Source organism: Centropristis striata, chromosome 14 (genome assembly GCF_030273125.1).
Source record: "Centropristis striata isolate RG_2023a ecotype Rhode Island chromosome 14, C.striata_1.0, whole genome shotgun sequence".
Lineage (NCBI taxonomy): Eukaryota > Metazoa > Chordata > Actinopteri > Perciformes > Serranidae > Centropristis > Centropristis striata.
The window spans coordinates 29956992-30081615 of NC_081530.1; the positions used below are offsets into that span (position 1 = coordinate 29956992).

Below are 124624 nucleotides of genomic sequence, written 5' to 3' on the forward strand. Positions count from 1 at the left end.
GATTTTTTTCTGTAAATATATCAGCCATTTGAACAGTGAACAGCTTTTTAACAGTTGACAAATTCAAGGTTTTACCAAAGACAGACTTATATTTATGAGAGTATTATATGAGTATGACAGTAAAGAGTTGCTAGTTTTAGGAGGAGCATCAGAGGAGGGAATCTGCCCACAGTGTTTGCACATTGTTGACATGATGAAGTACTCACTGTGATCAGTCAGGAGCTGTATCATTGTCCACAGGAGTTGGAGAGGATGAATGTTCGGAAGCTGTTAGAGAAAATTGTCAGAAGTTGAATAATATGGAAGAATTATTCTATCTTTATTCAAGAGCGTAGATTTTCAGTTTGAGAACATAATTTGTCTTTCTCGTGCTCAGATTTGTTCTCCTCTTGCTCACATTTTGCGCTCGCACTCAGATTTCTGCTGCTTTCTTTCAAAATGTGTGCGTGCACTTAAAAATCACATGCTTGTGCTCACATTTCTTCTTCTTGGACACAAACATTTTGCTCGCACTCAAATATGTCCTGTGCGCGCTCAAATCCAAAGTCTACGCGCTCAGATCTCAACTCTGCGCTCTCAAAACTTTTGTGCTCTCACTCCGAACACGCACGTCCTCTCAGGTTGAGGTGTCTGCTCAGACTGAACGATGTCCCGCCCTGCGCTTAAAATAGTGTGTTTCACCAGCCAATAGGGAGACAGCTAGAGTGTGGCCCCGTCTTGGGTGCGTTCCCTCGCCTTTTTGAGCGCTCCGTCGGGGCGGGTATATGGTCTGTTTGTAAAACTGCTTCTCTCTTAAAATACACCAATTTACCATATTAGCCAGCTATTTGAATCGTCACCTATTACCTAATATGCTGCGTCACCTAGACGCAGCATATTTATGTAGAATTAATCTGAAGTAGTCCTAAAAAGAGTTATCGTAGTTTAGATTATATATATATACAGTTGAAACCAGAAGTTTACATACACTATATAAAAAGACACATATGCTTTTTTTCTCACTGTCTGACATGAAATCAGACAATCACTTTTCCTGTTTTAGGTCCGTTAGGATTACCAAAATTATTTCTATTTGCTAAATGCCAAAATAATGACAGAAGGATTTTTTTAGACAATTTTTTATTACTTTCTTCAAAGTCAGAAGTTTACATACACTAACATTATTATGCCTTGAAACAATTTGGGAAAGCCCAGATGATGCTGTCATGTCTTTGGAAGCTTCTGATAGGTTTATTGACAACATTTGAGTTAATTCGAGACACACCTGTGGATGTATTTTATGGCACACCTGAAACACACTGCTTCTTTGTGTAACATCATGGGAAAGTCAAAAGAAATCAATCAAGATAGCAGGAAGAGAATTGTGGACTTGCACAAGTCTGGTTCATCCTTGGGTGCAATTTCCAGATGCCTGAAGGTGCCACATTCATCTGTTCAAATAATTATACCCAAGTATGAACACCATGGGAATGTCCAGCCATCATAGTGCTCAGGAAGGAGACGGGTTCTGTGTCCCAGAGATGAACGTGCTTTGGTCCAAAATGTGCATATCAACCCAAGAACAAAAGCAAAAGACCTTGTGAAGATGCTGGCTGAAGCTGGTAAGAGTGTGTCATTATCCAGAGTGAAACGAGTCCTGTACCGTGGGCTGAAAGGCCACTCTGCCAGGAAGAAGCCATTACTCCAAAAGAAACATAAAAAAGACAGATTACAGTTTTGTCAGACCAAAAATTAAGGTCTTTGTCCCTGTGTGCATTTGCAAACTGTAATCTGTCATTTTTATGTTTCTTTTGGAGTAATGGCTTCTTCCTGGCAGAGTGGCCTTTCAGCCCATGTTGGTACAGTACTCGTTTCACTGTGGATAATGACACACTTTTACCAGCTTCAGCCAGCACCTTCACAAGGTCTTTTGCTTTTGTTCTTGGGTTGATATGCACATTTTGGACCAAAGCACGTTCATCTCTGGGACACAGAGTCCGTCTCCTTCCTGAGCGCTATGATGGCTGGACATTCCCATGGTGTTTATACTTGGCTATAATTATTTGAACAGATGAATGTGGCACCTTCAGGCATCTGGAAATTGCACCCAAGGATGAACCAGACTTGTGCAAGTCCACAATTATCTTCCTGATATTTTGGTTAATTCCTTTTGACTTTCCCATGATGTCACACAAAGAAGCAGTGTGTTTCAGGTGTGCCATAAAATACATCCACAGGTGTGTCTCGAATTAACTCAAATGTTGTCAATAAACCTATCAGAAGCTTCCAAAGACATGACAGCATCATCTGGGCTTTCCCAAATTGTTTCAAGGCATAATAATGTTAGTGTATGTAAACTTCTGACTTTGAAGAAAGTAATAAAAAATTGTCTAAAAAAATCCTTCTCTCATTATTCTGGAATTTAGCAAATAGAAATAATTTTGGTAATCCTAACGGACCTAAAACAGGAAAAGTGATTGTCTGATTTCATGTCAGACAGTGAGAAAAAAAGCATATGTGTCTTTTTATATAGTGTATGTAAACTTCTGGTTTCAACTGTATATATATATATATATATATATATATATATTTAAAAAAAATTATTTTTATTATCACAAACACTATTATTATTATTATTATCATTATTATTTTTATTCATTTTTGTTTTTCACCAGTACAGTGGTGTCATGATAGTCCAGTGGTGAAGTACACTACCATCTGTAGCATTTTAAACCATGGGACGCCGGTTCGCATCCCGTCTGCCGCACTCTTGCTGCATGTCTTATTATGATTTAAAATTTAAATTGATAAATTAATGTAACAGTAATACAATCCGTGTAACCAGCTGCTTCTCTTATTGAAACGTTTAACAAGAGATGATGGGTAAATAGACTTGGCTACGTGATTAAAAAGGTATAATGAAAAATACGCTATGATGATGATGATAATGATTTGAGGATAACATTGGTGCGTGTAATGCAGTGTATCACCGTCCTATTTACGCGGTCAAAGCCAGGGGGCGCATAATTAGGCTAATGTTGGTAATGCTTTCACAAGAAGAAGACTTTAAGGGATTCGGAGCACGGCAGCGAATGAATGGGAGACGAGATGTATGGCCAAAGACCTCAAGTAAGTTCATAGCTAAATGTTGCTACAACTCAAAACACATCGATCATATACAGTAGTTTCAATAACAGTACCGTAATCATTTTGACACTCGTACTTATCAACATATATAGCGGGCCTTAATTGTAACATGTACAACGAAAGTACAATAATTGGCAACGTATGATCGTACCAGCGGCAGGTAGGCACACATAAAGATGCGCGAGCTGAAGGGAATCCCCGCTGACGTCACTTCATTCATAAAACAAGAGTAGTTAACCACAAAGGGAAAACGCACCACAATGAACAGAAAACTTTAATAATGTCACGAATCGATAACTAGTGACGCAGGGCCACCCGCAGAACGTAACATTATGTACAATTAAATCTATATTTCTATAGGCTATTAGGGTGTATTAGGCGACAAACTAAGTAAATCCTTGAATTGCGTCACAGACATCAATCCTATGTTTTGCAGTCTCATTATTACAATTCATTCCACTCCACCAAGGCAGCTTGTTTAATGTTGTTGTAAATACAAGTATTTATAAGAATTAATCAATGTCTTCATTAGTTTATACGGAAGCGCATTGCATTCACTGGATAAAAAAAAAAAAAGATAATAAATAAAAGATCAGGATCTCGTAATTACGAGAAAAGGTGTCTATTTTTTTTCAGTATGTTTGGACCAAAATGTAAAGTTTTCAGTAAATAATATCATAAAATCTTAGTTTCAGCTGTTTCCTCTCACTATACTGGATCACTTCGCTAATAATAAGAATTTATTATGTAAATATATCAGCCATTTGAACAGTGAAGAGTTGTTAAACACTTGAAGAATTCAAGGTTTTTACCAAAGACAGACTTATATTTATGAGAGTATTATATGAGTATGACAGTAAAGAGTTGCTAGTTTTAGGAGGAGCATCAGAGGAGGGAATCTGCCCACAGTGTTTGCACATTGTTGACATGATGAAGTACTCACTGTGATCCGTCAGAGCTGTATCATTGTCCACAGGTGTTGGAGAGGAGGAATGTTCGGAAGCTGTTAGAGAAAATTGCCAGAAGTTGAATTAAAAACTATAACAGTATTTATTAAAGAGAGAGGGACAGACAGATATTCTGACATAATACTTACAGTTTGCAGGCTTGAATCCTGGAATACAAATAAGAGATGAAGGTATTAAAACAGTACCGTGTTCTACTGAATATCAAGTCAAACTGTTACTTGTTTTTAATTAAACATTATCTTCTAGATGGTATTCTGGTAGAAGTTAAAATTACAACAACCGGGGACAGTGGAGTAAAAACTGCTTCATGATAAGTAAAACCGTCATTATTTCTTACCATTCTTGTTTTCCCTCCAGAAGAAGAGTCCAGTGATGCAGAGTGCAAGAAGCAGCATCAATCCCACACAAACTCCAATAACAGCAGCAGCAGGAAACTCTGAGGGAGAAACTGGAACCAACACAGAACATTCTCACTTTGTCTCCTCTCCTGGATGGAGCTGATGTTGACGCCACTTACCTCTGTTGGTCCTGATCACTGCTTTGTCCAGTCTGGTGACGATGTCGTCCTTCACACCAGAGAGATGAAACACACACTCGTACCTGGTCCAGTCTTCAGGTTTGACTGATGAGAGGTCCAGGTCAACACTCATCTGGAAGGATCCATCGTGGTTGGGGAGGATCTCTCCGAGCTCCACGTCCTCATGAAGCTCCTCTCCATCTTTCCTCCAGAACATCATGGCTGCCTCAGGGTAGAAACCTGTAGCGTGGCAGCTGACTGGAGAGGAGGGAGTCTTCTGGAGGAGAGACACTGAGGGAAGGTCTGCAGAGAGGAGAGAGAGATTTAATTTAACTATAAAGTGCATAACTAGTTTAGAATGCTTTTGTGCTCCCTTATTGGAGACTTTTTTTGTGGGGTACAATAACTTGCTGAATATATAGAATCAGTTATTATTCCATTCATTTCTTCAATAAAAAAAACCATCAAAGGAAAATCCTGTCTGATGTGCATTCCAACTGATGCACCCTGATGGTTACAAGTTTTAAAAACCAGTAAGAATATACAGTACTATCCAAAGAAACATCAGGTCATGTGATATTACCTTTTCTCAGCAGAGAGCTCTTGCCATAGTCCACAAACAACTTCAGGTGTGCAGGGCAAATCTGAGTGAGGTAATACTCATTGAAATTCAATCTAGCTTCATCAGCGTCCCATCTCTGTTTGGTGATGACAGCCTGTGGTTTTGGAGCGATCCATGTCAGTGTCTTCAGATCAAATGATATAAAGTCTTCTCCGTTATAACCATACTGATTAAAACCATTAACTTCTCCAGTCTCATCATCCCACTCACAGCCACTCATCCTCTGGAAAATGTGATCACCTGAGAGAGGGTATATGGGAATATAAATTTGTGTTATGGGAACATAAATATTAAGAGACCAGATATAACATTAGGAAATGACCTGGTCTCACAGAAAATAGTCAAATCTACAGTTTTGCAGCCAGGGCTCTAGGTTGAAAACCTGATCAAATACAATGCATGATGACCATAGGATCAAACATTATGGTTTAACTGGGTTTCAATGGGGACATTTTGTCCTTAAGGTTCAAAGTGTCTGTTCTGAATACACAGGTTATTATAGGAACTGAACCGTCAAAATAAAAACAGCTAAATTTTGAAAATAAAATAAAAATAAAATAAATAAAGCAGTAAAAAGATATGACAGTGTGTAGTGTACCTCCAATTTGGTTGAAGCGCTGCTTCAAAAGGTCAATCGAGGCTTTGAAGCGGTTCGGCACAATCTCAGTACATTCTCGAGTGTACCACTCCAACTGCTGAGGATCACTTTCTAATACTTTTCTCGCCCAGTCTTGTTTTGGTTCAACTATCTTCTTATCCATGTCGCAGTAACCCACCAGAAGTTCATCAACCAATACAACAACCACAAACTCTGGGACTTTTGGGAATCCAGAAGATCCAGTTGTAAAAAACTTCAAGGAGTGTTTAACTGTCGGACAAACAAGATTATACAATCAGTACACTCATCGGGAATATGGTGCATTTAGTTTTACACATAGTCACATCAAGGCCAAGTAAAAGTGAAAGTAAATAAATATAAAGACGCGTTTTAGCTGCGCAGCAACAAATGCAGAGCTGACTGGAAAAGTGAAGCAGAGATTAAAAGGTGATGGTACCTGGAGATGCCACATGACAGAGGAGAAGCAACGAGAGGAACTTCTTCATCTTCTCAATAAAGGAGTGTTGTGAGAAGCGAGATGGCTCACTGACAACTCAATTCCTGTACCTGTCACGTGGTTTTAGTTACTGCCACGCCCCTTTAGACAAGCTGCGGCAGGTCTGTTGATTACAATGGGTGGCAGCAACAATAATATACATTTTAACACAACAATGAAAAGATGGCTCAAATGGACACTCAAAAATCATTTTAACATACGTTGTGACTGTACATTTTGAGAGCGTCACACAATCACACAAATATTATTGAATGATAAATATTTATGCATCATTTTAATATTGCAGCTTGTACAGGCGGAGCTCATTCAACTAATTTATCCATGGGGCAGCTTACATCTCAATGTATTGGTTCACTTATATTTTGTATTAATAAGCTGAATATGCAAAGCAACTAAAGCTGTCAATAAAATAAAAACAACTTAAAATTGTGAAAATAACAACACAAAACAAAGACAGTATTTCATTCTGAAATAATCAGGTCTATAAAAGTATATTGAAACTGTACAGTTCTAGATTATGTACTCAGTAACAACCTACCACTGAGGATATATATTTGAAAAGGAAATAACAGATATCTCTGCTTAGATTAAGATTGCAAAATCAAGTTGTAGTAATTATGTTATTTTTGTGCAGTTCAGGGAATATTATGGTATATCTGTAAAATTAATTTTGAGATTTATGTAAATAACACACATTCTGCAATAGGTCATGATGACCTGCTGGCTAAAAGAGATGTTTACATCATATATTTCTATTATGCAATCAATCAAGGGAAACTCAATAAAAAATGTGTTAATAATATTAATGGTTATTACACAAACAAATCATTCTGTGTCACATCTTTTATCCACGCATTTTAGTATTTATATTATTATTATTATTATTATTATTATAGCTCTGGTTGACCAAACCTCTTTCTGCTCTCTGCTGATCAATGATTGAGTTTATCACTTATTTAAACTGACAGAGAAGTCAGCAGTGTGACAGCGCCCCCCTGTGGACGAATAATGTCTGCCTTTGAACTGAATTACAAGTTGTAGTTAAATGGAGACTGTTACACTCTAAACAGTAATGTTCTCAATAACACAAACACTATTTTTTGGGCATTTTTCAGCTTTATTTGATAGTGGGAGACATAAATAAATAGGAGTCATAAATAGAAGCTTCGAAAGAAAATCAAACAGTTTCCCACTTTAGATTTCACAATTTTCAGCATTCTATTTTACTGACAAGTTATAAAAACTGTGTGCAATAAAAAGAAGCTTAAATTTAAGAAAGATGTTATCTGAAAAAAATTAAAATGTTTACAAATCCAGATTACACACTTAATTTCATCTTCATATTATATTGACACATAATAAAAGTTGACAATTAAAAAGGAACCACCATAAAAAGAAGTTTTGAGAGTAATGAAAGAAGATGATTTTTGATAGAAATTAAAACAAAACATTCTAGAAAACCAGATGAAACATTTATTTTACAGCTTTATATTTTACTCACACCATATCTTTACATGATTATTTACACACTGGTGTACTTTTTAAGTGAAGAACAAAATCCATTTCACCAAATTAAAACTTAAGAAAAAAGAGCTTCTTCTCCATAAAACCTTGTAAACCAGATCAGAGATCATCTCCACAACATGACAGAGTTTAGAAGTGTTGTACGGGACATGACAGGACTCAGAGAGACACCAGCATCACACAACAACAACACATGTTGTCCAGTGTTGTGTCACAGGGTTTCTGGATTTAAGATGTTTAAGTGGAACATTATAAATATTAAAACCCTTGAGAAGCTCACCTTCCACTTCAGGCTTGTGTCTAATATTTATGCTCACCACCAGTTTGTGTTAAACCATATCTGATGAATCTGTTAACCAGGAAAATGTCACTCATTTAAAAAAGGTTTGACATTTGGTCTTTTCTTTGCATTATATTTCAATTACAAAAGAAGGATTTCTTGAGAATTCAAAGCAAATTAAATGATTGTTCGCTTCAGAATGAAACACAAAGTGGTTCATGGTTCTCATATGTGAGAAATTCTGCAGAAGTCAAATCAAAAATATTTTGTAAATCTCATCAGGGAATCAGATATTTTACATAAACTTCATGTATATAACTTATGAAAAAAAACAATGGAAGTGTGTTTGCCCCCCAGCCATCCTTTGTTAATATTACACTGATTATTGCACAATATTTTATTTTATATTAGTATTTATGACCACTGTTTTATTAACCATATCTGCTAAATGTCCCATAGTGCACTACAGACACGGTGCAAAATGTTTCCATAAACCTAAAGACAAAATGAAAAAAATATATATATAAACTTAATTATTTACCAGAGAGGTTTGGAGAGTTAAAATCCACAAAGCCTCATATTTACAGCTTCATTTAGACCTCAAATATCCACAATTCATTAACTTAAGTGTCCACATTTTGTAAACATTTAGTTAATATGCTTTTAAAAGAAATAATTTACATTTCATTTTTTGTTTCATTGATTTGGTGTCACTGTTTTTCTTAAGGTTCATATTTGACTTTTTAATATTTGACTTTATCTGACCTGCTGATGTGAAGGTTTCTGAAAGAATCTCTGCCTTTCTCTTCACACTTTTTATTAAACTCTCAACTTTGTTATGGAAAATCTGAATAAAGTCAAATATTTTCTTTAAAGCTACATTGTGTCACACAAAAGTTGAATAAGAAACAATGACAGAAAGTTGAAGGCGTCTTTGTTGAGCAGCAGGTGTGAAAAGTTCACGTCTCCTGAAGCAACCCACTTTGTGCAGGGTTGTGTGTTTGGCCTTCAGGGTTTTCTTTTCCAGAATTCAGTTTCTCAGAGAGCTCAGAGTTGTTTTCACAGGATGACTCGCATTTGGCTGAAAAAAACCCAACACACATCATTTTAGTCGTCACAACTGCCAAATGCCAGAGTATCTTCTAACACCTTCTTCTCTGTGGACATGATCCCCTCTTCTATTCACTCACACTGACAAATTAATCTATTCTACGTTTCTTTTTTTAACCCACTTAACTTCTTTAATGATCACTTCTTTCTTACGTCATCGTACTAAAAATCATTTTAGGATCCAAAACCAGTTCCAGAGTGTAAACCTTTATGTTGACACACGTTTCTTTTCCTCAGCACACAGCTCACTCTGACTCCTCTTGAAAAAGGGTTTTATTAATCCGCTGTCCCTTCAACTAATAATAAACTAAAATACTCTCCACAACACAGTTAAAAACGTTGTGACTCCACTCTCTAACTGCGAGCTCCTACCTGCCTTAAAGTAGCACACAACTGTCAGGTTGTCTTAATGGGACATGAATTTATTACCAGTCAAGCATGTAAAAAATAAAACAACTTTACTCTAAACTGACATTAACCATAATATATGAAGTATATAAGGAAATAGATATATTAACGTTTAAACTAAAATCATGTGTAACTAGATTATTATTTTGCTCTTCTGGTCCGATCACCATGACTCTGCTCTGAGCCGTTCACCACTTACTGTTGAAGATTGTTTCTCTTTCACAATCTGAATAAAAGCCTCAACTCACAGTCTGAAATACTTTAAAAAAAGAGAGAAAATCTCTCTGTTTGGGTCTCTCACCTTTCTTCTTTTTATAAATGATGAATCCAATCACAGCGATGAGGATGAGAGCAAGAACAACGACTGCAGCGATGATGATGGCGGTCATGTCAGTGGGCTTCTCTGTGGAGCAGAAAACAACAAGAAATAGTCACAACGTGAACAGATGAAGCAGGTCAGAAGAGAAGAACGTCAGTTTGTCCACCAGAACACAATCCTGTAGACATTGTTTGTTCTGCTGTTGTTATTTTCATCCCTTCTTATCTGAACATAATTACTGTCTCTATTTGTTGTTTGTTTATTCTTGTCTATAGCTTTGTTGTCTTTGTTTAGCTGCATGTCTGTGTTGGTTTCTGTCCCATATTTGGTTTTTGACACAAACTCTGTTTTGAATGTTAACATCTTCGGCCAATAAACTTGATTCTGACTAATTTACTGATAAATACGTTCTTCCATCAACTTATTAAAATTTTCCATTATTTAGGCTCTAAAACTGGCCAGTAGTTCAGTCAATACAGTGATTATTATATATTATTCTCTCTGAACTGTGGATACAAATAAAAATGGTTACAAACATTTATTTTAATTATTTTTTTAATTATGATTTAACAACTAAAATAAACTTACAAAAGGTGATACAAACATTAAAATCTAAAAATAAATATATATTTATTATTATTTATATTTTTTATATTAACCAAAGCTTAAGCAAACATTGGACAGGCAACACAAAACAAACTGTGGTAATAATTCTGAGTCCAGAAGTGGGTGGTGTGTTGGTTTAATATTTAAAGCAGAAAAGAGATTCAATGTTAACTTTACTGTCATTCATATTATTCACAGGACAAGTGAACAGCAGAACGATTTCTGATATAAGTCTTAAAATGATATATAAAAAACTAAAATCAAGAAACTGGAAACAAAACTGGATAAAGGAAAGAGTTTAACGACAGATAGAAGTCTAACCTCTGTTGGTCCTGATCACTGCTTTGTCCAGTCTGGTGACGATGTCGTCCTTCACACCAGAGAGATGAAACACACACTCGTACCTGGTCCAGTCTTCAGGTTTGACTGATGAGAGGTCCAGGTCAACACTCATCTGGAAGGATCCATCGTGGTTGGGGAGGATCTCTCCGAGCTCCACGTCCTCATGAAGCTCCTCTCCATCTTTCCTCCAGAACATCATGGCTGCCTCAGGGTAGAAACCTGTAGCGTGGCAGCTGACTGGAGAGGAGGGAGTCTTCTGGAGGAGAGACACTGAGGGAAGGTCTGCAGAGAGGGACAGAGAAAGGGAAAAATGAAGAAATTAAGAAGGGAGAAATCAAGATAAGAAATGGAGAAAATTTGAGACTGAAGCCATAAAACGTATATTAAATCAAATCAATGACAATACAATGATAGTTCAGTCTCAGCAGGCTGTATAAACATTATTGTGTCCATGAAATGATATCAGGTCATGTGATATTACCTTTTCTCAGCAGAGAGCTCTTGCCATAGTCCAGATACATCTTCAGCCATTCAGGGAATACCTGAGTGAGGTAATACTCATTGTCTTTCAATCTAGCTTTGTCAGCGTCCCATCTCTGTTTGATGATGACAGCCTGTGGTTTTGGAGCGATCCATGTCAATGTCTTCAGGTCCAATGATAAAAAGTCTTCTCCGTTATAACCAAACTGATTAAAACCATTAACTTCTCCAGTCTCATCATCCCACTCACAGCCACTCATCCTCTGTAAAATGTGATCACCTGAGAGAGAAACAGAGACTGAAACATGATGTACAGATGATATCTCAGGTTAAAAAAAGATGATCTTAAACATGTTGTTTTGTGGTGTGCTCGTGATTCAAGAGCAGATAATCAGTTCACTTTTTATTTCAATGAGTGACATCAAACTGTCACACAAAGTCAAAGTGAAAGTCCTGTTTAGTTTGACCTATCTATCCACACAGACCTCTCTCTACATGGACTTTCATTACAAACGTATGTGATCTGACAAAAACAAACATAATTCTGGAGAAAGTATTTTCCCTTAAAACCTTATTGATTATGCAGTTTTGTGTTATGAGAACAACATTTTTAGAGACCAGGGCTAACATTAGGAAATTACCTGGTCTCATGGAAAATAGTAAAATCTACAGTTTGAAGCCAGGGCTCTATGTTGAAAACCTGATCAAATACAATGCATGATGACCATAGGATCAAACATTATGGTTTAACTGGGTTTCAATGGGGACATTTTGTCCTTAAGGTTCAGGGTGTCTGTTCTGACTCCACAGGTTATTATAGGAACTGATAATGAAAAAGAATAAAATAAAAAAACTGCTTTAACACAGCTAGATAAATAATAATAAAACTTAAACAATCAAAGCAGTAAAACATATAAGATGTACCTCCACTTTGGTTGAAGCGCTGCTTCAAAAGGTCAATCGAGGTTTTGAAAAAGTGAGCCCCCTCCTCAAGACATGCTGCAGTGTACCACTCCCACTGCTGAGGATCACTTTCTAATACTTTTCTCATCCAGTCATGTTTTGGTTCTGCTATCTTCTTATCCATGTCGCAGTAACCAATCAGTAGTTCATCAACCAATACAACAACCACATACTCTGGGAGTTTTTGGAATCCAGAAGATCCAGTTGTAAAAAACTTGAAGGAGTGTTTAACTGTCAGACAAACAAGGTTATACAATCAGTACAAACGTCATTAATATGATGCATTCAGTGTTATTCGGTTACAAACAAATAGTCATAACAAGGTCAAGTAGAAGTGAAAGTAAATAAATATAAAGACGTGTTTTAGCTGCGCAGGAACAAATGCAGAGCTGACTGGAAAAGTGAAGCAGAGATTAAAAGGTGATGGTACCTGGAGATGCCACATGACAGAGGAGAAGCAACGACAGGAACTTCTTCATCTTCTCAATAAAGGAGTGTAAACAGAGACAGGTACCAAGAGAGACGGCTCACTGACCTCTCAGTCCCTGAACCTGTCAGGTGGCTCAGTTACTGCCACGCCCCTTTAGGAGACGAGCTGCAGGTCCGATGGGAGAAATAAAACTGGGCGCAGATTATTACGTGAAACATGATTTAAAGATTAATTTTGGAGTGAGGGATACGGAGGGAAAAGCAGTTTAGGGAGAGTTTAGATGAAGTGATATTGATGAACCTGACTCTAAAGACTCTAAAGGAAGTTGTAGCTGGAAAGACTGAGGAATGTTGCTCTGGCAGCTTGTTTCACTGCAGTGACTTCTCTCACAGCTGACTCATTTCAGAGTTATGTTGCTCTCTAGTGGTAACATAAGGAAACACACTCTAGCCTCAAGATTAAAGGGCACTCAATGCTTCACAAAAAATTGCTGCAGGAATATTTTTGTAGCTGTATTCTTCCATCCTCACTCATTTAACAATTTAAGAACTGAAGAAAAATAAATCTTCAGATTTAAATATAAAAGAAATGTCGACACATATATGAAGTTACTGAAAAGCTGAAACTTTATTTCCACACAACAATCTGTGATTATGTGTACAAAAACACTGTTAGTCCTTTGTGAAGCCACACTTATTCTATTTTACACCATGTTGCAATGTGAGGTGCAGGGAAACATAGTGAGACTTGAGGAGGACAAAAACTATCACAATAGCCAGGAGTTATGCTGAAAAATAACTTACTTTTATTTTCAGTCTCAAAAAGAATCAAAATGAAACAAGACAAAACGGGTCACAGCTCAAACAGTTCAGACGCCGCTCTCCCTCTATATCAGCCCTGGCCACTGTCATTTCACTCATATATATAGGATGAGAGCCCGCCTTGCCAGTTCAAACTGGCCTATCAGGACAGCACTATAACAGAGGTCACAAGGTTAAACACAAATATACATACATATTCTTAAATTGCTCATAACAACAAACCCCATTTAATTTCTACATTAGGAGATCCTTAATGTCATACCTTCAAATTAAGTGAAACATTTCTCTATCATTCAATATTCATCTTAATTTGCTGTCATCTGTATAACACACCCTTTAACCAATCAGCTGCAGGTACCCACCTACTCACAAACAACATAAAAGGGCTGCAACTGAGGCGTGCTTCCTCTTTAATCACCAGCACAAGATGGCCTCCACAAAGGACTCAAAGGACAGGTTATGACTTTAACTAAAACTGAGCTTTATGCAAAATAAACAATGTGTATCTCCTAAATTTATCATCAAACTATTTTATACCAAATAAAGGAAACAAAGAAAACTGTATGAGTTTGTATACTTTTGTTAAAGAAAAAAAGGGTTTAAGCAACAGCTAGTGAGGGAGTTGATGCTTCCTCACACACCACAGCCATGAAGTTGCTAGAAGGCATCTTTTACAGAGCTGTTGAACAACTGATTTCTTCTCTAAGCTTGTGTGGAGATAACTCTGCTCAGTTGACACTGATACCAATGTTCTCATCCAGCTATGTGACAATACTGCAGTCTCAGGTAATATTCATACTCCACACATGAGTATATGGACTCAGCAAAACCTTTAAAATCGTTTTTTTTTTTTAAAGCAAAGCATCAGAACTAAAACTAGAGCAATACATTTGAGTTTGACATTCATTAATGGTTATTAATACAGAGTGAAATGTACCAAAGGTGAGATGAGAATTCCTCCAGAAGCCCAGTATTCATTTAATGATGTTTTTACCTTTAATCAGGTCCTGCAGTTGGCTGTCATCATAAATGTACGGAGCAGGTGAGACCATTCTCTAACCCCGACCACATGGCTTAAAGCTGCCTTTAAATCCTTCACTCCCCCAACCAAAGAGCAGATACTCAGCTGCCTGATATCTACATCATATCTGCATCAGGCTAAACTACAGTGGCTGGCCCAGCTGGCTGGATGAGCAACTTGATGTTGTCCAACCACATCACTGTCTATCTGCTTCCACTATCAATAGCCACTCGTTAACAGTGGCTAAACTTTTTATCAATTAAAAACATGGTCTCAATAATCCATCACAACAGCTGATTTTGAGAAAACATTCAATGTCTACATTCTGTTCACAGAAACCTGTAATTCACGTTATTCTAAAGCCATAAAATAATACTAAAATGATCAAACACACACATTGAACATGCTTAAAAATATTGGTTAGGAAACACATAAATGTAAAATTAATCATAAATAAAATAGAAGTTATACGTTTAATGAGAAATAACACTATTTCACTTTAAAATATCAACCACACAAATAACTATTATACTATAATATTAGCCTGGCTAACGGCAGGCTAATCACAAATGAGGTTAGTCTGGAAACCAGCCATTCATTTTTCCGTAGAGGTGTGGTTTACGATCCTCCAGAGCTGTTTATTGGGTGCTACTACTGTCTATCAAAAGTGTCTGTAGGTAGCTTGTTAAAAGACATTCTTTAATTGAGTGTACTCAATGTGTTTTAAGTGGTGCTGTTTTGTTGAGGTGCCACAAGGGGGCGCAGGTCTGTGGACTATGCCCAGAGGGGGTTCAGAGTTCACTGAATTAGTTCTGCCTTCATGACTGAAGAAGGGTGCTCTCAATAAATATGCCAAAAGGGGCTAAAGAGCATTATTGCCTCCGTTATTAATTCATTATTAATTAATTCCCGAGTTCAACGCAGATGAAGCTGCAACGCTCAACATAGCTCTTAGCCAATCGTATCAGTTATTACCAGATGACGTATGTAGAGCGACATAGATGTTTACATAGCCGGGCTAGCCCTCTAGCATCTCTGCTTTGAGACTAAAATGCTCAGTTGTGCTTCTGCAACGTTTTTCTGCAGCATGTTCTGGCTCTGGCTGCTCTAGTGTGTGTGTGTGTGTGGCTGCTTTGCTTCTCCAGTTCTCGCTTTCTGCAAGATTCTTTATTTTTACGCCTTATTTCCCCTCATGTCATTCAGCCACACACATCCACTGATTTTATGGTCAATAGACGAGCTGCTGGGGGTCTCTGGGCGGCTCCGCTGTCCCCCGGCTCGTAGCCAGATCACCGTGGTTACAGCAGCGAGCGGTAGCGGGGCTAGTTGGTAGATTAGGCTTTGGCCAAATCCTGTCGGAAGCAAGGCTAAAACATCCTTTTTCGCGGTGAAACAAGCGTGTAAAGGCAATTGTTGTTCTTCTTTTAAAATCAACTGTCGCTCTAAACTATTTAAAATGCCTCAGCTAGATCGAAAGAGAGCTTGGCGTCTGCTGCAGCCATGTTGGATCTGTAAGAAAACTACAAAACTACAAGCTTCCGTCTGCCGAGTAGTACGCATCATCGTCTTGCCGCCCCTCCCCGCTCTGTGATTGGATCCCTAAAACAGGGCTAAGAAACGGCGTTAGTTTCCAGACTGTGTTGCAGTTCGAAATCAAATCGAGCGCGCAAGGCATTATGGGTATACCCAGGCTACTATAATATAGTGATATACTATAACTACTTGATTTTTGTTGCAGAAAACCACTTTTCAGTCTCTTTTGGGTTAGGGTTAGGGTTATAAAGATATATAATGTGACACATGTCAAAGTTTCACTGTTTCACGTGTTGGTCAAACACACTTGGATTCAGCTTCTCAGAGAGTTCAGAGCTGCTGTCAGGAGCTGTGAGGTCAGAAACAAACTGTTAGTGTGAAACTGTGTAAATCTGCTCATCCTGCTGTTTGACTGTAAATGCAGGAAACAGTCTTAAAAATGAACAATAATGTGAACCCTTTATTAATCTACAGTATAAAGTGTGTCAGACAAGTTGAAAAAATAAGTTTTACTTACCAGATGGAGGGCTTTTGGCTGAAATCAAAACAAAAAACAAATCATTTCAGTTGGAAATGCCAGAATATATGTTGCCACATTTTGCCAGGTCAAAACGATCCTCTCTTCTATTCAGTCAGAGTGAGAAATAAATCTATTTAACACTTGTATTATATACAACAATATTAAGTTGTCTTTTCCAGACCTTTTCCCTCATTACACCCATGAAGTATGTGAAGTTGTGTCAGAAACCTCACTTTACTTCTCCTGAGACAGTGAAGTAGAATTTGCTTCATGATAAGTAAAACCGTCATTATTCCTTACCATTCTTGTGTTTCCTCCAGAAGAAGAGTCCAGTGATGCAGAGTGCAAGAAGCAGCATCAATCCCACACAAACTCCAATAACAGCAGCAGCAGGAAACTCTGAGGGAGAAACTGGAACCAACACAGAACATTCTCACTTTGTCTCCTCTCCTGGATGGAGCTGATGTTGACGCCACTTACCTCTGTTGGTCCTGATCACTGCTTTGTCCAGTCTGGTGACGATGTCGTCCTTCACACCAGAGAGATGAAACACACACTCGTACCTGGTCCAGTCTTCAGGTTTGACTGATGAGAGGTCCAGGTCAACACTCATCTGGAAGGATCCATCGTGGTTGGGGAGGATCTCTCCGAGCTCCACGTCCTCATGAAGCTCCTCTCCATCTTTCCTCCAGAACATCATGGCTGCCTCAGGGTAGAAACCTGTAGCGTGGCAGCTGACTGGAGAGGAGGGAGTCTTCTGGAGGAGAGACACTGAGGGAAGGTCTGCAGAGAGGGACAGAGAAAGGGAGGAAATAAAGGAGCGGCTGTATAAACATTATTGTGTCCATGAAATGATATCAGGTCATGTGATATTACCTTTTCTCAGCAGAGAGCTCTTGCCATAGTCCAGATACATCTTCAGCCATTCAGGGAATACCTGAGTGAGGATATACTCAGTGGGCCTCATTCATGAAACGTTAGTAGATTTGTGCGTAGATTTGCACATAAAAGCCTACGCTACTAAAAACCTACTCCGGATTCATGAACGCCGCGGGAAACTCAGATCTGATCGTAAACACGTGTGTATGATCATGAATGCCAATCCATCGTAAGGTGGCAGCGCGCTCCCGGTAATCAGCAATTAGCATGAACCCCGCCCATGAATTGCTAATGACCACCATATAAGGAGGTGTGTAGAGGCATCCTGTCAACCTGTCAGTCATGGCACAAAGAAAAAAAGAACGAGAAAGAAAAAAGAATTTTTCCGAAGCGGAGATTGAAGTTATTTTGGGAGAAGTGGAGTCCAAAATTTTTTTTTATTTTCATCTGTTAGTAGTGGTGTGACAGGGACAGGCAAAGCGAAAGCGTGGAGGGAGGTGACGGACGCAGTAAATGTGGTTTCTGTAGTGCAAAGAACTACGTCCGAGGTTAAACGTAAATGGTTTGACATTAAACTTGACGCAAAGAAACGCATTAGCGCACACAAAAAAAGTACATCTGCCACAGGAGGAGGACGCTCAGAGTCCAAATACCCCGTTGGTGCGCTCTACAACGGCCCGAGTAGCCGCGTGCGCCTCATTGTATGCTCCTGTGGTGTCTGCGGGCTGGCCAGTGGGGTCATAAGCCACGGCGTCAGTGGGTAACCCCTATCCCCTATGGATATAGAAAGGTAAGTCCATATATAACACACACATGTGATTATGCAGGCTATATTCTTACCAATGAGCCAGCCGTCTCTCACAGCTCCATCCTCCAAACGCGTGCCAACTGCGCAATTACGCAGGATGAATGCGTCATGCGTCCCACCGGGCCACCGTGCCACAACGTTTAACAACACACACTTTGCGTCACAGATCAGTTGCACATTCACGGAATGAAAGTTTTTCCGGTTAATGTAAGCAAATGCATCACCGGATGGAGCCTTGATGCGTACGTGTGTGCAGTCTATGGCACCGATAACACCTGGCATGTTTGCAACTGCACTGAACCCCTGCATTACTTCTGTCTGCCGTTGTGCGCCGTATGGAAATTGGATATACTCTGGCATTAATTTAATGATACCTCTGAGAACTGCAGGCAGGATGCGTCAATTTACATAGATAATTCACAATTATGAGTTTAATCTGAATCTTAATCCCGCCAATTGCCAACTAATTTAACTAAATATGTTATATTTTTAATCGTTTGCCATGTTTATATCACATGTTTCAAAGGCATCTGCGTATTGTGTACATAACAGAACGCATTATGAATTAAAATTGTAATTTCCAACAGTGACGAGCATTATTTATATGCGTTCTTAAATTTACACAAGCACTACGTGTGGTCAGCAGCATGTGTAGATTTTGTTAGTAGCTACGAAAAGATCGGAGCTACTAAAATATTGATGAATGCGGAGATGCACGTAAATTTCCGTCTGCGAACGGTTTACACACAAATTCGTTCTGCTCACGTTTCATGAATGAGGCCCATTGTCTTTAAATCTCGCTATATCAGCGTCCCATCTCTGTTTGGTGATGACAGCCTGTGGTTGTGGAGCGATCCATGTCAGTGTCTTCAGGTCCAATGATAAAAAGTCTTCTCCGTTATAACCAAACTGATTAAAACCATTAACTTCTCCAGTCTCATCATCCCACTCACAGCCACTTATCCTCTGGAAAATATGGAAACCTGAGAGAGAAACAGAGACTGAAACATGATGTACAGATAATATCTCAGGTTAAAAAAAGATGATCTTAAACATGTTGTGCATGTCATGAGGTTAGTCTCTCAGTCTTGTGGTGTGCTCGTGATTCAAGAGCAGATAATCAGTTCACTTTTTATTTAAATGAGTGACATCAAACTGTCACACACAAAGTCAAAGTCAAAGTCCTGTTTAGTTTGACCTATCTATCCACACAGACCTCTCTCTACATGAATGTATTTGTGATCGGACAAACAAACATAATTCTGGAGAAAATATTTTCCCTTAAAACCTAATTGATTGTGAAGTTTTGTGTTATGAGAACAACATTTTAAGAGACCAGGGCTAACATTAGGAAATGACCTGGTCTCATGGAAAATAGTCAAATCTACAGTTTTGCAGCCAGGGATCTATGTTGAAAACCTGATCAAATACAATGCATGATGACCATAGGATCAAACATTATGGTTTAACTGGGTTTCAATGGGGACATTTTATCCTTAAGGTTCAGAGTGTCTGTTCTGACTACACAGGTTATTATAGATTATTATAGGAACTGAGGTTGAACAAAAAAAAAAACGGTTTAACACAGCTAAAATGAATAAAAAAGAAAAAAAATGAAAGCAGTAAAAAGATATAATGTAACATTATATACTGTACCTCCACTTTGGTTGAAGCGCTGCTTCCATTGGTAAATCGAGGCTTTGAAAAGGTTCGGCACAATATCAGTACATTCTCGACTGTACCACTCCAACTGCTGAGGTTCACTTTCTAATAACTTTCTCATCCAGTCCTGTTTGGGTTCACCTATCTTTTTATAGCTGTCGCAGTAACCCACCACAAGTTCATCAACCAATCCAACAGCTACAAACTCTGGAACATTTTGGAATCCAGAAGATCCAGTTGTAACAAACGTCAAGGAGTGTTTAACTGTCGGACAAACAAGATTATACAATCAGTACATACATCGTAAATATGATGCATTCAGTGTTATTCGGTTAAAAACAAATAGTCATAACAAGTCCAAGTAGAAGTGAAAGTAAATAAATATAAAGACGTGTTTTAGCTGCGCAGCAACAAATGCAGAGCTGACTGGAAAAGTGAAGCAGAGATTAAAAGGTGATGGTACCTGGAGATGCCACATGACAGAGGAGAAGCAACGAGAGGAACTTCTTCATCTTCTCAATAAAGGAGTGTAAACAGAGACAGGTACCAAGAGAGACGGCTCACTGACCTCTCAGTCCCTGTACCTGTCAGGTGGCTCAGTTACTGCCACGCCCCTTTAGGAGACGAGCTGCAGGTCCGATGGGAGAAATAAAACTGGGCGCAGATTATGATGTGAAACATGATTTAAAGATTACTTTTGGAGTGAGGGATACGGAGGGAGAAGCAGGTTAGAGAGTTTAGATCAACTGATATTGATGAACCTGACTCTAAAGACTCTAAAGGAAGTTGTAGCTGGAAAGACTGAGGAATGTTGCTCTGGCAGCTTGTTTCACTGCAGTGACTTCTCTCACAGCTGACTCATTTCAGAGTTATGTTGCTCTCTAGTGGTAACATAAGGAAACACACTCTAGCCTCAAGATTCAAGGGCACTCAATGCTTCACACTTAAAAAACTCAGAAAAGTAACTCTTCTTCAGATCCTAAACAAAATATAAATGTGGATAAAGATATGAAGCTGGATACATCACTGAACAACTGAAACTTTAACACCACACACTTGGTATGCCCGTGTCTTTTTCATTGTAATTTTATTCATTGATAGTATACAATGCACATTTGAAGTTATAAAAAGTATTTTTAAAAAGTGAATGTGAATCAGGAAACTTGGGCACATTTTTGTATCAAATTTTAAAAAATAGAATAGAAGTTCATTTAAAATAATCAAACTAAATCAGATTTATATGGTAAATTATACATTTGTGATGAGAAATAAAACAATCCAACTTTGAAATATCAAGCACAAATTATACCTATGATACTAAAGTATAGTAATATATCTGCTTCATTGTTGAAGGAAACCACTTTTCAGTCTCTTTTGCTTCTGTAAAGATATATAATGTGACGAGTGTCAAAGTTTCACTGTTTCACATGTTGGTCAGACACACTTGGATTCAGCTTCTCAGAGAGTTCAGAGCTGCTGTCAGGAGCTGTGAGGTCAGAAACAAACTGTTAGAGTGAAACTGTGTAAAGTCTGATCATCCTGCTCTGAACTTTGAGGAACTGTAAAGCAGGAAAAGTGCTGATTTTAAAAAAAGGAAGTTTTACTAACCAGATGGAGGGCATTTGGCTGAAATCAAAACAGACAAATTGTTTTAGTTGGAAATCCCAGAATTTCTTTTGTCAACTTCTCCCTAGTGAAAATAATCCTCTCTTCTACTCACTCAAACTGAAAAATAAATCCATCCCACCATTATATGTAGATCTTATTTGATTTCTTCACTCTCCAACATAATCATGGTGTAGTCATATTATCAGGACTTACAGAGCGCTGTAAGGCTCTCTGGGGGTAAGGAACTGATGCTGGTCTCAATTTTGTCACTTGGATTTAAGAATCAAGTATTAAAAAAAGTAATTTAAAATGAGATGACCTTTTCATTTGTCTCTCTCACCTTTCTTCTTTTTGTAAATGATAAATCCAGTGGCAGTGATGAAGAAGAGAACAAGAACAACAGCTGCAGCAGTGATGGACGTGATCAGGTCTCTGGTCTTCACTGTTAAAGGAAAAATAAATAAGTTAGGTCCTGCTTTGCTTTCAGACTTTGGCCGACCTCAGCTCATTTCAGAGAGAGGCCGTTCCTAACGGCTGTGCTGCAAATGCAGGTGCACATGCACATTCCTTCAGATGGTGAAAGCCTGATTCAATGGTGGGAAACCCTGCAGAAAGAGTTGCTATTCAGCAGGAGGAGGGCTGTATTTTTTCTCTTTATTCTGGCTTAATTTTATGCATTTATTTATTTGCTTTTTCCAGAAAAATGCCTACCCCAACATGGACATGCAGCACAAACCCCTCACTTCTGCAGTAAATAGATATGGTCTGAAAACAGACATGTGGTCCATGTTATCCAGGTTATGTTCGGTCAAGTTGAGTCCTTCATTTATACAAATCAAGTCACAACATGAAACACAATTATTTAACAGAAAACAGACATTTGATCCTGAATTAAATTACTCAACAATTTTAAAATGTGATCAACACTGAAACATAACTTAACGAATTAAACCTAACTTTAATTAAATTAATTAAAACTAATTTAGATTCCTACGTATCCGCGGTTTGTAGAAACATACTGTTACAATGCCAGTGTTTTATTTGACCTATCGGGTTGATTGGTGATTTCAGTCGTTAAATTACACAGACACTTGTAATGTAAACATTAACAATATAGAATATTTTTTTAAATTTTATATTTAAAGTCCAAGTCACAACAGTGACTTGAGTCGACTCAAGTCTAAGTCACAGTGACACAAATCCACATCTCTGTCTATTAGTGCTTCAAAACCTTCTATGACTTAGAAAATCCATCAATATCGTTCAGTTCAGATGATCTGACCAGTGACACTGAGGCTTTGAACTTTTTGATGATGACTTTTAGCTACAGGAAATTGTAGCTCAACAACTAAAACACATCCATACAGTCCCACTCAGCACCATTAAATGTCATCCTCACCTCTGTTGGTCCTGATCACTGCTTTGTCCAGTCTGGTGACGATGTCGTCCTTCACACCAGAGAGATGAAACACACACTCGTACCTGGTCCAGTCTTCAGGTTTGACTGATGAGAGGTCCAGGTCAACACTCATCTGGAAGGATCCATCGTGGTTGGGGAGGATCTCTCCGAGCTCCACGTCCTCATGAAGCTCCTCTCCATCTTTCCTCCAGAACATCATGGCTGCCTCAGGGTAGAAACCTGTAGCGTGGCAGCTGACTGGAGAGGAGGGAGTCTTCTGGAGGAGAGACACTGAGGGAAGGTCTGCAGAGAGGAGAGAGAAAGGGAGGAAAGAAAGGGAAAGAGAGAGAGATAGAGAGAGACAGAGAGACAGAGAGACAGAATAAGAACTGTGTTAAATCAAATCTTACTGCTAAATACTGATTATATGACAATTCAGTCTCTACAGGCTGTATAAACATTACTGTGTCCATGAAATGATATCAGGTCATGTGATATTACCTTTTCTCAGCAGAGAGCTCTTGCCATAGTCCACATACATCTTCAGCCATTGAGGGAGAATCTGAGTGAGGTAATACTTGCTGAATTTCAATCTAACTTCCTCAGCGTCCCATCTCTGTTTGGTGATGACAGCCTGTGGTTGTGGAGCGATCCATGTCAGTGTCTTCAGGTCCAATGATATAAAGTCTTCTCCGTTATAACCATACTGATCATAGCCATGAACATTTCCAGTCTCATCATCCCACTCACAGCCATACATCCTCTGGAAAATATGGACACCTGACAGAGCAACAGAGGGTAAAACATGATGTACAGATGATATCTCAGGTTAAAAAAAGATGATCTTAAACATGTTGTGCATGTCATGAGGTTAGTCTCTCTTGTGGTGTGCTCATGATTCAAGAGCAAATAATCAGTGCATTTTTTTAATTAAAATGAGTGAGTTACAAACGTATTTGTGATCTTACAGAAACAAACATAATTCTGGAGAAAGTATTTTCCCTTAAAACCTAATTGATTATGCAGTTTTGTGTTATGGGAACATAATTTTAATAGACCAGGGCTAACAGGAAATGACCTGGTCTCATGGAAAATAGTCAAATCTACAGTTTTGAAGCCAGGGCTCTAGGTTGAAAACCTAAACCAAAGCCTACAGGTTGGCCTGTCAAAATAAACAAAAAAAAACTGCTTTAAAACAGCTAAACTGACAAAAATAAAAAAAATAAAAATGAAAAGATATAATATGACATTCCATACTGTACCTTCACTTTGGTTGAAGCGCTGCTTCAAATGGTCAATCGAGGCTTTGAAAAGGAAAGGCACATTGTCAGTACATTCTCGAGTGTACCACTCCCACTGCTGAGGTTCATTTTCTAATAATTTTCTCATCCAGTCCTGTTTTGGTTCTGCAATCTTCTTATCTGTGTTACAGTAACCGATCAGAAGTTCATCAACCAATGCAAAACCCACAAACTCTGGGACTTTTGGGGATCCAGAAGATCCAGTTGCAAAAAACTTCAAGGAGTGTTTAACTGTCGGACAAACAAGATTATACAATCAGTATAAACATCGTAAATATGATGCATTTAGTGTAATTCGGTTACAAACAAATAGTCATAACAAGGCCAAGTAGAAGTGAAAGTAGGCTAAATAAATATAAAGACGTGTTTTAGCTGCGCAGGAACAAATGCAGAGCTGACTGGAAAAGTGAAGCAGAGATTAAAAGGTGATCGTACCTGGAGATGCCACATGACAGAGGAGAAGCAACGAGAGGAACTTCTTCATCTTCTCAATAAAGGAGTGTAAACAGAGACAGGTACCAAGAGAGACGGCTCACTGACCTCTCAGTCCCTGTACCTGTCAGGTGGCTCAGTTACTGCCACGCCCCTTTAGGAGACGAGCTGCAGGTCCGATGGGAGAAATAAAAGTGAGCGCAGATTATGATGTCTAACACACGATTCAGGTATAATAACGTTACAAGTTGCCTAGTTGTCTCGGTTTCCTTTTAGTGCGCGCCCTGTCACTAGATCACGCATGAACCATGTGGCCCACCATACATGGAGAGGGCAGTTTAGATCGCCAGGTGAGCACCAACATCAATAATGTGCGTGAGAGGAAACATAAACGGGCCTCAGAACCTACAACTTCTACTCAATAAAGCTGTGTCTAGTGCTAAAATGGTTTCATCATATATATAAATGTTTAAGATATAAAACGCGATCCTACCTGAAAATGCAATGTGGCAGAATACAGGCACCAGCATCAAGGTGATCAGAAGTGGCTTTTAGCTGAGTTGTGATCTGGTTGTGATAAGCCTCATTTTCTGCCTTATCAACACTGTGGGTTTGTTTTATTTGGCTAAGGTGGCTCCTCTCCTCCCTCTCACCTTTATTTCCTCTCACAGACTTGTGAGATGTGAGGAGAGATTCGAGGAAGAGACGTGATGCTGGAGGAACAGCCTTCCTCATGAGGAGATGGAAATTATAATAACAAAACTGCAAAGAGTGTTTTCATTGTTCAGTCATGATTCAGATTCTACACACGACCGGCCATAACATTAGGAACACTTGTATAATCTAATGTGATCCAATGCAACATCTCCATCCATAAATTCTTCCTTTACAATAATAATAATAATAATAATAATAATAATAATAATGTTCAGTTTGGATTGACAGCATCAGAGTTATTAATCTAACTATATTTTCATTATGGAGGTTGTAGTTTGCAGTTGTGTTGAACTGGACTGCATTATTATTGATTGTAATATTTTGGCCACCCAGTATAAATACTTGAGTGCCAGAATATTAGAAACATCTCTTAATATAATGCAGTCCAATTCAACACCACTGCAAACTACAACCTCTATAATGAAAATATAGTTATATTAATAACTATGTGACAGTGCCATTCAAAATGGAAAATTATTATTGTAAAGGCAAAATCTAATAGATTATACCCAAGTGTACCTAATGATATGGAAGGCTGGTGTAGCCACTGTTGGTGTCACTGTTTCCACAGATTATTTGTGTCATCTACAGATTCACAAGAATGCAACACTGTTAATATATCAGTAAAGCTGCCTGGTCACTTTGTCTACAGAGACACACTCACTGATGATGAAGCGTCAGTGCTGGGGTCTTCATTATGCAACCATTAAGGAATAATATGAGAATAATACTGAATATAACTGTGGGCAGGTGTTGCAAATTCAATTTGTTGAACTTGAATTTGAGTTGCAACATAAAAGAAAACATTTCTCTCAAAGAAACAACACTGAAATGCAGTCAAAAGGAGAAAATGTAGCAGCACCTCAAGATAATCTCCAGTTCAGCAAATGGGAAAAATGTTAATTAAGACTGGAAATCTTTTCTACAACATTAAGTCTTCTATCAGTGTCTGAGAACTGAGAACATTCAGCTTGTATAAATCACCAGTGAAATGACAATAAAGAAACAATTCAAAGTAAATTATAAACTCAGGAAAATAAACTGTCCAGCCCCTTGTGTGTGAAAAATGTTTAATATGTGTTTAAAAGATGTTACATGTTTGGGTCTGGTCTTATCAAACAACATATGAGACAAATAACACATTTAGCCTAAAAAAAACATCCATTTAATTAAAATATACAATATGCAATAAAGTTTATTACATGTGGTTGGAAAAACTTGATTCTAATTGGTCGATCATGGCGTTGTAGGGTCTGTTAATTCTGAATAACAGACTGCTGCAAGGTATAACAGAACGTTGCTATATATAGAGACTTGCTATGGATATAGTTCTGATCATAGACTCTGTAGGATCATGTCCAATCATATCAATACGCAAAAAGAAATCCTCAGCAGCTGTGGCAAATAAAAAAAGACAAAAAAATAAAAGCTGATTCAACATTAAGCTCTTTGCCTCTGGGTCTAGCATCACCATGTCAGGGATCATTTCATGATATTGTACACTCTATGTACATTATCTCTTACATATCGTTACATGACATGTCATCAATGCTAATCATCAGCAATGACAAGAGATCACATGACTGAATAACATGAATTTGATATGTAAAAGCCCCAAGATTCTGCACTGGAAACATGGTTGTGTGTTGTGTGCAGTGGTGGAATGTAATTAGTACATTTACTCAAGTAAAATTTTGAGTTACTTGTACTTTACTTGAGTATTTTCACTTTATGTAACGTTATACTTCTACTCCACAACATTTTAGAGGCAAATATTCTACTTTTTACTCCACTACATTTAGCTGCCAGTTTTAGTCACATGAAAAACATGATACATTTAAAGTGCTTAGACTTTAATTAAATAAAACCCCATCACAGTATAATACGTAGTTAAAGTGAGCCCTATATTTGCTAAATCAAAATGTTGCTTACATAAATGCATTAATACAAAAAATAGAATAATATATTTAGAATATACAAAACAATCTGAGTGGGGCTGTTCTGTATAACTAGTACTTACTGTACTTACAGTACTTACATGAAGCTCTACTTTTAATTTTGATACTTTAAGTATATTTTGATGCTGATACTTTTGTACTTTTACTTCAGTAAGTTTTGAATGCAGGACTTTTACTTGCAGTGGAGTAATTTCACATTGTAGTATTAATACTTTTACTGAAGTAAGAGATCTGAATACTGTTTCCACCACTAGCGTGTGACAGCTGCTGCAGTGATCTTTACACCAAAGGTCTGCAGAAACAGCTGCAGATAAAATGCTTCTATCACTTCTCACTTCATTATTCTTCACTGCCTCCACTGACAATCTGAAACAGTTAAATCTGATCTATGAACATTAAGTTAGATTTCAGTAAAAGAAGTTTTGTTAATACATATTTATGTCACATAACATAACCTAATAAAACATTGATGCCACAACCACTTCACTGGAGTTACGTGTCTTCTTCTAATCTTCACTGAATCGCTGTAAAGAGAAGACAAAGGAACCTGGACTCAGTGTTTATATCATCATGGAGTATTTGCTGTCACATTATATGCAGTATGTTTGGACCAAAATGTAAAGTTTTCAGTCAATAATATCATTAAATCTTAGTTTCAGCTGTTTCCTCTCACTATACTGGATCACTTGGCTAATAATAAGAATTTATTATGTAAATATATCAAATATTTGAACAGTGAAGAGTTATTTAACACTTGAAGAATTCAAGGTTTTTACCAAAGACAGACTTATATTTATGAGAGTATTATATGAGTATGACAGTAAAGAGTTGCTAGTTGTAGGAGGAGCATCAGAGGAGGGAATCTGCCCTCAGTGTTTGCACATTGTTGACATGATGAAGTACTCACTGTGATCAGTCAGAGCTGTATCATTGTCCACAGGAGTTGGAGAGGATGAATGTTCGGAAGCTGTTGAAGAAAATTGCCAGAAGTTGATTTAAAAACTATGACAGTATTTATTAAAGAGAGAGGGACAGACAGATATTCTGACATAATACTTACAGTTTGCAGGCTTGAATCCTGGAATACAAATAAGAGATGAAGGTATTAAAACAGTACCGTGTTCTACTGAATATCAAGTCAAACTGTTACTTGTTTTTAATTAAACATTGTCTTCTAGATGGTATTCTGGGCTGAAACAGTGAAGTAAAAACTACAATAACCGGTGACAGTGGAGTAAAATTTGGTTCATGATGAATAAAACCTTCATTATTTCTTACCATTCTTGTGTTTCCTCCAGAAGAAGAGTCCAGTGATGCAGAGTGCAAGAAGCAGCATCAATCCCACACAAACTCCAATAACAGCAGCAGCAGGAAACTCTGAGGGAGAAACTGGAACCAACACAGAACATTCTCACTTTGTCTCCTCTCCTGGATGGAGCTGATGTTGACGCCACTTACCTCTGTTGGTCCTGATCACTGCTTTGTCCAGTCTGGTGACGATGTCGTCCTTCACACCAGAGAGATGAAACACACACTCGTACCTGGTCCAGTCTTCAGGTTTGACTGATGAGAGGTCCAGGTCAACACTCATCTGGAAGGATCCATCGTGGTTGGGGAGGATCTCTCCGAGCTCCACGTCCTCATGAAGCTCCTCTCCATCTTTCCTCCAGAACATCATGGCTGCCTCAGGGTAGAAACCTGTAGCGTGGCAGCTGACTGGAGAGGAGGGAGTCTTCTGGAGGAGAGACACTGAGGGAAGGTCTGCAGAGAGGAGAGAGAAAGGGAGGAAAGAAAGGGAAAGAGAGAGAGATAGAGAGAGACAGAGAGACAGAGAGACAGAATAAGAACTGTGTTAAATCAAATCTTACTGCTAAATACTGATTATATGACAATTCAGTCTCTACAGGCTGTATAAACATTACTGTGTCCATGAAATGATATCAGGTAATGTGATATTACCTTTTCTCAGCAGAGAGCTCTTGCCATAGTCCAGATACATCTTCAGCCATTCAGGGAGAATCTGAGTGAGGTAATACTTGCTGAATTTCAATCTAACTTCCTCAGCGTCCCATCTCTGTTTGGTGATGACAGCCTGTGGTTGTGGAGCGATCCATGTCAGTGTCTTCAGGTCCAATGATATAAAGTCTTCTCCGTTATAACCATACTGATCATAGCCATGAACATTTCCAGTCTCATCATCCCACTCACAGCCATACATCCTCTGGAAAATATGGACACCTGACAGAGCAACAGAGGGTAAAACATGATGTACAGATGATATCTCAGGTTAAAAAAAGATGATCTTAAACATGTTGTGCATGTCATGAGGTTAGTCTCTCTTGTGGTGTGCTCATGATTCAAGAGCAAATAATCAGTGCATTTTTTTAATTAAAATGAGTGAGTTACAAACATATTTGTGATCTTACAGAAACAAACATAATTCTGGAGAAAGTATTTTCCCTTAAAACCTAATTGATTATGCAGTTTTGTGTTATGGGAACATAATTTTAATAGACCAGGGCTAACAGGAAATGACCTGATCTCATGGAAAATAGTCAAATCTACAGTTTTGAAGCCAGGGCTCTAGGTTGAAACCCTAAACCAAAGCCTACAGGTTGGCCTGTCAAAATAAACAAAAAAAAACTGCTTTAAAACAGCTAAACTGACAAAAATAAAAAAAATAAAAATGAAAAGATATAATATGACATTCCATACTGTACCTTCACTTTGGTTGAAGCGCTGCTTCAAATGGTCAATCGAGGCTTTGAAAAGGAAAGGCACATTGTCAGTACATTCTCGAGTGTACCACTCCCACTGCTGAGGTTCATTTTCTAATAATTTTCTCATCCAGTCCTGTTTTGGTTCTGCAATCTTCTTATCTGTGTTACAGTAACCGATCAGAAGTTCATCAACCAATGCAAAACCCACAAACTCTGGGACTTTTGGGGATCCAGAAGATCCAGTTGCAAAAAACTTCAAGGAGTGTTTAACTGTCGGACAAACAAGATTATACAATCAGTATAAACATCGTAAATATGATGCATTTAGTGTAATTCGGTTACAAACAAATAGTCATAACAAGGCCAAGTAGAAGTGAAAGTAGGCTAAATAAATATAAAGACGTGTTTTAGCTGCGCAGGAACAAATGCAGAGCTGACTGGAAAAGTGGAGCAGAGATTAAAAAGGTGATCGTACCTGGAGATGCCACATGACAGAGGAGAAGCAACGAGAGGAACTTCTTCATCTTCTCAATAAAGGAGTGTAAACAGAGACAGGTACCAAGAGAGACGGCTCACTGACCTCTCAGTCCCTGAACCTGTCAGGTGGCTCAGTTACTGCCACGCCCCTTTAGGAGACGAGCTGCAGGTCCAATGGGAGGAATAAAACTGAGCACAGGTTATGATGTCTAACACACGATTCAGGTATAATAACGTTACAAGTTGCCTAGTTGTCTCGGTTTCCTTTTAGTGCGCGCCCTGTCACTAGATCACGCATGAACCATGTGGCCCACCATACATGGAGAGGGCAGTTTAGATCGCCAGGTGAGCACCAACATCAATAATGTGCGTGAGAGGAAACATAAACGGGCCTCAGAACCTACAACTTCTACTCAATAAAGCTGTGTCTAGTGCTAAAATGGTTTCATCATATATATAAATGTTTAAGATATAAAACGCGATCTTATCTGAAAATGCAATGTGGCAGAATACAGGCACCAGCATCAAGGTGATCAGAAGTGGCTTTTAGCTGAGTTGTGATCTGGTTGTGATAAGCCTCATTTTCTGCCTTATCAACACTGTGGGTTTGTTTTATTTGGCTAAGGTGGCTCCTCCCCTTCCTCTAACTCACTCTCACCTTTATTTCCTCTCACAGACTTTATAAATAAAGTTCCTCTCAGCGGAGATGTGAGGAGAGATTCGAGGAAGAGACGTGATGCTGGAGGAACAGCCTTCCTCATGAGGAGATGGAAATTATAATAACAAAACTGCAAAGAGTGTTTTCATTGTTCAGTCATGATTCAGATTCTACACACGACCGGCCATAACATTAGGAACACTTGTATAATCTAATGTGATCCAATGCAACATCTCCATCCATAAATTCTTCCTTTACAATAATAATAATAATAATAATAATAATAATAATAATAATAATAATGTTCAGTTTGGATTGACAGCATCAGAGTTATTAATCTAACTATATTTTCATTATGGAGGTTGTAGTTTGCAGTCGTGTTGAACTGGACTGCATTATTATTGATTGTAATATTTTGGCCACCCAGTATAAATACTTGAGTGCCAGAATATTAGAAACATCTCTTAATATAATGCAGTCCAATTCAACACCACTGCAAACTACAACCTCTATAATGAAAATATAGTTATATTAATAACTATGTGACAGTGCCATTCAAAATGGAAAATTATTATTGTAAAGGCAAAATCTAATAGATTATACCCAAGTGTACCTAATGATATGGAAGGCTGGTGTAGCCATTGTTGGCTTTACTGTTTCCACAGATTATTTGTGTCATCTACAGATTCACAAGAATGCAACACTGTTAATATATCAGTAAAGCTGCCTGGTCACTTTGTCTACAGAGACACACTCACTGATGATGAAGCGTCGGTGCTGGGGTCTTCATTATGCCACCATTAAGGAATAATATGAGTATAATACTGAATATAACTGTGAGCAGGTGTTGCAAGTTCAATTTGTTGAACTTGAATTTGAGTTGCAACATAAAAGAAAACATTTCTCTCAAAGAAACAACACTGAAATGCAGTCAAAAGGAGAAAATGTAGCAGCACCTCAAGATAATCTCCAGTTCAGCAAATGGGAAAAATGTTAATTAAGACTGGAGATCTTTTCTACAACATTAAGTCTTCTATCAGTGTCTGAGAACTGAGAACATTCAGCTTGTATAAATCACCAGTGAAATGACAATAAAGAAACAATTCAAAGTAAATTATAAATTCAGGAAAATAAACTGTCCAGCCCCTTGTGTGTGAAAAATGTTTAATATGTGTTTAAAAGATCTTACATGTTTGGGTCTGGTCTTATCAAACAACATATGAGACAAATAACACATTTAGCCTAAAAAATTGGTCGATAATGGCATTGTAGGGTGTGTTAATTCTGAATAACAGACTGCTGCAAGGTATAACAGAACGTTGCTATATATAGAGACTTGCTATGGATATAGTTCTGATCATGGACTCTGTAGGATCATGTCCAATCATATCAATACGCAGAAAGAAATCCTCAACAGCTGTGGCAAATAAAAAAAGACAAAAAAATAAAAGCTGATTCAACATTAAGCTCTTTGCCTCTGGGTCCAGCATCACCATGTCAGAGATCATTTCATGATAGTGACCCACTCTATGTACATTATCTCGTACATATCGTTACATGACATGTCATCAATGCTAATCACCAGCAATGACAAGAGATCACATGACTGAATAACATGAATTTGATATGTAAAAGCCCCAAGATTCTGCACTGGAAACATGGTTGTGTGTTGTGTGCAGTGGTGGAATGTAACTAAGTACATTTACTCAAGTAAAATTTTGAGTTACTTGTACTTTACTTGAGTATTTCCACTTCATGTAACGTTATACTTCTACTCCACAACATTTTAGAGGCAAATATTGTACTTTTTACTCCACTACATTTAGCTGCCAGCATTAGTAACGTGAAAAACATGATACAATTAAAGTGCTTAGACTTTAATTTAATAAAACCCCATCACAGTATATTAAGTAGTTAAAGTGAGCTCTATATTTGCTAAATCAAAATGTTGCTTACATAAATGCATTAATACAAAAAATACAAAAATATATTTAGAATATATAAAACAATCTGAGTGGGGCTGCTCTGTATAACTAGTACTTTTAATTTTGATACTTTAAGTACATTTTGATGCTGATACTTTTGTACTTTTACTTCAGTAAGTTTTGAATGCAGGACTTTTACTTGCAGTGGAGTAATTTCACAGTGTGGTATTAGTACTTTTACTGAAGTAAGGGATCTAAATACTGTTTCCACCACTAGTTGTGTGACAGCTGCTGCAGTGATCTTTACACCAAAGGTCTGCAGAAACAGCTGCAGATAAAATGCTTCTATCACTTCTCACTTCATTATTCTTCACTGCCTCCACTGACAATCTGAAACAGTCAAATCTGATCTATGAACACTTAAGTTAGATTTCAGGAAAGAAGTTTTGTTAATACATATTTATGTCACATAACATAACCTAATAAAACATTGATGCCACAACCACTTCACTGGAGTTACGTGTCTTCTTCTAATCTTCACTGAATCACTGTAAAGAGAAGACAAAGGAACCTGGACTCAGTGTTTATATCATCATGGAGTATTTGCTTTCACATTATATGCAGTATGTTTGGACCAAAATGTAAAGTTTTCAGTCAATAATATCATTAAATCTTAGTTTCAGCTGTTTCCTCTCACTATACTGGATCATTTGGCTAATAATAAGAATTTATTATGTAAATATATCAAATATTTGAACAGTGAAGAGTTGTTTAACACTTGAAGAATTCAAGGTTTTACCAAAGACAGACTTATATTTATGAGAGTATTATATGAGTATGACAGTAAAGAGTTGCTAGTTGTAGGAGGAGCATCAGAGGAGGGAATCTGCCCACAGTGTTTGCACATTGTTGACATGATGAAGTACTCACTGTGATCAGTCAGAGCTGTATCATTGTCCACAGGAGTTAGAGAGGATGAATGTTCGGAAGCTGTTGAAGAAAATTGCCAGAAGTTGATTTAAAAACTATAACAGTATTTATTAAAGAGAGAGGGACAGACAGATATTCTGACATAATACTTACAGTTTGCAGGCTTGAATCCTGGAATATAAATAAGAGATGAAGGTGTTAAAACAGTACCGTGTTCTACTGAATATCAAGTCAAACTGTTACTTGTTTTTTTCATTAAACATTATCTTCTAGATGGTAAAACAGTCGTAAAAAATACAGCAACACCTGTATAATTTACAACAATATTAAGTTGTCTTTTTTAGACCTTTTCCTTCATTGCATCCATGAAGTATGGAAAGTTGTGGCTTAAGTTCTCCTATGACAATGGAGTAAAACTTGGTTAAGGATATGTAAAAACATCATTATTTCTTACCATTCTTGTTTTTCCTCCAGAAGAAGAGTCCAGTGATGCAGAGTGCAAGAAGCAGCATCAATCCCACACAAACTCCAATAACAGCAGCAGCAGGAAACTCTGAGGGAGAAACTGGAACCAACACAGAACATTCTCACTTTGTCTCCTCTCCTGGATGGAGCTGATGTTGACGCCACTTACCTCTGTTGGTCCTGATCACTGCTTTGTCCAGTCTGGTGACGATGTCGTCCTTCACACCAGAGAGATGAAACACACACTCGTACCTGGTCCAGTCTTCAGGTTTGACTGATGAGAGGTCCAGGTCAACAGTCATCTGGAAGGATCCATCGTGGTTGGGGAGGATCTCTCCGAGCTCCACGTCCTCATGAAGCTCCTCTCCATCTTTCCTCCAGAACATCATGGCTGCCTCAGGGTAGAAACCTGTAGCGTGGCAGCTGACTGGAGAGGAGGGAGTCTTCTGGAGGAGAGACACTGAGGGAAGGTCTGCAGAGAGGAGAGAGAGATTTAATTTAACTATAAAGTGCATAACTAGTTTAGTATGCTTTTGTGCTCCCTTATTGGAGACTTTTTTGTGGGGTACAATAACTTGCTGAATATATAGAATCAGTTATTATTCCATTCATTTCTTCAATAAAAAAACATCAGAGGAAAATGCTGTACAGTGTGCATTCATGATGCACCCTGATGGCTACAAGTTTTAAAAACCAGTAAGAATATACAGTCCATTACTATCCAAAGAAACATCAGGTCATGTGATATTACCTTTTCTCAGCAGAGAGCTCTTGCCATAGTCCACAAACAACCTCAGGTGTGCAGGGCAAAACTGAGTGAGGAAATACTCATTGAAATTCAATCTAGCTTCATCAGCGTCCCATCTCTGTTTGGTGATGACAGCCTGTGGTTGTGGAGCGATCCATGTCAGTGTCTTCAGATCAAATGATATAAAGTCTTCTCCGTTATAACCATACTGATTAAAACCATTAACTTCTCCAGTCTCATCATCCCACTCACAGCCACTCATCCTCTGGAAAATGTGGTCACCTGAGAGAGGGTATATGGGAATATAAATTTGTGTTATGGGAAAATAAATATTAAGAGACCAGGGCTAACATTTGGAAATTACCTGTTCTCATGGAAAATAGGAAAATCTACAATTTTGAAGCCAGGGCTCTAGGTTGAAAGCCTGATCAAATACAATGCATGATGACCATAGGATCAAACATTATGGTTTAACTGGGTTTCAATGGGGACATTTTGTCCTTAAGGTTCAGAGTGTCTGTTCTGACTACACAGGTTATTATAGATTATTATAGGAACTGAGGTTGAAAAAAATTAAACAATCAAAGCAGTAAAAAGTATATAATACGATAGTCTATAGTGTACCTCCACTTTGGTTGAAACGATGTTTCAAAAGGTCAATCGAGGCTTTGAGGTGGTTCGGCAAATGCTCAGTACATTCTCGAGTGTACCACTCCCACTGCTGAGGATCACTTTCTAATAATTTTCTCATCCAGTCCTGTTTTGGTTCTGCTGTCTTCTTATCCATGTCGCAGTAACCCACCAGAAGTTCATCAACCAATGCAACAAGCATAAACTCTGGGAGTTTTGGGAATCCAGAAGATCCAGTTGTAAAAAACTTCAAGGAGTGTTTCACTGTCGGACAAACAAGATTATACAATCAGTACACTCATCGGGAATATGGTGCATTCAGTGTTATTTGGTTACAAATAGTCATAACAAGGTCAAGTAGAAGTGAAAGTAAATAAATATAAAGACGTGTTTTAGCTGCGCAGCAACAAATGCAGAGCTGACTGGAAAAGTGAAGCAGAGATTAAAAAGGTGATCGTACCTGGAGATGCCACATGACAGAGGAGAAGCAACGAGAGGAACTTCTTCATCTTGTTTCAAATAAGAAGTGTAAACGTTAATGTTAGATGCTTAGAAGCGAGAAGGCTGACTGACAACTCAGTTCCTTTACCTGTCAGGTGAGTTCAGTTACTGCCACGCCCCTTTAGACGCGCGGCAGGTCTGTTGATTACAATGGGTGGCAGCAACAAGAAAATACATTTTAACACAACAATGAAAATATGGCTCAAATGGACACTCAAAAATAATTTTAGCATATATTGTGACTGTACATTTTGGGCGCGTCACACGATCACACAAATATTATTGAATTATTTATACATAATTTTAATATTGCAGTTTGTACAGGCTGAGCTCATTTCAACTAATTTTTCCATGGGGCAGCTTATACATCTCAATTTATTGGTTCACTTATATTTTGCATTAATAAGCTGAATATGCAAAGCAACTAAAGCTGTCAAGAAAATAAAAACAACATAAAATTGTGAAAATAACAACACAAAACAAAGACAGTATTTCATTCTGAAATAATCAGGTCTATAAAAGTATATTGAAACTGTACAGTTCTAGATTATGTACTCAGTAACAACCTACCACTGAGGATATATATTTGAAAAGGAAATAACAGATATCTCTGCTTAGATTAAGGATGCAAAATTAAGTTGTATTCATTTGGTATTTTTTGTGCAGTTCAGGGAATATTATGGTATATATGTAAGATGAATTATGTAAATAACACACATTCTGCAATAGGTCATGATGACCTGCTCGCTAAATATTTATAAAATATTTTATCCAGACATTGTAGTATTTATATTATTATTATAGCTCTGGTTGACCAAACCTCTTTCTGCTCTCTGCTGATCAATACCTGAGTTGATCACTGCTTATTTACCTTTACAGTGAAGTCAGCAGCGTGACAGCGCCCCCTGTGGACGAATACTATATCTGCCTTTAAACTGCATTAAAAATTGAAATTAAATGGAGGCTGTTATACTCTCAACAGTAATGTTCTCAATAACACAAACACACAAACACTATTTTTTGACCATTTTTCAGCTTTATTTGATAGTGGGAGACATAAATAAATAACTAAATAAATAAATAGGAGTCATAAATAGAAGCTTTGAAAGAAAATCAAACTGTTTCCCACTTTAGATTTCACAACTTTCAGTGTTCTATTTTACTGACAAGTTATAAAAATTGACAAAAAAAAGTGCTATAAAAAGAAGCTTAAATTTAAGAAAATGTTATCTGAATTTTTAAAAAATGCTTAAAAAATGAGCCATAAAATACGTTTTGAGAGCAATGAACGAATAAAAGTTATTTGAAAGAAATGAAACAAAACATTTTAGAAAACCAGATAAAATATTTATTTTACAGCTTTATATTTTACACACACCACATCTTTACATGATTATTTACACACTGGTGGACTTTTTAAGTGAAGAACAGAATTCAGTTCACCAAATTAAAAGTAAAGAAAAAGAGCTTCTTCTCCATAAAAAACCTTGTAAACCAGATCAGAGATCATCTCCACAACATGACAGAGTTTAGAAGTGTTGTACGGGACATGACAGGACTCAGAGAGACACCAGCATCACACAACAACAACACATGTTGTCCAGTGTTGTGTCACAGGGTTTCTGGATTTAAGATGTTTAAGTGGAACATTATAAATATTAAAACCCTTGAGAAGCTAACCTTCCACTTCAGGCTTGTGTCTAATATTTATACTCACCACCAGCTTGTGTTAAACCATATCTGATGAATTTGTTAACCAGGAAAATGTCACTCATTTAAAAAAAGGTTTGACATTTGGTCTTTTCTTTGCATCATATTTTCAATTGTTGAAGGCGTCTTTGTTGAACAGCAGGTGTGAAAAGTTCACGTCTCCTGAAGCAACCCACTTTGTGCAGGGTTGTGTGTTTGGCCTTCAGGGTTTTCTTTTCCAGAATTCAGTTTCTCAGAGAGCTCAGAGTCGTTTTCACAGGATGACTCGCATTCGGCTGAAAAAAACCCAACACACATCATTTTAGTCGTCACAACTGCCAAATGCCAGAGTATCTTCTAACACCTTCTTCTCTGTGGACATGATCCCCTCTTCTATTCACTCACACTGACAAATTCATCTCCTCTACGTTTCTTTTTTTAACCCACTTAACTTCTTTAATAATCACTTGTTTCTTACGTCATCGTACTAAAAATCATTTTAGGATCCAAAACCAGTTCCAGGGTGTAAACCTTTATGTTGACACGTGTTTCTTTTCCTCAGCACACAGCTCACTCTGACTCCTCTTGAAAAAGGCTTTTATTAATCCGCTGTCCCTTCAACTAAGAATAAACTAAAATACTCTCCACAACACAGTTAAAAACGTTGTGACTCCACTCTCTACCTGCGAGCTCCTACCTGCCTTAAAGTAGCACACAACTGTCAGGTTGTCTTAATGGGACATGAATGTATTATCAGTTAAGCACTTAAAAAAAACAACACAACTTTACTCTCTAAAAGTAAACTGTAAAAGTATAAAGTATATAAGGAAATAGATATATTAAAGTTTAAACTAAAATCATGTTTAACTAGATTATTATTTTGCTCTTCTGGTCCGATCATCATGACTCTGCTCTGAGCCGTTCACCACTTACTGTTGAAGATTGTTTCTCTTTCACAATCTGAATAAAAGCCTCAACTCACAGTCTGAAATACTTTTAAAAAAGAGAGAAAATCTCTCTGTTTGGGTCTCTTACCTTTCTTCTTTCTGCAAATCAGGACTCCAATCACAGCGATGAGGATGAGAGCAAGAACAACGACTGCAGCGATGATGATGGCGGTCATGTCAGTGGGCTTCTCTGTGGAGCAGAAAACAACAAGAAATAGTCACAACGTGAACAGATGAAGCAGGTCAGAAGAGAAGAACGTCAGTTTGTCCACCAGAACACAATCCTGTAGACATTGTTTGTTCTGCTGTTGTTATTTTTATCCCTTCTTATCTGAACATAATTACTGTATCTATGTGTTGTTTGTTTATTCTTGTCTATAGCGTTGTTGTCTTTGTTTAGCTGCATGTCTGTGTTGGTTTCTGTCCCATATTTGGTTTTTGACACAAACTCCGTTTTAAATGTTAACATCTTCGGCCAATAAACTTGATTCTGACTAATTTACTGATAGATACGTTCTTTCATCAATTTATTAATTTATTCCATTATTCAGGCTCTAAAACTGGCCAGTAGTTCAGTCAACACAGTGATTATTATATATTATTCTCTCTGAACTGTGGATACAAATAAAAATACAACACTTATTTTAATTTAATTTAATTTTAATTTATTTTTATTTAAAACTAAAATTAACTTACAAAAGGTGATAAAAATATTTAAAATCTAAAAATAAAATTGTTTGGTTTTTTAAAATTATTATTTATATTTTTTATATTAACCAAAGTTTACGCAAACATTGTACAGGCCACACAAAACAAACTGTGGTAATAATTCTGGGTCCAGAAGTGGGTAAATGTGTTGGTTTAATATTTAAAGCAGAAGAGAGATTCAATGTTAACTTTACTGTTATTTATACTAGTCACAGGACAAGTGAACAGCAGAACCATTTCTGAATTAAAATTATTTAAAATTATAGATAAAAACTAGATTCAAGTAACTAACAACAAAACAATATGAGGAAAGAGTTAAAAGACAGATAGAAGTCTCACCTCTGTTGGTCCTGATCTTTTCTTCTTCCAGTCTGGTGAAGATGTGCTCCTTCACACCAACCAGCTGAAACACACACTCGTACCTGGTCCAGTCTTCAGGTTTGACTGGTGAGAGGTCCAGGTCAACACTCATCTGGAAGGATCCATCGTGGTTGGGGAGGATCTCTCCGAGCTCCACGTCCTCATGAAGCTCCTCTCCATCTTTCCTCCAGAACATCATGGCTCCGTCAGGGTAGAAACCTGTAGCGTGGCAGCTGACTGGAGAGGAGGGAGTCTTCTGGAGGAGAGACACTGAGGGAAGGTCTGCAGAGAGGAGAGAGACACAGTTTATAGGTTCTTTATTACTATCACTACCTTAATACACTATAGATACAGTATCTATACAATGTAAATACATTGTATTAATTGATAGAAGAAGAGAGACAGAAGGAAAAAGACAGGTGAAGAGAGGTGAGACAGATTAAAAAGTGCAGTGGACAGTGAGTGTGAGAAAGACGAGTGGGGATAAATGTGATGAGTCAGAGAAATAAAGAGACGAGAGAGAAAAAGAAATGTGTTTAAACTGAGACAGATTCAGCCTCTGTATGGTTTATATTTATTGTAATGTTACTCATGGTTGGAAACACAGAAGGCATACTAACATTGTGGTGTTCATTAAACTACATCAGGTCATGTGACTCTACCTTTTCTCAGCAGAGAGCTCCTCCCGAAGTTCACGTACTTCTTCAGCCACTCAGGACAAATCTGGGTGAAGTAGTGCTTTGACCCTGCCAGCCAACCTTTATTATTATTATACTTATGTTTGATGATGACAGCCTGTTGTTTTGCAGCGACGTATGTCTCTCTCTCCATGTCAAATGATAAGAAGTCTTCTCCATCATAAGCAAACTGATGGAAACCCTTGACCTCACCAGTCTCATCATCCCATTCACAGCTATACATCTTCTGGTAAATATGGACCCCTGAGAGACAGAGAGACAGAGACACTGCAGTAAACCAGAGTGAGATCACAGCCCAGTCATCTATCACCAGCTGATATCACATCTTTACCACAGAGACACACTGACCCACAGACACTAATGCTACCTATACACCAGAAGACTTTGAAAAGATTTGGAAAGACTCCTGCAAGACTATTAGCTCACACCTGCTCACATCTAAAGACAAGTGTTTAGAGTGTTTTTCCCAACCTAGTCTCATACTGAGATTCTACAAAGACTGTGAATCTTGAAGGGTCACTATTTACAAGACTACAACTAGATTTCCATTTTTACCTACCATGCAATTTTTGTGTGTGCAGTGGTTTGTGTTGGAAAAAAAAGCAACAAAAAGAAGAGGAGAAGACGCCACAAAATGCCCCTCATAAAGCTGAAAAGGGTTCTGTTTTTCTGAAATGAAAAGTTGACTATTTTACAGTAAAAATAGATTTAAGGAAGAATAAAGTAAGGAAAATTTCGAAAATAATTCATGATATACATTTATGTCCCATTTAATTATAATTTGTTTAATTGAATAAGTATAATTATCAGCTCTATCAACTTTCATTTAGTTAATCACACATTAATCATCAATTATTTATTACTTATTTTTGTATACATTTATTTATACATTTTAACTGGGTCTCCTTACTGTTCTCTTTACTCAGAAACAGCGCCCCCAAAATCCAGCTTGTGGCCGTAAATATATTACATCTCTATATTTGAATTTAGGACTGAGCTTACTAGCATTATTGTGATGTTACTTTTTCCTGTGGAAGTGGTTTTACTGGCCGGTCTGAAACCGGGGACCTTTCCCCCACTCATCTATTGGTTGGTGATTGTGTTACGACGATGCAACAAACCCAAGACTAGGAAAAGACTGATATGAAACAGCGCAGATGACGGGAGCGCGCTGTGACTCCAGTAAAACTCCTCGATATACTAAAGACTTTCAGCTTCTAGTCTGGGACTGGGGAAATCGTTTGGTGTAAGCCCAGCATAAGACACAGAATCTACTCCTCCTGCTGTTATTGTCTCCATGACAACCACTTACAGCCAGTCATCATGTGGACAGTGTGGACGTCTCAGAGAGAGACAGAGAGGCAGAGACTGCTGGGAAACAGAGGGACATCCTAACACACTTCATATCCTCTTTTCTTTAACCACAGAGACACACTGTCTCCACGGAGACCAGCAGTTTGTCTCCACTGTTGAAGGTGGTGTGGCTTCATGTGAGCTGCAGGAACAGACACACACACTGAGGTGGAGTCCTGATTATCAGACTCAGATTAAACCTGAACCTGGACTGAACGTTACAGCCACTGAGACCCTGCAGCCAGTGGATCAGTCCAACAAAGTCCTCTTCCTGAGAGAGACTACCCACTAGGCTGTCCTGAGGCTGCTCTTCTAGAAGCTTCCACTGAAGGAGAGTTTCAGTGCAGGATTAGTCACTAGACTCCACCTGCTCAGCCAGGACAGTGTGTCCTGTTCAGCAGTGTGTTACTACAACTGGTCAGACTGAGCCAAACACCATCAGGACCATTATGGAGACTGGGGGGCGGTCTGTGTGTCCTGATTGGTCCATCCATCAGTCAATCATTCAACACAACCAACAGCTGTTTCCACATGCAGATGTTGGCTTGATGCTGAATGATGAGATGGACCAACACACTGTGGTCAGTACAGTAATGTTAATCTCATCTGATCTGTTGTTCTACTATATATGTTTATTATTGGATGGACACACTGTGGTAAAGTGAATTAAACAAATATAATGTGTACTTCTACAGTATATAAAGGTATATTATGGGATGGACACACTGTGTATCAGTAGGTAGAGTGGAGCTGTTAAACTCTTTAAACCTCTGATCTGAATGAGACGTTCACTATGTCTTCCTGTCAGCAGCTTTATTAAAACAAACCGCTCCTCCTCTCATATGAGGACCCATCAGAGGCAGCCTGTGTCCCCTTTACAGTCCCGGCTCCACGCTTTGAGAAACCAGGCAGTAATGTTCCTCTATCAGCTGTGTGTTGTTAAAGTGTTGTGATCAACAGGTTCCTGCAGTAGAGTTATTATGGAGCGACTCACTGTGGGCAGTTCAGTCGAGTTATTCTGATCTAATCTAGTGGAGATAAAGTGTTAATAATCTCTGCTGGTTATTATGGGATGGACACAAACACTGTATCCATGTAGTACAGCAGCATTCACTAGTCTCACTGTCTGACTGGGCTTCAGTCAAGAAAAGCTCTCAAACACTTTAATCTGAGAATGGTGTGTGTGTGTGTGTGTGTGTGTGTGTGTGTGTGTGTGTGTTGTGTGTGTTAACATCTGTGTACTAAAATACAGAATGTTGAAAATAAAAACATATAACACAATAAACAACATTTTATCAGTAGAAAGTGAAACATAAACAAACCTCCAGTTTGGTTGAAACGCTGACTTAAAACTTCAATGCTGACTTTGAAGGTCTGCTGGGCATCCATTAAGGTGTCAGTGTTCCTCTGCCAAAACTGTGGATCCACTGCGTCTTTCACCCAGTCCTGTGTGGGCACCATTCTCCTCGTGTTACTGTCATAGTAATTTATCTGAATTTCATTAACCAAAGTTAAGGCCACAAACTCTGGGAAATTTGGAACTTGAGAGGATCCAGTGTAGAAAAACTTCAGAGAGTGAGTCACTGTAAGAAAAAAAGTAATAATTTCAGTTTTTAGATTAGTTGTATAAATAACTATCATAACTTATTAATAACAATATTATTTTAGAATGAAAAAGAATGGCAATACATTTGAGACACCTAATTGTTAGAGCTATTTATTTCTTGTTAGTATTTAGTTGTATATTTAGTTTATTAAAAATAATTAGTATTGTTTGATTATTCTAGACATTTGTTTATTTTGTTTGGCGTATTAAGTTTACATAGTATTTTTGTGTTTTATGGAAATTGGGTTGACACCGTGCGCCTGATGTTAAATAGGTAGGTGGGTAGGCCGAGGGCCGGCATGCACCTGGGTGGGCTTATGGTTTTTTACCACAGCGAAGAAAGGCAGCAGGAGCCATGTTTCTTTGTTCTTGTGTTGCTTGCTCGTATTGGACTAAATAAACCTTTACTCACAACTATGCATGGTCTTCATAGCTTCTTTGCCTGCGTACACCACACACCCATGGTGCACCAGTGGCATTTTGATTAGATTTGTTTAAATGTTATTCTTCAGTCAAATGGCCACTACACTAATTATCTCTGTTTTAGCAATACATACAAAAAATACATTTTATAGAAATTTCTCTTTTTTTATTTATTTGCAGGGTCATGGTAACACACACTACACAACTGTCTTAGACAATACAATACACCTCACTTTGTGGAAACTGCCCCACTTTTTTATGAGAACTTAACAAAAAAAACAACAACATATAAACCTATATACAGAAAAAACAAACAAACAAACTAACACTACTAACTAAAAACAGCAGAAGGTACAATAGCCTGCTACACACATTCTGCAGATGTACGCAGCAAAGCAAAGCACCCCAACCCCCAGTAGTTCTGGCCCTACATAATAACCAACCATGGTCAGTACATTCACATGAGACAGTGTAACAAAAATCTCAGTCCAGAGGATCCACTGAGTCCACCATAGGCCTCCAGATTTTAATAAATCCCTCAAAGTTGTCATGTAAAGTGAATGTAAGTTTTTCGAGTGGTAAATGTCTCAATATCTCCTTGTACCTATCCTTCAATCTCAGATATCCAGTTCTTCACAATTACCTTTCTTGCTATACACAGCAATATTACAATCAATTTAGCATTATACTTTCTCTAAGAGAGCAACAATTTTGCTCTTAAATGTTTTGAACCATTCCACAGGGAACCCATCAGGACCATTTTCCACTCCTCATTTGTGTTAGTGCTTCAGTGATTTCCTGTTTGTTAATGATCTCTCATAACAGCCTTTGGCTGCTCAGCCTTCTGAGAGTTTAGGTAAATTAATTTTAGAGAAAAACTCCTCCAGTTTCTCCTTTGTTGTCAGAAGCATACTTTTTTTTTTTAGAAAAGCATACAAAAACTGAATTATCCCCTTTTTGTCAAAGGACCTTTGTCCTCTACTATCCCTGATACCTGCTATCAAATTATCCTGTGTTTGTTTGATTAAACATGCCATATATTTGTTAGGTTTATTACCGTATTCATACAAATGCTGTTTTTGATGAAACAAAGATTTCAATGCCTTGTAATTTAGAACTGAATTCAACTCTGCCCTAATTGTTTGTACTTTTTTTGAGATTTAATTTAGTTGGGCTCTATCATTCTCTAACACTTGCTGCCTCATTAATAATCCTTTTTTTTCTATGACATGTATATTAAATAATCAAACCACGTAAAAATGCCTTAGCAAACTCCCACAGGAGGTCAGGATTTATTTCTCCATTATCATTAGTTTAAAAAAACAAGTCAATCTCTGACTCCATTTTTAAAAAAGTTGTTATCATTAAGTAAGTAAGACGGGAATCTCCATCTGTGTGGGCCATCTACTGAGTCCCCTATGCTCATTTCCATAAATACTTGGACATGGTCGCTAATGTGTATTGATTTGTCTAATTGACTGTGTGTGAACAAAAAAGAATCAATCCTGGAATACGAGTTATGTGGGCTGGAAAAAAAAGGGAAATCTCTGGCCGTAGAATTCAGTATTCTCCACACATCGACTATGTGAACATCATCCAGCATTTTTGCAAATGATCGACCCTTGTTTGTTGATCTGTGTTTGCCTGTTTCAGACCTGTCCATTTTATCATCCAAACAACAATTGAAATCTCCTCCCAAAACTCTAAGAGTATCGTCATATTCCTCTAATTCTAATGCAATCTTTGTCCAGGCTGTCCATATCTCCTTCATCCATCATTTTGCCTGGCGGAGATGCTAGCAATTCAGATTTAGTTTTATGCTTTCTAGCCCTACCAGTACACTTACTTTCTGCCTCCTTTTTCCAAAGCTCAAGCAGAGACATTCCCTCATCAGTTTCTGGTGCTCCGGTGGTAAAATTCAGCCTCTGAACTACTAAATGGTCTCAATTTGGTCAGGAGCTTCCCTCTCCCACTCCTATTCCTCGAACATCACATGACTCCCCCCGGATTTTCCAAAGATTGAGTATAAAGTTGTTGTTTTTTAAATAAAACCAACAAGAAAAACAAATATCTGACCCGTTGCGCCCCTCACTTTTATATTTCTTTATTTATGTAAACTGAAGAATTATATTAAGGCTTCACTCTCAGAGTCAAGATGAAACCAAATTGTTCTGTAAAACCAAATGTTCTGTTCTCTATATTTAATAAAGCTTTAATAAATAAGATGTTTATCTGTCATGTCGTCATTCTGTACAGTTTTAGTTTATTATCACTTATAAACTGGTTCAATATCTAAATGTCCTCCATCATGAAGTGATCATTATTTGCTCTTAGAAGTCTCTTACAGATTATTTTAAAGTTTGAACAGAATAAACTTTCTACAGTTTTCTATGAGTTTTGCTGATCATCTATTTAAGAATCCTCCACTGTCCTCTGTTGTCTGAATGCATGTAGATCAGATTTCTGTGTTTAGATGAACTTTAAAAAATCTGCACTGGTCACACCAAACAATGTTTTGCAGATCTGTCCAAGAATAAATATTACTGTTAATACATCGAATGTATTTGTTTTGTTAAAAGTATAGAAATGTAACATAAAAAATGTTTTTTGTGACCAAGATCCATAGAGAGTAGAGAAAATCCCAGTTTAAAGATAAAACTGTTTCTCTGGTGGACAAACGATGTAAAGGTGAAACTGTTTCAGAGCCTCAAACTGAGTTAATTTGTCTCTATATTTGATACTTGCTGCAAAGTCATGCTGCCATTTTAACATTAACATGGATCAGACCGTATCGGTCTTCATGGTCCTGATAGTATAAAATAATGTCCCGAATAAAATATATAAAAGTTAAAGAAAACACACTTCTGCCCTTTTTCAAGATTAGAGTATTGACTATCCCTCTTTACAAAAGTTCAACCGAGGAACCGAGATCATTCAATGAGGTGAACTTTAAGATAATGGGTTTGTTACTTTTTAATATTTCAGGAAATAGTCCAGGAAGTCCAGGAAATAAACATCAAATACAATCGTAAAACGCTGAATCTCATAAATACAGTTTAGAAAGACATTAAGCATTTTTTTCTTTTACAATAAAGCAACAAAACAATGTTGACTCACTTGCCGCAGCGCCATGCAGGGCTGTTACCAGGACAACCAGAGCAGCCAACATCTTCACTGTGACCGTCTGAAGATTCAGCAGAGTGAAGCTTTGTGTGTTTGTCTGAAGAGAGAAACAGACATCGTCCTTCAACCTCGACAATCCGGGTTGAAATGAGAAAACATGAGGTGGCGCTCACATCTGAGCCAATGGGAATTTAGTCTGAGCATGACGTCACTTGTATCTCGGTAACACTGACTCACCCAGGTTATAAACGAAAGTGAAAGGATATGGTGGTTTTTATTTCTCAACACATTTTGAAAACAGGTCAAAGTCAGTTTTTTTGTAATCTGAATAAAAGCCTCAACTCAAAGCCTGAAATAAAAAAAAAAATAAAAAAAAAGAAGAGAAAATCATTCTTTCTGGGTCTCTCACCATTCTTCTTTTTATAAATGATGAATCCAATCACAGCGATGAGGATGAGAGCAAGAACAACGACTGCAGCGATGATGATGGCGGTCATGTCAGTGGGCTTCTCTGTGGAGCAGAAAACAACAAGAAATAGTCACAACGTGAACAGATGAAGCAGGTCAGAAGAGAAGAACGTCAGTTTGTCCACCAGAACACAATCCTGTAGACATTGTTTGTTCTGCTGTTGTTATTTTTATCCCTTCTTATCTGAACATAATTACTGTATCTATTTGTTGTTTGTTTATTCTTGTCTATAGCTTTGTTGTCTTTGTTTAGCTGCATGTCTGTGTTGGTTTCTGTCCCATATGTGGGTTTTTGACGCAATGATTCTGACTAATTTATTGATAGATACGTACTTAGATAGTGCTACTATATAAGTGCAGGTCCATTTACCATTTACTTTCATCAATTTATTAAATTATTGCATTAAGAAAGAGAGCTTGCACAAACTCCAGGTTGCATATAATGACTGTCTATACTATAATTCTGCTCAAAAAGCCCAGGGGTGGTAGTGCCAGCAAGCTTTTTTTTGTGATTTAGGGATACACACCTTCCAGGCCACCCTGAGAAGACTGATGTATGAGTTTATATGTAGACTCCAGGGGTCCCAGAATAATCTTATGATACAGTTGACTAATCCAAGGTGTAGTGCTGTTAGATACCAATCCTATATGTGGAAACACTGGTATTTGTGTCTTTTATAGGAAGTGTGTAAGCACTGTTTTTTATGTGTCACTTTTTACTGCTATTACTTATGAGTTGCCTTTTTATTGAATTTGCATAGCATTTTTTTTTAAATTAGGCGATATAACGCCTTTTACACAGTATGTTTGTTTTATGTACTGTATGTGATTGTATTTCTATTTGGACGTTGGAGTCTGCAATAAAGTTGAGTTGGTCTGCCAAATCTTAAATAAATTAAAAGCCACACAATGAGAGGTTGAAAATGATATGTTATGGTTTTTTTTTAAATATGAGTATTGTTTTTTACTGTATTTTTATAATAAGCTTTTATGCCTTCTATGAGAAAAAAATGTCACAAAATTTGCCAAGGCCTTTCTTATTAAAGAAAGCAGGAAAACATACCAGAGAAGATGCAAAATAATTTTACAAGTGTCAAACAAAATCATCAGTAATGTTTTATGTCACCTGAAATTCCAATTCCCTCCTCAGATGTCTGAAGAATCACAGGTTTTACCAAATAATTTTGTTCTCCCTGATCTGTAGTTTAAAATGGACAGGTCAGAGCCACAGTAGCAGTAGTAAAAACTCAAGCAGTTCTCATATAATTATAGTTACAGTATCAGATGTTTAAGCATGCATGTGTAATCACAAAGACAAGGACATTTATAATATTGGGGCTTTATTGAAAAGCAAAAGTACAAAAGAAATGAAATAGCAGGGAAACTTCATTAAACATTCATCTACTTCACCCAACACAAGAAGAGCTTGGCTCTAAATTTCTTCAGTTAACATATCTAAGAAATGTAATGTCCCTTGTCCCTAAATACTCAGAAAATAAAGATTTTCATAACTGTGCTGAGAATCTTTGAACATCCCACAACCCTTCTCAGCTAAAATAAAATGTTTCAAATCGCATCAAAACATCGAAATAAAGCAACATAAGCTTCTCATGATTCATTCAGAAAAACCTCAACAACATAAATTATCTTTTACTTTGGCCTGCCTTGAATCATACAAAACCTAACCAGCTTTAAGAAGAAGAAATATTTAAGAAAAATATACACAAACTATTTACACAACTGGAAAATAAAAGTGCTGTCTGCTGCTTATATTTTGTGTATGTTTGCATCATCGTGAACGTAATTTCATGTTGTGATATATAATTAGCCACAGTAATGCAAAGATCCATCCATTTCCTCAGCGGTTGATGGTGCTGAGAGCACACACTGGGCGAGGTGGAGTCCAGTTTATCACCAGAAGAAACACACAGACATTCACACTGACAGCTACGGGAAGTTTCAGGAGTCTAATGAGCAGAGAATATTTTGGGATGTTTCTGTTTCATTTGCAGCATTGTCCCCCATGATCAAATACAACCAAAGAACCAAAGAACGGCTGAATCAGTATAAACAGTAAAGAAATCTTTCAACTGGTTAATAAATCTCTCTTTATCTCAAGGTTTATATTATCTTATTGCCAGAACCAAGAAGTGAGAATAATAATATGAGAATGCACATAAATTCCATTTACATTCCAGACAACAGAAGAATCATACTATTAATGCGTTTTTCTTTTTTAGATGAACACACAAACGTTTACTATGCATGTATGAAGAGTGTTGTGATGCTTTCATTGTTTTACACATTATGTTTTACTTCTCTACAAAAGTAAACTTCCTTAATTTGATTTACCATCATTTTAGCAAAAACATTTATCAGAAGAATTTATTTTTATTTAAACTTAATGATCCAAATAATAAAATCTCCATTCATCTTTGATCATATTTGTAAAATATTTGTTTGTTTGTTATTACAATTTTTTTCTTTGTATTTCAATCAATAAAAATCTACAACTAGATTCCCAACCCTGATTTTATCAGTTTATGATATAATATAATATAATATGTTTGCGGGGGAGAATGTGGAGGCAGCGCTCCTTGATCCAGTGTAATGTTTATCCATAAACCTAAAGAGACAAAAATAAGATTAATAAAATATAAAATATCCATTTAAGTGTGAACATTTTATATTATATTTAACAATTTACCAATTAAGCTTTTCAAGTACAATAATTTCTTTTAATTTGGTTTAACACCATTTTAATAAATTAGTGTTAATATTTGAGTTTAATATTCCAGCTGATCTGAGCTGCTGATGTGAAGGTTTCTGAAAACCTCTGTGTGCTTTTCTCCTAATTATATCACTTCAGTTCAACAGTTTCATCTTTGTTGGTCACAGAAGTTTAACAGTGGATAAAGAAATAATCACATATGGTGATTTTCTTAGTTTAAGGCAGCTTTGTTTAACAACTGGTGTGAAAAGTTCACGTCCCAGCAGCAACTCACTGTGTGCAGGGTGGTGTGTTTGTCATTTATGTTCTTGGATTGAGTTCCTCCAAGACCTCCGGGTTGCTGACAGCTGTAAGGTCAGAAACACATTGTTAAACACGGTATCAGTTCAGAGCAGTGGGCCAACAAACACTGCAGGAAAAAGTCCTGAAAAAGTTCTTCAGCACGAAATCAAGGAACCATTTTTTTTAACTGCAGAGAATGTAAGGTCAGAGAAATTAGAATAAAAACAAGTTTTACTTACGAGATGGAGGGCGTTTGTCTTCTGAAACAAAAAGACAAAGTATTTATGTTATTAGTTGAAAATGATACTTTGTCACATTCTTTCCACTGATAATTCCCCTTTGACTTTAACTGAATAAGTAAATCCTGATTACCTTTTGTTTTACATTATTTTTTTTCCAATGTCCCCTCCCTTATAACATCATGCTATAGTCATATTATAACCAAACTGTGCCTCTGAGCCTCACAGCACTGAACTGTTGTTAAAAACAGATTTTGATGTGCTGGAAAGTGTAATTTGCTGAACTTTCTAAACTAAAAATATGAAAAGAAGAGACAATGCTTCTTTATTGATGTCTCACCATTCTTCTTTTTATAAATGATGAATCCAATCACAGCGATGAGGATGAGGATGAGAGCAAGAACAACGACTGCAGCGATGATGATGGCGGTCATGTCAGTGGGCTTCTCTGTGGAGCAGAAAACAACAAGAAATAGTCACAACGTGAACAGATGAAGCAGGTCAGAAGAGAAGAACGTCAGTTTGTCCACCAGAACACAATCCTGTAGACATTGTTTGTTCTGCTGTTGTTATTTTTTATCCCTTCTTATCTGAACATAATTACTGTATCTATTTGTTGTTTGTTTATCCTTGTCTATAGCTTTGTTGTCTTTGTTTAGCTGCATGTCTGTGTTGGTTTCTGTCCCATATTTGGTTTTTGACACAAACTCTGTTTTGAATGTTAACATCCTCGGTCAATAAACTAGATTCTGACTAATTTACTGATAGATACGTTCTTCCATCAATTTATTAAATCATTACATTATTCAGCCTCTAAAACTGGCCAGTAGTTCAGTCAATACAGTGATTATTATATATTATTCTCTGTGAACTGGATTTAAAGAGTTAAAAGACAGATAGAAGTCTCACCTCTGTTGGTCCTGATCACTGCTTTGTCCAGTCTGGTGACGATGTCGTCCTTCACACCAGAGAGATGAAACACACACTCGTACCTGGTCCAGTCTTCAGGTTTGACTGATGAGAGGTCCAGGTCAACACTCATCTGGAAGGATCCATCGTGGTTGGGGAGGATCTCTCCGAGCTCCACGTCCTCATGAAGCTCCTCTCCATCTTTCCTCCAGAACATCATGGCTGCCTCAGGGTAGAAACCTGTAGCGTGGCAGCTGACTGGAGAGGAGGGAGTCTTCTGGAGGAGAGACACTGAGGGAAGGTCTGCAGAGAGGGACAGAGAGAGAGAGAGAGAGAGAGAGAGAGAGAGAGAGAGAGAGAGGGGGGATACAAGGGAAGAGAAAAATTCAGAAACAAAATAGGGAGAAATCAAGATGAGAAATAGAGAAAAGGGGAGACAGAAGTAATAAGACGGTAAATCAAATCTTACTGCTAAAGAGTGATAATACATTGACGGTTCAGTCTCAGCAGGCTGTATAAACATTACTACTATACTACTACATGAAATGATATCAGGTCATGTGATATTACCTTTTCTCAGCAGAGAGCTCTTGCCATAGTCCAGATACATCTTCAGCCATTTAGGGCAAACCTGGGTGAGAAAATTCTCATTGTATTTCAATCTTGCTTCCTCAGCGTCCCATCTCTGTTTGGTGATGACAGCCTGTGGTTTTGGAGCGATCCATGTCAGTGTCTTCAGGTCCAATGATATAAAGTCTTCTCCGTTATAACCATACTGATTAAAACCATTAACTTCTCCGGTCTCATCATCCCACTCACAGCCATTCATCCTTTGTATAATGTGGTCACCTGAGAGAGAGAAACAGAGACTGAAACATGATGTACAGATAATATCTCAGGTTAAAAAAAGATGATCTTAACATGTTGTGCATGTCATGAGGTTAGTCTCCCAGTCTTGTGGTGTGCTCATGATTCAAGAGTAGATAATCAGTTCACTTTTTCTTTAAATGAGTGACATCAGACTTTCATAGTCACAAAGTCAAAGTGAAGGTCCTGTTTAGTTTGACCTATCGACACAGACCTCTCTCTATGTGGACTTGTGGAGTTTGATTACAAACTTATTTGTGATCTGACAAAAACAAACATAACTCTGGAGAAAATGTTTTCCCTTCAAACCTAATTAGGGTCACAGGGCAATCGCACCGAGCACTATTGTTATACTGTGGATTTTTTCTTCTTCCTCTTATGGACACAATTTTGTCCCGCTACTAGACAAATTATATATCAAAACTTGCGGGTTGATCAGGATCGGTGTGCTATTACTTTTCTCTACGGAATACGAAAACTGCCCAAAATTTTGCATTGAAGTGAATGGGACAGCCTAAAAAAAAGAGTGAAAAAGAACAGTAATTGGAGATTTTCAACCGTCTACTTCTCTGGCATAATTTCACCTAGAGACTCCATTTAACTTTAAACAGTAGACACAAGTCTTGTGTATCGGTGTATTAATCCACGTTTCGATAGGTCATATAGTTTTTTATCAATCCCTGTTCAATGACCATGATCATTTTTGGAGAAATTCTGAGATTATAATGGGTGTGTATTGCACGGAATGTTCGTGTCACAGTGTGTGACATCATCGCCAGAGTGTAGAGGGAGAGAAAAAATAAATTTGAAAACTGCGCTCCATGCCGCAAATTCCACTCTACAGAAATAATTTATACATAGAAACTTAGGAGAATTTGTCTTCTCACTCACAATCCTCTGGTAAAGCTGTCAGAGTTATAGTTTAGGACGCACAGATGGGCCACCAACACACACCAACAGCCCCACTGGCTCCCATATTAAAAACGCAGGAAGATTTCTGTAGAAAAGTATATTTAACAGTTTTTCAGATCGCTCTTACAAAGCTATTTCTTCATTTTTCTTCACAAAAAACATATGTAGCTGTTCAGGAAGAACTCAGGACGCTCAAAGTGAAGTCGGATCAATGATAGGTAGGCCTATTATGGTTTTGCCAAATATGCTTTCTGTTTGAGGCCAGAAATTTCAGTATGGTTGCTGTCACTGTGTCGGAACATCTACAGCTGCAGTTAATTCTGTTGATTGCTCTGCTCTGATTGCCTTTGATCCTTTGATGTGATTACAGTTACAGATACACGCACACACACATGCGAGCGTAAACGTGCACACTCCTCCAGATACACATGCTCCACACACACACAACACACACAAACACACACATGCGCACGTAAGCGCGCACACTCCTCCAGATACACATGCTTCACACACACACACACATAACTTTATGTGATTTTCGTTACACACACACACACAAATGCGCGCGTAAGCGTGCACACTCCTCCAGATACACGTGTTTCACACACACACACACACACACACACACACACACATTTTGAGGTTAAAGGGCATAGGTTGCTGTATAAATAAATACTTGAAAAGGAATGCTTGCTGTAGGTGCGCTCCTTGTATATTATATAGTATCATAACATTACTAGTATTAATTGTTTGAAATCTCTGAAGAATCTCATCATAGTGTACACACACCGGCAGTAGCCCCCGTGGCCCTTTCAGAATTTCCCCAGAGGAAATTTTCTAGTTGATTATGCAGTTTTGTGTTATGGGCACATAAATATTGAGAGACTAGGACTAACATTAGGAAATGACCTGGTCTCATGGAAAATAGTCAAATCCACAGTTTGAAGCCAGGGCTCTAAGTTGAAAACCTGATCAAATACAATGCATGATGACCATAGGATCAAACATTATGGTTTAACTGGGTTTCAATGGGGAAATTTTGTCCTTAAGGTTCAGAGTGTCTGTTCTGACTACACAGGTTATTATAGATTATTATAGGAACTGAGGTTGAACCGTCAAAATAAAAACACGCTTTAACACAGCTAAGTTGATTAAATAATAATAACAAATTAAATCAGCAACAATATATAATATGACATTATATACTGTACCTCCACTTTGGTTGAAGCGCTGCTTCAAATGGTCAATCGTGGCTTTGAAAAAGTTCGGCAGATCGTCAAGACATTGTCCACTGTACCACTTCAACTGCTGAGGATCACTCTCTAATAATTTTCTCACCCAGCCGTGTTTTGGTTCAACGATCTTTATATCACTGTCGCAGTAACCAATCACAATTTCATCAACCAATGCAACAGCCAAATACTCTGGGATTTTTTGGAATCCAGAAGATCCAGATGTAAAAATCTTCAAGGAGTGTTTCTCTGTCAGACAAACAAGGTTATACAATCAGTACAATCATCAGGAATATGGTGCATTTCGTTTTATTCGGTTAAAAACACATAGTCATATCAAGGCCAAGTAGAAGTGAAAGTAAATAAATATAAAGACGTGATTTGGCTGCGCAGCAACAAATGCAGAGCTGACTGGAAAAGTGAAGCACAGATTAGTAAAGTGATCGTACCTGGAGATACCACATGACAGAGGAGAAGCAACGAGAGGAACTTCTTCATCTTGTTTCAATAAAGGATTGTAAACGTCGACGTTAGATGGTTAGAAGCTAGACGGCTCACTGACAACTCAGTTCCTGTACCTGTCAGGTGAGTTTATTTCATAGACTGTATATAAATAGGATTATTTAATGCCACGCCCCTTTAGAAGCGCTACAGGTCTGTTGATTACAATGGGAGAAATTAAAGTGATCGCACATGATGACCGAGTCTTTTGTCCCACAGTCTCCAAAGTAAATATTGGACCTAGGCCTATGTCTCACCGGCCAAGTGTCTTCTCCACATACAGTCATAAAAACTGCATTTTTCGTACAGACAATTCAGGAGAAAATTAACTTTGTTCGAGACCTCTCCATCTCAGCATCTCATTCTCGCGAGATCTGGCATCCTTTATATCGTTAACTAAAGAGAAAATTAATCTGTCAAAACCATAAACTGTGAACTCTGAGCTAACAGATTTTAAAATACAGTCATCAAATGTGGGTCCACTTAAAGTACTAAAAGTTAAATTTCCATACAGAATTATCCATTTATGCATTATCCAATCACGCAAATATTATTGAATTTTAAATATGTATGCATTAATGTAGCCTATACATCACTTTAATATTGCAGCTTGTACAGGCTGAGCTCATTTCAACTAATGTATCCATGGGGCAGCTTATACACCTCAATGTATTGGTTCATTTATATTTTGCATTAATAAATTGAATCTGCAAAGCAACTAAAGCTGTCAAGAAAATCAAAACGTCTTAAAATTGTGAAAACAACAAAACAAAGCAAAGACAGTATTTTACTCTGAAATACTCAGGTCTAGTAAAAGTACCTTAAAACTGAGTTCTTGATAATGTACTCAGTTACAACCTACCCTGAGGATATATTTGAAGAGGAAATGACAGATGTTTTTGCTTAGATTTAGCATGCAAAATTAAGTTTTTTTTTAAATTTTGTCTCTTTTGCGCAGTATTTCTGTAAGATGAATTATGAGATTTATGTAAATAACACACATTCTAGAATTGATAATGATGACCTGCTGGTTAAATGAGATGTCTCAAAATGGTATAATTTACCTAATTCATTTATTTTTATTATGCAATCAAGGGAAACTCTATAAAATGGTGTTGATTTATTCATCTTAATCATGGCTTTTTATGTGTTTTTGCAAATTAACTCATGTATACAAAATATAATTTACCGTAAAGCTAAAAGTCCCTTTCCCCTGCATACATTTGAAAGCAGGCTACACATGTGTATTATTTATTTATTTGCATTGTTCTACATCCTGTTTTCCTCCAGGATGCTCCCTCTGCCTCCAGCAGCATGAAGTGATGAGTCAAAATACTAGATTCATCTCGCGAGATTTGTATTGACGTGTCTTTTTGGCATCTTCACAAATTCATTTATTGCAGAATTTGTAATTGAGAAAGTTTTTAAAGTAATATTATAAACCCTCTCATAATAATCCCTTGACAAATAAAGGAAATATTTCCATTTTAGTAGAGATGACAAGGGAGCAGAGTCGGAGGTACTCATGGAATGGAATGAGTTCTCGCGAGAGTTTGATGAGTTTACTTGAGTAAATGCCACGTCTTACCAGCAGCATCAACGCAGACTGAAGTATTAGCGATTTATCAAACATACTGAACCCAGGACAGGGAGTTATCCAGCGGCCCAGCAGACAGTGATATCTGACACAATCCGGTAAGAACTAATTGTTTGTTTTTCATTTTATATCGCAGTTTGTGATGTTGCTGCAGCTGCTAGCAAGTTGGTGGCTAGCTAGCTAGCTAGCCTGTAAAGCTAGCGGGCTTTCTGAACAACTTGTGGAAAGCTTTGGTGGCCGGTCATTGTTTGATGACCGGAGCTTTTACTGTTTACTGTGAGATTAAAGATAACACTTTTTAAAGCTAACAGATTATCCTCTTAACGTCCCTTCGGCTGTGTGAAGCCGCCGGCAAATAAACACAATCTCAAAACAAAGCTAACTCTTAATCAATCTGGAAAGGATGGTTGTTAAATGAGCTGACAGGGATTGTGTCGCTGCAGTGATACAGTCCGCACACGTATCTGCTACGCAGTATTACAGCATATTACAACAGGGCAAGGCAGACTGTGATATAACTCACTCTTTTGCAATTGTTGTTGTTTTTTTGCCTAAATCATCTCCTCATAACCCGGCCACCTATGGTAAAATCACCTACACCCTCAGTTGATCAGATCATGTGATTTTACCCCTTTAAGATAATGGCCTATGTCAAGTGTGTGACTTAAGCAGATTTATTATGCCTAAGTCAAAATAAAATGTGACTTAGGCAATTTTTTGAACATGCCTTTGTGACTTAAGCAAGATATGGTAATACTTTTTTTTAAAGGTGTCTACATACGAGTGACATGAGCGTGTCATAAACATGACATGGGATGTGTCATGAGCATTAATGACACTTTGAAGTAACATTAATGCTCATGATACTTGTCATGTCATGTTTCTGACAGGCTTGTGTGACTCTTGTGTAGACACCTTCAAAATAAAGTGTTACCATATCTTGCTTAAGTCACAAAGGCATGTTCAAAAAATTCATTGTCAATTCAAAAAGTCATTTATTTCTCTTAAGTTACATAATTTACACACAGTGCTATTACTATGCCAATAGCCATCCTTTGTAACATCCTTTTTTGAGTGAAATGATCAATAAATGTCATATGTTACAGTTTTGTTGAAGTTTTTTTGTGTTTCCTGCAAAACTTGAAAAAATGAGTTAGGCGATTATTTTAACAGGGTGACAATTTTGGTCGTATTCATATCTAGATAATTTTGGCCTTTGTATGATATGATTTCAATTTTGGCAACAAAGTCACTTTTACTTTGACTTTTGGAAGTTCAACCTCAGCGCCTATGATACTTCTTAAATAAATTGTGTGTGTAAATAAGTGTATCCTAAAAGAAATTTCGACACTTATGGACAAAACCATTACAGCATGAAACCATGCATTTTATAGAAATCTAGAGCCCTGGCTTCAAAATTGTAGTTTTTACTATTTCCCAACATATTGAGCTCTTGTTTGCCCCATGCAGGCTCTTGATTTTAAAGGGTCATTGCTGCTATCCCTGCACTCTGGAGTTTTTTAGGGACGGCATCAATATCAATGTTATTGCTAATGATAGACACACCCAAGACCGTGTAAAGAAAGTAAATCCTTTAATATGCTGTCAATAATTTACTAGTTTTTTCTTCTTTAATTATAACAGCGATAAGGGTTAATGTTGGTTAAAAATGTAACTCAGCAAGTGGAACATTCATTCAAATTAAATTTAATTAGACAGCCTTGTTTTTCTTAATTATTTAATGTCTTCTTCACTTTTCTCTTTGTCAAAGGGGATAATATGGGCTGTGTACGTCTGCTGGCACTGACACTGGCCACATCTGCAGTACTCCTGTTAGCCTCCCATTCAACCACTGCTCATAGCCATTCTCATGGTGACCATGGACACGGCCACGGCCACCACCACCATGGCCACCATCACCATGGCCATGGCCACTCCCATGGAGAGGACGACCACCATGAAGAAGTGAGGATGTTCCACGGAGCGAGCAAGTGGAGTGCAGAGGCCAACCTCCAAGAAGAGGAGGACCACGGACACGCACACTCTCATGACCACGGACATGCACACTCTCATGACCACGGACACGCACACTCTCATGACCACGGACACGCACACTCTCATGACCACGGACATCAGGAGGATATTATTCGGGTGCAGAAGGAGGAGAGTGGACACGGACATTCACATGGAGGGGAGAGGGTGAAGAGGGAGGCAGAAGGAGAGAAGAGGGACATGGTGGAGCTCTGGACACAGGTGTGGACATGGGTTACAATGGGAACAATGGGTTGTCTGTTGGAATGTGGCCAGGGTGATTTACATTGCACTTGGGATAGGAGCATAGTTTTTTTTATCCTTCTACAGCAGTCTACATTTGAAAATAATTGAATGACATTTTGGTAAAGTATCTTATGCTTACTGGCCTTCTTGCTGAGAGTTTAATGAGAAGATTGATAACTCAATCATATCTGTCTGTTTAGACACCAGGGAGTCACTGCGTTGTTATTGTGGCATACATAACCCAGACTAACTGTTTCCCTGTTTTCAGCTGACCACCTCCTGGCTCTAGCTTCATATTTCACTACTTGATATAAGTGGCAATCCACTTATATAAAATAGTTGTCCTGTAGGCTCAGTTAATCAACAGTGTTTGTATATTGATTCATTGATTTTATTTCCCTAGGAGCCCCAGTGTAGATCGTTTAAAAAAAAAAGTAAAACACATATACAGCGGGACATTCGTGTGATTAAAACAGCACTCTATGCAGATTACGGTTCATTAAATGAAACAAATTGTCTTTAAAAACATCAGGGTTTGAGTGGATTGACGCATTTATTATAGTGGAAGCGTATTTGTTCTGTGAGTCGCACAGGTGATGGACACCAAAACACTTTCAGTGTGGAATAGCCGTAAAAGTGGGATTATCTCACTTTACCAATAATCCAACAAAGCTTTTAAAGACTTTGCATGCAATATCTTTTAGTGAAATTGACATTTAATATTTATAATTTGTGGTGTTGTTTTATTATAGCACGCCCTTGTAAGTGTTTATATTAGTGTATGCTGCTAAACATCTTACAACTAAATATATTTAATTCTGCTCATCTGTCATTCAACTCAATAAGCAGGAGATAAATTCAAAATTTTCTTTCAGCCCGAAACCTTTTTTACATTTTATTCCTTTACAAAAAGCCTCTCAGGCGCAGGATTTTCATGGTTCGTTGTTTATTTTGATGATCAGTGAAAATATCGGATCCAAACTTATTAATGCAAAGCTCCTCATATATATTTTCACCTAGAGCAGCCTTGACACAAGTCACAAGTCTTCTTTCCCCCTTTGTAGTTTGATGACACGGATGAAAAGTAAACCTCCCTCCTTCTCTGTCCGCAGGCCATCGGAGCGACCCTGCTGATCAGCGCGGCTCCTTTCCTCATCCTGTTTCTCATCCCAGTTCAGTCCAACAGCGACCAGCACCAGAACCTGCTGAAGGTGCTGCTCAGCTTCGCCTCAGGGGGACTGCTGGGTGACGCCTTCCTCCACCTCATACCACACGCTTTGGGTAGGTAGTCCATCTATCAGTTTACAACAAGACTATAACAAATAGTCCACTTTGATTCAGTAGGTGTATACTGTGCTCTATTAATTTCTGCAAACATTCTACTACATACTAATGACAAAAAAATTCATAAGCCTTTTTTTTTATTTTTTATTTTCTTGTTTACCCTTTGCTCTCATGGTTTACTTTCACTTATTTTGGAGAGTCACCAGCAGAGATGGATTAGCCTCACAAACTTTATACAGATGCAAACAAATATTTTCCGTGAGCTCCTGAAAACGATGAACAGATGCTTTTTGAAAAAGCAGACACTACTGCAGGATATTCAGTGTCTCTTTAAGTTTAATGTCTGCTTCATCTTGGTTTGTTTTCCCCACAGAGCCCCACTCTCACCATGTAGAGGATGATCACGGACACTCGCATGCAAGTGAAGAGTCACATGACCACGGCCACTCCCACGGTACGCAGTAATATCCTTCTTTCTTCGTTTGTGTGTTGCTCTGTTGGTGCTCTTGTTAATGACTGGGGAATATCTTGTATCTACTGTATATATGGTGACATGTACACCACTTTTAGCTGCATATAGTAATGAGAAGAAGTAACTGATGTGACATTAGTAGATAAATTAAATACCAAGCAAGCGTCGCAGTTTTCTTGGCTGTTTTCCATTTCTGTTTGATTTCAATTCACATTTTTTAAACTAAACTATACCTATAATTGACAGCATACACAAACAAGATCTTTGTAACTTTTCTTTCATGACAAAATTAATTCCAATTGTATTTTCATAATAAAACATTGACAATTAAATAACTTACATTCTCATCAAAACTACACCAAATTACAGGACTTTCTTTTACTATTTCTCTTATATATACTGAAATTAAATTAATGAAATGAATAGGTGGTCCACCTTAACTGTCGCTGATCCACCGTAGGAGAGCATCGACCCAAGTTGTTGCTCACTCGGGGCTAAGCCTCTTCACTTTAATCAGCAGGTGGCAGCAGAACACAAGAACTTGGCTTGAGTCTTAAAGGGAGTTTTAGCATTTATTCACTACTAACAAAACAGCTAAACTTTGCACTGCTATGCTCACAGCTATAACCTCCTGCTAACTTCATATTCACTGTTACATGTGTGCCCGACATGCAAGTTATGTGTCTGTGTTGCGGTTTGCTGTGATGTTGAGTCTTTACACAGCTCATGTTTATTAGTTACATACGACCAGCGATCAGCAGTCATGGCTGGTCAAATGAAAATCGTCCTTTTTTGACCTGCAGCAGATCGAACAAGTCTGTTTGCATGTCACAGTTCCAACCAGTGCTCCATGTCCTCTGTCTCCACAGGAGCTGCCCACGGTCACATGATGTCAGTGGGTCTGTGGGTTCTCGGGGGGATCATTGCTTTCCTGGTTGTGGAGAAGTTTGTGCGGGCCCTGAAGGGAGGGCACAGCCATTCTCACGGCCACTCACATGGTAACGTGCTGGAAATTCTTCCTGATTTAGATTGATAAACAGAAAATATTAAATCTGCAGAGCTAAAGTATTCTTATTCTTAGTTTGATTAAGTTACAGATTGCCGTTTCTGGCATGTTTTATTTTAAATATTAGCTTGTACACTATTTTCAGCATAAGATCATTAAATCTGCCTCTGTGGCCCCTGCTCGATGTCTCAGGTGTTGATCTGGGGAATGAGGCTAATTTGAGCTTTTTGTAACATTTTCAGATGCTCCCAAGGAAAAGGACAGTGATGGAGAAGAAGAGAAGGAAAAGAAGAAGAAGAAGAAAGAAGAGAAGGTGTCAAAGAAAGAAGAGAAAAGCACAGGTGAACAAAATGCTGATTTTTATAGATTTACCTCTGAACAAACAATGAATTCAACAGTTAACGAAACGTTTAGATTTTGTTATTAAAACACAGAATTTAGAAAGTTGTGCAGCTATAGTGCAGGTACACGCTCACAGAGTTAGTTTGTTGTATATTCTATTTATTCAAACTTCCCGTACAGCTGTTTGTGTTAAGATCTTAAACAGGGAAAAAGACCTCTTGATATTTATATTAAAATAGAATTTGAGTGAAAAAGTTTTCAAGGTTTCACCAGAATTTAAAATGATTGCGTGGGAATATGGTGAAACTATGTTTTTGAAACACCTGCTATCGCACATTTTAACATTTTAAACTAGATGCCTGTTTTTTGACTTGCAAATCAGTAAATGCATGCTTAATTTAAAAGATAAAATGTATCCCAGTTCTTCTAAATCAATAGTAATATTTTTGCTAATGTTACAAAACATGCTATTTAGTGAACACCAAATTAACTCAATAATAAATGTTTTGTTTATACCGTATACTGGTCCAGTATTGGACTTGGGACCTGGGTCCAGTATTGGATTTTCTGTAATTAAACATTACAGAAAATCAAAACTTAAACTGTTGCCCCGTGTCTAAAAATAACTCAAACAGGAACGTGATTATAGTGCTTTTTATTTATTTTTCACCATTTAATTTGTCTTTAAATTCTTAGTTTAACATATATTCACACAAATTAGTATCCAACATATAGACACTATCTTTTTGCTGCATTTATGTTTATCATGTTGAGTGTTTCATTTAGATTGGGCCGAGTCCAACTCACATGTTTCTGGAGCTGCAAACACGTGTTCTTGGCTTTAATGAAGACACTGTCACTAATTTATTGAAGCATTTTGTTGTTTAGTCCTTAATCTGCCTAAAGAGGCGGAACATTTTTATTGTGCTGTTTTCTGCAGACTGAAATGTGATATCTCTTTGGCATCCCTTCAGTCAGTTGTGTCAGCGCAGGTGTTTGCAGCTGACAGCGTGCAAATCATTATGAAGAATAATAATAATAATGATAACAATAGGCGCTGTGACCTCCTTTATTAGAAACGACTGATGCTTTACCACAGAAATGTTTCCTGACCCAGTTCTAAATATCTTAGGTGAAGGAGGGCTAAAAAATAGTGTGTCAACACACTAATTAAACCTTCTTTAATCTCCATTCTCTCCACTCACGCAGACATCAAGGTGTCGGGTTACCTGAACCTGGCAGCTGACTTCACACATAACTTCACAGACGGTCTGGCAATCGGAGCGTCATTCCTGGTTGGTCCAGCAGTCGGCGGTGTCACCACCCTCACCATCCTGCTGCACGAAGTCCCACATGAGATTGGAGACTTTGCCATCCTTGTCCAGTCTGGCTGCACCAAAAGAAAGGTAGCTGACTACATAAGCAGAGAATCTTTCCATCAAAATCAGTATGAGTAAAGTTTTGCAGGGTTTCCTGGACATAGACTTTACTCAGGGGTGCCCCTCAGGTATATTAACAGATTCCAAAGGATATTTAGAGACCCAATTATTTTTTTTTATTTTACAGTGTGTTGATTCGCTCAGCTCCTCACATTTTCTTGTCATACAACCAGCGGTGGAAAAAGTATTCATATCCCTTACTTACTAGTACTAATTAGTACTAATACCAAACTGTGAAATTACTCCACTACAAGTAAAAGTCAGACATGCAAAACTTACTGAAGAAAAAGTACAAAAATATCAGCATCAAAATCTACTTAAAATATCAAAAGTTAAAGTACTGGTAATGCAGAATAGCCCCACTAAGATATTTTTTATATATTCCAAATATATTATTGGATTATTATTATTGATGCATTTATGTAAGCAGTGTTCTTTTCAGCAATTTTCTCAAGGACTAGCTCATTTCAATGACTTAATATACCGTTATGAGGTTTAATTAAAAAAATGTTTTGTCACTTTAAATGTATCATGTTTTTTATGTTAAATCTCAACCTGAAAAGTAACTAAAGCTGGCAGATAAATGTAGTGGAGTAAAAAGTATAGTATTTTCCTCAATGTAGTGGAGTAGAAGTATAAAGTTACATAAATGTAAATACTCAAGTAAAGTAAAAGTACCTCAAAATTGTACTTGAGTACCGTATTTTCCGCACTATAAGGCGCACCGGAGTATTAGCCGCAGCAGCTAAATTGAATGATATGTACATATATAAGCCGCACTGGACTATAAGCCGCAGGTGTTTTAATCTTTAATTACCATATGTAAGGGTTCGTGCACAGAGGGGATTGTTGGGAAAGAGATGGCTGCTTGAGGAAGCTTCTTTTACAGCCAGATTGACTGTCTTTAACTTAAAAGCTGCATCATATGCATTTCTACGTTTGTTTTCCATAATGAGGGTTTGTGCATGAAAACTTCCTTTGCACAAACTATCTCGCTCTCGTAATGTCGGTCTGTCTTTCGTTCTGTCTTTCGTTCTGTCTCTCGTTCTGTCTCGTTCTGTCTCTCGTTCTGTCTCTCGTACCACTCTCGGTTTCACTTTTACTTTTGCGCGCTACCTGTTTCACTCTTTTCCGGCGCCCTGTCAGATTGGCTCGGGGTCCTTCGTCTGCCGCTGATTACGGCACGGCGACTCCGACAAACTAAGTAGCTTTCGACACAAATACACACAGACAAGTGAAAAATAGCTTAAAAGTGTATGAAGGACCCCGAGCCGATCTGGTACGTACACCTGCCTCCAGCTTTTCCTGCTGGAGCCCGCCGCTCCTCGCGGACCGGTCATAGAGCCCATAGAGTTAAAGTTGGTGGACTGTAACCTGTAAGATCCATAGATTTAGGAGGTAACCTAGTGGCCGTTAGCTGTAAAAATCCATAGATTAGCCGCACCGTTATATAAGCCGCAGAATTGAAAAATGGGGAAAAAGGCGCGGCTTATAGTCCGAAAATTACGGTAAATGTACTTTCCACCACTGCACAGTAGTAACCCTCTTCCTCTTTCCCATCAGGCCATGTGTCTACAGCTTCTGACAGCTCTGGGAGCTCTGACCGGTACAGCCTGCTCCCTGTTGGCTGAGGGCGTGGGCGCTGCAGCGACCGCCTGGATCCTGCCCTTCACAGCCGGCGGGTTTATTTACATCGCCACAGTGACCGTGCTCCCAGAACTGCTGGCTGGCCGCACCAGTTTCGGCCAGTCCCTCATGGAGATTCTGGCGCTGCTGTTCGGAGTCGGCATGATGGTGCTGATCGCAGAGTATGAGTGAGACGCAGCAGGGTGGACTGAGAGGTAAACGGTCAAAAGCGGTTGGGAAAAAAAATGCTGTTTTTTTAAGTCAAGTGGATTATTATTTGTCAGGGGTGTGTTTTCTTTTTTTCTTTTTTTTTAATTCTGTTTTGGGACAAACACCACCTACTGATGGCGAATGGATGATTTTTGTTGTTTTGTGTTTTTTTAGCAGGTCACAGTCACATCCCTGATTTGTGTTGATGTTTCTTCTTTGGCTTCTTACAAACTGTTTTATCAGGAGAGACTGAGAGCTGGAAAGAAACAACCTGATGGATACGTTTTTGAGGACTGCTGTGTTATTCATTAAGATCTTTCATCATGAGGTGAAATCTTTCGGTCCGCCAGTCCAACAATTCACTCACCGCTTTCACCACACGGGTCATTCAGCGCCACCTTTACTTCACAGTAAACTGACAGTTGGATTTCTCCAAAAGCGGCTTCAAGTAGATTCATCCTCCAGCCCATAACACTAAATCTTCGGTCATTTTGTGAGTGGTTGTTCCCTAAATCTACACTTGGGAGCTGGGTCTGTGGAAGACCAGAGACGGCAGAACCACGGTGACCTGCTCAGTAGTACGTGTTTAGTGTCTGTTTCATTTGGAGATATCGAATGTTAATATTTTTACATTCCTCAGAATAAAAGTAAATGTTGTGGCTTCTAAAGATGTACTCTCAAATCATTTAAATCTCTATGAAAGGAACAGTTGTTTGTAACCTTTAGCATTCCTGCACAATGATGATGATAAAGAACGGTAAAATACTGACAGCTGTGATGAACGTCCCCAATAAAGGTTCACCATTTTTTACTAATTACTTTTCAGCATATTCTTTAATTGCATACATTGAAAATGTAGTGTATGTTAAAGTCTGTAAATGTTTGAATGACCTGTTTCAACTTAATGGATGAAGTTTAAACAGACAACTTTTTACCTGCTCTGATCAGAGCTGACCACAAGAGGGAGAGAAAGGTTCTTCAGTTGGTGTTTGACCTCTTTTTTTTTTTTCTTTTTTTTTTAAGGGCCTGAGAATTTTTCATGACAGATTTATGACTGATAGATTGCACAAGTAGTGCAGCAGTTTGAAAACAATCCATCTGAACCCTCTCACACCCACGCTGATATGATATCAGTGAGTGTTGTTTCTCTGCCGCTGTCAACCTTCACTGCACACTTCCTTAAACTTTATAGTTTGTTTAAAAAAAGTGCTGGCAGGTGTCCCTGAAAAGTTTCAAATTTATTCATATGATATAAAATGTTTTTTACTTATTAATTTTTCTACAGAAGGTTTCACAGTTCCAATAATAATAATTAAAATAAGTAATTAAAAATTTTAATAGATTACATTCTAATTGAGCAAATCAATTTTCTTGTGTTTTTTCTTATAATTAAGATGATCAGGGTTCCTACACCAAAGTCAGATCAAACCTTTCGAGCATTTTCAAGGTGCCTTTTCAAGTTTTTCCAGCAGCTGATTTAAGTAACATATACAGTGTGCTGATTATTTCAGCTTTCATCAGATTAACTCTGATGTTATTGCAATTAAAAACCTGACAGTTTCCTGCAACATAATTGAAGGGAAAGACGTCAAGTTTGTAGGGAGACTATAACCTACATTTCAAGCTGTTTCAAGCACTTTTTAAACCTTGAAAACCACATAGATAATGCAGCCTGCTCCACGGCTAAGTGGAGGTGTTTTCATGCAGCCAGGTCTTCATTATCACTAATCAGCAGCTGTCTGTGTGGTGGTTTCATGAGCCCCGCTTGTTCATACGGCTCTCAGGGAGAATCTTCGATGAGAAGTTTCTCAAACCTGTCCTGGAGTCCCACTTGTGCTGCGTGTTGTAGATCTCTCCTTGCTCCAACACAGCTGATTCACAAGCTCAATCAGGATTTCATAATGAGTTGATCATTACAAACAGGTGCGTTGTGTAATTAATGGCAACATGCTCCAAAAAATGCATTTCTTTTAGGCAAGACCTGCAGACCTGATTCACTAAATATAGCAATGACACAGTTTGACATGTAATAAACCTTCAAAATGTAAAATAAACTCTCCAAAGCTCCCGAGAGTCGTGCATGTTTTAGATCTCTCTCTGCTCCAACACAGCTGTTTGAAATGATCAACTCATTATGAACTCCTGATTGATCTGCTGAATCAGCTGTGTTGGAGCTGAGAGAGATCTAAAACATGCACAGGAAAAACACTCATTTGTGAGCTTTGGAAAGTTTTATTATTTAAAAAAAAAAATGTTTTTACATGGCAAACTGTGCACAATCTTGAACAGAGTCATTGCTATAATTAGTGGATCATGTAGTTCTTGCTCAACTTGAAATGCTGATTTGGAGCATGCCGCCAGTAATAAACAGTTTTAATAGCTGGCAAAGTTCTGTCTCAAGCACTTTGAGATTTTGTTTGAAATGTTAAGTGCGTTACAAATAAAATGTATTAATAAATATATTAATTATAAAATTATTATTACAAGTAATAGTAAAAATGACCAAACCAACATAATCAGTAAAACTGTATGACAACATTATTATTTTATCTAATGATTGATGTTAAATAACATTCAGTTAATTCCATTTTAGGACTACTTACCACAATATTTCATATTTATTGCAATGATATTTTCGGTTCACTTTTGGTGCTTTCAAAAAATATTTATGGAACTAAATTTTTAAATAAACAACCATCAGTAATGTGAATATAACGCTGAGTGCAAATGAAAGAACAACCGGAACAGTCCAAGTTTAGAAAATAACATAATACCTGTAATGCAGCTTTTATAACCAGGAAAATAAAACACACTGTATATTGCAATATATCGAAATCATAGACTCATATCATTATCTGTTCAAATAACACATTTGAAACATGACGTGTCAGTGAAGAGGAGAGATGTGACAAAGGCAAAAACATTCTTTTCCATAAACTATTTTGCTTCCATTACATGCCTTCTTTCAGACTACTGAAAAGAAAACCTTCAACATACAAATTAAGGTCTTAATTTTTTAAAACTGTTTGTTTTGCCTCTGTAAAATTCTCCTAATTTTTTTTAACCCTTGTGTTGTCTTAGGCCACTATATTTAACAGCAGAGGAAACTCCCTTAATTAACTTTTTTCAACTTGAAATTTGATGAATTTTCCAAGAATGACCCCAATGTGAGAACAGTAAAACATTTGTTCATATTTTCATGGAAGCTGTACACCAACAGGGTACAAATTTTGTTTTTGAGGTCACTTTTGACCACAAATACCATAAAAACGTGCAGCATGCATGCATGTACGCATGCATGGTTGCAGGTTGACACCTACCTTTGGCAATAAAAATAATAAAAATAAACCCAGACTTTAGTAAAACAGTAAACCAATTACGACAGGTGTGTTGTAATAAAAACGTCAGGATGTCGATTTTCACAAAGTTTGTGATGAATGACAGGTTGTTTCTGCATGCAAGATAGATTTGGGTTTTAAAATTCAATCAAGCTGTTTTATTTAAGGGGTTTAGTGAAGGTGGGTCATTTTTGACCCTTAGGACAAGTGGTTTATACAGAAAGTTAAGACAACACAAGGGTTTTTAAAAAGCTTATACAATATTATAAGTAAAAATAAATATATGTCTTAATGAAAATTATTAACTAGGGAAGTTTCATGATCATATATGTTTGTTTGTTTTTACCCTATTCACCTGTAGGAGCTTGCAGAATATTCTTTCTTGTTTGGAGAAATCTCCACTTCAGTTGCACCTTGACACAGCAAACAGTCCAGTTTTATTCCTGTCTGTAATCAGAAGGTTTTAAAGAGGGGTTGTAATGGATCATTCTTAGTCTGACTCAAATGTTTTATTCCTAAAAACATATTTCATTTCTTTTTATGGCTGTTGACAGTTAAAAGAGAAATTCCCTCTGTTAAAAAACCTTTGACTCTAATATGGCAACAAATGGAAAATGAACCCGACTTGTTGCAAGGTTTCAGGGTGATTTTCAGTTTTTAAAGAAGTTTTTAAAGTGTTATCCATCTGAGGGAGCTGTACGGGGTACATCAGACAAAAAAGGGTTGGAAACTATCTCATCCTCGGGGTTGACACCCAGAGGAGGAAGACTAGCAGCACGATGCTTTAATTATAAATCATGAATCAAGCTTTTATCACAATTGTTTCCGTGAGAGTGACAGGTGGCAGAAATACAGGGATGGTGACATCTTCCCCAGACAGGACATGAGTAAACACCCAGTGGGTTGAGGATATGCAGCTCTCTTTTATTTCCTTGTGTATGTGTTTTCTTTTCTTTTTGTGGCTGACTAATAATAAAGGTCACACCTTTGGACTTCTTTAGAACGAAATGATGTTTGTGTGTGGAATGTCTCTCTAGTTTGCCAGCATCCTGTGGGTTTTGATTTGATTGCATCATTCTAGTTGACTTTATTTCCTCATTCTGAGAAAGCCACCAGTTTTATTAAAGCTGAGAGCAGATGCTGGGACATGAAATGTTTCCATGTAGGTAGTATGCAGTAAAGACAAAAGTTCCTGTTTCGACTTTGTAGTGTTTAAACAGATATAAATAAAAACCCCAAATGTCACAGTTTCATCACTATAACTCCCCTGAAATGACAATTTCTGCAATTCACCGAAGAACTGTTTATAACAACTCAATTTAGCAGAACATTCAGAAGAGACAAAGTCAAGACAAAGATGAGTTTAAAACAGACATAAAATAACAGATAATGTATGTAATTAGTAGTTAGAAAATGACACTGTTCTGTCAATTAAAAGTTCAAGTAAAATCAGGAAAGGCTCTCCAATAAAAGTATGTTTTAAGAAGAGACTTAGGGCCTGTTTACAAGACAGCGCTCTCGGGTGAAAACAACATATATTTTATCAGATGTGCCTTTCGTTTTTGGGGCTTAAAAACTAAAAAAAAATGGAATTATCCTTCAGAGTGGAAATATTAAAAACGCTCCACCGTTGCGTTTCCGTCTAAAGGAGTGTCTCTGATCAGCTCACGCTGGCTCTCATCACGTTTACGTAACATCCATGTGCAGTCCAGGCAAACGACAACCTGTCGGATTATTTCCATCAGTCAGACATTCAAGTTGCCCTAGCAGCTCTGATAGCTCTCCAGGAGTCATTTCAGCAGTTAGGCAGAATTATCACAGATAATATAACAGAACAGAGAAGGCACATTAATTACCTAGAACGAATTTTTTCTATTTCTATTCTATTTCGCACTACTAGGAAGAGAAGTAGGAGAGAAGAGAAGTGTCCAAGACTGCGTGAGCTCTTGGTGGTGTTGTGTGGCAGAGCTTCACAGTACCACCGAGCCACCTGGCTGCATACTACATTGAATTTCACTGATTTTTGCGTCATCATATGCACGTATTTCCCTCTAAAGAAGCTCGTCTAAACACGGAATAAAAAGTGAGAACACAACACCACTTTGGTGTTGTGTTTGAACTGTCCGCTGGACTCCATAGAGGAGGTGGGTGAGAGGAGGATGTTAGCCAAGCTGGCATCCATCATGAACAACCCCTCTCACCCCCTGCATGACACTGTGGGGTCTCTGAGCAGCTCCTTTAGCAGCAGACTGTTACACCCACGGTGTAAGAAGGAACGCTTCCGCAGGTCATTCATTCCAGCTGCCATAAGACTGTTCAACACCTGCACAATCTGAACATTTTTGCATATAATTTGCACTCTGCACATTCTCCACTTAATTTGCACTAAGTTGTATATAGTATATTATTATTATTATTTTGTATATTTTGTATATTGTTAAATGTCTTTTTCTTAGATTGTTTTTTATCTTATCTCAATATTGTGTGATTTTCTGCGGCTGTAACAAAGAAATTTCCCCGCTGTGGGATAAATAAAGTCAAATCTGGTGTTTTCTGTCCAGATCACCTCCATCTAAACAGGGCCTTAAAAGAGATGACTGGATCAGCCAAGGTTGTTCCAGAGCCTTGGGGCCCTGACGGAGAACGCTCTGTCCCCTTAAGTCTTCAGCCGGGCCTCTGGGACACCCAGGAGACCTCTGCCCGAGGATCTTAAAGTACAGACTGGTGGTGTTAAGAGGTCAAAGATGTAGCAGGGCCTTAAAGTAATCAGTAAAATCTTGAAATCAATTCTGAAACGTATTGGAAGTCAGTGTAAGGACGCTGAAACAGGAGTGATGTGATCATGTTTCTTGGTCCTCGTCTGGCTGCTGAGTTCTGGACAATCTGAAGTCAATAAATGGATTTTTGGTTCACCCTTTGTACTGTGAATACTTTTTGTTTTTCAAACCCAGAAACTAATAAAAAACAATACCTCGAGGACTTTTCCCCCAGTTATTAAGGAGTTGTCACATTAGAGGAGCAATAGATCCCAATTAGAGTAAATTACTGCTGACTCATGCTAATTACAGAGACGTTCTGTTCCGCATCAAGCACGGCAGGAATGCAGATCCATCTGTGTTTCACGTGTGTAAACTGTGACTGTACAGGCCAGAAACATAATTGAGTGAATTAATAATAATTAATCTTTGTTCCACATGAGGCCACTGAGATCAGACGTCACACACGCCTTTTGAATCCTGCTTTTACAGGATGATAATGCATGTTGCTGAGGTTAAACATCCCACTGTTGCCATGTTACATACTTTTTACTTTATTTTATCCTCCTGTGTTTTTATGATTACTTTGTTGTAATTATTGTTTTATCTGCATCTGTTTTTAACGTGTCCAATTATGCTTAATCATGTGCAAAGTTCCTTATTGTTGAGGTGAAAAAATGCATGCTTGGAGTAGAAAAAGGTGCTTTAACAACTATAAATAAATGAACATAACTTCCACTTACGCAGGTGACGTAAAGTGTGATGTAGACGTTACGTAGCTATGCACAGGATGAACTCGTGAGCTAAGTTACTTCAAATAACCATGGTGATAGAAAAACACTATAGTATTGAGTTAGCTGGAGTGATCTTATAGTGAAATTACATTATATATAATATACTATAATTACGCTATAGTTTTATATCATATTGCTTTAGGGTTTACTGAGGAATTCATATGGTTTGTCAGGCACTACAGGAAATAACTATATTATATAGTAATAGTATAATATCATTATATATTATCGGTGTAGTGTTTTTAAATAACATGTTTGTATGATGGCAAATTTAAAAAACCATACATACAGCTTCCTATTTTGTATTAATAATTAATAATCAATCTTTCTCCTGTTAAAGAACAATGTTAATAAGTGAACAGTAAATTTATTTTTTTCTTTTGTTAGGCCAATTTTTCATTACATTCAGTAATAATAACAATAACTTAAATTTATATTATTTACTTAAAGTGTGGATCACAAAATAAACAGAACGGGGGGCAGTCAGGAGTCAGTGTCTTTGTTTTTTAAAGACATATATTAAAAAATATATAATAAAGTTTATTCAACTTTGAATAAAAGTGTTTTTCATTATTTATATGCTGTCTGGAAGGCTATTAGTATAGCATGTATGGCTACACATGGGGTCATGTTTTATGGAGGAGAGTCTTGTCAAGATTATCTTGGAAATGTTGAGGTTTAGTTTTAAAAGAGAGAGATTTAAAATGGTTCAAAATTGTGTGAGAGATCAAAACCAATGTTTAAATGGTAAAAATGTTATCAGTAGTTGGTTTTAAAATGTTACTTCACTACTTTTTAAAGTTGAGAAGCAGTAAAAGGTTTTAAAAACCTTTTTGCCTGATTCCAGTTGAAAACATGCTGGCAACATGCAGAGTAACATCACACTCTGTAAAGGCTGCCAGGGTTTATCAATTAAACATGTGCATGTCCTCCTATAACGAAACTGACAAGTTCAAAAGAGGACAAGTTTGTGCCTTCAGTTCAAACAAACTCTTTGGCTGAAAAAGATTTTTGTTGTTTGAGTTTTAGTAACTTACTTTCACTGGTTTTAATGAAGACGCTAAAGTTAGAAAACGTCAGATCCAATTAATCTGATTCAGGTTTAAAAATAAACTAGTTAACACATCCATCCCCTTTAGGTGGAGTATCTCCTACGCAGCCATTGATGCAACACTCTGAATAACTATAATTAGGGATGCCCTGCTAATTGCAAAGAGAATGAGTCATTTATTCGGTCAAACAATGGACATTCCACACTGAACAAGTTTTAAGACAGTTTATGAATGACTGTTTGTTTTGCCAACGCTAAACTTGTGTCACTACTGTACATGAACAACATGTTCAACAGTTTGACTGGTCCTTTAGTAGCCTGCGTGTTGTTTAGGAGTTAAGATGTTGACTTGTTATAGCACCAACAGTCACATTGGACCAACTGTTGGACAACGTGAGTGTGTTTAGGCACTATAATAACTGAAGTGTGTAATCTAACTTTATGCTGGAAACCATAATGAAATTAAAATTCAACTTCCTTCTAGGAAGATCAAGTGAACCTTTGAGGAAGCAAAGTTAGTCATTATTAAAACTCATAATAATGTACAAAATAAATACAAAAAAGGAAAGGTTAAATAGTGCTTGAATCTTCTGTGGCTTGTTTTCTCATCAACAACACAAACCTGTCTGTCTGCCTGTCTGTCTTCAGTCAAAAGTTGTTGTTTTTTTTTATTCTCCTGAGTGACTCAGCACTTTGAGGGCTCTCCTGCTGACTCTGCTGCTGGTCGGATGATGTTTTTGATCAAACACTGAGAGAAAAGTTAAGACAGCGAGGGAAAAACTGACATGGCTATTTTTAAAGGAGTCCCTTGACCTCTGACCTCTAGATATCTTAATGTTTTGCGGGTGCTTTATGTTAACTCCATGCAGTTTACAGCAAACAATATTACATTTTTCTCCTGCAGTACAAATGTTATTCTCGCCTATTGTATTTGAATATTTCTCTATACTAGGGTCCCCAAGCAGTCTGTGGATGCATTAAATCGTTTTGACTGAAAAGCTGAGACTCTTGTGGATTCAATGAGCCCAATTATATTTGTGTGTATTTATTTATTGTTTTTTATTTCAAATTGTCAGTGAACGTCACATCAAAAGAAAACATCAGAATCAAGCACAAGAGAAATAAAACAAAAAGCAAAGTCAAACAGAAACAGACAACAAAAACGAAACAAATATAAGATGAAATAAATAAATGATGCCTTGCTCACTGTCTGTTATGAATGATATAATCACCAGATTACATTGTGGGATATTTAGTGTCTTTGTATTTACATACTGTTTTATTCACTAAATGACAGGTTAGTACGGAATTTCAGACAAAGAAAAAAAAACAATACGATTTAAGTCGTAAGTTAATTTATAGTTCATTTAAAACTTAATCTCTTTTAAGTCTCTTCTTGAATCATACTTCTATCGGAGAGCCTTTCCTGGTTTTACTTGAGCTTTAACTTTCTTTGCATAAAATGTTTTCATTCTTTATCAGACTGCTTTGGTATTTACACACTAAAATTACTTTTATCTGCTGATTTTTCATGTCCGTTTTATTTGCCTTTGTAAAGCACTTTGTAACCTGTGTTTTGAAAAGTCTATACTCTCAACTTAAATGCTGCAGGGGGCCACAATTTTTCATGTTCACCACCACAGGGCCACATATAGGACCGTGTACTTAACCAGATATGATGAAACTGCAATTTTAAATATGTTTACAGTGCAGTAACTTAACATATTTCATGCTCAAATGCATGTATAACAGTATAAATAGGAATACAAAAGGTTTGAAGCAAATAAAAAATAACCACTTACTGTGATTTCTTTTTTTTTCAGTGCAAGAACAGCAGACCAACATTAATTGCAAGAAGTCATTTTGTGCATCTTTACACAGCACTTTTGAGATTTCATGCTGAAATGCATGTAGTTGTACTGAGGGCCACTTCAAGTGACGGTGTGGGCCGTATGCGGCCCCCGGGCCTCCAGTTGCCCATCCCTGATCTATATAATAAAGATTATTATCATTGTTACTATTATAAGAAACTTCAAATCGACTTTAGGTTTCACAAAGGACCTGTCTGACCATCCCAGCCACCTCCCTCCAGACAATGCCAACAAGGAAGTGATGGGATAATGTTTCAAATGATTTCATGTGACAAATAATTAATTAAAAACCTTTTTTTAATAAAAGGGCCTGCTGTGTCAAAAGTCATATTATCTGTTTGAAGTTGTAAACTATGAGTGGGAGATGGAAACTAAATCTTCGCCATGACACCTAGTAATTAACATTCCTATAATCTCTGCATCATGATTTATAACCACTCTGTTGAATGACACCCACTGAAAGGAACACTCTGCACAGGAGTCCTCTGTAATAACAAAAAGTGCACAGATTGAATGAGAGAGTGAGAAGTCACTGATCCAATCTTTTTAAATATAGCAAATAAAAATTCACTTTGAGCCTCCAGCGTAGGTTTCCTCCCAAATCCAAAGACAGGTTTAGGTTAAGTGCATATCAAAGTTTTATTCCTGCTTTTAAAAAATCAGTCTTCCCATTCTCCTTTTTCATCTCTATGTGTTAACTAGGAGATAAACAGTCCTTTAGGTTGGCACACAGGCTGGGAATACATAATAACCTGAAAATTATATTTTTTTCACAAGTAATGATAATTTAAAAACAGCAACAGTTTACATAGATCACTTTATTGATCCCAAACTGGGAAATTACTGTTACAGCAGCAGCAAAAATGAAAACACCAAACACACCATAAAAATACTGAAAAAGAAAAATATAAGAACATTGAAAACAAACTATCCAAAAACAACTGTACAACAAACAAATGTACATACTAAAAATTAACAAGTATAAATAATCACTAAGTGCAGTTACGTGGAGGTATTTTTAGAATCAGACGGCTCTGGAGGCCTCCATCTGACATCAGTGGTCTGTTTGTTTTTTTATTAATAATTAATTAATATCCCCCAAAAGCCCTTCCTGTTAATAAGATATCCATTGTGTCAATGATTTATTCCTGTCATTTGGTTTTTGCACCGTTGGCCATTATCAAAGCTGAACACACTTTGAATGATTGTGAGCCTGAGGACATTTGGCTGCCTATTTAAGAGCCACTGAAAAAACTTTTACAACCACCTGAACTAATGTAATAACTTCAAGAGGCGAAATTGTTTAATTGTAACCAGGTAGAATTCAACGTCATGCTCACGCTCTCTGATGTAATATTGTATAAAAATAAAAATGTCTTTGATTAAGGGACTTGCAATATCCTGTCATGTGTCTGGATAAAATATGTTGGCATTGTATGTTTTTGCATGTTTTTTTTGTCCTGTGACAGAGTGGTATGATGCTGCACAGGTCCACAGTTAATAAACCCTAACCAAGGTGTTTTTAAAAGTGTTGGAAGACCTGAACTGTCTGTTCCTGCAAAATTACAGTTACCTAAGAGTGCTCATGAAAGCTGACACATTTGGGTGACACCCTTCAGGCATCTGCTGCCAAGCTGATCTACCGCAGCAGATGTTTAAGTAATGTGTCCTGCTCATGTTCATTGTTGTTCCTTAAGGGAGGAGGCGTTGTTGCCTTAACAGTATTTAAGCTGTTTATTTAGATACATCTTACAGGTGCCAATGTGTTTATTGTTGAAGCATTGAAATCCTAACTATTACAATGCAACCAAAAAAGTAAATATTGTATAAAAGTATGAAAGAAACATTTCTCCATGAAAATAATCTGATAGGACCATTTCTATTCTTTATTTTCAAAACTCTAGGACAGGGATGGGCAATTTAAATGCTGCAGGGGGCCACAATTTTTCATGGACACTACCACAGGGCCACATATAGGACCGTTCACTTCACCAGATATGATGAAACTGCAATTTGTTGCAATGTTTACAGTGCAGTAACTTAACATATTTCATGCTCAAATGCATGTTTAACAATATAAATAGGGGAAAAAAAAGGTTTGAAGCAAAAAAAGCACTTACTGTGATTTCTTTTTTTTTCAGTGAAATAACAGCAGACCAACATTAATTGCAAGAAGTCATTTTGTGCATTTTTACACTGCACTATTAAGATTTCATGCTCAAATGCACGTAGTTACTAGTACTAAGTGCCACTTCAAGTGAGGGTGCGGGCCGTATGTGGCCCCCGGGCCTCCAGTTGCCCACCCCTGATCTAGGGGAACCAATTACACCCCCACGCAACTGATTTGGTATCAAAATGTTTTTAAATGTGGGATTTCCTGCATTAATTGTGTTTTATGATGATTAGTTGCACTTTTGTTCTGGAAACTGTTCAGAAACCCCTTTATTGTCAGTAAACCTATGAAAGGCATACATCCTGTAAATGTCCTAACCTCTCTATGGCTTTAAAGTTTCATGAGGCTGTGATTAGAATACTGGTCTCACTACAATGACTAACATCATCACACACAAAACGTGTCTCATCGAATCCACAAGTCTCAGCTTTCCAGTCATACCCATTTGCCTATTGTTCAAATGCATTAAAAATAGACTAACAATAAATATGAAAAAGAAGTGAAATTCATCTTAGATGACAACATGCTAAAACAATTGACAGCAGTGGGTAACTTTGTTTGCACTTAATTTGTAATTTAATGAAAACAGGTTGAGTTTCACAATATGTTTTTATTTAGATGTTTATTTTTCTGGTATTTTCTATAGTTATCTTGTATTTTGAATACTTATTTTCTATTGCAGTCATTTGAAATATCATTGGCATAATGTACAGAATTTCAACAAATTTCTATTGTGTGTTTCTTTGAAATATTTTTCACCCAGATGGCTAATGGAGATGGTTTAAATTGATTGCACCTTGGAAAAGAAAAGGAAGAAAAGGAACAGCTGCACCTCTGGGTAGATGACTCCATCCCCTTCAAGTTGGGATATTGCATGACAACACCACAGGAAACTTGAAAATTATATTATAAAAAAAATTACAAGACTGTTTAGGGGCTGCACTATGCATAAATATTCAAATACATTTGACTGCACTGCTTTTGGCATGAGATTAGCATAAAGTGTTCATGTCTGTAGATTTTCTTTCAGATATCTTGAGGTCAAGGGCCTGCGTTGACATGGTTGGATTAGGTTCACTAGTTTATCTTCACTCAAAAAGGAGCCTGTTACTGTCAGCAGGGCGGACAGATCTAGTTCATGGGTCAGATGTCTTACAGCTGCAGGTGTAAACTTCTGCCTGTCACTCTGCAATCAAACTTAATCTAAGTGTTAATTATGATGTCAGCACATATTTGGGCGTATGCTGTTCCGAGCTAGTGAGTAACAACAATTAAAAATTAGTCAGAGTTAAGAGGGACAAAGGCCAACGACAAGTGTTTGCTGACCAAAGATGGACACAAGAATAGCCAGGGTGCCATCTTTACCTGATACTTCAGAATCAGAAAAGTTTTTATTGCCAAGTAAGTTTTCACACACAAGGAATATGCTGTGGTATATTGGTGCACAAGAACAAACAGACAGTATTAAAAGTATTAAGTATTAAAATATAGATATAGATTAAGGAAAGTACTTCAGTCGAAAAACAGCAGAAACAGCAGAAAATATAAGAGAAAGGTCAACATACAAAAAAAATAATAAAAAAATATGAAAACAGTAGGAACAATATGTACAAATATGGAGTTATATCATTGAGGGAAGGAGCTGTGCAAACAGGAATGTTTTTCAGTTTGCCCTGGCAACGCTCAAGTACAATCTCTAAAGCTTATTTGCATAAACTCATAAAGTCAACTGGCATGTGAGAAATGCCAGTCCAAACCCTGATGAAGAATCAGAAACAAAGGCACGTCCAGAGTCATGAGGAGGAGGAGTGACAAGGAAAGGAAGGCCACAGATTCTTGTAAATGAGTTGTCACATCTAAAAGATTAAAATGCTCTGAGGGTATTTTCCCTTCTGCAAATTCCACTTTTATTTCCTTGTGCATGACACGTTCACTGGTTTTGCTGACTGTGATGTAATAGGGTCTCCATCTTGTAACTAAATCAAAGCCATTTTCTATTTGATTTGTATTTTAAAGTGGTACTCCAGCAGTTTTAACACTGAAAGTGTGGAAATGAGCAAGAGGCATATTGTAAAAAAAAAAAAAAAAAAAAAAAAGAAGAAGAAGAAAGAAGTTGAAGTAGCTGATGTTTGATGGTTCCCGCTCAAAAACATTGTATCTGACAGGCTTTCATGACACCTTTCCCTGTTTCAAACAACACAACTACACTTTGAAATCCAGGTTTTCATTTAAAGATACATTTATGGTAAATTATCATTATCATTGTTACTATTATAAGAAACTTCAAATCGACTTTAGGTTTCACAAAGGACCTGTCTGACCATCCCAGCCACCTCCCTCCAGACAATGCCAACAAGGAAGTGATGGGATAATGTTTCAAATGATTTCATGTGACAAATAATTAATTAAAAACCTTTTTTAACCTCTGCTGTGTCAAAAGTCGTATTATCTGTTCCCTGTTTCAAACACCACAACTACACTTTGAAATCCAGGTTTTCATTTAAAGATACATTTATGGTAAACAATAATTCATATTTTTCCTAAAATTGACACATTACTTATTCCAGGAGCAAAATGCAACACTTAAGATTCAGTTTTGCACATACACACACAGACACAGACACAGACACACACACACACACACACACACACACTGAAACAGCGAGCAGTGAATTAGACCTCTGCATTTAACCCATCCTTTGCACACCAGTGAACACACCATGCTTAGGAGCAGTGGGGGGTTTGGTGCCTTGCACAAATGTTCATATCATGAATCTATGGGTTCGTGTGCGTCCTGCTTTAGTGCACTATTTGGTGGAATTGATAACTATTAAGGAAAAAATATATTTGAAAAAAGTATGTTAATAAAGAATGTGCTTGTTGGATCCTGGCGTGCCTCGAGGATGACTCTTGTCCTGTATGCTGATCCGATGCAGCAGGGGGAGGGTGAAGGAAGCAGCTTGTGGTTATGATGCACAAGTTGAAGGGACTGATTACATCTCACTGCAGATGTGCCTACAATCGAATGCAACAGATACATTGACTGATTGAAAACAATCTTCGCATGCAATCGGAATTTGTTCAAGCAAATACTTTGGCTTTTTTTAAAGTCATTCTATGGAGCTCTGTTGCCACTGTTGCTGTTTGTACGACTGTTTGCAGTGCACGGTTAGCTACTTGCACCACCATATTGAGACCTGTGTGCAGGCAATCGTAACTGGGTTTTTTGCATTTCATTGTAATTCTGCACAGCATGAATTCAGCATAAACTACGGTGGCCCTGAAGTGCAAACCACACCAGCAATTCACACAACACGTCAGCAATTCACACAACACACCAACAATTCACTACAACACACCAGCAATTCAACTCAACATGCCAGCAATTCAGCCACAACACACCAGCAATTCACACAACACACCAACAATTCACCACAACACACCAGCAATTCAACTCAACACGCCAACAATTCGCCACAACACACCAGAAATTCACACAACACACCAGCAATTCAGCCACAACACACCAGCAATTCAACTCAGCATGCCAGCAATTCAGCCACAACACACCAACAATTCACCACAACACACCAACAATTCACCACAACACACCAGCAATTCAACTCAACACGCCAACAATTCGCCACAACACACCAGAAATTCACACAACACACCAGCAATTCAGCCACAACACACCAGCAATTCAACTCAGCATGCCAGCAATTCGCCACAACACACCAGCAATTCAACTCAGCATGCCAACAATTCACCACAACACACCAGCAATTCAACTCAACACGCCAACAATTCGCCACAACACACCAGAAATTCACACAACACACCAGCAATTCAGCCACAACACACCAGCAATTCAACTCAGCATGCCAGCAATTCAGCCACAACACACCAACAATTCACCACAACACACCAACAATTCACCACAACACACCAGCAATTCAACTCAACACGCCAACAATTCGCCACAACACACCAGAAATTCACACAACACACCAGCAATTCAGCCACAACACACCAGCAATTCAACTCAGCATGCCAGCAATTCGCCACAACACACCAGCAATTCAACTCAGCATGCCAGCAATTCGCCACAACACACCAGCAATTCAACTCAACATGCCAGCAATTCAGCCACAACACACCAACAATTCACCACAACACACCAACAATTCACCACAACACACCAGCAATTCAACTCAACACGCCAACAATTCGCCACAACACACCAGAAATTCACACAACACACCAGCAATTCAGCCACAACACACCAGCAATTCAACTCAGCATGCCAGCAATTCGCCACAACACACCAGCAATTCAACTCAACATGCCGGCAATTCACACAGCACAACAGCAATTCAACTCAACACGCCAGCAATTCACACAACACAACAGCAATTTGCCACAACACGCCAGAAATTCACACAACACACCAGCAAATCAACTCAACATGCCAGCAATTCACACAACATGCCAGCAATTCACACAACACATCAGCAAATCAACTCAACACGCCAGCAATTCACACAACACACCAGCAATTCACCACAACACACCAGCAATTCACCCAATTCGCCACAACATGCCAGCAATTCAACTCAACACACCAACAATTCACCACAACATACCAGCAATTCAACTCAACACGCCAGCAATTCACACAACACGCCAGCAATTTGCCACAACACGCCCGCAATTCACACAACACACCAGCAATTCACACAACACACCAGCAATTCACACAACACACCAGCAACACACCAGTGTTTCACAGTGCAGATGGACAATGACCCGAAGCATACTGCGAAAGCAACCAAAGACTGTTTTAAGGCAAAGAAGTGTAATGTTCTGCAATGGCCAAGTCAATCACCTGACCTGAATCCAACTGAGCATGTATTTCACTTGCTGAAGACAAAACTTAAGGGAAAATGCCCAAAGAACAAGCAGGAACTAAAGACAGTTGCAGTAGAGGCCTGGCAGAGCATCACCAGGGAAACCCAGTGTCTGGTGATGTCTATGGGTTCGACACTCCAGGCCGTCATTGACTGCAAAGGGTTTGCAACCAAGTATTAAAATGACAATTTGACTTATGATTATGTTAGTTTGTCCAATTACTTTTGGTCCCTCAAAAATATAAAATGTGTTGTAATTCTTACAAAGTTCACCTGATTTGGATATAAATCCCTCAAATTAAAGCTGGAAGTGTCTGTGCTTAATGCACATCTTGATTGTTTCATTTCGAATCCATTGTGGTGGTGTACAGAGCCAAAGTGCTGAAAATTGTGTCAATGTCCAAATATTTATGGACCTAACTGTTTGTGCTGTTATTGTTGGAACCGTTTAGCTTGAGAACTGTTTGTCATAGAATTATCTTTTAATATTTTCCTGACCAGGGACCACACATTGTAATTATTGTTTTTCTTGGGTGTGTCCTGCACGGCTCCTGTAAAGTGAAGTGAACTACGTTAGTGAGTGAAACAGCAGCCCTTCAGTCTGTTGTCTGATGTTTTTTTGACAGCTTATTGCTGATCCTTGCCCCAGGACTTTGTGGTTATGGCACCTGCACTTTCAAACTGACACTCCTGTTACGCCCTTGTTTATTCTTTCATCTTCCCCTTTCCCACAATGTGATCTTTGTCTGCATCATTTGTCTTCAAGTGTTCAAGAAATATTTGATCACAAAAATCCTCCTTATTTACATGTTGCTTTTTTTCTCCCCAGTTTCTGTTGTTACGCCCACTGCTGTAATTCCCCTTTTATAATGTTCTTGTAAGCGTTGAATACTTTCAGTTCTTTTCCAGCTGAAGAGGCTGAGTGGCTTCAAGTGGTTTGTCAGACATCTCAGTTTGAGGGGAAAAATGGGGCTTACACAAAATCTAAAGATTTCTTTTCTGTCAGGGACTATAGAGCTTAGAGAGTCTGAACTTTGTTAGATCCAGTCGGAAGAATCTGACAGAAAGTCTGCAGGATAAAATGAATTTCATAACTGTGATGATATTCTTGACGTACTGCAAAATGTAGTTGCAAAGAGGACATTTCAGACGGCAGCTGCAGAATCCCACTGCCTCATTCTTGTGCTCTTGTCAACAAGGATATAAATGAATTTCTCTGTTTCATACTCCGCAATATATCCTGCAGTAAGAAAAACAACTTTAGTCACAACTTCTTCCTTATTCCATTGAACTGGCTTTATCACACCATCACACCTGAACAACTACGTCAATAAATGTTTCTCTTGACAAACCTTTCACCTTTGTGAAAAGAAATTTATTTCATGCTTGACACACTACTTCAGTTGTTTATGTTTAGAATTAAGTAGTGCTTGAAGGTATGGAGAGACAACCAGGCTATATCAACAAAACATTCATTTCAGCTTGAGCGACCATGTTAGTCATCAGACCTTTAGAGGAGAGTGCGTTGTTGACAGAGTGAGAAGAGTGTGGTGAAAACAAACAAAACTGATGCCAAGAAAGGTTATTTACAAGAAATATACTTCTATGACATAATGTAACATAATTAAACTTCAACTCACATTTTTTATAACCTTTATTTATTCAGGGGAGTTTCAGTGACGGAGCCTGACTCCCACAATTTAAACGACCCCTCGAGTTTGTTCAGCAGCTTATTATTCTACAGGGTGTCCATAAAGTCTCTTTACAATTTGAAAAAATTATTACAAAGGCAATTGATGAGATTTCTTACTCAGATTTGTTGTATGTACTAAGTGGTTTTCAAAGTTTTTAATCACATTAAATGTGTGTATTTCAGGTACCCTGTTGATGAAATAGGTTGTAGTGGAAATTACTACCTCTCTTAAGTGAGAAAATGAATCAAAGCGCACGTGGATGTTCCTTTTAGTTTTCTTTATTATCAGACATCAGAATACACTGCCTAGGTACAGCGGAGGAGAACACTTGTCAATTTTTAAGGCTGCTGAAAAAAGGTGTCCCCAAGTCCAATGAAGCCCTTAGTTCTCTCTCCTCTTTCTGTCTGTGTCAGGGCATTTAACAATTCAATTGTTACATCCCACACCCAACGTATAGAGCACGTTTTTCATGAACACGCATGCTGCTAGGTCTTATTTTAACCTTAAAAGGATACAACTTATAGTGTTTATATTCTGCCCCCAAACGCCTCTACTGTCTGACAAATCCCAGATCCTACAGCACGTTATTTCTGGTTTAAACCGGCTGGTCACACTGGGGCCTTTTAGTAAAGCAGAGAACTTAACAGAAAATATACCACACGATTGTGTTAAATGAACCCCTATATAAACGGCTACTCCTCGAGAGAAGGCACAATGTGTATCATGGTTTATTGAAACAAAATCGAATACACAGACTCAGCGAAACTACAGAACTAAATATTGAAGAGATCCACCGTCATGTCCGTCAATTCGTGCATGGCACAAGACATTTACGTGTGACACAGTGGGAGACACAGGATAATGTTGGACCCGAACCCTAATCAATTTGTATCCGGGGCCAAAAAATTGTTGACTGTAGAAATCCTATTTATCTAACCTAAATCTAACTGACAAGCTAATAAAGGTTTACTTAAATGAATTAACTCAAGGAGCTGGTCACCACCACCAGGAGGCCCTCTATGGCTTTATCAATTAAAGTGGACAAAACTAAATAATGGGGATACCAGGAAACAATTATAACAAACTTTATTAACACATAATAGAGACACCACAAACAAAATGATAGACACAATTATTGACACTCCTATCTTAACTTGTGCTAGAATGAATAGCCTAATGGCGCCCATGTGGAGGTGTATCAAATAAAGCATAAAAAATATCAATATCTACTCCTCATTCTGTAATAATTTCAACATATTTGTCTTTTCATTTGCTTTTGTAATACATTTTTTGTAAAGAGACTTAATGGTCTATTTTTTTCATAGACTTCTATACTATCTGACTTCTTTTTGCAGTCAGTGTAGTGTAGTGGCCATTAGAAGGAATGCAGATGTAAGGCACTTCTGCATTGGCTTTCCTATCTTAGATCTGAAGACTGAATCCTGTTCTACAGTCTGATTTCCAGTAGTACCCATCCTAATGACAGTAGCTCCTGCTGGCAAACGTATTGTATGCACCACATAGAGTGTTGATTTTATGTTAATTTTATAATTTTATGATTTTTTGTTTTTATTGTATTCATGCATATTTTATTTTGTGCAGGCAGTACATTTTACATTTTATTTTATTTATTTTATCCCATTTTTTATTTATTTTATCTTATTGCATCTTACTGTTCTATTGTTTACTACATCTACATCTGTATTGTGTTATGTATTTATTGTTTGTGCAGCACTTTGGAAACCTTGTGTTTGCTAAAATTGTGCTATATAAATAAAGTGGATTGGATTGGATTGGATCTGAGTAAAATATACACAAGTAACATGTATTTAAAAGTGATCTTATCCGCTACAGCAGATTCTGCAAACAAGTGGGTTTAGATTACATAGATAAATATGTTATAACACATATCAACTAGTTTTTACTCTCGGGTTAGACAGATTTACTCTGAATCTGTATGTCGAAAAAATTCACTAAATGCTGAACATACAGATCATAATGCTGGGAAAAGGTGCATTTTGTCTGCCTTTTTTTTCTTTCCAGTGTTTGTAATTCTAGATAACTTTTTGTCTTAGTATGTGTACAAATCTTTAGTTAATGGGGTATTTTGTTGACTTTTCTAGGTGCATTTTTAACTGTACAGGAGCTAGACTCAGGCCTTTGAATCACAAAGACTGGTAAAGCGTGAACATGCCCATCATCAGTAGATTGACAAAAAGCTTTGTATTTAAGACTTTGTTGAGCTCTTGTTGGAATGATGTCAGTGTTGCTGTGTCAGTTTTTAGAGGAAATGGTTTCTTACTCGGAAAGGAAAGGATTATATATAATCCTACTTAATTCTCTGGTAAATCAGATCAGAATAAAACTGCACCAAATGACTCGCGAGTTTCACGTTCCTCCATCAATCCGTCATCTGATCATTCGTAAACTATAACCAGGGAGTGTGCAGGTTCAGCTAACAGATAGCATCTCATTCCAGACTTACAAAACACTTTCGTGTTACGCCCTAAAACAACCTTTAGTTAAATTGATTTGGACTGTCAGCCTTGATTTCTCTTGACAAAAAAATCATCAGCTGGAAACGTTTTTTTAAAACATTTAAATGTTGTTTTAAAGTACATTTTTCTGTTGAGAGAGATAAAGTTCACCCCGGAATAGCTCTTAATATTTTTCCACCTGCCCGTAGTGCTTTTTTTTCAGACTGGCTTGACTATGAGGCACGTCAGTTGTCTGGCTCAAAGCACCAAGAAAAACAAAAAAAGAAAAACAAAAGGAAAACTCAACAGCAACATCTCTTTCCAGAAGTCATGACCCAGTTTCTCAAGTTAATCCACAGACGTTGTTGTTCGTAGTTTCTTTTAGGAATAGTTTTATACCGCTCGATAACGTTAAAGCTCAGTTGAAGAGGACAAAATCATTGTTAACGTCTCACATCGTCATCAGCACTAGATGCATGCCTCCTTACTTAGACTACTAAATAGGTGTAAGACTAAAGATTTTTTTTTTCTGGATCAAGTCATTATTGCTAAGGAGGGCTCAGCTTTGAAGCCAAAAATTGGAATTACAGTTTCTCAGCCCATTATATGATGTCATAAAAAACACCAAAAATCACTTCTTTCCAATCGTGAAAGAGTAAATCAGTGGCCCCTTATCTTTTTTTTTAAACATTGTTTAATAAGTGATGTCTTTTTGTAAAGATACAGTATCAGACAAATCACAAACTCCGGTGCAGGGGACATCAGATTACTGCAAAACATCCACATTACTTAATATGAACATTTAATTATTAAAATGTTCTATCATCTATTATCTGATGTTTGAGGTCATATTTTTGTTAACACTAGTCTGGATCCCTCCATTGGGCCCCAAAATAAATCTGTGAGGTCATGATGATTGACAAGATTAAACAAAAAGGGGGGCCAAAAATCTATATATACATTTTATGATTTTACATAAAATCCTGGATATTTTTTCCTCTTTGTTATTCAAATGAAACAATTTAAGAAGGGGGGGGGTCTCTTATATAACCCTGATTTCCAGAGCTTTATACCTTATGATTCTTTTTATCCACTAAAAGGTCAAATTGTCCTTTTGACCAACATTTCAGTAAAGGCTGCTCCCCATAATTACCCCCAGTCTTTTAATATACAAGCCAAATTTTCACTTGTATACTCAACAAATATCCCAATGAAATGTCTTTTTTATGGTGCAAAGTCATGCTCTTGAACCTTGTAAGCTTTGCATTCCAACCGAACAAAGATTATATCTCAAGAGCCACAACTGGTAACGTTTGGCTTGCACGGCAGCTGGATTCTTGCCGTATCACCAGATCACAAAAAAAATCCATCTTGGCAGGCTTTATGTAAGGCTTTTGTGTGGTACGGACAAATACATGCACTGTGAGGAGCTGCTCACGGCTAAGGGCATGGTTTAGGTTTAGGTGTGCGCACGGATGATTTACTGAACGTGTCAGAAAAAAGACTCATACCGAGATGTAAAACAAGCAGGGGCAGTTCTGGACCCCACTATCTTTTAAACTCATCAAAGGAGAGGTTAAAAACAAGTCTCCAGCCAAAATTGACATTTCTTGCACTAATATCGTGATTTATTGTATGTTTGCTCTTTTTGCAATGTTCTCAATTGAGCATGCGACTTTATTTTTTAAATAAATGTCAATCATATCTGCACTACCGCTCAAAAGTTTGAGGTCACTTAGAAATGTCCTTATATTTGAAAGAAAAGCACAATTTTTAAATTAAAATAACAGACATAAAGTCTAGACATGATTAATGTGGTAAATGACTATTAAAGGTGGAAACAGCTGATTTTCTTATGAAATATCTATGATATATTGTCAGCAACCATCACTCCTGTGTTCCAGTGGCAGAGTGTGTTAATCTGCGTTTATAGTGTTGAAAGGCTCATTGATCATTAAAACACCTGAGCATTATGTTAACACAGATGGAAACTGTTTTGTGCTGATTTGAGAAGCAATAAAATGATCCTTCCTCAGGCTGGTTGAGTATCTAGAGGAGTTGGAAGTTGGAGATTTGTACAGGTTCAAATTATTAGTCCTACTCTTGTCAATGTCTTTACTATATTTTCGATTCATTTCATAACTAACTTTCGAACTACCTTTTCTCAGTATCTTTACTTAGCATACTCAAAGCCATCCCCAGGGCACCTTTGCTTTCTTTTATTCCTCATTCTTTCAGTGTGAAGTAATTGGCAGCTGGCATGCAGTTGTTCACCCCTCCCTCCTTCTCCTCCTTCTCCTCCTCTTCCTCCTCCTCCTGCTCCTTCTGCTCCTCCTCCTCCTCCGTCAGACAGGTGCACAGACTCTTCCCGTCAGCTCATGTGTGGAAAGTTTTGTCCCCACCTTAGTAACTGCATGGAATTTACAGCATATACGTTATTATTATGAGCTCCACCTTTAAAAACGTCAACATTAAATACACATATATCCATCAATGAGTAGAATATAGGAGACATTCTGAACATAAAAAGCACTCACAAAATAAAGTCAACTTGTAATAAAGCATTACTACACTGTGCTATTGCTACTTTTACTTAAGTACAAGATCAGAGTGCTTCTTTCACTGTTTCCAGCACACAACATATATAGAAACAACACCCACATGTGAGACTAAAGTATGTACTGACTATTATTGCATTAATAACTGGTCATTGAAACCAATTGTGCCATCCTGCTACGTAACTGAAGTCCTAATTGAGGTGCCAAACGTAAGATGTCATGAAATAGCCACACCCATGCCATGTCATCCAGGTGTTAAAAATACTCAGTGAAGCAGTCAGCATCTATTCGAGACTGCGACCAGGAAGGCAGAAGGATGGAGGAAGACAGACATATGCCCAAGTAAGTGATCATTTTTATTTTTAAGTAGTAGTAATTTAAAGTTATTTTATTTAATGAAATAAAAATAATGAGATACCAAGGAGCCATTCACTTTTATCTTATATTTAAGTGTGGAAAGTGGAATTTTTTAAACTTATTTTTTAGAGATACAAGTCCTCTAAAGTATTTACATATGCTTTTAATCATTACAAAATCCTTATTATTATAACACTATGACAACATACACTGTTGCTCATAAAGTTTAAATAGAAATATTTTTTAACTCTTTCCATGAAATGATTGTGACAATGTGATTTATTCTTGACAGGTAAAGTTTATATCTTCTAAAAACTTAATTAATCAATCTCTTCCAAAGTGATTACTGATGCATTTAGATATAGGAATAAACAGAGGGTTGTGTCTGAAAATACTTTATTTTACTTTATGGGCAACAGTGTGTATGTATGTATATATATATATATATATACATATATATATATATATATATATATATATATATATATATATATATATATATATATTATATTATATTATATTATATTATATTCCTAGACTCACCCTTCTGACTTCTGACTCTTTTTTCAATTTTTTTCTTTTTTCAGGAGGCCGTGGGACACCTTTCGAGAGGTTCCCATCATTGAAGATGAACAGACGCCATGGAAGATGATCAAACTACTGCGGCTCGTCGCTCTGTTTGTTGTCGCTGTGTTTGTATTTGGATTGGCGCTATGTAGCAAGGTTTGCCATTATTTATTTATTTTTTAAACATACATGAATATGAATTTTTAATTGCACAAGGTATCAGCCCTATGGACAGCAACATGTACTATGTCGATTGGGATTTCTGAGTAAATCTTTGCAGCCAAATGCATTTAGGTTCATGCCAGAACGTGTGTAACTCAGCTGTAACAAAACATGGAAACCTTGGCAGCATCTACGGAGTAGCTGCTCTCATTGTCAAGGGATGTGGCTCAGAAGGCAGGACTCAAATACATGACAGAGATCAAGTTCCAATAATCAAAAGGCGTTTATTCCAGAAACGAGGTCAATACACAGGCAGGCAGAGAGCTTGAGCTTGGAAGAACAACGAACTGGCCACGAGACAAGACCCAAAGGATGTTATATACAGGGCTGATGGGGAGTGATGAGAAACGGGTCTGGGAGACACAATCAGGGATCAGGTGCACACAGACTAGGAGGGTGGTGGGGCAAACAAGAACCTGAAACAGAGACAGGAGTGAGTGACCACAAAATAAAACAAGAGACATGGAACAGGAAGGGAAAATAAAATACTTAACAGGCTGTGAAATCATATCACTGTATTAACTAATTGATTGATCTCTTTTTTGTTCCAGTCGGCGTTCCTCCTCCTCATCACCTTGTCAAACGAAGGCACAAAAACCCTGCCGGACAACATGAGACCCGTCGCCCTGCTTTGCATTGCATGTTCTCTTATCATTTCGAGTGTCTTGTTATTTCTCAAAAGCATCTGGAAGGCATGTTACAAAACATCAAAGCTGCCAAGGAAATCAACAACGGCTCTGGTATGTCACAAGTCTAAATGTAAAAGCTTAACATCTGGCTGATGCCAAAATCCGTCTGGCAGGCATCCTGACTCTTTGCTTCAACGTGTTGTTAAACTTCATTATCTTCTTTTTTTTCTTCAGGTTCTGTTCTTCGAGTTCCTGGTGGCCGGAGGTGCAGCAATTCTCACCATCGTGGCAATGCCACACTTGGACATTGTGACCAACGTGACGATACTGAACAGCGTGGCCGTCCTCTCCGCGCTCCTACAAGTGATCAGTCAGTGCTCCGCTAAACAAACCAACCGCTACCTGCTGCCATCCATCACCGCCCTCTTCCTTCTTTTACTCGGTCACATCCTGTTCCTCTACTTGTATGTCGCGAAGGACCCCACTGATGTGAAAATGATGACTTGGGTGGGTCTGGCTGTTGGTGGGTCCTTCTTGGTGTCTCTCAACTGGTGGGAGAGCTACTTTAGACTGATCGGCGAGAACAGCAAATCTGTCTTCCTCAAAGAGCTGTGCAAAGACATAAGAAAGTGCCAGAACATGCTGCACATCCTCTCCAGCCTGCTCAGGATTGCGGTGACCGCCTGTGTGCTCGGAGCCTACGTCCATCTGGACAAAATGGACTGGAACATCGTCACCGCCATCCCGAGACGCGAGACTACAATCATCGGCATCATCGTTGGAGTCCAGTTGATTTCCTCTGCGCTCTGCCACTGGTTTTCTTTGGTGGCCTGCAAGATGCACGCCGTGCGCCGATGCTTCATCCTGCCTCTGTACCTGGCCTCTCTGGCCGTCATGGTTCTGTTCATCATCCCCGTTATTGTTTACTATCAAGACTACAGAATAAGTCTGAACGGGACTGCAGTCAACTTCACAGGCTACTGCACTGAGTTTGTGGATGGAAGAAACCTAACCCTGACGGACAGTGTGTTCTCACATCTGGTTTATGATGTCACACACACTCTGTGCTTCATCGACATGTCCGAGATTATTGACATTGGCATACTGACAGGTAATTAAAGGCGTGCATGTGTTACAATGCATGTTATACACACAATGAGTTATTGTTGCCGCACCCTGTCCTGCATACCTGTCAGCCCAAGTGCTCAATCTTCATCATAAAAAATGATATCAAGGTACTTTACAAAGTTGAAAATTTTCATTTAATGTGTTCTTTCAGGTTCAGCTGTGTCCTGGTGGCTCGGTCTTGTGTTGGCCACCCTCCACCTGTGGCACCTCGGCCTGTATCGTATCGAGAGGACCCAAGACCTGTTCACGAGGAGGCTGTATGAAGGAGCTTTTATCGAGCAGTCCCTGCTCCTCAACACCCGATTTGACATCCAGACCAAAGGCAGGAAAAAGACGTAAGTTTGTGAAAAGAGTAATCTTTCATGTCACAACAATCATCTAAAGCATGCTTGTTGATCATTTTGTCTTTTCTCCAAATAAAACTGCTGTATTTTCAAATTTGTAAATCTTGTCATGTTTAGTTCCAAGACAACTGAGACAGCGAACATATATCTGTGCGCGACCATGTGGCATGAAACCTACGATGAGATGATAAACATCATCATCTCAATATTCAGGTGAGGATTTTTCTGTATCAACATATTTCTATTCCTCTGGCTCTTTCTCTGTTGATTTCCTTGAGGTTAATTATATTGCTGATTCAAAGGGAGTTCTCTTAGAGATGGCATGGATTTGATCTTTGCTTTAAACTTCAACATATTTTCTGAAAAAGAGAATTTGAGCCAAAAGGAGATAGCTGCTTCACTTGTTGCTGTTACAGAACTTTTATTTGTTTTGTTTGTGACTCCGACACCTTTAACAGTGCATGCTTAGCAACAACAATGTTTACTTAATCACAGTGGATTCCTCATATTTTCTCTTTCTGCCTCTCTGAACACTGCAGACTGGACAAGTACAGACCAAAGAAGGACCAGATAAAGGATGATTTCACCTTCGAAGCCCATATCTACTTTGATGACGCATTTAAAGAAGTCAAGGGGAGCCGGGGGCGTCACCTCAACGAATACGCAGAGAACCTTGTGCAAGTCCTCACAGAAGTTTATGGGTATGAACTAAGTTTGCAGATGGTTTACAGTTACTGTATGTTATAGTGTTAAGTATCAAAGATTACTTCTGCACAAATTACCTAAATGTTCGTCCATTCTCTGGCATCAGCATCTTCACAAACATCGACGAGAGGTTCTTCAGAAAGAAGCAGCAGATCCCGGATCAGACGGTCATAAGGACACCGTATGGAGGCCGTCTGGTGCTCACCATGCCTCATGGGAACGTTATTGTTGTTCACTATAAGGACAAAGACCTCATCCGCCACAAGAAGAGATGGTCTCAGGTAAGAAAGTAAAGACTTGTAGAACCCAGACGGTACATTTACATGGCTCACAACATTTCTATTTCATTCTCAACAATTGCCAATAATTCTTGTTTTCCAGGTCATGTATCTCTACTATCTTCTGGGCTGGAAACTCATGACCAAATATTACGCACGCTGGCAGAAGGAAGAGGACGAGTCTGCGCTGAAAGCAGAAGTCCAGGTGAGATAAGAAAACATATCAAAGTTTTATGTTTTTTCATGAGCTCAAACAATCACAGTATTTCGAAATAAAATCAAACTGTAAATCAAGACAAACTGTTCCCATTCCCACAGAAAGAGAAGCACAACACCTACCTCCTTGCTTTAGATGGGGACACAGACTTCCAACCAGCTGCTGTGATGCTGCTCGTCGATCGTCTGAAAATGTACCCACGTGTCGGGGCAGCCTGTGGCAGGATTCACCCCACGGGATCAGGTTGGCACATTTTTACAATATGTAAAAAAAACCCAATCCAAATACAACATTAAACAACAGTGACTACAGACATTTGAGTTGAAGTTTATAATCCCTCTGTATTTCCTCTGCAGGTCCTGCAGTGTGGTTCCAGAAGTTTGAGTACGCTGTCAGTCATTGGCTGCAGAAGACAGCGGAGCACGTGATTGGCTGTGTGCTGTGCAGCCCCGGCTGCTTCAGTCTGTTCAGAGCAGAGGCGCTGATGGACGACAACGTGATGAAGAGGTACTCCACCACATCCACGGAGGCGAGCCACTACATCCAGTATGACCAAGGTAACGTGTTGTTTGATGGGACTTCCTGTGCTTCACTCAGTCTTGCCGATGTCTTTGGCTCACATATAATCACATTCCCTGCAGGTGAAGACCGCTGGCTGTGTACTCTTCTGCTGAAACAGGGGTGGAGGGTGGAGTACAACGCAGCATCTGATGCTTACACCAACGCACCTGAGGACTTCAAAGAGCTCTACAACCAGGTGAGTGGTGCAACTTTTCCATTAATTTTAGCTTAAAATACCCTACAACATTCGGTAAAACTGGTGTATTTGCATATTTTGAGAATGTACAGATGTGGATCTCTTTTGGTGCCGGTTGAGCCAATAATCACACCAGTCACGCTAACGATTATTTGCCACCTCCAGCGTCGGCGATGGGGACCATCCACAATGGCCAACGTGGTGGATCTGCTGGGCTCCACCACCATCATATCCAAGAGGAACCCATCTATGTCCAAACCCTTCATGTTCTACCAGCTCTTTGCCATGACCTCAGCCATCCTGGCTCCTGCCACCATCGTCCTTTTGATTGCAGGTTGGTTTTTTGTGTTTGAGTGCAAAATGTCTGTATGTACTTTTAAGATCAACCAGACTTCACTGGATTATCTTCATAATGGGTTTTTTTAAATGTATGCCTCCAATTGTGGTCTCCAGGTAGTTTTTCCTTCATCTTTAATATGGATGCCAATGGAGCCCTGGTTCTGGCTGTGATTCCTCCCATCATATACCTGATTCTTTGCTTCAAAATCAAGTCGGACACTCAGATCACTATTGCAGCAATCATGAGTATCATATATGCATTCCTCATGTTGGTGGTGACAATGTCCATTATCGGTAAGTTATTATCAAAGATGTAACTTTTTGCAGACACATGCAGCAACTTTATTGAATTATTTTTGGTTAAACCGCTCAGTCGCTTTAATCATAAAACCTCTCTCTACTTTTGTCTTTCTTCAGGCTCAATGGTGAAGGACAAAACCATCCTGACACCCAGCAGCATTTTCGTTGTTGCCATGGCCATCATGTACATCATCACTGCGGTAATGCATCCTCAGGAAATTCAGCTGCTGTTCCACGGTTTTCTCTACATCATCTGCATCCCCAGTGCCTACCTCCTGCTTATCATCTACTCCATGACCAACATGAACAACGTGTCCTGGGGCACCCGAGAGACAAAACCTGCCGCTGGCGCTGGCGAACCAAAAGAAACCGTCAAGCAAACAAAAACCCAGAAAGGTAGATAAAAGTTTGACACTAAGGAAAAAGAGTAATATCATGCAACTCACAGTGCCACACTAGATCTGTAATATTGTTTGTGCTGACTGAACTGAAGTTGATCTTCATCCTTGCAGCCAAAAGCACCTTCCAAAAGTTTGTCTCGTGGTTCAAATGTTGCAAAAAGTCCAACCAGAGATCTGCAGACATGCAGCCTGTTGTCACCCAGGAGAATCTGATCCCAGAGCCTGAAAGCGGGCCCCAAAACACTATCGTTGATGACTCCAGGATGCCAGAGCTAGAGGAGATGTAAGTCCTAAACGTGGAACATTGATTGAAATGCAGCGTGGAGGTATTAGGAAGAGTGAGATGATACTAACGACTGTTCTGATTGTGTTCCAGGCAAGTGGAGCCTGTTTACGATCACCCTATCCAAGGTAAGTCCAAACTATTTTGCAAAAAGTCTAAAAATCTGCATTCTTTTGTTGCAAAAACTTCCAGCTCACTTAAATAAATAAATGTGATGATATCTAATATCCTCCTGTCTTCTCTCCAGATTGGGTCACACAGCTACAGAATGTGTCCAGTGACCTGCAGCTGAACGAAGACTCACTTGATAAGGTGTGTATGTCTCTTTTTACCAGGTTGATGCTTACCACATGCAGGTAAAAAAAAAACTGACTATCTGTACAGTGAAGCAGTTGCAGCACTAATTGTTTTGTTGTGTGCTAACAGACTATATAATTGAAATGGGTTCTGTGTGTCTTTGCAGGAGGAGGAGAACTTCTGGAGAGAGCTTCAGAAGAAGTACCTGGAACCTTTGCCAAACAATAAAGAGAGACAGGAAAAGATGAAAAATGACCTGAAAGAGCTGAGGAACAAGGTGGGGTGGGGAGCTGAACTACAGCACACATCTTACAGGAACCTACTGTGCAATGAATCTTAAATTAATCGTGTCTTTCTCATTACACACAGATTAACTTCGCCTTCTTCATCTTGAATGCCCTGTGGCTAGTGGCGACATTTACCCTCCAGCTCTTCGGGGCCTCTTTTTCCATCACGCTGCCCAAGGTCGACTTCAACCTCGAGTCCACTGGAGAAGACGTAACGATAGATCCGATCGGCTTCATGTTCATTCTCGGATTCGCCACATCGGTGCTGATCCAGTTCCTTGCTATGTTCTACCACAGGTGACCACTTGGATCAAACCACTCTGTTTCTTCCTATTTTAATGATGTCCACAGTGTCTGATAATCTAACTTTTCTGTTCTGTTTCTGTTTTGTTTTTTTAAATCTAGAATATACACTTTGATTCATTATGTGGCCTTCCTGGACACAGAGTCCCTAAACCTACAACCTGACAAGCAAAAACCTTTCCTGCCAGGCAAAAAGGTATTTTCAACTGTTTCTGTAACTTCTAACACTACAGCAGCTACTCATGCTTATGAGGGGCCGTGTGGGCCATTATTCTTTCTTCCCTCTCACATACACAAAAAATACCTCTCACATTCACAAAAATTGTGTGTATGTGAGAGGTAAAATTCTGTATGTGAGAGGTACAATTGGGAGGGAAGAGGGAAGAATGAATTATGGCTCATACATGCTGATGCTGCTTGTCTTGTCCTTCAACTGCTCCTAGAACTATAAATAAGTCTTTGGTAATTGTTAATTGCAAATGTGCAAAGCTCAAAACGTAGTGAGGGTGTCATGCAAGGTTATTATTGCAAACAACATTTTAATCGCCTGATGAGTCCAAACAGCATTGATTGCTCTTAAGGTGATTATAACAGAAAAGAACATTTGATTGACCTACAAATACTTTCCTTTAATTATGAATCCAGCCACACCCTTTGAGCTACTGTTGTTAGAATAGAAACAAATAGCTTAGAAACCTGCCAGTAGTCCAGGTGTGGTGGCAATTAATTGAGCTGATGTTTCTTTTCTTTTTCTTCGTCTAGGATGAATCTGACTCCATCACAGAGTCGAACCCCCAGCCAGAGCCCCAGGAGGACTCCGAGTCTGAATCTGACAGTGAAGATGAGTTATACAGCAGACACGCTGGAGGAGGGACGATGGTGTAAACACACACTGTGTGCACAACACTTTTTAGCACTTTGAAATATGCACTGTATGTGAGATTGTGGCAACAGTGTTTTCATTATGTATTTTATTTATTTTAGTGCAATTTATTTATTTGAAAAGCTTTTATTTGAAGCAATATGTCATCAAGTACAGAAAAACAAATGATGCATATTTTGAAGGAAAAAGGAGAAAAAAAGGAGAAAAACTCAGGTACAGAAAAATGACAACACAACTAAAAAATGTTTGTCTGAGTATATGTGTAGTGTGCATATGAAAGCACCAAACAACAGGTCAGGAAATGTTACATTGTTATTGCCTTTTGTGAAAGATGAAGGAGTTATTTTTGATTGTAAACCTTATAGTTTGCTTTGAGTTTGCTGCCTCTGTGTGAAACACACTATAATGTGAAGAGGAATGACACTATCTGCATCTATTGAGTTATTTAAATGATGAGAATGGGTCAGGAAAATCAGGGAAAATCTGCACTCGAAGTCCTCAATCAGGGAATATCAAACAGAAATGCCTAAGATTCATTATCCGACAAAACTTTCTGATGTTGTGTTGGAGCATGATATTCTGCTGGTTGTCTATATGAAGTATATTTACATGCTGATTGTATGTTTTTGCACTGCTTTTAAACTATCTTGAATCCCAAATCTTATAAAATGTTGAAATTCAGCTTTTACTTTACTTTTATTTTTCTAGAATTTTATCTTAATTGCACCAGATATAATATATTATAACTCCTCTTGAACTTTTTCTTGAAGCTGCCGGTGACGTTGCGTGTGTCAGAGGAGGCACAGCGGCCACCAATCTGTGTGTCAGATCATGATCTTTATTTTTAATTATTGTTGAATGAAGTAACTATATGCCGTGCATTTTAACTTTGTATGCAAGTTGACAGTTGTCTGTTAGATGCTGTTTCTTTAGTTGTATCATATTCTTGTTTCTAAATAAAGCACTTGTGATTTTTTAATGATTTTGTTTGGCTTGGTTATTATTCTAAGCGCTGCTCAGAAAATGAAATACTATCTCTGATTATGTTTTATATTTGACATATGAAAGAGAAAGGAGAGAGAAATATTAGTTTCACATGCTGCAGACACACTTGTGGGGAAATTTAGGTTATTTTTACTGTAAGCCAAGAAATATTTATGACAGTGTGACATGTACTGGAAGTCATCCCTCAGGGGGCTATTAGTTCTCACTCTGACTTTATGTGATTTCCTCTCTCCGTCTAACTCGTAGGACTGGAATATTGGTAAAAATGTGTTGTGTAATTTCCCACATCTTCAAGTCCAGGAGCCTCCATAAAAATAAAAAAAATGCAAAGGTCACACGCCCACGACTACAGGTGGAGCTGACTACGCCTAGAAATAGATGTGTAGTCATAATTTGGAAGAACACATAAGATGAGTAATTAGAGATATATTTAGTTAACATTGTTGTGCGCACAGTCACATCTGTACTTGTGCGGGCATGTTTGGCCAAAACCAAATTCAGAGACAGTTCAATTAATTATGATACATGTAAGTTTTTTTTTTATTACATTCATATTTTATATATGCTATACGTTTTTATTGCAGTTCATTTCAGTGTTTTTTTGTATTTTCTGTGTGAATATTTTAGGTTAAAACAGGTCACATGGCTTGTTTTGTTTGTTTGTTTTTACAGTCTTGGACACCGGCCGATACGATAGCACCTCTTCCGTGTCTGTGTGCTGGAAACACCTGGCGCCTCTCTGCCAGCAGGAGGGTGTGATTGTCCTGAAGTCACATGACCATTGTTTCAAGTCACGCCATCTCCATGTGGACGCCCCACCGATGAATATGCATGTCATTATATTTTTATTTATTTTGTTTTTGTTATTGTTTTGCTTTAGGCTGCATGGTGGTGTCGTGGTTTCGCTTCACGGAGGGTCGCATGTTCAAATCCGCCTTTGAATCTCGAGTGTGTGGGGATGTTCTCCCCGTAGGTTCTCTCCGGGTCCTCCGGCTTCCTCCCATAGTCCAAAAACATGCAGCTTAGGTTTAGTTGGTGACTCCAAATTTGCCCGTAGGAAAAGAGTACCAGCAGCTTGTGAGATATGCTGCTGCACAAGAAACAGTGTGCTGGCCCCCAGGGACCAGGAAAACATGCTGATAATAAGCAAGTATATCTCAGTTTAATGTGTTGCATGATCACTCTAGCAACAACAGATCATAGATGAAGGTTTGGGGCATGTCGTTCATTTTGCAGGTATTTAGTCCCTCTGTGCTTTTCTCTGCTCTTTATTACTCTCTCAGGTGCTCCTGATCAGCTGATTGGCCCTGCCCTTTGCATATTTCTTGTGAGGATGGAGGTCTGGTAGCTCAGTTTTCTTGGCTTTGTTTCATAGTTTAGTTAATACACTGTTTCAATAGTTTAGGGGAGAGTTCTGACGCTGGAGTCAATGGGAGCGTGAGTGATGGTCTGGTTCTAAGAGTCCGCCCTGTGACAGACCCTGCCTCCCTTGACCCAAGTTCATAAGTGGTTAACGAATAAACATGTTTTATTTTATACTTCATACTTATCTTTATTAAACATCATTTGTAATGTGTCATATTTTGACCCTGGTAAAAGTATGAAGCTGTAAATTTGCAATAGTTGCCACCAAGTACGTGCACGCATCCATGCGTACATGCACTCACATGCAGCCGCTAAAATATTAGGGGGTGGGACTATCTCATACCAATGTAAAAGGAATTATCTGCCAAGCCATTCATTAAGCCATTTATCAGGTTGTAAAGATGCTTTGGGGTGGCGTAGTCCTTAAGAATTTCCTTTTACATGTGTATGCAAACAAATGGCCAATTAGTGAGGAGTGACCTTTTGGATTTGATGACATAAAAGCTGAGTAACTGCCGGAAATGCTTGAAAACCTGTTTGGTTTGTTTGTTTTTGTAAACAAAACTGAAGCCATGGAGTTTCCAGTTTAGATTAATCAACTGATTTCTCTTGTTAGGATTATGATCGATCTTTGTCTTTGGTTGTGGAGTTTATGTGTCTGTTGAACCTGTAAATGTGATACACATTGACTTTATTTGGCCCCATAACAATCATTTGAATACTGTAGCATCACCAGATTTTCTGGACTTTAATGAAAGAACTTTTTAAACTTGCTTTGTGTCCAAACCTCCAAGCCCGAACAAATGTGTGCTTAAACCAACAATAACTTCACATCTTAATTTGATTACAAAGAGGTACTTATTTACACATCCACCTCCATTGATTTGGAGTTGGTTTTTGGTCAGAAAGGTCAAATAATGACTGTCTTCTAACTTTACTTTTGGTCTCCAAGTCCTGAGGAAAATATCTGCTAAATCACCAGTAAGTCTCTTACTATGTCTGTCTGCTGTTTGCTGTGTAGCAGGTATCATAGAGCAGCTTTTTACAGCTTTTTCTCTGAAAACAGCTGCCTCCTGTAGCTCTAAATGACGCTAAGACATCAGTGAGAGAGTGAATCAAAACACTTAAGTCTTGGACACCCACGTATTGAATTTTGCAGCTTTATACTAAATAATTTGTTCACCTTGGTGAGTAACAGCAGAATAGACATTAGAGGTTTCTGCAGAATGCATAAAGACAGAACTGCAGTTCATTAAGTGCTATTGTAAACTGTCCAGAGAGTCTGATACAGAGAGGGCAGAGAAGAGTACCAGCAGCTTGTGAGATATACTGCCGCACAAGAAACACAGTACCGGCCCCCAGGGAAAGGGCAAACATGCTGATAATTAACAGGAATATCTCAAATGAATGTGTTGCATGCTGACTTTAGCAATAACAACAAAGCACAGACGAAGGTTTGGGGCATGCCGTTCATTTTGCAGGTATTTAGTCCTTCTTTGTGCTTTTCTCTGCTCTTCATCACGCTCTCAGGTGCTCCTGATCAGCTGATTGGCCCTGACCTTTGCATATTTTCTTGTGAGGATGGAGGTCTGGTAGCTCAGTTTTCCTGGCTTTTGTAAATGTCTCAGGTTCGTAGATTGGAAGCCCAAGAGTAAACACCAGAGAGAAAAGACTGGTCACAATGCAGGCTTTTTATTCAGGTTACAGGTAAATTTATGCAGCGTTGGTCTTAGACTGACATCACTCTCGCAGGATCCCAGTCAGAATGAGCCCCGATCTCTGTAAAAATTAATTCTTCTACAGAAGTTGGACTTGCACGCAAACCGAGTTCTATTGGCCAGTTACCAATGACGTTGACATGCCAAAAGCTCCAAGTCTTGTTCAAAGATTGTTATACACAATGTGTGTGTGTGTGTGTGTGTGTGTGTGTGTGTGTTGTTCTTACAGGTGCGTATCTATGAGCTACGAAGCGTAAACATGATAACCTCTGTGGGAACAAATTGCACTGTCTCAGGTCTGTCTGTGGGAAAGACAAAAGCTACAGTGGAAAATAACACATTGTCTATCTGCCTTCTTTCAATTATTCAAATATAACACGTTGTTTCAGAGTTGAGTTAATAAACTGTTTTCATAGTGTAGGGGAGAGTTTCTGGGCTGGTACAGACTTCCTCCATTCTTTTGCTCTTTCTGGTCAGACCTCCAGACTCCTATAGTTCAGGTTATTGTATTGTTTTGTAACCAAAAAAATCATTTAAAATCGAATCCTCTGTTATGGCATGTGTCATATGCTGCTGGTCATAACGTTGAGCTTTCTTCTTTAGTTCTTGCCCTTAAAGCCATCAACCCCTTCTCATTGTCTTGGTCAGGACACCTTGGCGCCGCTTTTTAACACTTGGTAGTAATAAGCGTGAAACTATGACACTGCACCTCAGTTGCAAGATTAAACATGCAGAACATGTGGTCATCCTTTTGAATTCAAACAAAATTACTTTATTCAGAAATAGATCATGACTTGGGTTTAATAAGTATGTTTGTTATGTAAATGACGTTAGGTAGCCGAATGTCTAATATTGGTTGAATGTCTGGCGTGTTTCATTCAGATGCCAGAGGGTGTCAATCATGAAGTGTTTCTATTATACAAACTGGGACTGAGAGCAGTCTGAGTGATAACTATTAACCCTGAGGAGATCATGAATGTGTGTATACAATTTCATGGCACTCCATCCAATAGTCGTTGAGATATTTCAGAGTGGATCAAACAACCAACATCCATGCCACCAGCGTGCCTTAAAAACAGATCAGCTGCTCTACAGTTAGGACCAGCCACTCTTTCTGCACTGCTAGTTTCACACAGCAAAGGTCTAGATCAGGGGTCGGTAACCTTTACTCACAAAGAGCCATAGGGGCCCAAATAAAGAGAAAAAATGTTGTAATGGAGCCACAAAACTTATTTGGAGCATTACAATAAAGATAAAACAGCCTACTGAGTCTAAATTAGCCTACCAACATTACTAACAGGTCATATGTCAATGAGCATTTATTAATGATTGATAATGATGATTTTGTCAGAATGCAATGAGGATCCAAGTGCAAATGAGAGGCTGGACACTGAAGAAATCTCTCTGGGGACTGGAATTGAAAGCAAGCCTAGCTAGAGAAACTAAAAACTTGACTTGAAGTTGGCAAAATTTAGATTTTAAGACAACGGGTTGTAGACTTTCGCAAGCTATGATGCACATTTGAGTTGACTAAAATGTAAAAAAACAAAACAAACATGTTTAGGACAGTTTATAAGCTACACATTTTTACAATAAAGAATACAATTGTTTGGGGCCTACACCAATGATAAATCAAAATGAACATGTAAAGAAATAACCGTTTCATTTTGTACAATGTTTTTGTCACAGAGGCAGGTTGCCTCCCTCTGGTCTCGATGGTGAATGGTCACCTGAGAATGCCTGCCTGCAGACAGACACTGGCATGTCAAAAAACAAGTCAATTAACTGGTGGTTTCAGTTGACACTTTAATAACAACAGTTCACGCAAGCATTGATTTCAAAAGTGAAAATGATCTGACTGCTTTGCCTCTTCTGTCAGCAGCGTTTGGTCGAGGTAGATATGGTAAATATGTAGTGGGTGTATTCATGAATTACCACCTACCTTTCTAATGTTTCTGTTAAATGTGCCTACGTAAGTTCTTGGGAATTTCTGAGGGGAAACCCTAATTGAGGTAGGAGAGGTTGGTGCTTCCTGAATGATCCTGCTCACTCATTTAACAGTGATTAGTTGATGAACACGTCAGCGTTTGTGAACAATGCAACTGCAGTACATGCATATACTGTTTCCATATTATACAGGTAATGTTTTCAGTTGATGAATAATAGTTAAAATGTGAAAGATATCACAAATAGCCATTTAAGTACATCAAAATGTATTTAACCCTTGTGTTGTCTTATGGGTAAAAAATGACCCGCCACTATGTTTAACAGCAGAGGAAACGCCCTTAATGACCTGAGAAACATGAGAAAAGTAAAACATTGTCTTTGTTCATATGAAAGCTGTTCACCAACAGAGTACACATTTTGTCTTGGGGGCTGTTTTTGACCTGGCAGCTATAAAATCATTTTCATACTACATATACCAGAAAAACCATGTACACATGGGGCGGCTGTGGCTCGGTTGGTAGAGCGGTCACCAACTGATCGAAAGGTTGATGCTGCGTTCATCGGTGTGTGAATGAATTCCAGATGGTGGCAGGTGGCACCGTTTAGGGTCGCCTCTGCCACCAGTATGAATGTCTGTGTGAATGGGTGAATGAGGGCAGTGTGTAGTGTAAAGCACTTTGAGTGGTAGAAAAGCGCTATATAAGTGCAGGTCCATTTACCATGCATGCTTGCTAAAAAAAAAAATGTTTACACCTATGCAGTACCTTTAGCAATAAAAATAAACCCCTACTTTAGTACAACAGTAAACCAATTATGACAGGTGTGTTGCCATAAATACGATAAATCCAGTTTTTCTGCACTGTAAAGAGGGAAAACGATGATATTCACAAAGTTTGTGTCATGCAAGCTTTTATTTAAGGGGTTTAGTGAAGGTGAGTCATTTTTTACCCTTAGGACAGAAAGTTAAGACAAGACAAGGGTTAAAGTATGAAAAATATCTGCACCACAGAAAAGTAGAACAAACACAATGATAAATTGTTGCACTGCTTCCAAGTTGCCCACAAGAAACAATGAATGCAAGTTTAAGGTGTGAAACTGAGGTGAGAGACTTTGATGTCAGCTTTGACACCGTGACCTAAATCTATTGTGTGTCTGACACGCAGATAGGTTAATCAAATAAACACTGCACATCCAGAAATTATTTTTTCTGGTGCATATCAATTAGAGCGATGATTACATGGTTTGAAACTATTTGCATGAAGCAGCTTTATAGAAGTGATGATTGGAAGTTATGAACACACCCTGAGAATTTGTGGGTGGAGAAGACGTACGCAGGTTTATGCAAATCAGATTATAAATTAGTTTGGTTATTGAATCATTTGCCACATGATGTGATGAAGAAATTGTCTAGTCCTACAAAAATCTTAATATATGTCATTTTTAAAAAGGCCAAGCTTCCCTGCAGATAATAAAAACAGGATGATTGTGATAATCAAAAAGTCTGGCTCAGTGGTTGGCCTGACCCCAGACTCCCTTGAGAAAACAGAACAAGAGTTAAATTCAAAACCTGTTCTGCATTTTTAGACCATCCATTACCAAGTTTTTAACAGACTCAGACTCATTCAGTGAGAAACTCTGGATGTGTTAGTGTTCTACTAAACGACACAGAAAGCATTTTTAATAAACAGTTTTAGATGTTAGTCTTCTATAGCTTTTAATCATGTCTGAAATGGTTTTCTATAGTGTTATCTATGTGTTGTACTGTTTGTTGCGCACTGTGAATTTACTGTCTTTATAGTTTGTTGCTGATTTGGTGGCAGGTAAATTTCCCTACTGGATTAATAAAAGCTTTCTAGTCTAATAATTGAAAAGCTCATTGTAATTTACTTTACCTCATTATAAACAGACGAGCTGCACTTGTCTCTGTGACTTGGTCACACTGTTTTAAACACTCTGTAAAGCGCTTTACAAATGAACTGACCCTGCCTCACCTTTAGAGCCACAAGCTGATTGTATCAGTCGGAACTTGCATGCCCACATTTCTTTGGATGTTATCTCAGATATGCACGCTGACCGCACAAACAGGTCAAATGTGAAACAAGCGGAACAAAACAAGACTCATCTGACTAAAAAGATGCTTAAAACATAAAGCATTCAGTCCAGTTTGATGCTATTAAGGGAAGAAATTGAATGCAAAACATACAAATCACAAATTCACTGGCTCCACATCATAGTGTAATAATCTCCTGCAGACATATTAAAGCTGTGGAGACATCCAGGACTCTTTGCAGGCAGAGAGCCAAGTGGAACAGTTATTAGTTCATTAGTGCCATCTTGTGGTGTGTCCCTGATTCAACACACAGTAACAGTGTGTTGCCTCTTGATGTCCACAGTGGCCTTTGATATTTATTCATGTTATTTTATTATTGTGAAAGCCTGCCAGAGGCCCATATAAAGAAGAACATTTGATTATTAATAATTGAATCAAATGACCTGGCTGCCATCAGTAAGTTAGTTTATATCACATGATGACCTTTTTTCTAATTGTATTGAATAAAATGATATAATAATACAACAAATAATACAAATAAACAATAAAATGACTTTACATGGACAAATTATTATCTTTATATAAATAATAGCCATGGAGTAAATGAGGAGGAGGGCAAGAGTTTTTCAAGGCCGACAAAACCTGTTAGAGACCCAGAAGAATATTTATATGAGAAATACAGATTCTCAGCAGGAGAATAAGAGCCTTTTGCTGCAAGTCTCCCCCTTTCACTCTGTATCTCTCCAACTATCAAATGAAGCTGAAAAAAAAACAGTGTTTGTGTGTTTGTGTTATTGAGAACAATTCTGTTAAAAGAGCAACAGCCTCCATAGACCGTTTACATCCCACACCCCTTTCTCAGTTCATCCCTCTCCAGCTGGAAGATCACCCATGCACATTTCTGTAATATTGGTCCTTCAAGAACAAATATTTTTTTATGTCATGATTTTATTACTTTTAACAACTTGGACTTTTTTATAATCACTGAAACATGTCATAATGACTTGAGTGCTCTTATTGAGGCAACCCTCCCTATTTTTACCCATCTACATAGACCCCGGCTGTCAGGCAGGGGAGGGGGGGTTGCTGTCATCTAGAAAAATGATTTTAAATGCTCTCCCATTTTATTTTTTGAGTTTACCTCATTTGAATATATTGGTTTTATTGTTAACTCTAGGGACCCTGTGTTGTTTTTAGTCATTTACCAACCACCCAGACCAAACAATGTTTTTATTCAGGAATTCTCTGAATTACTTTCTCATTTTATGTCAAAGTTCGATAACTTTTTGGTTTTAGGTGATTTTAACATTCATGTCTGTTGTCCCACTCAGACCCTTGTTAGAATAATTTGAATATTATACTTGTTGAAAATGAAATGTTACTGTCTTCCTCTCTTTTCCTCACATTTTTCTCCCAACAGTCATCACAGGTCACTATGCATGCGTAATTCACTAAACCTTGATAATGTCTATCTCTGTGCATTTATATTAATCAGGTAATATGATTTTGATACATTGATTGTGTTTGTGTGTTAATATTGATGTAGAAAACTATGATTACTTTAATTACATATATTCCATTTGCTTAAACTAATTAAGAGTCTATAATCACAAAAAATAGTATTGTCTGTCTTATATTTTTTAACCTTTAAAAGAACATGTAGATATTGAAGAATAGTTGGGCTCTTGTTATATTTCTGTAGGTCATAAAAAGGCAATATGTTCGTCATAACAAGTTTGTTAGCAGCTCACAAGGCCTTGTCCTGGGCAGCAGTGATTGAGTTGCACAGGTGGCCTGACGTGTGACGGTATGAAAGAAGACTGGCGAATCAGCGGGGGCGGGACTTCCTGGAAGAAATCTACCTTCATTGATATAATTAAACTATGTTAGTGAAAAACTGGGTTTTTTTTGCAGGAGTAGAGACAAGGTTTTCAGACTTCATGACCTGAAACCTGTCTGTGTGTATCAGGGACAGTTAAACTGATTCCTAAAGTGAATCCCAGAGCTCTGTAATTCACATTTCTTGACGTATTGTAATAAAACTATGTTAAACTGAGAACTCGGACGTCTCCAGCTCATCCTTTCCCCGTCAAAGACTGCGCAGATAATTCAATTTTCAAGGTTTACTCATGCAATTTTTCTAACACCCTGGTAAATGATTTTATGGACACCTTGGGATCTTTTAACCTCACCCAGGCAGTCCATGTCCCTACACTCAGAAGGGGCACACACTTGATTTTATTTTATTCAGTGGTCTCAGTCCTGAAAATGTCCTCACTATCTGTGTGTCTGATCATAAAGAAGTTTTATTTTATGCGCTTTTAACTCCAATACCTCCGAATCCCAGCACACCTGTTCGTCGCCGGGTTTTTAACTCCATGTCTGCTGGCAAATTTTCTGAGCTTTTTATCACCACTTCTTTAACTGCTTTTAACTCCCATTTAACACAGGAGAGCTTGTCTCTCTTTTTAATCATACTTGTCAAACTGTCCTGGACTCTACTGCCCCCTACAGACAGAATAAAATGACCACAACTCCCCAACCTTGGTTAAATGAATCCACCCAAGAAATACAGAGGGACTGTAGAAGAAAGGAACGGAAATGGAAGAAGACAGGTTTGCAAGTATTTTATGAGATTTGGAAAGAAGCTATAAAAAATTACCAAAAAGCAGTTAAAGAAGCAAAAACATATTTTTTTCAAATCTAATTTTCATTAATCATTCCAACCCCAAAATTTTATTTAAGGTTGATAATTCACTGATTATCCCCCCTCCTTGTCATTTTATTGATCCATCACAAGAGACATGTGAGAGGTTTTTAAACTTTTTTACTAACAAAGTCACTGATATCAGGAAACAAATCACCCTTCACAGTGTACTCTATTTTAGCAGAGATATTAATAATTATTTTTAATAGTTTTGAACATGTCCCACTATCCGTTTTAAATTATATTATATCTCACATTATTTATATACAGTCTATGATCCAACATGAAGCCAACCACATGCAGCCTTGATTTTATCCCAACCAACTTTCTTAAAGAAGTTATTGACACAGTTGGACCCAATATTTTAACAATTGTAAATAGTTCCCTCACAGACGGCATTGTTCCATCTGCTTTTAAACATGCTGCGGTCCAACCTCTTTTCAAGAAACCAAACCTTGATCCCTCTGTTTTCAACAATTTTAAACTCCCTTTTTTATCTAAAGTTTTAGAAAAAGTAGTTTCTACCCAATTTTTAGAATTTATGAGTCAAAATAACACCTCTGAGAAATTTCAATCTGGTTTTAGAGCCTGACACAGCACAGAAACTGCCCTCCTGAAAGTAACCAATTACCTCTTTTTAGCAGCCAACAGGGGGGAGAGTGCTATTTTAATTCTTTTAGATTTAAGTGCAGTCTTCGACACTGTCGACCATGCCATTTTAATTGACTGCCTTAAGAACTGGGTTGGCATCAGAGACACTGCACTTGGTTGGTTTCATTCGTATCTTTTAGACAGAACCTTTGCAGTCTCCATAGGAAAATGTACTTCTTCTAAAACTCACATTACCCGTGGTGTACTGCAAGGTTCGATTTTAGGTCCACTCTATTTCCAATTTATATGCTCCCTCTAGGACACATTATACAGCGCCATGATGTGTCCTTCCATTGCTATGCAAACGACACACAGATGTACCTTCCCCTGAGACCATCTGATCCTGGAAGCCTAGCTGCTGTGGTCGACTGTTTTAAGGATATCAACCGTTGCATGGCCCAAAACGTCCTTCACCTCAATAACTCAAAATCTGAAATCATACTGTTCAGTTCTCCTCACACCATTAGTCACTTCCAAAATCATCTCGGTCCACTATCTGCCAACATTAAGTCCATCGCTTAGAATTCTGGGAGTCATATTCGACTCAAGCCTTACTTTTGACCCACACATCAGAAAAGTTGTCCTGTCCTGTTTTTTCCATTTACGCTCCATCTCCAAAATCAATTCACACTCTCATATTCTCCGGTTTAGATTACTGCAACTCCCTCCTCTCTGGCATCTCCCAGAAATCCCTTTCTCACCTCCAACTGGTTTTTGGAACGAGCTGCCCGAGGAGATAAGGCGCGCAGGGTCAGTAACTTCTTTTACATCACTTCTTAAAACCCACTTTTATAGACTTCCTTTTATGTAATGCTTTCTATCTCACCACTACTTTTTACTTCACTTTTTACTTCTGTTTTTTTTTTTAATTCCTTTTTACCTTTTATTTTCTGTGTATCTGAGAATGTATTGTGATTGTTCCTGCTGCATCTCTTATTGTTTTTCTTTGTGTAATGTAAGCATTGTTTTTAGCCTTATGGCATCATTCTTGTTGTGATTAAGTGCTCTCTGTCGAAGCACTTTGTAAGCTGCTGTTTTTAAAAGATGCTATATAAATAACGTTATTATTGTTATTATTATTATTATTATTATTATTATTTAACTACAACTTGTAATGATCAGGGTTTATATAATGAGTATTGTGCTCCTGAAAAAAGACAACAGTTAAGAGTTATTTATTTGTTGTTTATTAGAAGTTCACAGTTTGTTTCCCTGGATTCAGCTTTGTTTAAGGTATTTTTAGGTTCCATGGAGCAGTGAGGCTCTTCATTGGCACTTAATACATTCATATTTGATTTTAATTAATTATATTGTTCTATCTTTGATAAATACATATAAGCAGAGGCATGGATCATCACAATGTTTTGTCAAACAGACACCAACAGAGAGTCAGGTGACTCCTCAGGTGGTTTCCTCCTGAGCAGTTCAAAGGCAGATATATTATTGGTCCACAGGGGGCGCTGTCACACTGCTGACTTCTCTGTAAAGGAGAATAAGCAGTGATCAACTCAGGTATTGATCAGCAGAGAGCAGAAAGAGGTTTGGTCAAACAGAGCTATAATATTAATAATATAAATACTACAATGTCTGGATAAAAGATGTGACACAGATTGATTTGTTTGTATAATAATCATGAACAATATTGCCCCAGTTGGAATAGTGAGAACAAAAGATCTAAGTTTCTTACTAAACCCAGTTTTATAAGTTTTTATAAAGTGCTTCAACAGTATTAAGAGAGGGTGGAAACAGAGTAGCTATATGAAAAGTAGGATCATGTGTTCAAACAGTTTTCAGCATCCACAGCTTCAAATCAGCTCAGCAGCATTTATTCTGTAGGAAAGATAACAAACCAAACTTGGATTTGTTGTTTGTTGTTGATATTTTGATCAGGACTGTTTTAAATCCCAGGGCAGCCATACAGAACAAAAGAACAATAAGACTCTACTGAATCCCCACAAACTGCAGAGTGTCTGATCTGTAGCTGACAGTAACCTCTGACCTGCCACAACATTTCTTCACATTTCATTAGTCTGCAAAACATTTTAACAAGATGTGAGCAGCAGAAAATGTAAAACTCCTTTCATATGTGGACAAAGTTGAGAAATAAAAACCAAGCCCCGCATGTCTCCCCTTCCTCTTACAGGCTGAAGTAACATCATAAACTTTTCACTTTCGGTTCATAACCTGTCTGAGTCTGTTTTAGCGAGATACAAGTGACGTCATGCTCAGAATAAATTCCCATTGGCTCATAATTCAGCGCGCACCTTGTTTTCTCATTTCAACTCTCTTTCTCGAGCTGTAAGGGCGATATCTGTTTCTCTCTTCAGACAAACACACAAAGCTTCACTCTGCTAAATGTTCAGACGGTCACGATGAAGATGTTGGCTGCTCTGGTTGTCCTGGTAACAGCCCTGCATGGCGCTGCGGCAAGTGAGTTAAGATAAAAGTAAAAATCTTGTCTGTTGTTCACGATCGTTTATTAAAGTGTGTCGCTAATAGCCGGCGCAAGCCTCCATGGGGACTGCGGTCAAGCGAGCCGTCATTCGCTTCTCCGTAGTCAAGCCAGCTGTCCCTATATAATGTAGTGCGCCCGTATTGTGATATTTACGGTAAATTCACTGAAACTGCTCCAAGCGAGCTGACATGAAGTATAAACACTTCATTGTCATTCTTTATCACCTTTTTTTCAGTATAAAACTCCTACCAGCAGAGAGGAGATGAAGTATTAACGTTACATCAACAGTTACATATACAAATTTACAGGACTTTTCACTGTGGAAATTCATAATAAAATGCACTTCAATATTTACTGTACAGTAAAATATTACATTATATTTTTTTTTAAATCATAAAAATTAAACTGTCTGTTTCCAGTCACTAATTTCACTGCAGGTTCATTCTATGGCACCTAAGGTATATTATCACAAAATTACAGGACTTTTCACTGTGGAAATTCATAATAAAATGCACTTCAATATTTACTGTACATTAAAAATATTACATTAAAAATTAATTAAAATTAAACTATCTGTTTCCAGTCACTAATTTCACTGCAGGTCCATTCTACAGGACTGCAGGTATATCCTCACACATTTACAGGACTTTTCACTGTGGAAATTCATAATAAAAAGCACTTCAATATTTACTGTATTTTTTTTTTCTAATAGAAGGCGTCAAAGCTTATTTACCAAAATAGAGGAAAAAAATAATACTTGTGTAATTTTCAACCTCTCATTATGTGTGTGTTTTAATTTGTTTAAGGTTTGGGAGACCAACTCAACTATTGTTTAGGCTGCTGGTGATGTAAAAGGTTGAATAATGTAATAATTTAATAAATTGATGAAAGTATGTATCTATCACTAAATTAGTCACAATCATTTTGTCAAAAACCCAAATATGGGACAGAAACCAACACAGACATGCAGCTAAGGCTGAGGCTCTTTATTGACACTAAATACATTCATATTTTATTTTAATTCATTCTATTGTTCTTACTTTGATAAATACATAAACCAGAGTCATGGATCATCATGATGTTTTGTCAAACTGACACCAACAGAGTCAGGTGACTCCTCAGGTGGTTTCCCCTGAGCAGTTCAAAGGCAGATATATTATTGGTCCACAGGGGGCGCTGTCACACTGCTGACTTCTCTGGAAAGGGAAATAAGTAGTGATCAACTCAGGTATTGATCAGCAGAGAGCAGAAAGAGGTTTGGTCAACCAGACCTATAGTAATAATATAAATACTACGAATATAAATACTACAATGTCTGGATAAAAGATGTGACACAGATTGATTTGTTTGTGTAATAATCATGAATATTAACACCATTTTTATTGAGTTTTCCTTGATTGCATAATAGAAATATATGATGTAGGTAAATAATAGAATTATGAGACATCTCATTTAGCCAGCAGGTCATCGTAACATATTGCAGAATGTGTGTTATTTCCATAAATCGTAATGTATTTATTCTAGCTAATGTTCTTGTAGGCTATATACTGTACATGGGGGGAAATAGTGCATTTTGTTATCACTTACTTAGCCCTGTTAAGCTATGAGCAGTTGGTGGCTCTATGCTAAACAATCAAACTTGCAGGTTAATTGGCTAAGTCCTTTTGTTGTTTGTAGTTCCAATAGTAATATTCAGTTAAACACATTTGTTTAAAACATTTAATTGAAAACAGGCTAGTTCATCTTCTCACTAAAACAGTAAATAAATGTAAATGTATTGAATACTTACCTCGTGAGAATTTACCTGTAAATGTTGGAAACTGTAACCAAACAGTAATTAGCCTAAATGAACATGAATATTAATGAGTAATACTGTATGATACAATGTAAAATACCTCCAGTTAAATGATCTGAAGTGAATATTTGTGTGTGTGTAATTGAAAAGGACTGATGCAGAGACATTTTCTTTACATGTTTTATTTCAGAATGAGTTTTGAAAAAGGGAAAAGAGAAATTGAACGATGAATATATGTTAATAAAGACCGAGAAGAGCCTTAAAAGAAGTCACTGATTCCCGTCTCTTCCTTCTTTCCTGTTTAAATCCGGTTTTATCATCTGTTAACCAGGCCTCATGCCCGGGGCCTGTAACTATTGGATAATGGATGAATGGATAATTCTGACTTTAAGTACTTTGAGTCGACCCACATTTTGATGTCAGTATTTGAAAACTTTTAGCTAAAGTAAATGATTTTGACCTATTTATATACTGTATGGTTTTGGCATATTCATTTTCTCGCGAGACTTTTGGTAAGGTTAAAGTTATCCAGAGCCAGATCTCGCGAGAGTGAGTTGCTGAGACGGATAGATCTCGAACAAAGTTAATTTTCTCTTGATCTGTCCGTCAGAAAAATGCCGTTTTTGTGTCAGAATGTTCAGAAGACACGTTGCCGGTGAGAAATGTGTCCAATATTTACTTTGGAGACTCTGGGACAAAAGACTCGGTCATCATCTGCGATAATTTTAAATTCTTCCGTTGTAATCAACAGACCTGCAGCAGTTTGTCTAAATGGGCGCGGGAGTAACGGGACAGCTAAAGGAGCTGACTGGTCAGTGAGCCATCTCACTTCTAACCATCTAACGTTAACGTTTACACTAATTTATTGAAACAAGATGAAGAAGTTCCTCTCGTTGCTTCTCCTCTGTCATGTGGCATCTCCAGGTACGATCACCTTTTTAATCTCTGCTTCACTTTTCCAGTCAGCTCTGCATTTGTCCTGCTCAGCTGATATTATTTACTTTCACTTCTACTTGACCTTGTTATGATTATTTGTTTGTAACCGAATAACACTGAATGCACCATATATTAACGAAGTTTGTACTGATTGTATAATCTTGTTTGTCCGACAGTTAAACACTCCTTCAAGTTTTTTACAACTGGATCTTCTGGATTCCAAAATGTCCCAGAATATGTGGCTGTTGCATTGGTTGATGAAATTGTGATTGTTGACTGCGACAGCGATAAAATGACAGCAGAACCAAAACGTGACTGGGCGAGAAAATTATCAGAAAGTGATCCTCAGCAGTTTGAGTGGTACAGTGGAAGATGTCGTGAGGAGATTCACTTTTTCAAAGCCTCGATTGACCTTTTGAAGCAGCGCTTCAACCAAAGTGGAGGTACAGTATACAGTACTGTCATATTATATATTTGTACTGCTTAATTTTTATTTATTTTTTAAATCAATTTAGTTGTGTTAATGCAATTTTTTGATGGTTCAACCTCAGTTCCTCAGTCTATAATAACAAAATGTCCCCATTGAAACCCAGTTAAACCATAATGTTTGATCCATGAGCACACCACAAGACTGGGAGACTAACCTCATGACATGCAAAACATGTTTAAGATCATCTTTTTTTAACCTGAGATATTATCTGTACATCATGTTTCTCTCTCAGGTGTCAACATTTTACAGAGAATGAGTGGCTGTGAGTGGGATGATGAGACTGGAGAAGTTAATGGTTTTAATCAGTATGGTTATAATGGAGAAGACTTTTTATCATTGGACCTGAAGACACTGACATGGATCGCTCCACAACCACAGGCTGTCATCACCAAACAGAGATGGGATGCTGACAAAGCTAGATTTAAAGACAATGAGTATTACCTCACTCAGGTATTCCCTGAATGGCTGAAGATGTATCTGGACTATGGCAAGAGCTCTCTGCTGAGAAAAGGTAATATCACATGACCTGATATCATTTCATGGACACAGTAATGTTTATACAGTCTGCTGAAACTCAACCACTTTTGCTGAGACTGAACTATCATTGAATTGTCATTGATTTGATTTAATATATGTTTTATTGCATCAGTCTCACATTTTCTCCATTTCTTATCCTGATTTCTCCCTTCTTAATTTCTTATTTCCTCCCTTTCTCTCTCCTCTCTGCAGACCTTCCCTCAGTGTCTCTCCTCCAGAAGACTCCCTCCTCTCCAGTCAGCTGCCACGCTACAGGTTTCTACCCTGAGGCAGCCATGATGTTCTGGAGGAAAGATGGAGAGGAGCTTCATGAGGACGTGGAGCTCGGAGAGATCCTCCCCAACCACGATGGATCCTTCCAGATGAGTGTTGACCTGGACCTCTCATCAGTCAAACCTGAAGACTGGACCAGGTACGAGTGTGTGTTTCATCTCTCTGGTGTGAAGGACGACATCTTCACCAGACTGGAAGAAGTAAAGATCAGGACCAACAGAGGTGAGACTTCTATCTGTCTTTTAACTGTTTCCTCATATTGTTTTGTTTCCAGTTTCTTGAATCTATTTTTTTATGTATAATTTTAAGACTTAGATCAGAAATTGTTCTGCTGTCCTGTGAATAGTATGAATGACACTAAAGTTCATCATGAATCTCTATTCTGCTTTAAGTATTAAACCAACACATTTACTCACTTCTGGGTTTGTTTTGTGTTGCCTGTCCAATGTTTGCTTAAGCTCTGGTTAATACAAAACACTACAAACAAAAAACTATTTTATTATTTTTTAATTTAATTTTAGATTTTCAATATCTTTATCACCTTTCTGTATGTTAATTTTTGTTTTGAAATCATAATTTAAAAAAATAATTCTACCAATTTGTGTAACCGTTTTGATTTTTAATCTCAGTCCAGAGAGAATAATATATAATAATCACAGTGTTGACTGAACTACTGGCCAGTTTTAGAGGCTGAATAATGGAATAATTTAATAAATTGATGAAAGAACGTATCTATCACAATGCAACAATGTAAACAATGTCTACAGGATTGTGTTCTGGTGGAAAAACTGACGTTCTTCTCTTCTGACCTGCTTCATCTGTTCACGTTGTGACTATTTCTTGTTGTTTTCTGCTCCACAGAGAAGCCCACTGACATGACCGCCATCATCATCGCTGCAGTCGTTGTTCTTTCTCTCGTCCTCGTCCTCATCGCTGTGATTGGAATCATCATTTATAAAAAGAAGAATGGTGAGACATCAATAAAGAAGCTTTGTCTTTTCTTTTCATATTTTAAGTTTAGAAAGTGCAACAAATTACACTCTCCAGCACATCAACATCTGTTTTAACAACAGTTAAGTGTTGTGAGGCTCAGAGCCACAGTTTGGTTATAATCTGACTATAGCATGATGTTATAAGGAAAAGAAATAATGTAAAACAAAAGGTAAACATGATTTACTTATTTAGTTTAAGTCAAAGGGGAATTATCAGTGGAAAGAATGTGACAAAGTGTCATTTTCAACTAACAACATAAATAATTTGTCTTTTATTTTTGTTTCAGACGAACGCCTTCCATCTCGTAAGTAAAACTTGTTTTTATTCTAATTTCTCTGACCTTACATTCACTATGCAGATTTTTAAAAATGCTTTCTGAATTTTATGCTGAAGAACTTTTTCCTGCAGTGTTTGTTGGCCCACTGCTCTGAACTGATTCCGTGTTTAACAATGTGTTTCTGACCTTACAGCTGTCAGCAACAAGGAGGTCTTGGAGGAACTCAATCCAAGAACATAAATGACAAACACACCACCCTGCACACAGTGAGTTGCTGCTGGGACGTGAACTTTTCACACCAGTTGTTAAACAAAGCTGCCTTAAACTAAGAAAATCACCATATGTGATTATTTCTTTATCCACTGTTAAACTTCTGTAACCAACAAAGATGAAACTGTTGAATTGAAGTGATTTAATTAGGAGAAAAGCACACAGAGGCTTTCAGAAACCTTCACATCAGCAGCTCAGATCAGCTGGAATATTAAACTCAAATATTAACACTAATTTATTAAAATAGTGTTAAACCAAATTAAAAGAAATTATTGTACTTGAAAAGCTTAGTTGGTAAATTGTTAAATATAATATAAAATGTTCACACTTAAATGGATATTTTATATTTTATTAATAATCTTCTTATCTTTTTGTCTCTTTAGGTTTATGGATAAACATTACACTGGATCAAGGAGCGCTGCCTCCACATTCTCCTCCACAAACATATTATTATATTATATCATAAACTGATAGAATCAGGGTTGGGACTCTAACTGTAGATTTTTATTGATTGGAATACAAAGAAAACAAACTGTAATAACAAACAAACAAATATTTTGCAAATATGATCAAAGATGAATGGAGATTTTATTATTTGGATCATTTAGTTTAATTACAAATAATTTCCTCTGATAAACATTTTTGCTTAAGTGATTGTAAATCAAATTGAGGATGTTTTTTTTTTTGGAGAGAAGTAAAACATGATGTGTAAAACAATGAAATCATCACAACACTCTTCATACATACAAAGTAAAGGTTTGTGTGCTCATCTAAAAAAATAATAATAATAATACATTTTATTTATAGAGCGCTTTTCAGGGTACACAAAGGCGCTTTACAGTTAAAACAGTGAACATGCAGTTAAAGAGAAAACAAACAATTAAATCAACAACAAAGCAGTTCTGATAGGTGAGTTTTGAGGAGTTTTTTGAATGTGGATGGATCTGAGCAGTCTGATGTTTTTGGGGAGAGAGTTCCCGAGGGAGGGGGCGGAGATAGAAAAGGCTCTGTCCCCGAGCGGCAGAGTTCTGGATGTACTGGAGGTTTTTGAGTGATTTAGAGGGAATGCCATACAATATGCTATTACAGTAGTCCAGTCTGGAGGTGATAAAGGCATGGATGAGTGTTTCTGCAGCGGGGAAGGAGAGTGATGGACGGAGACGGGCGATGTTCTCCAGGTGGAAAAAGGCAGTTCTGGTGATTTGGGTGACGTGGTGCTCAAAAGAGAGGTTTCTGTCCAAGATGACTCCAAGGTTGTGGATGTGGGGGGACAGAGACAGAGACAAAAAAGTTTGTTTGCATCCAGCTTTTGATATCAGTAAGGCAGTTGGTGAGGGTGGAGTGAGTGGCAGTAGTGATGGTTTTGGTGGAGAAAAAAGCACATTAATAGTATGATTCTTCTGCTGTCTGGAATGTAAATGTAATTTATGAGTATTCTCATATTATCACACTCACTTCTTGGTTCTGGCAATAAGATAATATAAACCTTGAGATAAAGAGAGATTTACTAACCGGTTGAAAGTTATTTTACTGTTGATACTGATTCAGCCGTTCTTTGGTTCTTTGGTTGTATTTGATCATGGGGGACAATGCTGCAAATGAATCAGAAACATCCCAAAATATTCTCTGCTCATTAGACTCCTGAAACTTCCCGTAGCTGTCAGTGTGAATGTCTGTGTGTTTCTTCTGGTGATAAACTGGACTCCACCTCTCCCAGTGTGTGCTCTCAGCACCATCAACCGCTGAGGAAATGGATGGATCTTTGCATTACTGTGGCTAATTATATATCACAACATGAAATTACGTTCACAATGATCCAAACATACACAAAATATAAGCAGCAGACAGCACTTTTATTTTCCAGTTGTGTAAATAGTTTGTGTGTAAATATTTCTTCTTCTTTAAACTGGTTGGATTTTAAGATTCTGTTCGTTTCAAGTCAGGCCAAAGTAAAAGATAATTTATGTTGTTGAGGTTTTTCTGAATGAATCATGAGTAGCTTATGTTGATTTTTTTGTTATTTTGATGCATTTTGAAATATTTTATTTTTAGCTGAGATTCTTTTTTTATTTTATTTTTTATTTGTATTTTTCATGCTTTATTGAAAGTGACAGATAGAAAGGGAGTGACAGAGGGAAGGACATGCGGCAAAGGGAGCACAGGCCAGATTCGAACCTGGCTCCGCCGCAGCAAGGTAACGTTCTACCAGTGCGAGCCACCGGGACGCCCCTTTTAGCTGAGATTCTAAGTGTTGTGGGATGTTCAAATATTCTCTGTACAGTTATAGAAATCTTTAAAATATTTAATGAGTATTTGGGGACAAGGGACATTTAATCTCTTAGATATTTTAACTGAAGAAATTTAGAGCCAAGCTCTTCTTGTGTTGGGTGAAGTAGATGAATGTCAAATGAAGTTTCCCTGCAATTTCATTTCTTTTGTACTTTTGCTTTTCAATAAAGTTCCCAATATAACTAATGTCCTTGTCTTTGTGATTACACATACATGCTTAAACATCTGATACTGTAACTATAATTATTTGAGTATTCATTGAATTTGTACTACTGTTACTGTGGCTCTGACCTGTCCATTTTAAACTACAGAGCAGGAAGAACAAAACTATTTGGGTAAACCTGTGATCCTTCAGACATCTGAGGAGGGATTTTTTTTTTCAAAAATGACATTAAAAAACATTACTGATGACTTTTTTTTTACACTGGAACATCATCTTGCATCTTCTCTGGTTTGTTTTCCTGTTTTCTCTAATAAAAAAGGCCTTAGAAAATAATGTCATTTTTTTTCTAATAGAAGGCATCAAAGCTTATTTACCAAAATAGAGGAAAAAACAATACTCATCAATTTTAACCTCTCATTATGTGTGCATGTTTTATTTCATTTGAGATTTCGCAGACCAACTCAACTATTCTTCAGGCTGCAGGTGGTGTAAAAGGTTGAATAATGGAATAATTTAATAAATTGATGAAAGAATGTCTATGTCTAAAATCTATCATTTAATTAGTCAGAATAATTTAGTCAAAAACCCACATATGGGACAGAAACCAACACAGACATGCAGCTAAACAAAGACAACAAAGCTATAGACAAGGACAAACAAACAACACATAGATACAGTAATTATGTTCCGATAAGAAGGGATAAAAACAACAGCAGAACAAACAATGTCTACAGGATTGTGTTCTGGTGGACAAACTGACGTTCTTCTCTTCTGACCTGCTTCATCTTTTTTAAGTGTTTTAATTTCAGGCTTTGAGTTTGAGTTTTTTTGAGGCTTTTAATCAGATTGCAAAAAAAATTGTCAGATTTTGACTTGTTTTCAAAATGTGTCTTTTTATTAAATGCTGAAGTTAATCAGTTTAATTCATAATTCAAGCTTCTTTTTATGGCCTTTATTTATTTGTTTTTTCCTTTTCCTCCAAGTCTCCCCCTTTCACTCTGTATCTCCCCCAATATCAAATAAAGTTGAAAAATGAGAATGAGAACATTACTGTTTAGAGTGTGACAGCCTCCATTTAACTACAACTTGTAATGATCAGGGTTTATATAATGAGTATTGTGCTTCTGAAATAGACAACAGTTAAGAGTTATTCATTTGTTGTTTGTTGGAGGTTCACAGTTTGTTTTCCTGGATTCAGCTTTGTTAAAGGTATTTTTAGGTTTCATGGAGCAGTGAGGCTCTGCATTGACACTAAATACATTCATATTTGATTTTAATTAATTCTATTGTTCTTACTTTGATAAATACATATAACCAGAGTCATGGATCATCATGATGTTTTATCAAACTGACACCAACAGAGTCAGGTGACTCCTCAGGTGGTTTCCCCTGAGCAGTTCAAAGGCAGATATATTATTGGTCCACAGGGGGCGCTGTCACACTGCTGACTTCTCTCGAAAGGGAAATAAGTAGTGATCAACTCAGGTATTGATCAGCAGAGAGCAGAAAGAGGTTTGGTCAACCAGACCTTTAGTAATAATATAAATACTACAATGTCTGGATAAAGATGTGACACAGATTAATTTGTTTGTATAATAATCATGAATATTATTAACACCATTTTATTGAGTTTTCCTTGATTGCATAATAGAAATAGCCTATATGATGTAGGTAAATAATAGAATTATGAGACATCTCATTTAGTGAGCAGGTCATCATAACATATTGCAGAATGTGTGTTATTTCCATAAATCGTAATGTATTGATTCTCGTTAATGTTCTTGTAGGCTATATACTGTACATGGGGGGAAATAGTGCATTTTGTTACAGTATATAATTTTGATGTAGGCCAATATCTGGTTAGCAGCACTTACTTAGCCCTGTTAAGCTATGAGCAGTTGGTGGCTGTATGCTAAACAATCAAACCAGCAGGTTAATTGGCTAAGTCCTTTTGTTGTTTGTAGTTTCAATAGTAATATTCAGTTAAACACATTTGTTTAAAACATTTCATTGAAAACAGGCTAGTTCATCTTCTCACTAAAACAGTAAATAAATGTAGCCTTAATGTATTGAATACTTACCTCGTGAGAATTTACCTGTAAATGTTAGAACTGTAACCAAACAGTAATTAGCCTAAATGAACATGAATATTAATGAGTAATACTGTATGTTACAATGTAAAATACCTCCAGTTAAATGATCTGAAGTGAATATTTGTGTGTGTAATTGAAAAGGACTGATGCAGAGACATTTTCTTTACATGTTTTATTTCAGAATGAATTTTGAAAAAGGGAAAAGAGTAATTGAACGATGAATATATGTCAATAAAGACCGAGAAGAGCCTTAAAAGAAGTCACTGATTCTTTCCTGTTTAAATCCGGTTTTATCATCTGTTAACCAGGCCTCATGCCCGGGGCCTGTAACAAATGGATAATTCTGACCTTAAGTACTTTAAGTGGACCCACATTTTGATGTCAGTATTTGAAAACTTTTAGCTAAAGTAAATGATTTTGACCTATTTATATACTGTCTTAGCCAGGCTAATACTGTCTGTGGTTTTGGCATATTCATTTTCTCGCGAGACTTTGGGTAACGTTAAAGTTATCCAGAGCCAGATCTCGCGAGAGTGAGTTGCTGAGACGGATAGATCTCGAACAAAGTTAATTTTCTCTTGATTTGTCCGTCAGAAAATGCAGTTTTTGTGTCAGAATGTTCAGAAGACACGTTACCGGTGATAAATGTGTCCAATATTTACTTTGGAGACTCTGGGACAAAAGACTCGGTCATCATCTGCGATCATTTTAAATTCTCCCGTTGTAATCAACAGACCTGCAGCAGTTTGTCTAAACGGGCGCGGCAGTAACAGGACAGCTAAAGGAGCTGACTGGTCAGTGAGCCGTCTCACTTCTAACCATCTAACTTCAACGTTTACACTAATTTATTGAAACAAGATGAAGAAGTTCCTCTCGTTGCTTCTCCTCTGTCATGTGGCATCTCCAGGTACGATCACCTTTTTAATCTCTGCTTCACTTTTCCAGTCAGCTCTGCATTTGTTGCTGCGCAGCTGATATTATTTACTTTCACTTTCATATGGCCTTGTTATGACTATTTGTTTGTAACCGAATAACACTGAATGCACCATATATTAACGAAGTTTGTACTGATTGTAAAACCTTGTTTGTCCGACAGTTAAACACTCCTTGACGTTTTTTACAACTGCATCTTCTGGATTCCCAAAACTCCAAGAGTTTGTGGCTGTTGCATTGGTTGATGAACTTGTTGTGGGTAACTGCGACAGCGATAAAATGACAGCAGAACCAAAACAGGACTGGGCGAGAAAATTAACAGAGCAGTTGGAGTTTTATAGTGAAGAATGTCTTCTGGAGACTCACTTTTTCAAAGCCTCGATTGACCATATGAAGCAGCGCTTCAACCACAGTGGAGGTGCAGTGTATACTGTCATATTATATATTTATACTGCTTGATTTTTATTTATTTTTTAAATCAATTTAGTTGTGTTAAAGCATTTTTATTGATGGTTCAACCTCAGTTCCTCAGTCTATAATAACAAAATGTCGCCATTGAAACCCAGTTAAACCATAATGTTTGATCCATGAGCACACCACAAGACTGGGAGATTAACCTCATCACATGCACAACATGTTTAAGATCATCTTTTTTAAGCCTGAGATATCATCTGTACATCATGTTTCAGTCTCTGTTTTTTTCTTTCTCAGGTGATCACATTGTACAGAGGATGAGTGGCTGTGAGTGGGATGATGAGACCGGAGAAGTTAAAGGTCTTTATCAGTATGGTTATAACGGAGAAGACTTTTTATCATTGGACCTGAAGACACTGACATGGATCGCTCCACAACCACAGGCTGTCATCACCAAACAGAGATGGGAATCTGATATAGCTAGATTGAAATTAAATGAGTATTACCTGACTCAGATTTGCCCTGAACACCTGAGGTTGTTTGTGGACTATGGCAAGAGCTCTCTGCTGAGAAAAGGTAAGATCACATGACTTGATATTTCATTGGATAGGACTGGACTGTATATTTTTAGTAGTTTTTAAAAGTTCTAGCCGACAGTAAGAACCAGAGTTTTGACCAGCCGATCCCACCACCCATGCCCGGGAATAGTGCTCTGTGCTCAGCCACACCGGACAAGATTTTCCTTTGATGCTTTTTTATTGAAGAAAGACAGATGTCTGTGTGTGTGATTCTGCAAATACGGGGATGAATGAAATAATTTCTCACAGCAGTTCTTCACAGCAAGTTATTGTAACCCCCCCCCCCCCCCCCCCCCGCTAAAAAAGTATCCAAAGACGGAGCACAAAAGCATTCTAAACTAGTTATGCACTTTATAGTTAAATTAAATCTCTCTGTCCCTCTCTGCAGAGCTTCCCTCAGTGTCTCTCCTCCAGAAGACTCCCTCCTCTCCAGTCAGCTGCCACGCTACAGGTTTCTACCCTGAGGCAGCCATGATGTTCTGGAGGAAAGATGGAGAGGAGCTTCATGAGGACGTGGAGCTCGGAGAGATCCTCCCCAACCATGATGGATCCTTCCAGATGAGTGTTGACCTGGACCTCTCATCAGTTAAACCTGAAGACTGGACCAGGTACGAGTGTGTGTTTCATCTCTCTGGTGTGAAGGACGACATCGTCACCAGGCTGGAAGAAGTAAAGATCAGGACCAACAGAGGTGAGACTTCTATCTGTCTTTTAACTCTTTCCTCATATTGTTTTGTTTCCAGTTTCTTGAATCTATTTTTTCATGTATAATTTTAAGACTTAGATGAGAAATCATTCTGCTGTTCACTGCTGTCCTGTGAATAGTATGAATGACACTAAAGTTCATCATGAATCTCTATTCTGCTTTAAGTATTAAACCAACACATTTACTCACTTCTGGGTTTGTTTTGTGGTGCCTGTCCAATGTTTGCTTAAGCTCTG

At 37.9% G+C, this 124624-nt stretch overlaps 10 protein-coding genes, 2 long non-coding RNA genes and 2 pseudogenes across 15 annotated transcripts in view; 5 read left to right on the forward strand and 9 right to left on the reverse strand.

The window, feature by feature from the left end:
- Nucleotides 1–211: 211 nt before the first annotated feature.
- On the reverse strand, nucleotides 212–6337 carry LOC131984342 (major histocompatibility complex class I-related gene protein-like). The gene is made up of 8 exons (XM_059349209.1): nucleotides 6289–6337; nucleotides 5832–6101; nucleotides 5195–5473; nucleotides 4612–4914; nucleotides 4432–4542; nucleotides 4223–4240; nucleotides 4070–4129; nucleotides 212–267 (listed from the first exon to the last, which is right to left on the reverse strand). Exons 1-8 carry the CDS (start codon nucleotides 6335–6337, stop codon nucleotides 212–214), a joined length of 1146 nt encoding a protein of 381 aa, XP_059205192.1.
- A 1622-nt stretch (nucleotides 6338–7959) lies between these two features.
- On the reverse strand, nucleotides 7960–12859 carry LOC131984552 (major histocompatibility complex class I-related gene protein-like). Its single transcript, XM_059349403.1, has 6 exons — nucleotides 12811–12859; nucleotides 12342–12611; nucleotides 11419–11697; nucleotides 10917–11219; nucleotides 9972–10073; nucleotides 7960–9233 (listed from the first exon to the last, which is right to left on the reverse strand). Exons 1-6 carry the CDS (start codon nucleotides 12857–12859, stop codon nucleotides 9112–9114), a joined length of 1125 nt encoding a protein of 374 aa, XP_059205386.1. The 3' UTR covers nucleotides 7960–9111.
- A 908-nt stretch (nucleotides 12860–13767) lies between these two features.
- LOC131984574 (uncharacterized) lies at nucleotides 13768–17192 on the forward strand. The gene is made up of 3 exons (XR_009395574.1): nucleotides 13768–14087; nucleotides 14636–14673; nucleotides 17026–17192. It is a non-coding gene; the product is annotated as an uncharacterized LOC131984574 (long non-coding RNA).
- On the reverse strand, nucleotides 16335–20566 carry LOC131984556 (major histocompatibility complex class I-related gene protein-like). Its single transcript, XM_059349406.1, has 8 exons — nucleotides 20518–20566; nucleotides 20049–20318; nucleotides 19165–19375; nucleotides 17582–17661; nucleotides 17186–17488; nucleotides 17006–17116; nucleotides 16703–16720; nucleotides 16335–16534 (listed from the first exon to the last, which is right to left on the reverse strand). Exons 1-8 carry the CDS (start codon nucleotides 20564–20566, stop codon nucleotides 16464–16466), a joined length of 1113 nt encoding a protein of 370 aa, XP_059205389.1. The 3' UTR covers nucleotides 16335–16463.
- A 628-nt stretch (nucleotides 20567–21194) lies between these two features.
- On the reverse strand, nucleotides 21195–22106 carry LOC131984572 (uncharacterized). Its single transcript, XR_009395572.1, has 3 exons — nucleotides 22003–22106; nucleotides 21663–21680; nucleotides 21195–21540 (listed from the first exon to the last, which is right to left on the reverse strand). It is a non-coding gene; the product is annotated as an uncharacterized LOC131984572 (long non-coding RNA).
- Nucleotides 22107–23029: 923 nt separating this feature from the next.
- LOC131984570 (major histocompatibility complex class I-related gene protein-like) lies at nucleotides 23030–24906 on the reverse strand. The gene is made up of 4 exons (XM_059349422.1): nucleotides 24798–24906; nucleotides 24324–24593; nucleotides 23563–23841; nucleotides 23030–23364 (listed from the first exon to the last, which is right to left on the reverse strand). Exons 1-4 carry the CDS (start codon nucleotides 24844–24846, stop codon nucleotides 23045–23047), a joined length of 918 nt encoding a protein of 305 aa, XP_059205405.1. The 5' UTR covers nucleotides 24847–24906; the 3' UTR covers nucleotides 23030–23044.
- Nucleotides 24907–27867: 2961 nt separating this feature from the next.
- On the reverse strand, nucleotides 27868–30754 carry LOC131984569 (major histocompatibility complex class I-related gene protein-like). Its single transcript, XM_059349421.1, has 8 exons — nucleotides 30665–30754; nucleotides 30190–30459; nucleotides 29429–29707; nucleotides 28928–29230; nucleotides 28748–28858; nucleotides 28530–28547; nucleotides 28377–28436; nucleotides 27868–27993 (listed from the first exon to the last, which is right to left on the reverse strand). The coding sequence occupies exons 1-8, from the start codon at nucleotides 30711–30713 to the stop codon at nucleotides 27983–27985; spliced, it is 1101 nt and encodes a 366-aa protein (XP_059205404.1). The 5' UTR covers nucleotides 30714–30754; the 3' UTR covers nucleotides 27868–27982.
- Nucleotides 30755–32502: 1748 nt separating this feature from the next.
- Nucleotides 32503–36690, reverse strand: LOC131984553 (major histocompatibility complex class I-related gene protein-like). The gene is made up of 8 exons (XM_059349404.1): nucleotides 36483–36690; nucleotides 36017–36286; nucleotides 35396–35674; nucleotides 34814–35116; nucleotides 34634–34744; nucleotides 34333–34350; nucleotides 34180–34239; nucleotides 32503–33797 (listed from the first exon to the last, which is right to left on the reverse strand). The coding sequence occupies exons 1-8, from the start codon at nucleotides 36529–36531 to the stop codon at nucleotides 33787–33789; spliced, it is 1101 nt and encodes a 366-aa protein (XP_059205387.1). The 5' UTR covers nucleotides 36532–36690; the 3' UTR covers nucleotides 32503–33786.
- A 1320-nt stretch (nucleotides 36691–38010) lies between these two features.
- LOC131984542 (major histocompatibility complex class I-related gene protein-like) lies at nucleotides 38011–47557 on the reverse strand. Its single transcript, XM_059349391.1, has 6 exons — nucleotides 47425–47557; nucleotides 43601–43861; nucleotides 40890–41168; nucleotides 40207–40509; nucleotides 39248–39349; nucleotides 38011–38508 (listed from the first exon to the last, which is right to left on the reverse strand). Exons 1-6 carry the CDS (start codon nucleotides 47474–47476, stop codon nucleotides 38387–38389), a joined length of 1119 nt encoding a protein of 372 aa, XP_059205374.1. The 5' UTR covers nucleotides 47477–47557; the 3' UTR covers nucleotides 38011–38386.
- Nucleotides 47558–49399: 1842 nt separating this feature from the next.
- On the reverse strand, nucleotides 49400–57292 carry LOC131984559 (major histocompatibility complex class I-related gene protein-like; annotated as a pseudogene).
- Nucleotides 57129–66639, forward strand: slc39a7 (solute carrier family 39 member 7). 3 transcript variants are annotated; one of them, XM_059349388.1, is made up of 9 exons: nucleotides 57129–57266; nucleotides 58940–59421; nucleotides 60558–60726; nucleotides 61103–61183; nucleotides 62071–62199; nucleotides 62450–62548; nucleotides 63759–63955; nucleotides 65552–65829; nucleotides 65999–66639. In XM_059349388.1, the coding sequence occupies exons 2-8, from the start codon at nucleotides 58948–58950 to the stop codon at nucleotides 65804–65806; spliced, it is 1404 nt and encodes a 467-aa protein (XP_059205371.1). In that variant the 5' UTR covers nucleotides 57129–57266; nucleotides 58940–58947; the 3' UTR covers nucleotides 65807–65829; nucleotides 65999–66639. The 3 variants fall into 3 exon arrangements, with proteins under 3 accessions (XP_059205371.1, XP_059205372.1, XP_059205370.1); XM_059349389.1 differs by having other exon boundaries at nucleotides 66068–66639; XM_059349387.1 differs by having other exon boundaries at nucleotides 65552–66639.
- Nucleotides 66640–91512: 24873 nt separating this feature from the next.
- Nucleotides 91513–98691, forward strand: LOC131984343 (chitin synthase chs-2-like; annotated as a pseudogene).
- A 12782-nt stretch (nucleotides 98692–111473) lies between these two features.
- LOC131984550 (major histocompatibility complex class I-related gene protein-like) lies at nucleotides 111474–119687 on the forward strand. Of its 2 annotated transcripts, none has more exons than XM_059349400.1 (8): nucleotides 111474–111616; nucleotides 114549–114815; nucleotides 115095–115373; nucleotides 115592–115894; nucleotides 116534–116641; nucleotides 116952–116969; nucleotides 117136–117208; nucleotides 117596–119687. In XM_059349400.1, exons 1-7 carry the CDS (start codon nucleotides 111559–111561, stop codon nucleotides 117180–117182), a joined length of 1080 nt encoding a protein of 359 aa, XP_059205383.1. In that variant the 5' UTR covers nucleotides 111474–111558; the 3' UTR covers nucleotides 117183–117208; nucleotides 117596–119687. The 2 variants fall into 2 exon arrangements, with proteins under 2 accessions (XP_059205383.1, XP_059205384.1); XM_059349401.1 differs by lacking the exon at nucleotides 111474–111616 and adding an exon at nucleotides 113947–114360.
- A 2606-nt stretch (nucleotides 119688–122293) lies between these two features.
- The window catches only part of LOC131984554 (major histocompatibility complex class I-related gene protein-like), a 13334-nt gene continuing 11003 nt past the window's right edge, over nucleotides 122294–124624 (forward strand). The window contains exons 1-4 of the mRNA XM_059349405.1: nucleotides 122294–122664; nucleotides 122854–123108; nucleotides 123402–123680; nucleotides 124071–124373. Coding sequence (XP_059205388.1) covers nucleotides 122616–122664; nucleotides 122854–123108; nucleotides 123402–123680; nucleotides 124071–124373 — 886 coding nt within the window. The 5' untranslated portion in view covers nucleotides 122294–122615. The remainder of the gene's footprint in view (nucleotides 122665–122853; nucleotides 123109–123401; nucleotides 123681–124070; nucleotides 124374–124624) is intronic.

Bases quoted from the DNA above. Each gene is read 5' to 3' on its own strand.
- LOC131984342 (XM_059349209.1), bottom strand. From the start codon at position 6,337: ATGAAGAAGTTCCTCTCGTTGCTTCTCCTCTGTCATGTGGCATCTCCA. The intron at 6,102-6,288 runs GTACCATCACCT...TTTGTCCGACAG, and splicing joins CTGTCATGTGGCATCTCCAG to TTAAACACTCCTTGAAGTTT. The intron at 4,543-4,611 runs GTAAGTGGCGTC...TGTTGGTTCCAG, and splicing joins AGTGATCAGGACCAACAGAG to TTTCTCCCTCAGAGTTTCCT.
- LOC131984552 (XM_059349403.1), bottom strand. From the start codon at position 12,859: ATGAAGAAGTTCCTGTCGTTGCTTCTCCTCTGTCATGTGGCATCTCCA. The intron at 11,220-11,418 runs GTAATATCACAT...CCCTCTCTGCAG, and splicing joins GAGCTCTCTGCTGAGAAAAG to ACCTTCCCTCAGTGTCTCTC. The intron at 9,234-9,971 runs GTGAGAGACCCA...GGTTTTTTTCAG, and splicing joins CATTTATAAAAAGAAGAAAG to CCAAATGCGAGTCATCCTGT.
- LOC131984556 (XM_059349406.1), bottom strand. From the start codon at position 20,566: ATGAAGAAGTTCCTCTCGTTGCTTCTCCTCTGTCATGTGGCATCTCCA. The intron at 19,376-20,048 runs GTACAGTATATA...TTTCTCTCTCAG, and splicing joins GCGCTTCAACCAAAGTGGAG to GTTTCCATATTTTCCAGAGG. The intron at 17,662-19,164 runs ATGAAACGTGAG...AATGAGGCCCAC, and splicing joins AAAGACAATGGGCCTCATTC to TGAGTATATCCTCACTCAGG.
- LOC131984570 (XM_059349422.1), bottom strand. From the start codon at position 24,846: ATGAAGAAGTTCCTCTCGTTGCTTCTCCTCTGTCATGTGGCATCTCCA. The intron at 24,594-24,797 runs GTACGATCACCT...TTTGTCCGACAG, and splicing joins CTGTCATGTGGCATCTCCAG to TTAAACACTCCTTGAAGTTT. The intron at 23,365-23,562 runs GTAATATCACAT...TCCTCTCTGCAG, and splicing joins GAGCTCTCTGCTGAGAAAAG to ACCTTCCCTCAGTGTCTCTC.
- LOC131984569 (XM_059349421.1), bottom strand. From the start codon at position 30,713: ATGAAGAAGTTCCTCTCGTTGCTTCTCCTCTGTCATGTGGCATCTCCA. The intron at 29,708-30,189 runs GTACAGTATGGA...TTGCTCTGTCAG, and splicing joins GCGCTTCAACCAAAGTGAAG to GTGTCCATATTTTCCAGAGG. The intron at 29,231-29,428 runs GTAATATCACAT...TCCTCTCTGCAG, and splicing joins GAGCTCTCTGCTGAGAAAAG to ACCTTCCCTCAGTGTCTCTC.
- LOC131984553 (XM_059349404.1), bottom strand. From the start codon at position 36,531: ATGAAGAAGTTCCTCTCGTTGCTTCTCCTCTGTCATGTGGCATCTCCA. The intron at 35,675-36,016 runs GTACACTATAGA...ACCCTCTCTCAG, and splicing joins TCGTTTCAACCAAAGTGGAG to GTGACCACATTTTCCAGAGG. The intron at 35,117-35,395 runs GTAATATCACAT...TCCTCTCTGCAG, and splicing joins GAGCTCTCTGCTGAGAAAAG to ACCTTCCCTCAGTGTCTCTC.
- LOC131984542 (XM_059349391.1), bottom strand. From the start codon at position 47,476: ATGTTGGCTGCTCTGGTTGTCCTGGTAACAGCCCTGCATGGCGCTGCG. The intron at 41,169-43,600 runs GTTTGTTTATGT...TCTGTCTCTCAG, and splicing joins GCGTTTCAACCAAACTGGAG to GGGTCCATATTTACCAGAAG. The intron at 39,350-40,206 runs GTGAGACTTCTA...TCTGCTCCACAG, and splicing joins AAAGATCAGGACCAACAGAG to AGAAGCCCACTGACATGACC.
- slc39a7 (XM_059349387.1), top strand. From the start codon at position 58,948: ATGGGCTGTGTACGTCTGCTGGCACTGACACTGGCCACATCTGCAGTA. The intron at 60,727-61,102 runs GTAGGTAGTCCA...TTTTCCCCACAG, and splicing joins CCTCATACCACACGCTTTGG to AGCCCCACTCTCACCATGTA. The intron at 61,184-62,070 runs GTACGCAGTAAT...CTGTCTCCACAG, and splicing joins TGACCACGGCCACTCCCACG to GAGCTGCCCACGGTCACATG.
- LOC131984550 (XM_059349400.1), top strand. From the start codon at position 111,559: ATGAAGATGTTGGCTGCTCTGGTTGTCCTGGTAACAGCCCTGCATGGC. The intron at 114,816-115,094 runs GTACAGTATACA...TTTCTCTCTCAG, and splicing joins GCGCTTCAACCAAAGTGGAG to GTGTCAACATTTTACAGAGA. The intron at 115,374-115,591 runs GTAATATCACAT...TCCTCTCTGCAG, and splicing joins GAGCTCTCTGCTGAGAAAAG to ACCTTCCCTCAGTGTCTCTC.